This window comes from Gorilla gorilla, chromosome X (genome assembly GCF_029281585.2).
Source record: "Gorilla gorilla gorilla isolate KB3781 chromosome X, NHGRI_mGorGor1-v2.1_pri, whole genome shotgun sequence".
Taxonomy (NCBI): domain Eukaryota; kingdom Metazoa; phylum Chordata; class Mammalia; order Primates; family Hominidae; genus Gorilla; species Gorilla gorilla.
The window spans coordinates 95,472,417-95,608,036 of record NC_073247.2 but is presented as its reverse complement, the minus strand read 5'-3'; the positions used below and the strand labels follow the sequence as shown (position 1 = coordinate 95,608,036).

Here is a 135,620-nt window from a genome sequence, read left to right as displayed (position 1 = left end):
AGCAATTCATTAGTTCTTATTTTTCACCACTTTTTGTCATTGAATTTTTATTTCATTTTTGAAAGTTTATATTTCTTATATAATAATGATATTTTATCTTTTAATGAAAAAAATGTGATCCAAGACACCAAGATAATTTTTACCTGAGCAGTACAAAGCAGTATATCTCATAACTTTTTCATTGAACAAACTAATTTCACAAGCTAGTCAAATAGCATTGTCTTAAGGAAAGTAATATAAGGCCATTTAATTTCTAAGTAAAAGTGAACCACTATTATGTATTTGAAAGGAATATTAACTATGAGTTAAAAGCCATAAAAATGTAATTTCACTCCTCTGGCAGAGTAAATTCATTCCTAAGTAAATTAATATTTAGCACAAAGGCATTAATTACAGTTCTACATAAATATTAAAATCTAGAAATACTCTAAATGTTCGAAACTAGGGAATGGTTTCAGTAAATCCTATATTTTCATGACAGTAGGAATCATGTTCATTTTGCTCATCATCATATACTTAACATTTACTTGAAAAAATGGAACATAAAACTATTCATGCAGTTTGATATATATCATATAAAGCAAATAAATTTATTGTAAAAATTGATGTAAACACATAAAAATGCTAATTATAGGTAATTTTTCTGCATATAATATTTTGCATTTAAACATTTCTACAAGTAGAGTGACATCAGCAAGATGCCAAAATAGGTGGTCCCAGGCTTCACTCCACCACAGAAATATCAACTAGCAACTATAGAAAATAAAATTTAAAAGAACAATTTGGTTAAAACCTCAAAATGTGGGAATTATCCTAAGTCAACTGCATGCTCAATGGAACAGAATGAAAATCTGCATTGAAATGGTAGCAGAAACAGTTTCACTCTGAGCATATCACCCCTCAAACAGCCCCAGGTTGGCACAGCACCACACAGAGAGGATTCCCCAGGGTTTATGGCATCTACAGTGGGAAAAGATGACCAGGGAAGTTGACATCCAGCTTCCCCGGCATTGTGAGACAGGAGGCCTACTCAGTTTCCACCTTATGGGAAACAGAGAATATAGAGGGAAAATTCATAAGTAGACCACTTGGGATCAGGTAGAAATGAAGAAAGGAAACAGAGCCCAAGGAAACCAGTGAACAGATTTGGGTGGTAGCTCAGTGTACCAGCTAGCAGTGGTGCTCAATCAAGCTGAAGTAAGAATTAATCAGCACAATGACAACATTTGATATTACTAAATTAGAAGAACAAAAGGAAAAATGAATAAAAAATAATGGAGAAAGTCTATGGGAATTACGGGACACCATTAAGAGACGGCCTGTGCCTAGTAGGAATTTAAGAAGTAAAAGAAAAAAAAAGTGTCAGAAAGGATTCTTTTTTAAGTAATGGTACTAGCTAGCAACATCCTACCCACAAAACCAAGCAGCCAAGCTGATCACTGCCAGAAGAAGTGAAAAGTGCTACCTGGCTTGAATCCCTAGATGGCCAGCCTCCAGGTCCATCCTCAAACCCTATATGGGGCCCCACCCAGAAAGACAGACAACAACCACAGCAAATTTTTACAAAAGTGATGCACTAGTTGTGCCATACCAGAAGATTTAAATCGTGCTCCAAGTGGCCTCAAAGCACACCCACAAATGCTACCCAGGAATGGAAGAAAATTTCAAGCATATATTTCTACTGAGCTTAATATTTATTCTATTCGTTTTTATCTACTTAACCTCAGGTCCATGTCTGCAACCCTGATCAACTGCTGAACTAAAAAAGCAGTGCTTTCTAGCCAGAGAATATATCCTGTGACCCAGCCAAATCAGAAGTAATTACATTGCCTATCCAGCAGGTTAAGCTAATTGCAGAGTTTAGCCAGTGGTTTTGCTGGATAGTGGAGCCTAGCCAGCTACACTATCAGAATTCAGACCAAAGGCAGCAGCCTAACAATCTAGAAAACCCAAAAGAAAACTGTCTTTTCAGGGTTATTACTAGCTGTCCCATCCAGAATCATAAGCTAGCTAAATAGTAAAGGTCTATCCTTGCCAAATAACACGTGCAAAAGTCAGAAAAGGTGGCTGTCTCCACAAATACACAAACAACAACAACAGAGGGACGTGAGGATTACAAAGACTCAGGAAATCATGACACCTCCAAAGGAAACTAGCAAAGTGCCAAAAATAAACAACAAAAAGGAAAGGTCTATGAAATATCAGAAAAAATTCAGAATAATCCAGTTTAAAAAAAGTTCATTGAGCTTCAGAATTTTTTTAAAAAATCACAAATAATACATAAAAATAAGAACTTTGAGAAAAATCAGAAACAATAAAGAACAAATAAAAAACCCTAGAGGTAAAAAAATAAAATGACAAAATTGAAAATTTAAACAGAAAGCTTCAACACCCACCTCAAACAAGCTGAATAAATAATCAATCATCATAAAGATAACATGTGAAATTACTCAGTCAGAAGAGCAAAAAACAAAAAACAATAAAAAAGTATGGAGAAAGATTATGGAAATTATTGGGCATAATCAAAAGACAACCTATGCCTAGTAAGCCTTTAAGAAGTAAAAAAAAGAAAAAAGTGTCAGAAAAGATATTTTTCAAAATAATGAATGAGTGGGATTATGTATTTAAAATGCTAAAGAAAAAAAACGCCAACCAAGTATACACTACCTACCAAATCTGTATTGCAGAAATGAGAGAGAAATAAAATATTTCCCAGGCAAACAAAATGTAAGGGAATTAATCACCACTATGCCTGCCATACAGAAATTGCTAAAAAAAATTTGAAACGGAAACAAAAGCCTGCTAACTAATAACATAAAACTTATAAAAGCACAAAACTCAATAGTATAAGTAATACTTACAAGTATAATAGTATAAGTAAAACACATATTACAAAATGATGTAAATGATGCAAATAATGTTAATTCTAGCATTAAACACATAAAACAAGGAGGAAAGTTAAAGTGTAGAGTTGTATACATTAAAATTAAGTGGCTATCAGCTTGAAATAAACCAATATTAGTGTAAAATATTATATATATACTTCATGGTGACCAAAACCCAAAAATATATACTTGATGTACAAAAGAAAAATAGAAAGGATTATATTCCTACCACAGGAAAGCATCAAGCCACAAAAGACAGCAAAAGAGGAAGAAGGAAAGCATTTAAAAACAATCAGAAAACAATGAATGGCTGTCGTTTTTACCTATTAATAATTTCCTTGAGTGTAAATAGATTAAATTATCCAATTAGAGTTATTGAATGAATAAACAATAACAAGAATAAACTATATTTTGTCTACAAGAGACTTACTTTGCTTTTAAAGACACCAAAAGACTGGAAGTGAAGGGTGTAAATAGATATTCTACACAAATGGAAACCAAAAGAGAGTGGAGATAGTAATACTTATGTCAGACAGAATAAAATTTAAGTCAAAAAGTGAAAGGCATTACGTCATGATAAAAAGGTCAATTCATCAATATAATACAAATATATATATATATATAACATCCGACAGTGGAACACCTACATATATAAAGTGAATATTAAAGGATATGAAGGGACATACATATTGCAAAACAATAATAGTAGGGGACTTCAATACACCATTTTCAATTATGGAACTATCATCCAAACATAAAATTCATAAGGAAACACTGGATTTGAACAACACTGTAGACCAAATGAACTTAACAGACGTATACAGAACATTTCAGCTAACATCATAGAATATATATTCTTGTCAAGCACACAGAGAACATTTACCAGGATACATCTTTTGTTAGCCTACAAGCCATATCTTAGCAAGTTAATCTATTTGAACCACAATTATGTGAATGAGAAACTAGTAACAGGTGGAATTTTGGAATATTCACAAATACATGAAAATTAAACAATATACTTTTGAATAGCCAAGAGGTCAATGAACAAATTAAAAGGTAAACTAAAAAATGTTTTGAGACAAACAAAAATGGTAACACAACGCAATAAAACTTGCAAAGGTCATGAATGCAGTTTTAAGAGAAAAGTTTATAGTAAAAAATGCCTACATCAAAAAGGAGAAATATATAAACACTTAATGTCATTTCTCAAAGTTATAGAGAAAGAAGGAAAACAAATTGAGCTCACTGTTAGCAGAATAAAATATGTAATAATAATCAGAGCAGACATAGAATATATATAGACTGGGAAAACAATGCAAAATGTCAAGAAAACTGTGAGTTAGTTTGCTGAAAAGGTAAACAAAATAAACAAACCTTCAGGTAGAATAACAAAGAACAAATATGAAAGGTGCGAAGAAATAAATGTAGAAATGGAGAAGCAGACATTAAAACTGATACTACAGAAATATAAAGCCAGAACACACCAAAAACTAATAATGAGATCAAATACATAATAAAAAGTCTCCCATCAAAGAAAAGCCCAACAGTTAATGGCTTTATTGTTGAATTCTACCAAACATTGAAGAAGAAGTAATAAACAGATTCTAATCAGATTATTCCAGATAAAAATATAAAGAAAAGGGAATCCTTTCAAACTGCTTTTATAAGGCCAGCATTATTGTGATACCAAAGCCAAATGGAAAGAAAACTACAGATAAATATTTTTAATATACACCAATGGAAAAATCCTCAACAAAATACTAGCAAACTGAATTCAACAGCACACTAAAAAGATCATTTACAATGATCTAGTAGGATTTATCCCTGGAATGCAAGGATAACTCAACATTCACAAATCAATAAATGTGCTACACCACATTAAGAGAATGAAAAACAAAAATCATATGATCATCCCAAGACAGGAAGAGAAAGCATTTGATGAAATTTATTTTTTATGTAAAACCACTGAAAATTAGATATAGATCAAATGTACTTCAACACAATTAAGTCCATAATTAATAATGCCAAAGCTAATGTTTTACTTACTGGTTAACCATTGGAATTTTTTACCCTAAGACCTAGAGCGAGACAAGTATGCTCACTCTTACTGTATCTGCTCAATATAGAATTGGAAATCCTTGACAGAGCAATAAGGTAAGAGAAAGAAATAAAAGGCATCCAAATTGACAAAGAAACAAAAATACTGCTATTTACTGATGACATGGTCTTACATGTGGAAAACTCTGAAGATTCTACCCAAAAAACTGTTAAAACTAATGAACAAATTCAGTACAGTTTCAGGATACAAAATCAAATTCAATATGCAAAAATCAGTAGTGTTTCTTTACATTAGCCATAAACTTTTTATTAATAAAAGAAATAAGAAGAACAATCACATTTACAATAGCTACAGAAAAAAAGCAAAACACTTATAAATAAATTTAAAAAAGGAAGTGAATGACCTGTATGCTAAAAACTATAAAACATTAATCAAAATGATAAAGGATGCAAATGAATGTAAAGTTATTCTGTGTACATGAATTTGAAGAATTAATATTGTTTAAATGTCCATGCTACCCAAAGCTATCTACAGATTCAATGCAGTCCTTATTAAATTACAATATTATTTTCACAGACATATTAAAAAATTCTAAAATGCATATAAAACTACAAAAACCCCAGAATAGCCAAGGCAATTATGAGCAAAATACAAAAGCTGTGGGCTTCACATTCCTGATTTCCAACTATGCTACAAAGTAACAGCAGTTGAAATAGCATGGTACTGTCATAAACAGATACATCAAACAAGGAAACAGGATAGAGATCCTGTAAATGAGCTCACTCATGTATGATCAATGGATATTTAACAAACATGTCAAGAATATGCAATGTTAAAAACGTTTTTTCAATAAATGGCATTGAGAAAACTGGATATCCATATGCAAGATAATTAAATTGAATTCTTGTTTCACAACATATTCAAAAATCAATTCAAAATGGATTAAAGATATAAACATAATAACTGAATCTTTAAAACTACTAGAACAAAACAGAGACGGAGGTATAAACATAATAACTGAATCTTTAAAACTACTAGAACAAAACAGAGATGGAGGCAAGCTACATGACATTGGTCTGGGCAATGATTTTTTTTGTTTTTAGATTTGACCTCAATAGGGCAATAACAAAAGGAAAAATAAGCAAATGGGATTACATCAAATTAAAAGCTTCTGCACAACAAAAGGGACAATGAACAGATTGAAATATAACACCTACAGATTGGAAGCAAATACTTGCAAGTCATACATCTGATAAAGAATTCATAATTAATATATATGTATTTTATATATATATATATATAGAGAGAGAGAGAGAGAGAGAGAGAGAGAGAGAGAGAGAGGGAGAGAGTATTAGTTCTGGCCCTCTGAGAGAGAGAGAGAGAGAGTGAGTTTAGTTCTGTCCCTCTAGAGAACCCTGACTAATATACCTGCCTAAGTAACTCTGCTATTTGGGATCTCCAGTTCTCCAGTTGGACAGGGCTTCAGGCTGGGCTCCGAGGTTAGTCAGAGTCACCACTTAGAACAAGTGAGACCAGGCCTATGCTCCTCAGAAATTCACATTTGAAGATTGCCTCCCCAAGTGGGCGATGTGGGGTGTGATTTTGGCTGAGTTGAGCTGCTATTTGGCCTTTTTTGTTGAGCTAGTGTAGCTTCTATGCTCCAAAATGCAAAGAGGTGAGGATCTTCCTGCCTGGGTTGGGTCATTGAAATAAGATTTTAGTTGATCTGAGACATTTTTAGACTCCTGGGAAAGCATGTATAGCTCCCGTGTCTCTCCAAAATGCATGCACATGAGCATTTTTCTGCCTTAGCAGGGTCATTGTGGTGGGCTCTGAGGCTGGGTGTGGAGCCTAGTCACCTGCGGAATTAAACAAAATTGAACTTCCCACTGTGCTTCAGGAAACAACCAGCTCATCTTTATGCGTGAGCTATGCAGTTGGTTGGTGTAGCCAATCGGGCACCACAATGGGCAGGAACATGAAAATACCACCAAGATCTGCTTACCAGTTACTGTGAGCTCCACCTTCTTAGATTTTATCCAACGTTGTGTGGCTTAGCAGTATTATTAACCCCAGTGTCCCTTGTGAAGTGAAGCCAGAGTGGGCTTCCAGGGAAGTGTGTTGGAATTCTAGGGAAGGTGTACAACTACTTCCACTTCTTTCTCTGGGTTGATAGCCTTAGGGGAATCCTCTTTATCTTGAATTGTGTCAACTTGGGGGAGGGGGAGAGGAGGCATAATAAAAATGAGGCTACTCTAACCCTCATAATTTGGTTTTCATTTAGTTCTATGGACCACACAGAGCCTCAGGTTTGTTTTCAAGTATTGGGGTTTTCAAAAAGATATTCTTATTCTGACCTGTGGGTATTTGCTAGGTGAACTTTCTGTGGCATGAAATAGAACCTGAGACTTTCTACTTCACCATCTTGCTGAAATAACTAAGTTGATGCTATTGTGATTGTGATTTTTTCGTAATTTATTTTTGTATAGTTCATTATTAATGTAGAAAAAAGCAACTGATTTGTTAATGTTGATTTTGTATCCTACAACATTACCGAATGTGTTTACTAATTCTAACAGATGATTTTCGTGGAGCCTTTCGGGTTTTCTATATATATTAATAATACCATGTCATTTGCAAATTGAGATAATTGCACTTCTTTCTAATTTGGATGGCTTTTAATTTTTTTATTGCCTAATTTCTCTGGCTGAGACTTCCAAAACTATGTTCAGTAGAAGTGGAAGGAGTAAGTTTTATTGCCTTGTTCCTTTTCTTGGAGGAAAAGCTTTGAAGTTTTCACCAAATATAATGTGAAAACTGCAGGTTTTTAATATATTGCTTTTATTGTGTTGAGGTAAATTCTTTCAAAACTTAGACTGTTGAGAGATTTTTTTGTTTGTTTGTTTTTGTTTTTGTTTTTTTTTTGAGATGGAGTCTCGCTGTCGCCCAGGTTGGAGTGCAGTGGCGTGATCTTGGCTCACTGCAGGCTCCGCCCCCCGGGGTTCACGGCATTCTCCTGCCTCAGCCTCCTGAGTAGCTGGGACTACAGGCGCCCGCCACCTCGCCCGGCTAATTTTTTGTATTTTTAGTAGAGAAGGGGTTTCACCGTGTTAGCCAGGATGGTCTTGATCTGCTGACCTCATGATCCACCCGCCTCCGCCTCCCAAAGTGCTGGGATTACAGGCGTGAGCCACCGCGCCCGGCCGAGAGATTTTATTATAAAACTGCATTAAATTTTTGAAATTTTTTTTCTGAATGTTTTTAAATAATCTTGTAATCTTTAACCTTCTTTCTGTTAATGTGGTGTATTACCCTTATTGACTTACATATGTTAAAGCATCCTTGCACCCTAAGGATAATTAGCACTTGCTCATGATGTATTACTCTTCTAATATGCTGTTGCATTAGTTTGCTAGTATTTTGTTTCAGATTTTTGGATCAATATTCATCACAAATATTGACTTGTAATTATGTTTTCTTATACTGTCTTTGTCTGGCTTTCACATAAGGGTAACTCTGACCTAACAAAATGAGTTCAAAAATACGTCCTCTTCAATTTTTTAGAAGAGTTTATGAAAGTTTGTTGTTAACTTCTCTTTAAATGTTTGGTAGAATTCACCAATGAAGCCATCTGGTGTTGAGCTTTTCATTGCTAGGGGGTTTATGATTAGTAATTACATCTCCTTAATCATTATTATCCTGTTCAAATTTTCTATTTTTTAGTGACTCAGTCTTGTTACACTCTGGGTTTCTAGAATTTTCTGCTACTACTAAGAAATCTACTTCTTCTAGATTATTCATTTGTTGGCAAGTAATTGTTTGTAGTTGTCTTACAATCTTTTGAATTTATGTGGTTTTAGTTGTAATGTCTCCTTTTTCACACTTCTCCCTTCAATTTTTAGTCTAGCTAAAACTTTGTAAATTAAATCTTTTGAAAAAAACAACTGATTTTTTTTACTATTTCCTGTTGTTTTTCTACTTTTGAATTTTATTTTTACTTTGTTCATTTTCTTTCCAATTTTTATTTTTAGTTCAGTAATACATGTATGGGATGCACAGGTTTGTTACATAGCTAAACATGTGCCATGGTGGTTTGTTGCATAGATCATTCCATCACCTAGATATTAAGCCCAGCATCCATTAGCTATTCTTCCTGATGTTCTCCCTCCCCCAACTAGCCCCTTCGACAGACCCCAGTGTGTGTTGTGCCACTACATGTGTCTACCTATTCTCATCATTCAGTTCCCACTTTAAGAACATGTAGTGTTTTAGTTTTCCATTGATGCATTAGTTGGCTGAAGGCAATGGCTTCTAACTCCACTCATGACCCTGCAAAAGACATAATCTCATTTCTTTTATGGCTGCATAGTATTCCATGTATATGTACATGTACTAAATTTTCTACATGCAGTCTATCATTGATGGGCATTTAGATTGTTTCCATATCTTTGCTATTGTGAATACTGCTGCAATTAATATACAAATGCATGTACGTTTGTAATAGAATGAATTATATTCCTTTGGGGATATACTCATTAATGGGATTGCTGGGTCAAATGGTGTTTCTGCCTCTGGGTCTTTGAGGAGTCGCCACACTGACTTCAACAGTGGATGAACTAATTTACACTTTCACCAACAAACTAAAAAAGTTTTTTCTTTTTTTTTTCTCGGCAACCTTGCCAGCATCTGTTGTGCTTTGACTTTTTAATAATTGCCATTCTGACTGGCATGAGACGGTATCTCATCGTGGTTTTGACTTGCATTTTTCTAATGATCAGTGATGTTGATCTTTTTTTCATGTTTGTTGGCTACATGTCTGTCTTCTTTTGGGAAGTGTCTATTCATGTTTTTTGCCCACTTTTTAATTGGGTTGTTTGTTTATTTATTGTAAATTCGTTTAAGTGCCTTGTAGACTCTGGATATTAGACCTTTGTCAAATTGATAAATTGAAGAAATTTTCTCCCTTTCTGTAGGTTGTCTGTTCACTCTGATGATAGTTTCTTTTGCTGTGCAGAGGTTTTTTAGTTTAATTAGATATCAGTCTATTATTGCTTTTGTTGCAATTGCTTTTGGGTTTTTGTCATAAAATCTTTGCTCATGCTTATGTTCTGAATGGTATTGCCTAGATTTTCTTCTAGGGTTTTTATAGTTTTGGGGTTCACATTTAAGTTTTTGATCCAATTTGAGTTAATTTTTGTCTATGTTGTAAGAAAAGGTCCATTTTCGATTTTCTGTCTCACTGGATTCAGCCCCCTTCCTACAGATATATAGGAATGGGTTTCCCTCCTAGCCAGGGATCCTGGGGCTGGAGTATGTAAAACTCCTGGGTCTCTGTGTGTACTGAGTGTCTGTTCTGCCGAGACTTGACACAGCTCTGTGTATCAGACCCAAGGCCTGTTGGTGTTGGCTAACTAGGGAATCTCCTAATCCATGGGTTGCAAAAATCCATGGAAGAAGTGTGGTTTTTCTGGGTGGGGTTGCACAATCACTCACTGGTTCCCTTGGCTGGGGATGGGGGTTTCTTTGGTTCCATTATGCTCTTGGGTGAGCCATGTCTCCCCTTCCTATGTTTCTACATTATAATTGGGCCAAAATTTTTGCCTAGTCAGTCCCAATGTGAGAACCTGGATATTTCAGTTGAAGGTGCTGAAATTACTCACCCCTTTTCTTTCCTCTCTGTGAGTGCCACAGACCACAGCTGCTTCTAATTGGCCATCTTGCATCTGATCAGTTTAGTCTTTATTACACCTTTCCTCTGTGAACTTTGGGATTAGTTTGTTTTTCTTTTTGTAGTTCCTAGTGAGTTTATGTTTGTTTAATTTATATCTTTCAACTTTTTACATGCATTTGTTTATTACTGTAAACTCTGCTTTGGCTGCCTCAGTTAAGTTTCTTAGATATTTTGGATATTAGACACTTGTCAGATGTGTAGATTAAAAATATATTCTCTTATTCTGTAGGTTGTCTCTTTATTCTATTGATAGTTTCTTTTGCTGTGCAGGAGGTCTTTAATTAGGTTCCATCAGTCAATTTTAATTTTTGTTGAAGACTTAGTAATGAATTGTTTCTCAAAGCTGACGTCCAAAATTGTGTTTTCTAGGTTGTCTTCTAGCATTCTTAAAGTTTGAAGTCTTACATCTAAATTTTTAATCTATCTTGAGTTAACTTTTGTTTACAGTGAAAGGTAGTGGTCCAGTTTTATTCTTCTGCATATGGCTGGCCAGGATTCCAGTACCATTTGTTGAATAGGGGGTCTTTGCCTCATTGCTTATTTTTGTTGACTTTGTCTAAGATCAAATGGCTTTGGTGTATGGCTTTATTTCTGGGTTCTCTACTTCATCCCATTTCTCTATATCTCTGTTCTTGTACCAGTACCACGCTGTTTTGGTTATTGTAGCCTTATAGTACGGTTTAAAGTCTGGTAATATAATCCTTCTGATTGTGTTCCTTTTGCTTATAATTGCTTTGAAAAATTGGGATCCTTTTAAATTCCATTTAAACCTTAGAATAGCCTTTTCTAGGTCTGTGAAAAAATGACATTGGTTGTTTGATAGGAATAGTGTTGAATCTGCAATTTGCTTCAAGAAGTGTGGTCACTTTAGTAATATTGATTCTTCCAATCCATTAGCACCAACTGTTTTTCCGTTCATTTGTGTAATATATATTTTTTTCAGCAATGTCTTTTAGTTCTTCTTGTAGTTACCTTTCACCTCACTGGGTAGCTGCATTCCTAGGTATTTTATTCTTTTTGTGGCAATTTTGAAAAAGACTGTATTCTTGATTTGGCTCTCAGCTTGTATCTTATTGTTATATAGTGATGTTACTTCCTTTAATATAAATTTTGCATCTTGAAACTTTACTGAAATTGTTTATCAATTACAGTACACTTTTGGTGAAATCTTTAGGGTTTTCTAGATATAGATTTATATCATCAGCAAGAAGAAACAGTTTGACTTATTTTTCTCCTATTTGTATGCATTTTATTTTTTTATCTTGCCTGATTGCTGTGGCTAGTACATCTAGTACTATGTTGAAGAATGATGAGATTGAGCATACTTGTTTTGTCATAGCTCTCAAGGGGAATGAATGCTTTCAGTAATTGTCCATTCAGTATAATGTTGGCTGCGGGTTTATCATAGATGGCTCTTATTATTTGGAGGTATGTCCCTTTGATGCCTAGTTTTTTGATGATTTTTATCATAAAGTCATGTATTTTATTGAAGGCTATTTCTTCATCTATTGAGATTTTATACATATATATCTTTATATATAAATTTTTTTATATATTGAATAATCTGTATATAGAAATATATATTGAAATATATAATTCAGTTTATGTGATTAATTTCATATATTGATTTACATATGTTAAAACAACCTTGCATCCCAGGAATAAAGCCTACTTGATTATTGTGAATTAACTTTTTGATATGCTTTTGAATTCGGTTTGGTAGTACATTGTTGAGCATTTTTGTTTCTATGTTTATCAGGAATATTTGCCTGTAATTTTATTTTATTGTTGCGCCTTTTCTAGGTTTTTTTCTACAAGGGTGGTGCTTCACAGAATGAGTTAGAAATAAGTCTTTCCTCAAATTTTTGGTATAATGTCAGTAGAATTGGTGCCAGTTTTTCATACATCTGTTAGATTTCACCTGTGAATTTATCTGGTCTGGGGCTTTCTTTTGATGGGTAAGTTGTATATTACCGATTCAACTTTGGAACTAAATATTGGTCATTTCAAGATTTCAATTTTTTCTTCATTCAATCTTGGGAGATAGTGTTTTCTGGAAACTTTTTCCATTACCTCTAGCTTTTCCAGTTTATGTGCATAGAGATGTTCATAATAGTCTCAGAGGATCTTTTTCTTTTACCTGGTATTAATTGTAATGTCACCTTTGTAATTTCTGATTGTGTTTTTTGTGACTTCTGCCTTTTTTCTTTGCTAATCTAACTACGAATCTATCAATATTTTTTATTCTTTTAACAAATCACCTTTTGATTTGACTGAGACTGTATGGATTTGGGGATGTCAATTTTATTCATGTCTGCTCTGATTTTATTCATTTTTTTTCTGCTAGCTTTGGGCTTACTTTGTTGCTGTTTTCCTAGTTCCTCTAGATGTGATGTTAGTTCATTAATTTGAAATAATTCTGATTTTTTTAGGTCATAATTTAGCACTATAAACTTTATTTTTAACACTGCTTTTGCTGCACCTCAGAGATTTTGGTGTGACCTATCTCTTTTCATTTAATTGCAATTATTTATTTATTTATTTATTTATTTATTTATTTATTTATTTTGAGATGGAATTTTGCTCTGTTGCTCAGGTTGGAGTGCAGTGGCACAATCTCGGCTTATCGCAACCTCCACCTCCCGGGTTCAAGCGATTTTCCTGCCTCAGTCTCCCGAGTAGCTGAAATTAAAAGCACCTGCCACCATGCCTGGCTAATTTTCATGTTTTTAGTAGAGACGGGGTTTCACCATGTTGGCCACGCTGGTTTCGAACTCCTGAACTCAAGTGATCTGCGCACCTTGGCCTATCAAAGTGCTGGGATTATAGGTGTGAGCCACCATGCCCAGCCCAGTGTTTTTTAATTTCTTCCTTAATTTTATGGGTTACCCTGAAGTCATTCAGTATCAAGTTGTTTAATTTTTGTTTATTTCTGGAGTTTTGACAGATCTTTTTTGTATTGATTTTTATTTTTATTTAATTGCTGTCAAAGAGTGTGGTTGCTATAATTTTGATTTGCATTATATTTATTGAGACTTGCTTTATAACTGAGTATGTGATCCATCTTGGAGTATATACTCTATATAGATAAGAAAAATTCATATTTCGTGGTTGATGGGTAGAGTATTTTTTAGATACCTATGAGGTATAATTGTTCAAGTGTCAAATTAAATCTCAGAATTTCTTTGTTAGTTTTCTACCTTGATGATCTATTTATTGTTGTCAGTGGGGTGTTGAAGTCTCCCACTATTGTGTGTCTGTACAAATCTTTCGGTAGATCTAGAAGTACTTTTTTATGAATCTGGGTTTTCCAATGATGAGTGCATATTTATTTAAGATAGTTATGTCTTCTCGTTTAATTGAACCCTATGTAATTATGTAATGCCATTCTTTGTCTCGTTTTTGCTGTTGTTGGTTTAAAATTTGTTTTATCTTATATATGAGTAATAATTCCTGCTTCTTTTGGTTTTTCATTTGTGTGGTAAATCTTTCTCCATCCCTTTCTGTTCAGTTTATGGGTGTCTTTACATGTAAGATGGTCTCTTCAACACAGCAGGCAGATGGTTTTTTTTTGTTGTTGTTTATTCAACTTTCCACTGTGTGCTTTTTATGTGTGGTGTTTAGACCATTTACATTCAAGTTTAATTTTAATTCATGAGATTTTAATTCTATCATGAGGTGGCTAGCTTGTTGCTTTGTCATTTCTTTTGTGTCATTGCTTTACATAGTCTGTGGGGCTATATGCACTTACGTGAGGTTTTTTTTTGTGATAGCAGGTATTATTCATTTGTTTTCATGTTTAGAACTCCCTTGAAAATATCTCCTGATGAGTGTCTAGTGGTAACAAATACCCTTAGCACTTGCTTGTCTGGAAAATATTTTATCCCCCCTTTGCTTATAAAGCTTACTCTGACCTGCTATAAAACTATTGTTTTGAATTTCTTTCCTTTAAAAATGCTTAAAATAAGCCCTTAATCTCTCCTGGCTCATACAATTTCTGCTGAAAAGTCTGCTGTTAGCCTGCCTGGGTTTTCTTTGTACTTGATATAACCTTTTTCTCTAGCTTCTTCTTGAGACTTTTTTTCTTTAGCATTGACTTTAAACCAACAACAGTAAAATAAGTACAAAGAATGACATATTTATTTCAGTTCAGGACTGTTTCTAGAGAGCTAGTACAAACCTTTGGTGGTGTCAGTATACTCAGATTTTTCATGATTTCTGAATCTTGTGCTGTTTTCTTTTTATCTGGACATTCTAACACTTCTAATTTTTGTGCAAGTAGAATTTTTCTTTTTCTTTCTTTACTTATAATATAATTAGTTATTTTTTTCCTTTTCCTTTTCCTCCTGTATCTAGGGGATATGACATTATAGAATGCTGACTAGGGTCCGCATTGGCTTTGCTTCCATAGCCCTGTGCACTTCTGTCAGTGCATTTTATATTGGGCTATGCCATTTCACCTACCAACCAGTAGATGGTGCTAATAGGTAAGAGGCTGCTGCACCAAACATGGCTGGATGTGTTCCTGGTCTTTGTTTAAACAATAGGCTGATTTGTGAAATGCACACTGGTCTGTGCTGCCTGAGTAACCGTGGTGGTCTGGGGACCAATATGGTTGGGAGCACACTGGGCATGTCTGCCTAGAGGTAGTAGTTATTGTGCTGCAATTAGTTTGATCCTGTGTAGTAGTTCTTAGAATCTTTTATTTAAAACATGTTCTCAGAACTTCTTATGGTAAAATATGTGCTATGAGCACATGCACGGATACAATTGTAAATCAGAGAATCATAAGATCTTGTAATTTAAAAACAAGAGCAACTTCCTAAAGCTTATCAGAGAACTCTAAGACTTTACTAAATTTTGTGTTTATATGTAAAACCCATAACAAGTAAATAGTGCCTAAAATTTGAGGAAATAACTGAAGAGCAGTGACAAAGTTAATTAGATATATGTTTTAATGACTCAAATGAAGAAATTTAAAAAGCTAAATAAATCAGAGTACTGGAGAGGTTATGTTTGCTTCTTTTATTTATCTGTCTGAAGATCAATACTACACATTAAACTCCCATATTTTAGTAGGTAAACATGTGAATCAAGAAAAATTTTCAACCACTCTCTGCCATTTTCCTCAGGTCCTTATTACTCTTGACAACTGAAACATGTCTTGATAGGTCCTCTTGATTGCTGATGTTGTTTGAATATTTGTCTCCTCCAAATATCATTTGAAATGTGGCCCACAATGTTGGAGGTGGGGTCTGCCAGAAGGTGATTTTATCATGGAAGTAGATCCTTCATGAATTGTTTGGTAACATCTCCATGGTTATATGTGAGTTCTTGCTCTATTAGTTCAAGTGAGAGCTGGTTATTAAAACGAATCTGGCATAACTTCCTCTCTCTCTTATTCCTTCTCTCATCATGTGACATGTCTGCTCCCTCTATATCTTCTGCTATAATTTTAAACTCCCTGAAGTTCTCACCAGATGCAGATGCTAGTGTCATGCTTCTTGAAAAACTTGTAGAACTGTAAGTTTGTTTTTCATACAAATTACTCAGCCTCAGGCATTCCTTTATAGAAGTACAAAATGGAGTAATACAGGAAATTTGCACCAGGAATGGGCTGTTGGTAAAAAGACACTTGAACCTGTGGAAGCAGATTCAAATCTGGGTAATGTACAGAGGTTAGTAAAATTTGAAGAAGTAGAAGATATAAAGTTTAGAGAAAGTTTTGTACTTATTAGAGACTATTTAAGTGGTTTTAACCTAAATGATGATAAAAATATGGGTGGTAAAAACCAGGCTGGTGATGTATCAGGTGGAAAAAAGAAACTTATTGGGAATTAGAGCAAAGATTACCTGTGTTATGTCTTAGCAGAAATTTAGCTGAATTGTGTCCATGTCCTAGACTTTTTGGAAGGCTGAACTTAAGAAGAATGATGTGGGTATATGGAGGAAGGAATTTCTTTTTATTTTATGTTATTTTATTTTTATTTTTATTTATTTATTTTTATTATACTTTAAGTTTTAGGGTACATGTGCACATTGTGCAGGTTAGTTACATATGTATACATGTGTCATGCTGGTGTGCTGCACCCACTAACTCGTCATCTAGCATTAGGTATATCTCCCAATGCTATCCCTCCCCCCTCCCCCCACCCCACAACAGTCCCCAGAGTGTGATGTTCCCCTTCCTGTGTTCATGTGATCTCATTGTTCAATTCCCACCTATGAGTGAGAATATGTGGTGTTTGGTTTTTTGTTCTTGCGATAGTTTACTGAGAATGATGATTTCCAATTTCATCCATGTCCCTACAAAGGACACGAACTCATCATTTTTCATGGCTGCATAGTATTCCATGGTGTATATGTGCCACATTTTCTTAATCCAGTCTATCATTGTTGGACATTTGGGTTGGTTCCAAGTCTTTGCTATTGTGAATAGTGCCGCAATAAACATATGTGTGCATGTGTCTTTATAGCAGCATGATTTATAGTCCTTTGGGTATATACCCAGTAATGGGATGGCTGGGTCAAATGGTATTTCTAGTTCTAGATCCCTGAGGAATCGCCACACTGACTTCCACAATGGTTGAACTAGTTTACAGTCCCACCAACAGTGTAAAAGTGGTCCTATTTCTCCACATCCTCTCCAGCACCTGTTGTTTCCTGACTTTTTAATGATTGCCATTCTAACTGGTGTGAGATGGTATCTCATTGTGGTTTTGATTTGCATTTCTCTGATGGCCAGTGATGATGAGCATTTTTTCATGTGTTTTTTGGCTGCATAAATGTCTTCCTTTGAGAAGTGTCTGTTCATGTCCTTCACCCACTTTTTGATGGGGTTGTTTGTTTTTTTCTTGTAAATTTGTTTGAGTTCATTGTAGATTCTGGATATTAGCCCTTTGTCAGATGAGTAGGTTGTGAAAATTTTCTCCCATTTTGTAGGTTGCCTGTTCACTCCGATGGTAGTTTCTTTTGCTGTGCAGAAGCTCTTTAGTTTAATTAGATCCCATTTGTCAATTTTGGCTTTTGTTGCCATTGCTTTTGGTGTTTTAGACATGAAGTCCTTGCCCATGCCTATGTCCTGAATGGTAAAGCCTAGGTTTTCTTCTAGGGTTTTTATGGTTTTAGGTCTAACATTTAAGTCTTTAATCCATCTTGAATTGATTTTTGTATAAGGTGTAAGGAAGGGATCCAGTTTCAGCTTTCTACATATGGCTAGCCAATTTTCCCAGCACCATTTATTAAATAGGGAATCCTTTCCCCATTGCTTGTTTTTCTCAGGTTTGTCAAAGATCAGAGAGTTGTAGATATGCGGCATTATTTCTGAGGGCTCTGTTCTGTTCCATTGATCTATATCTCTGTTTTGGTACCAGTACCATGCTGTTTTGGTTACTGTAGCCTTGTAGTATAGTTTGAAGTCAGGTAGTGTGATGCCTCCAGCTTTGTTCTTTGGCTTAGGATTGACTTGGTGATGTGGGCTCTTTTTTGGTTCCATATGAAGTTTAAAGTAGTTTTTTCCAATTCTGTGAAGAAAGTCATTGGTAGCTTGATGGGGATGGCATTGAATCTGTAAATGACCTTGGGCAGTATGGCCATTTTCACGATATTGATTCTTCCTACCCATGAGCATGGAATGTTCTTCCATTTGTTTGTATCCTCTTTTATTTCCTTGAGCAGTGGTTTGTAGTTCTCCTTGAAGAGGTCCTTCACATCCCTTGTAAGTTGGATTCCTAGGTATTTTATTCTCTTTGAAGCAATTGTGAATGGGAGTTCACTCATGATTTGGCTCTCTGTTTGTCTGTTATTGGTGTATAAGAATGCTTGTGATTTTTGTACATTGATTTTGTATCCTGAGACTTTGCTGAAGTTGCTTATCAACTTAAGGAGATTTTGGGCTGAGACAATGGGGTTTTCTAGATATACAATCATGTCATCTGCAAACAGGGACAATTTGACTTCCTCTTTTCCTAATTGAATACCCTTTATTTCCTTCTCCTGCCTAATTGCCCTGGCCAGAACTTCCAACACTATGTTGAATAGGAGCGGTGAGAGAGGGCATCCCTGTCTTGTGCCAGTTTTCAAAGGGAATGCTTCCAGTTTTTGCCCATTCAGTATGATATTGGCTGTGGGTTTGTCATAGATAGCTCTTATTATTTTGAGATATGTCCCATCAATACCTAATTTATTGAGAGTTTTTAGCATGAAGGGTTATTGAATTTTGTCAAAGGCCTTTTCTGCATCTATTGAGACAATCATGTGGCTTTTGTCTTTGGTTCTGTTTATATGCTGGATTACATTTATTGATTTGTGTATATTGAACCAGCCTTGCATCCCAGGGATGAAGCCCACTTGATCATGGTGGATAAACTTTTTGATGTGCTGCTGGATTCGGTTTGCCAGTATTTTGTTGAGGATTTTTGCATCAATGTTCTTCAAGGATATTGGTCTAAAACTCTCTTTTTTGGTTGTGTCTCTGCCCGGCTTTGGTATCAGGATGATGCTGGCCTCATAAAATGAGTTAGGGAGGATTCCCTCTTTTTCTATTGATTGGAATAGTTTCAGAAGGTATGGTACCAGTTCCTCCTTGTACCTCTGGTAGAATTCGGCTGTGAATCCATCTGGTCCTGGACTTTTTTTGGTTGGTAAGCAATTAAATATTGCCTCAATTTCAGATCCTGTTATTGGTCTATTCAGAGATTCAACTTCTTCCTGGTTTAGTCTTGGGAGAGTGTATTTGTCGAGGAATTTATCCATTTCTTCTAGATTTTCTAGTTTATTTGGGTAGAGGCGTTTGTAGTATTCTCTGATGGTAGTTTGTATTTCTGTGGGATCGGTGGTGATATCCCCTTTATCATTTTTTATTGCATCTATTTGATTCTTCTCTCTTTTTTCTTTATTAGTCTTGCTAGCGGTCTATCAATTTTGTTGATCCTTTCAAAAAACCAGCTCCTGGATTCATTAATTTTTTGAAGGGTTTTTTGTGTCTCTATTTCCTTCAGTTCTGCTCTGATTTTGGTTATTTCCTGCCTCCTGCTAGCTTTTGAATGTGTTTGCTCTTGCTTTTCTAGTTCTTTCAATTGTGATGTTAGGGTGTCAATTTTGGATCTTTCCTGCTTTCTCTTGTGGGCATTTAGTGCTATAAATTTCCCTCTACACACTGCTTTGAATGTGTCCCAGAGATTTTGGTATGTTGTGTATTTGTTCTCGTTGGTTTCAAAGAGCATCTTTATTTCTCCCTTCATTTCGTTATGTACCCAGTAGTCATTCAGGAGCAGGTTGTTCAGTTTCCATGTAGTTGAGTGGTTTTGAGTGAGATTCTTAATCCTGAGTTCTACTTTTATTGCACTGTGGTCTGAGAGATAGTTTGTTATAATTTCTGTTGTTTTACATTTGCTGAGGAGAGGTTTACTTCCAAGTATGTGGTCAATTTTGGAATAGGTGTGGTGTGGTGCTGAAAAAAATGTATATTCTGTTGACTTGGGGTGGAGAGTTCTGTAGATGTCTATTAGGTCCACTTGGTGCAGAGCTGAGTTCAATTCCTGGGTATCCTTGTTGACTTTCTGCCTCGTTGATCTGTCTAATGTTGACAGTGGTGTGTTAAAGTCTCCCATTTTTAATGTGTGGGAGTCTAAGTCTCTTTGTAGGTCACTCAGGACTTGCTTTATGAATCTGGGTGCTCCTGTATTGGGTGCATATATATTTAGGATAGTTAGCTCTTCTTGTTGAATTGATCCCTTTACCATTATGTAATGGCCTTCTTTGTCTCTTTTGATCTTTGTTGGTTTAAAGTCTGTTTTATCAGAGACTAGGATTGCAACCCCTGCCTTTTTTTGTTTTCCATTTGCTTGGTAGATCTTCCTCCATCCTTTTATTGTGAGCCTATGTGTGTCTCTGCACGTGAGATGGGTTTCCTGAATACAGCACACTGATGGGTCTTGACTCTTTATCCAATTTGCCAGTCTGTGTCTTTTAATTGGAGCATTTAAAGTTACTATTGTTATGTGTTATGTGTTATGTGTGATTTTGATCCTGTCATTATGATGTTAGCTGCCTATTTTGCTCGTTAGTTGATGCAGTTTCTTCCTAGCCTTGATGGTCTTTACAATTTGGCATGATTTTGCAGTGGCTGGTACCGGTTGTTCCTTTCCATGTTTAGCGCTTCCTTCAGGAGCTCTTTTAGGGCAGGCCTGGTGGTGACAAAATCTTTCAGCAGGGAGGAGCCAAGATGGCCGAATAGGAACAGCTCCGGTCTACAGCTCCCAGCGTGAGCGACGCAGAAGACGGGTGATTTCTGCATTTCCATCTGAGGTACCAGGTTCATCTCACTAGGGAGTGCCAGACAGTGGGCGCAGGTCAGTGGGTGTACACACAGTGCGCTAGCCGAAGCAGGGCGAAGCATTGCCTCACTCGGGAAGCGCAAGGGGTCAGGGAGTTCCCTTTCTGAGTCAAAGAAAGGGGTGACAGATGGCACCTGGAAAATCGGGTCACTCCCACCCGAATACTGCACTTTTCTGATGGGCTTAAAAAACGGCTCACCATGAGATTATATCCCGCACCTGGCTCGGAGGGTCCTACACCCACAGAGTCTCACTGATTGCTAGCACAGCAGTCTGAGATCAAACTGCAAGGAGGCAGAGAGGCTGGGGGAGGCGTGCCCACCATTGCCCAGGCTTGCTTAGGTAAACAAAGCAGCCTGGAAGCTAGAAATGGGTGGAGCCCACCACAGCTCAAGGAGGCCTGCCTGCCTCTGTAGGCTCCACCTCTGGGGGCAGGGCACAGGCAAACAAAAAGATAGCAGTAGCCTCTGCAGACTTAAATGTCCCTGTCTGACAGCTTTGAAGAGAGCAGTGGTTCTCCCAGCATGCAGCTGGAGATCTGAGAATGGGCAGACTGTCTCCTCAAGTAGGTCCCTGACCCCTGACCCCCGAGCAGCCTAACTGGGAGGCACCCCCCAGCAGGGGCACACTGACACCTCACACAGCAGGGTATTCCAACAGACCTGCAGCTGAGGGTCCTGTCTGTTAGAAGGAAAACTAACAAACAGAAAGGACATCCACACCAAAAACCCATCTGTACATCACCATCATCAAAGACCAAAAGTAGATAAAACCACAAAGATGGGGAAAAAACAGAACAGAGAAACTGGAAACTCTAAAAAACAGAGCGCCTCTCCTCCTCCAAAGGAACGCAGTTCCTCACCAGCAACGGAACAAAGCTGGACGGAGAATGACTTTGACGAGCTGAGAGAAGAAGGCTTCAGACGACCAAATTACTCCGAGCTACGGGAGGACATTCAAACCAAAGGCAAAGAAGTTGAAAACTTTGAAAAAAGTTTAGAAGAATGTATAACTAGAATAACCAATACAGAGAAGTGCTTAAAGGAGCAGATGGAGCTGAAAACCAAGGCTCGAGAACTACGTGAAGAATGCAGAAGCCTCAGGAGCCGATGCGATCAACTGGAAGAAAGGGTATCAGCAATGGAAGATGAAATGAATGAAATGAAGCGAGAAGGGAAGTTTAGAGAAAAAAGAATAAAAAGAAATGAGCAAAGCCTCCAAGAAATATGGGACTATGTGAAAAGACCAAATCTACGTCTGATTGGTGTACCTGAAAGTGATGGGGAGAATGGAACCAAGTTGGAAAACACTCTGCAGGATATTATCCAGGAGAACTTCCCCAATCTAGCAAGGCAGGCCAACGTTCAGATTCAGGAAATACAGAGAACACCACAAAGATACTCCTCGAGAAGAGCAACTCCACGACACATAATTGTCAGATTCACCAAAGTTGAAATGAAGGAAAAAATGTTAAGGGCAGCCAGAGAGAAAGGTCGGGTTACCCTCAAAGGGAAGCCCATCAGACTAACAGCGGATCTCTCGGCAGAAACCCTACAAGCCAGAAGGGAGTGGGGGCCAATATTCAACATTCTTAAAGAAAAGAATTTTCAAGCCAGAATTTCATATCCAGCCAAACTAAGCTTCATAAGTGAAGGAGAAATAAAATACTTTACAGACAAGCAAATGGAGGAAGGAATTTCTAAGCAGCAAAGCATTCAAGAAGTGGTTTGGCTGCTTTTGACGGCCTAGGAATAGAAAGGTGAGCAAAAGAATGACTTAAAGGTGGAACTTATATTTAAAAGTAAAGCAGGGCATAAAAGTTCAAAAATTTTCCAGTCTGGCTGTGTAGTAGGGAAGAAAATAGTCTTTTCAAATACAAAGGGGAGGCAGGGTAACCTCTTATGAGAGAGATTAGCATGACTAAAAGTGAGCCAGATGCTAATACTGAATACAGTAGGGAGAAGGCCTTGAAATTTTTTCCAAAAACCTTCCAGGATTTTCCTCCCATGAAGGCCCAGAGGCCTAAAAGGACAGATTCATTTCGGGGGGTCATAAACAGGGTGCTGTTAACCTATGCCACCTCAGGATTCTGCTCCCTGCATCCCAGCTACTCCAGCTCCAGCCAAGGCTTGAAGGACTGCAGGTATATCCTGGGCTGCCACTCCGGAGGGTGCAAACTGTAGGCTTTGTGAATTTCACTTGGTGTTAAGTTTGCAGGCACACAGAATGCGATTGTAAAGAAGGTTTGGTGGCTTCCACCTAGATTTTAGAGGATGTATTGGAAAGCCTGAGTGCCCCCAGGCAGAAGCCTGCCACAGGAAATAAACCTTTACAGAAAAGCTCTACTAGGACAGTGCTAAGGAAAAAATGTGGGATTGGAGCCCCCATACAGAGTTCCCAATGAAGCACTGCCTAATAGAGATGTGGGAATGGGGCTACCACCTTTCAGTTCCCAGAATTGTACAGCAATCGGCAGCATGCACCCTCAGCCGGGAAAAGCTGCAAGCATTGTACTCCAATGCTTGAGAGCAACCACGTGGGCTACACCCAACAGAGCCATGAGGGCAAAGCTGCCCAAGGTCTTTGGAGAACGCCCCTCACAACAGTGTGCCCAGCATATGGGAAACAGTGTCAAGAATTATTTTGGAGCTTTAAGATTGAATTTACCCGCAATGTTAGAGGTGCGGTCTAGTGGGAGATATTTAGGTCATGTACACATATCTTTCATGAATGCCCTGGTGCCTTCTGCATCATAATCAGTGAGTTCTCACTCTATTAGTTAATGCAAGAGTTGGTTTTTTTTTTTTTTTTTTTTTTTTTTTTTGAGACAGAGTCTTCTTGCGCTGTCGCCCAGGCTGTGGTGCAGGGGCACAATCTCGGCTCACTGCAAGCTCCGCCTCCCGGGTTAACGCCATTCTCTTGCCTCAGCCTCCCGAGTAGCTGGAACTAAAGGCGCCGGCCACCATGCCAGGCTAATTTTTTGTATTCTTAGTAGACACGGGGTTTCACCATGTTAGCCAGAATGGTCTCAATCTCCTGACCTCGTGATGCGCCTGCCTCAGCCTCCCAAAGTGCTGGGATTACAGGCGTGAGCCAAGAGTTGGTTCTTAAGAAGAGTCTGGCACTCTTCCCCTTCCCTCTTGCTCCCTGTCTCATCATGTGACATGCATGCATGCTTTCCAGTGTAATTGTAAGCTTCCAGAAGCCCTCACCAAAAGCAGATGCTGGTGCCATTCTTTTTGAACAGCCTGTAGAACCATGAACCAAACAAATTTATTTTCTAAAAATTACCCAGCCTTGGGTATTCCTTTATAGCAGCACCAAATAGACTAATATAATTACCTACTCAACATTTTTTTTCTGCCTGTTGATTCCTTGCCTGTCATCACTGTAGAAGCTAAGAATGCCATGTACACACTTTCTAAGTCCTCCTTGAAGCTAAATGTGCCCACCTGACCTAGTTCGCGCAAATGATAAATAAGAACAATACTTCTGGGTGGAGTCTAGTGTTTTTCTTTAAATGGACATTGAAAGTCCATGAATGGGCTTTTACCACAAAGAAAATAGGCTTTCTTTCTGCATTGTGCATTTTAATATGATGAAATGATACTTGAAAGTGCAGCAGCCATTGTGGCCAAATCAGGGGACCTATTGCCAATGTTAAGACAACTCAGCAGAAAAACTAAAAGAGCTGGATGGTACTGTTAATCCACTAAATCAATCATAAACTTTTCCTTCCGGAAATCTCATTCATAAAACAATAATGTTCCTATAATTTAAGCCATTGTTAATGGGGTTTTCTGTTACATTTTTAAAGAAAGTAGCAGTAACTGTTTCAACTGTCTATGCCAGCTTATGACTGTTTTTTTCCAGTGTCTTTCATTTCATATAAAATAACCTTCTTCTCTTTCCATTTTTTATACCATTTTTTTAAATCAGAACCACATCTAAGATGTCTTTCTTTTTGAAGCCTTTTCTTTCTTCATCCTTCAGAGTTAGTTGCTCCTCAGGTATATTTGGTCATTGATTCAAAAAGTATTTATTGAGAATCTACTTTATGACAGACATTATACTAGATGCTAATAATTTAACATTAAAAATGATCTTTATGGAGCTTAAAGTTCATAGTACATGTAATTGATTCCTTACCAGTATCCATTTACTCTATTTATTTCTACTGGAAGGGCTATCATTTTGTTCTGTTGTCCTTTGTATTAGGCCATTCTTACACTGCTATAAATAAATACCTGAAACTACATAATTTGTAAGAAAAAATATCTAATTGGCTCCTAGTTCTGCAGGCTGTACAGCAAGCATAGTGGCATCTGCTTTTTGAAAGGTTTCATGAAGCTGCCAATCATGGTGGAAAACTAAGCAGGAACAGGCACTTCACATGGCAAAAGCAAGAATGTGTGTGTGCGTGTGTGTGTGTGTGTGAGAGAGAGAGAGAGGCAGAGATGTCACGTACAGTTAAATCACCAGATCATGTTTGAACTCAAAGTGAGAGCTCACTTATCACCAAAGAGATGGCCCAAGCCATTCCTGAGAGATCCACCTCCATGATCCAAACACCTCCTAAAAGACCGTATCTTCAACACTGAGGATTACAATTCCACATGAGATTTGAGTGGGGACAAATATCCAAATTATATCGTTCTGCCTCTGGTTCCTCTAAAATATCGTCTTTCTCATATTGCAAAATAGAATTTTACATTTCCAACAGTCCTTGATAGTCTTAATTCCTTCAAACATTAACTCAAAAGTACTAAGTCTCATCTGAGACAAAGCAAATACCTTCTATCTATGAGCCTGTAAAACCAAAAACAATTTAGTCACTTCTGAGATACAATGGTGATATAGGCATTAGAAAAACATTGTCATCCAAAAGGTAGAAATCAGCCAAAGAAAAGGGGCTACAGGCCCCACACAATTGAGAGGTGGGCTCCCAAGGCCTTGGGCAACTCTACCCCTGTGGCTTTGTGGTTGTTGAGTGCCTACAGGTTTTCCAGGCACAATGAAAGCTGCCAATGGCTCTATCATTCTTGAGTCTGGAGAACAGTGGCCCCCCTCTCACAGCTCCACTAGGCACTGTCCCATTGGGGACTTTGTGAAGGGGCTCCAACAAAACATTTCCCCTTCAGGCTGCCCTAGGAGTGGTTCTCTCTGGGGGATCCACCCCTGCAGCAAGCTTCTGCATGGGCACCCAGGATTTTCTAAACATCCTATGAAATCTGGGTAGAGGCTACCATGCATTCTTCACCTTTGCATTATGCACATGTACAGGCTTGACACCACAAAGAAGCATTCTTCAAAGTGGCAGCCTGAGCTGTACCTGGGCCCCTTTGAGCTATGGCTAGAGTAGGTGAGATGTGGGAAGCAGTGTTATGAGGCTGCACAAAGGAGTAGGACCCTGGACCTGGACAACAAAACCATTCTTTCCTCATAGGTCTCTGTGCCAGTAATGAGAGGGGCTGCAAAGTTCTCTGAAATGCTTTCTAGGCCTTTTCCCCCATTGTGTTAGCTATCAACACTTGGCTCCCTTTTAATCACCCAAATTTTTCTAGCAAGTGGGTGCTGCACAGCCTGTTTGGACTCTTTTCCTGAAAATGAGATTTTTTTTTTCCACATGGCCAGGGGCCAAGGTGCATATTTTTCAAACTTATATGGTGGACCAGGCGTGGTGGCTAACGCCTGTAATCCTAGCACTTTGGGAGGCTGAGGTGGGTGGATCACCTGAGGTTGGGAGTTTGAGACCAGCCTGACCAAAATAGAGAAACCCCGTCACTACTAAAAATACAAAATTAGCTGGGCATGGTGGTGCATACCTGTAATCCCAGCTACTCAGGAGGCTGAGGCAGGAGAATCATTCGAACCCGGGAAGTGGAGGTTGCAGTGAGCTGAGATCACGCCATTTCACTCCAGCCTGGGCAACAAGAGTGAAATTCCATCTTAAAAACAAACAAACAAACAAACAAACAAACAAAACTTATATGCTGTACTTCTATTTTAAATATAAGTTCCAGCTTTAAGACATTTCTTTACTCCCACATCTGAGAATAGGTTGTTAGAAGAAGCAAAGCAGAATGCTTTGCTGCTTAGAATTTTTTTCCACCAGATACCCTAGGTCATCCATCTCAAGTACAAACTTGCATTAAAAATTAACGCATTTTTGTTACAACTTTTTAACCAGTCTATAAGAAATTCCATTTTCCCTCATCTTCCTGTCTCTTCTGAGCCCTCCAAACTCTTCTAACTTCTGCTTGTTACCCAGTTCTAACGTCACACCCACATTCTCATGTATCTTTATAGCAATGCCCCACTATTTGGTATCAATTTTCCATATAGTGTTTCCAAATTTTCCATATTTCCATATTTATAGCATTCTTGCATTGCTATAAAGAAATATCTGAGACTAAGTAACTTATAAGAAAATAGATTTAATTGATTCATGGTTCTGTAGGTGGCACAGAAGTCATAACAGAATCTGCTTCTGAATGAGGCTTCAAGAAACTTCCAACCAGGGCAGAAGGTGAACCACGAGCAGGTACTTCATATGAAAAAAGCAAAACCAAGAGAGAGAGTGTGGAACAAGGTGCCACACACTTTTAAATGACGAGATCCTGTGCAAACTCAGAGCAAGAGCTCACTTATCACCAAGGAGAAGGATCATGCCTTTCATGAGGGATCTGCAACCATGACCAAAACATCTCCCACCAGGCCCCACACATCCAATATTGGGAATTACAACTGAACATGAGATTTGGGAAGGGACTAACATTCAAACTTTATCACCCATCCTTCCTCCATATAACATAGGATAATCAAACCATATCTGGAGCTCTAAGTCTAAATCATTGTTGCATTAAGTCCTTGTTCAGGTTATTTTGCTGTTAATTAATTTAGGGGTAAGCATATCATTCAGTTAATGCAAATGAAATGTGAGGGATGGTTTCCAGGAAAATTTTTCTCATTTCAGAAAAGGCGGTTTATTTTCATCTAGTAGAAATCTTTATATCTGTTTGCAATCCTTGACACTCATGCAGTGATCATCTTGCAACCATAAATAAAGCCAGACTAAAGGCAAAGAAAAACAAGTAAAGTAACAGAATATAGAGATAGAAACTAGGTTTTTGATGACATTGGTGATCTGCTCAATTAACCAACTCTAAAACGTACTTTACCTCAAAACTCCTTGCTGTGTAGCATAACACATTCCCTTACTGAATGAGGCTGTTTGAGTCAAGATTGTTTCAGATACTTGAAGGTGATGATATTATAACTAACATACAGTCTGAGAAAATACAAGGGAAATATGGTAAGTGACAAACTCTAGAGGAAAAGGCTTTTGGATCTATTGATAAAAAATGTACAGTCCCATAATAACTAGATTGCTCATTTAAGAGCACATAAATAGACAACAGAGAGTCATTCTTGCTGACTACTGGTATATAAATTATCTCACTACTAACCAATTTTCATTAGAGCATTGTAGCTTTTGGAGTACCAGTGGCAAGTTTGACTCAAATCATTATTCCATTTCCTTTTGTGAGTGTCTATATGTTAGCTAGCCACTATTGGAGACATTTCTGTGAACATGAGACAAAAGATAGCTAATTACATGATAAGGGAGTCCTGGACTATTACCTTATTTGTATTGACCTCTAATATGCTGAGTTAACTTGCTATGGATTTCCCAGCCCACTTAATATGCTGGAATAGTCAATATATGTTACAAAATTAACACTAGGTTTTAAATGCATGGGGTTTCCATTCCTATTATACTTTTGTGCCATCTAAGCTTTTCTAGTCTTTTGGCATTTGGTATTAACTTTATGCAAAAATTTGCCATTTTTAATTATCCTGGTAATACTAGTAAAATATTTTCACATAAAAATTTAACTGCACATGCAAACTACCAGAGTTATAATTTAGAAAGTTATATCCACCAAGACATATTTATAATGTACCCTTTTTCTCACAGATGATATTTTTTATATTCAGAATTTTCATTTTTCATGTTCATTCAAAGGTCAAGGCCATTGCATATAAGTTGGCTTAATCAATTTGATAATGGGTACTGTCTGAGATTTTTAGTTTATTTAGAATTCTTGGGCCAAGAATTCAAAGGCCACCTGCATATTTCCAAGTTTATGAAGCTTACACCTGAATTTGGGGAGTTGGTTGGATAAAAGGAAACATCTCAAAGAAAATATCCAACAGGCTGGAACAGAGCAGGTTGAGGCCAGAGATTAACAAGTAGGTAGTTCTCATGGAAATTAAAATATACATTTTAATTCTTCTATACATGTTAAAAATAATATTTATATTTTGGCCTTAAAATAAACTGGACATAAACATAAATCTCTCCATTTTTTTTCTCTGAACTTTGATTGTGACAGTCAAATAAATTAAAAATGTTTAAATAGGATTATAGTGGCATTTTACTCAAATGTAAGATCCCATATAGTCCACAATTGAATATTACTGGCTAATTCTTAACATTTTTATAAGAAATTCTAAACACCAAATGTTGTGCTTTATAATTGTACTCTAGGACCTCTTCTCTTTTCTCTTGACATCAGGAGGTCTTATGCTTGGTTCCACAAATTCCCAACATGTACAGAGTTTCAGAAATTCCATACAGGTGTCAGCAAGTTGAAATATATGTATTTGCATAGATGTATTTTTGGGGGGAGAATTCCATTGTTTTCATAAAAAGGATTCATAACCCACACATTATTAAGAACAACTTCTCTAAATATTGTTTTAGGATGGTAATTGCTGCCACTTCCACAGGTTTTATTAATCCAATATACTGATGCTATCTACACCTGTATTTTCAGTTCAATCCTTTCTCTTGAGTTCCAGGTTCCTATATTTAACTTTCTGATGAATATATTTGTTTTTATAAATCACAGTCACTTAAAGCTCATATATCTCAAACTAAATTCATTATCTTTCCCTTTTGCTCTTGTTCACATCTTTTTATCTTGGGGTTTCTATCTCAGACAATGGTCTTATCACCAATCCTGTTCAAATCAGAAAACCAGGCACTGTCTAATTTCTTATCTCTTATCAACCCACTCTGATACCAATAATTACTTCCTAAAGCTTATCCTCTTTAAATATCTTCTGAACCTATCAATTTTCTCTATCCTTACTGCCACTACTCTAGTTCAGACTAATATAAAATCCTTAGATTTTTAAGTTTCCTAACTGATAATGTAGTCTCTAGATTTTCCCTGTTCTGATCCACTCTAATCCACACTGCAGCACAATTATCTTCCCAAAACAAAATTTGATTATGCCATTCACTCACTGGTTATTTCCTATTGCACTTACAATACAAGCAAAACTACCCAATATGACCTACAACATGACCTTACATGATTGATATGGTTTGGCTCTGTGTCCTCAGTCAAATCTCATCTCGAATTGTTTTCCCTGTATGTCAAGGGAGGGACCTACAATTCCCATGTGTCCAAAGAGGGAGGTGATTGGATCAGGGTGGGTGTTTTGCCCGTGCTTTTCTCATAATAGTGCGTGAGTTCTCATGATATCTGATAATTTTTTAAGTGTTTGAAAGTTCCTTCTTCACTCTTTTCTTTTCTGTCAACTTGTGAAGAAAGTGCCTGCTTCCCCTTCTGCCACGATTGTCGGTTTCCTGAGGCCTCCCCAGCCATGCGGAACTGTGAGTCAACTAACTAAACCTCTTTCCTTTATAAATGGCCCAGTCTCAGGGAAGTTCTTTATAGCAGTGTAAAAACGGACTAAGACAATGAATGATCTGTTTAAAAAAATCCAGCCTCAACTTCTTTCACTAATCTACTTATATTGAATACTTCTGGCATACTTAACTGTTTTCAAAAGCCCCAATATTTCCTGAACCCTTTTACCTCCTGGCTTTTGCACATCTGTTTCCCTTTCTTTGTAGAAACACTCCTCAATCTCTATGTTCAACATACTCATACATATGTTGTTACCTAAATCTTACTTGTGGATTTATAGCTCTTAATTTAGAAGTTACTTAACCCAGAATGCCCTTCATATCACCCCCCTAATTTTTCATTGGGCATTCCTATGTGTTGTCATAGCATTCTGTCTTTACTTGTGATAGTACTTATTACTTTCTATAGTTATCACCTATTTCCTTACTTTCTTTTCTATATGCCTCTCTAGAGTTAAGTTCTTGGAGAACAGGTATTGTGCCTGTATGTTTCATGGTAGTATTTAGCCCTACCATTAGGTTTAAATGCACCAGTGCAACATAGTATCTGAGATATCTTCTGATTGGTCAGAAATCTGTTATGAGTTGTTGGTAGATAATGCTTATTAAATATTGTGAATTTCATTCTTAGTTGTATCACCAGCATCTAGCACATCAGCCTTATTTAGAAGCAGAGACTTAATAACTTCTAATTACAGGTTTGGATTTATTTCATGTTGAAAAAACCTTCAATAATCTCAGAACTATATTTAGAAAGCTCTTTATGGAGTCTGAAATTAGTAACCAGCTATAAGCCCTTTATCTAGTGAAGTGTTTCTTATAGTCCAAGTCATCTGCATAAAAACAACTTGAGATTGTGTATTAATGAGCTTGGCTATGCTATAACAAGATACCACAGATTGTGCGACATAAACAACAGAAATTTATTTTGTCAAAGTTATGGAGGCTACAAGTTCAAGATTATGGTGTCAGCAGTATTGGTTTCTGCTGAGGCTTCTATTCCTGGCTTGTGAATGGCTGCCTCCTTACTGTGTCCTCACATCGCCTTTCTTTTTGTGTGTGCATGGAGAAAGAGAGATGTCTATGGTGTCTCTTCCTATTCTTTTTATTTTATTTTTTATCTTTAGTTTTAGTTGTTATGGGTACATAGTAGGTGTATGTGTTTATGGAGTATATGAGATGTTTTGATACAAGTATGCAATGTGAAATAAGCACATTATGGAGAATGTGGTATCCATCTCCTCAAGTATTTATTTTTTGAGTTACAAACAATCCAATTACACTCTTTAAATTATTTCAAAATGTATTGCTATTATTGACTATTGTCATCCAGTTGTGTTATCAAATAGCAGGTCTTATAAATTCTTTCTATTTTTTTGTACCAGTTAACCACCCCTACCTTTCCCTCAGAACCACACTACCTTTCCCAGTCTCTAGTAACCATCCTTCAACTATGTCCAAGAGTTTAATTGTTTCGATTTTTAAATTCCACAAATAATTGAGAACATGCAATGTTTGTCTTTCTGTGCCTGTCTTATTTTACTTAATATTATAATCTCCAGTTTCATCCATGTTATTGTAAGTAACTGGATTTTATGATTTTTATGGCTGAATAGTACTCCAATTGTATATATGTACCATATTTTCTTTATCCATTCATCTGTTGATGGACATTTAGATTCTTTCCAAATATTAGCTATTGTAAACAGTGCTGCAACAAACACAGAAGGTCAAATATCTCTTCAATATACTGATTTCCATTCTTTTGGGTACATACCCAGCAGTGGGAGTGCTGTGTAGCACTATGCTTGATTATATGGTAGCTGCATTGGTACCCAGATTATATGGATTTTTAGTTTTCTGTAGAACTTCCAAGATGTTCTGCGTAGTAGTTGTACTAATTTACATTCCCACCAACAGTGTACAAGGGTAGCCCTTTCTCCACATCCTTGCTAGCATTTGTTATAACCTGCCTTTTGCATGTAAGCCATTTTAATTGAGGTAAGATGCTATCTCTTTGCAGTTTTGATTTGCATTTCTTTGATGATCAATGATGTTAAGCACATTTTCATATGGCTGGTTGCCATTTGTATGTCTTCTTTGAAGAAATGTCTGTGCAAATTATTTGCCCGATTTTGATGATATTATTTGACTTTTTTTCCTATATCGTTGTGGGAGCTCTTCATATATTCTGGTTATTAATCCTTTGTCAAATGAGTAGTGTGCAAATATTTTCTCCTATTCTGTGGGTTATTTCTTCACTTTGTTGATTGTATCCTTTGCTGTACAGAAGCTTTTTAACTTAATGTGATCCCACTTTTCAATTTTTGCTTTGGGTGCCTGTGCTTGCGGATTATGGCTCAAGAAATGTTTGACCCAACCGATGTCCTTAAGATTTTTCCCTAAGTTTCCCCATAGTAGTTTCATGATTTGAGGTCTCATATTTAAGTTTTCAATCTATTTTGATTTTAATTTGTGTATGGTGAGAGATGGAGGAGTAGTTTTATTCTTCTGTATGAGGATATACAGTTTTTTCTAGCACCCTATACTGAAGAGACCCTCCTCTCCACAGTGTATGTTCTTGGTATGTGGATCCCTTTCTGGGTTCTCTACTCTGTTTTATTGGTCTATGTGTCTTTTTTTATGCCAGTACCATGCTGTTTTGGTTACTATACCTCTGTAGTATAATTTGAAATTGGGTAATTTGATTTCTCCAGTTTTGTTATTTTTGCATCAGATAACTCTGTCTGCTCTGGGTCTTTTGTGTTTCTCTATACATTTTAGGATAGCTTTTTCTATTTTTGTGAAGAATGTCATTGATATTTTTATAAGAATTGCATTGAATCTGTAGATTGCTTTGGGTAATATAAACATTTTAACAATATTTATTTTTCCAATTCACAATCATAGCATAGTTTTCCATTTTTAGGTGTCCTATTCAATTTTTTTATCACTGGTTTATGTTTTTTTATTATAGAGATATTTCACTTACTTGATTAATTACTAGATACTTTTATGTGTGGCCATTGTAAATAGAATTACTTTTTAAACATTTTTTTTTTGCATTTTTCACTGTTGGCATATAGAAATGCTACTGATTTTTGTATGCTAATTTTCTATCCTGCAACTTTACTTAATTTGTTTGTCATGTCCAATAGTTTTTTTGTGGAGTCTTTTGGTTTTTTTCTAATATAGATTATACCATTTGCAAACAATGATAATTTGACTTCTTCCATTCCAATTTTGATGGATGTAATATCTGTTTTTTGATGGTTCTAGCCAAGATTTTCAATACTATATTGAAATAACAATAGTAACAGTTGACATCTTTGTTGTGTTCCAGATCTTAGAGCAAAGGCTTCTAGTTTTTCCCCATTCAGTATGATACTAGAAGTGGGTCTGTCATATATGGATTTTATATTGAGGTATGTTCATTTTATACCCAGTTTTTTGATGGTTTTTGTCATGAAAGGATGTTGAAATTTATCGAATGCTTCTCCAGCATCAATTGAAATGATCATATGGTTCTTATCATGTATTCTGTTGATATGCTCTATTACACTGATTGATCTGTGTATATTAAACAATCCTTGCATCCAAGGGATAAATCCCACTTGATTATGATCAATAATCTTTCTAGTGTATTGTTTAATTCAGTTTTCTAGTATTTTCTTGAGGATTTTTCCATGAATATTCATGAGATTTTGACCTGCAGTGTTTTCTTCTTGGTGTGTTTTTCTGGCTTTTGTATCATAGTAACACTAGACTCATAGAATTAGTTTGAAAGTATTCCCTCCTTTATTTTTTAGAACAGCGTTTGTAGGATTGGTATTAGTCATTCTTTAAATGTTTGGTAGAATTTAGCAATGAAGCCATCAGATCCTGGGCTTTTATTTACTTGAAGATTTTTGTTATAGCTTCGATCTCATTACTTGTTATTGGTCTGTTCAGGTTTTGGATTTCTTTCTGGTTCAATATTGGCAGGTTTTTTGTATCTAGGAATTTGTCCATGTCTTCTAGATTTTCTAGTTTATTGCCATATAGTTTCACACAGTAGCCAGTAATGGTCCTTTGAATTTCTGCAGTAACAGTTGTAATGTCTACTTTTTCATCTCTGATTTTATTTATTTGGTTCTTCTCTCTTTTTTTCTTGTTTAGTCTGGCTAGTTTGTCAACTTTGTTAAACTTTTCAAAAAACAACCTTTTTGTTTCATTGATCTTTTGTATTGTTTTTTATTTCAATTTCATTTATTTCTGCTCTGATTTTTATTATTTCTTTTCTTCTAATTTTGGGTTTGGTTGGCGCTTGCTCTTCTAGTACTTTAAGATACATTGTCAGATTTTTTTTTTGAGGTTAGTCCTCCTTTTTTAATGTAGGCACTTACACCTATAAACTTCCCTCTTTGTACTACTTTTGTGGTATACCATTGATTTTGATATGTTTGGTTTCCATTAACATTTGTTTCAAAAGTTTTTCTTTTGTACTTTTTGTTTTTATTTAACTTTTTTTTTAAATTGCAGAGGTGCATGTGCAGGTTTGTTATTTAGGTAAACTTGTGTCATGGAAGTTTGTTGTGCAGACTATTTCATCACCCAAGTATTAAGCCTAGTATCTATTAATTACTTTTTTCTGATCCTCTCTCTCCTTCCACCCTTTACTTTCTAATAGGCCCCAGTGTAGATTGCTTCTCTCCATGTTTCCATGTGTTCTCTTCATTTAGCTCCCACTTATAAGTGAGAACAAGCTGTATTTGGTTTTCTTTATACACATTAGTTTGCTAAGGATAATGGCCTCCAGCTTCATCCATGTTTTCGCAAAGGACATGATCTCATTTTTTATAGCTGCATACTACTCTATCATGTATATGTACCAAAAATTTTTTACCCATTCTACCATTGATGGTCATTTAGGTTGATTCCATGTATTTGATATTGTAAATAGTCCTGCAGTGATCACACATGTGCATGTGTCTTTATGATAGAATGATTTATATTCCTTTGGGTTTATAGCAAGTAATGGGGTTGCTGGCTCAAATGGTATTTCTGCTTTTAGGTCTTTGGGGGATTGCCATGCTGTCTTCCACAATAGTTGAACTAATTTGCACTTTCACAAAGAGTGCGTAAGTGTTTCTCATTCTCTGAAGCCTCATGATCTGTTTTTTTTTTAACTTTTTAATAGTAGTCATTCTGATTGGTGTGAGATGGTATCTCATAATTTTGATTTTCATTTATCTAATGACTAGTGATGATGTGCTTTTTTATATGCTATAGGCCGCATGCATGTCTTTTGTTTTTTTTGAAAAGTGTTTGTTCATGTTCTTTATCCACTCTTTAATGGTTTTTTTTCTTGTAAATTTGTTTACATTCCCTATAGATGTTGGCTTTTAGACCATTGTCAGATGCATAGTTTGCAAAAATTTTCTCCTATTCTGTAGTAGATTGTCTGTTCACTCTGTTGCTACTTTGCTGTGCAGAATGTCTTTAGTTTAATTAGATCCCATTTGTCAATTTTTGCTTTTGTTGCAATTGCTTTTGGCATCTTTGTCATGGAATATTTTTTCATTCCCGCGACCATAAGGATATTGCCTAGGTTGTCTTACAGGGTTTTATAGTTTTGGGTTTTACATTTAAATCTTTAATCCACCTTGAATTGATTTTTGTATATGGTGTAAGAAAGGGGTCCAGTTTCATCTTCTGCATATGGGTAGCCAGTTATTCCAGCACCATTTATTGAATAGAAAGTCTTTTCTTTATTGCTTATATTTGCCAGCTTTGTTGAAGATCAGATAGTTGTAAGTGTGCATCCTTATTTCTGTGATCTCTATTCAGTTCCTTGTGTCAATGTGTCTGTTTTTGTACCAGTACCATGTCTTTTTGGTTACTGTAATCGTGTAACATAGTCTGAAGTCAGGTAGGGTGATGCCTTCAGCTTTGGTCTTTTTGTTTAGAATTTTCTTGGCTATTCATGCTTCATTTTAGTTTCATACTAAATAATTTTAAAGTAGGTTTTTCTAGTTCTCTAAAAAATGTCATTGGTAGTTTAATCGGAATAGGGTCAAATCTACAAATTTCTTTGGACAATATGGCCATTTTAATGGTATTGCTTCTTCCTATCCATGAGCATGAAATGTTTTTATTTGTTTGTGTCATCTAGGATTTCTTCAAGCAGTGTTTTGTAGTTCTTCCTGTAGATATTTTTTGCCTCCCTTGTTAGCTGTATTTCCAGGTAGTCTTTTGTGTGTGGCAGTCATGAATGAGATTGCATTTCTAATTTGGCTCTTGGCTTAACTGTTATTGATCTATAGGGAGGCTATATATATATAGATTTTTAATTCTGAGACTTTGCTGAAGTTGTTTATTAGCTTAAGAAGCTTTTGGGCTGAGACTATGGGGTTTTCTAGATATAGGCTTATGTCATCGACAAACAGGAATAGTTTGACTTCTTCTCTTCCTATTTGATGCCCTTTATTTCTCTTTCTCTTGCCTAATTGCTCTGGCCAGAACTTCTAATTCTGTGTTGAATAAGAGTGGTGTGAGAGCACATTCTTTTGTTGTGCCAATTTTCAAGAGGAATCCTTCCAGCTTTTGTCCATTGAATAGGATATTATCTGTGGTTTTGTCATAGATGGCTCTTATTCTTTTGAGGTATGTTCCTTTAATACCTAGTTTTTTTTTTAAGAGTATTTAACATAAAGCAGTGCTGAATTTTATTGAAAGCTTTTTCTGTATCTGTTGAGGTAATTATGTGTTTTTGTGTGTGTGTTGAGTTCTATTTATGTGATGAATCACATTTATTGATTTGCATATGTCTAACCCATTTTGCATCCCAAGGATAAAGCCTATTTGATTGTAGAAAATAAATATTTGATATGCTGCTGGATTCAGTTAGCAAGTATTTTGTTGAGGATTTTTGCTTTGATGTTTATTAAGGGTATTGGCCTGAAGTTTTTTTGTTGTTTGGTCTCTCCCAGGTTTTTGGTATCAGGATGATGTTTGCCTCATAGAATGAGTTACAGAGGAAGTCCTCCTCCTCAATATTTTGGAATAGTTTCGTACCAGCTCTTTTTTGTACATCTGGTAGAATTCAGCTTTAAATTTGTCTGGTTCTTGGCTTTCTCTAGTTGGGAGACTATTTATTCCTGATTCAAATTCAGACCTTGTTATTTGTCTATTCAGTGATTCAATTTCTTTCCTGGTTCAATACTGTGAGGACGTATGAGTCCAGAAAATGTATCCACTTCTTTTTGATTTTCTACTTTATGTCTAGTGGTGTTCCTAATATTCTCTGATGGTTTTTATATTTCTGTGGGGTTAATGTTAATGACCCTCTTGTCATTTCTGATTGTGTTTATTTGGATCTTCTCTCTTTTCTTCTTTAATAAGTTAGCTAGAAGTCTATCTATTTTATTGTATTTTCAAAAAATAAACAGCTCCTGGATTTGTTGATCTTTTGAATTATGTGTGTGTGTGTGTATGTGTGTGTGTGTGTGTTTCTCAGTCTCCTTCAGTTCGGCTCTGATTTTGTTATTTCATTTCTCATGCTAGCTCTGTGGTGGCTTTTCTCTTTGTTCCTGAGTTCTTTCAGTTGTGATGTTAGATTGTGAAATTGAGATCTTTCTAACTTTTTGATGTGGGTATTTAGTGCTATAAATTTCTTTTTAACACTGCCTTAGCTGTGTCTTAAAGATTCTGATGTGTTGTATCTTTGTTCTCATTAGTTTCAAATGACTTCTTAGTATCTGCTCTAATTTCATTATTTACCTAAAAGTCATTTGGCAGCAAGTTATTCAATTTCCATGTAATTGTATGATTTTGAGTGGATTTCTTAGTCTTGACTTCTAATTTGATTGTGCTGTGGTCTGAAAGATTGGTTGTTATGATTTTTGTTTTTCTGCATTTGCCAAGTGGTGTTTTACTTCCCATTTTGTATTGATTTTAGAGTATATGCCATATGGTGATAAGAATGAATATTCACTTGTTTTGAGGGAGAGAGTTCTGTAGGTATGTTTTCTGGTCCATTTGATCTAGTGCTGAGTTCAGGTTCTAAATATCTTTGTTAATATTCTATCTTGATGGTCTATCTAGTATTGTCAGTGGGATGGTAGAATCTCCCACTATTTTTGTGTGGGAGTCTAAGGTTTTTTGATGGTCTCTAAAAACATGTTTTATGAATCTGAGTGCATTTGTGTTTGGTGCATATATACTTAGAATAGTTAAATCTAATTGAATTGAATCCTTTACCAATATGTCATGCTCTTCTTTATCTTTCTTGATCTTTTTTGGTTGAAAAACTGTTTTATCTGAAACTTGGATTGTAACCCCTGCTGTTTTCCATTTTTTATTTTCTTGGTAGATTTTTCTTCACCTCTTTATTTTGAGCCTATATGTGTCATTGCATGTGAGATTGTTCTTTTGAAGACAGCATACCAATGCATCTTGGTTCCTTATTCAGCTTTCCACTCTGTGCCTTTTAATTGACCATTTAGCCCATTTGTATTCAAAGTTTGTATTGATATATTTCAATTGGATTTTGTCATCATGATGTTAGCTGGTTATTATGCAGACTTGTTTATATGGTTGCTGAAGCCTGAATTGTCAACTCAGTAAATAAAATACTGGGAAAATATTAAATAATAAAGTGTACACCACAAGATAATAATATAAGCTTCAAGATATTCCTGTCATTCCAACCCCACAGGAGACAGTAAACTTGCCCACACACCAAGTACGTAACTACTACAGCCAGCATCTGGGAAAAACAGCACACAAAGATTCTCTATAACTAAGGAATTCATATGGAGTCATCACCCCTAAAAACACCAAGAATCAAATTAGGCTAAAATAAACTATAAACATTAAAGTCAGATCCTTAGAAGAAAAAAAAACTAAAACAAAAAACAGTTCAATCAAAAATAAATTCTAGAACAATTTAAATAAATAGTCTACCCAAATAAGAAGAAAACAGAAAAGTAATTCTGGTAATAAGAGTTTTACAACACTCCCCCCCACCAAAAAATCACACCATCTCCCCAGCAATGGATCCAACCAAGAAGAACTCTCTGAAACACCAGACAAAAAAATTCATAAGGTTGATTATTAAGATACTCAAGAAGATATCAGAGAAAGTTTCAAACCAACTTAAGGAATTTTTCTTTTAAATCCAGCCTACGAATGAAACACTTTCCAGAGAAATAGATACTATTTAAAAAAAAATCAGAACTCCTGAAAATGAAAGACACACCTTGGAAAATACAAAATTCAGTGGAATTTTTTAACCATAGACTAGAACAAGTAGAAGAAAGAATTTCAATGCTCGAAGACAAGGCTTTCAAATTCACTCAATTAGACAATGACAAAGTAAAAAGAATTAAAAAATAAAGTCTCTAAGAAATATGGGACTATGTAAAATGGCCAAATCTAAGAATAATTGGTGTTTCTGAAAGAGAAGAGAAGTCTAAAAGTTTTTTTTTAATGTATTTGAGGAAATAATTGAGGAAACTCTGGTCTTGCTAGACATGTAGACATCCAAAAACAAGAATCTCCAAGAACTCCTGGGAAATTTATTGCAAAGAGATCACCATCAAGTCACATAGTCATCAGGCTATCTAAAGTCAATAGGAAGAAAAGAATCTTAAGAGCTGTGAGGCAAAAGCATTAGGTAACCTATAAAGGAAAACCTGCCAGACTAAGAGCAGGTTTCTCAGCAGAAACATTACAAGCCAGAAGGGATTGGGGTCTTATCTGTAGCCTCCTTAAAGAAAATAATTGTCAGCCCCAAATTTTGTATCCAGTGAAACTAAGCTTCATAAATGAAAGAGAAATAAAGTCTCTTTCAGACAAATGTTGAGAAAATTTCCCACCACCAAACCAGCACTACAAGAAATGCTAAAGAAGACAGAGAAGGTAGCCTATTAGAAGCAGCTGTGGTCCGTGGCAGTTATGGAGAGGAATGAAAAGGGGCAAGTGAATTCAACACCTTCAACAGACATATCCAGGTTCTTGCATTGGGACTGAATAGGCAAGCAACTCGGACCCACGGAGAGCAAGGACAAGCAGGGGTGGGGGTGACAGCTCACCCGGGAGCAGCGTGGAGCAAAAGGAACCCCCATCTCCAGCCAGGGGAGGTGGTGAGTAATTGTGTGACCTGCCCAGGAAGCCATGCTTCTCCCACAAATCTTTGCAACCTGTGGACCAGGAGATCCCCTCGAGATGCCACACCACCATCTCTTGGGTCTGATACACAGAGCTGTGTGAACTCTTGGCAATATAGCTGCTCAGGAGCACACAGAGACCCAGAAGCTTTGCGTGCTCTGGTCCCAGGATCCCCGCCAAGGTGGAAAATACACCCATACATAGCCTTAGGAAGGGGAATGAATACAGGGAGCCAAGCAGCATTATTCTGTAAACCTCACTTCCATGGCACCTCATGGGTTAAGACCCACTGGCTTGGAATCCCAGCCAGCCACTAGCAGAGGGCTGAAGTCCTTTAGAGACAGAACCAAATTACCAGTGGGAGGGGCAGCCGCCATCTCTGAGGTTCTGGAGACTCAGCCATTCCAGTTTGCCAGCTGTGGATAGTGCAGATGGTCCAGACAAAGAGGCGCCCCTCACAGCCCAGTGCAGTGGCCTTTTCAGATAGTGGCCAGAGTACTTCTTTAAGCAGGACCCCAATCCAGTCCTCCTCAGTAGGTGGGACCTCCCTGCGCAGGCTTCAGCGACTCCAGCCAGGGTTCTATGGATAAAGCTCAGATCTCTTCCTGGGACAGAGCTCCTGGGGAGAAGGTTGGCCATCATCTCTGCAGTTTGGTCGACTAAGCTATTCCAGCCCACCAGCTTTTTTTTTTTTTTTTTTTTTTTTTTTTGAGATGGAGTCTTGCTCTGTCACCCAGGCTGGAGTGCAGTGGCACGATCTCTGCTCACTGCAAGCTCCGCCTCCCGGGTTCACTCCATTCTGCTGTCTCAGCCTCCCCAGCAGCTGGGACTACAGGCACACGCTGCCACGCCCGCTGATTTTTTTGTATTTTTAGTAGAGACGGGGTTTCACCATGTTAGCCAGGATGGTCTTGATCTCCTGACCTCGTGATCCACCTACCTCGGCCTCCCAAAGTGCTGGGATTACAGGCGTGAGCCACCCCGCCCTGCCAGCCCACCAGCTTTTAAGAAAACAAATGGTCCAGATTAGTAAGGTTACCCACAATGCAGCATACCTCTTCTACCAAACAACAGCCAGACTGCTTATTTAAGCAGGTCCCTGATCCCATTCCTCCTGAAAGATATCTACAGAACTCTCCACCCCAAAACAACAGAATATACATTCTTCTTATCACCACACGGCATTTACTCTAAAATTGATAACATAATCTGAAGTAAAACACTCCTCAACAAATGCAAACGAACTGATATCATAACAAAGTCTCTCAAACAACAGCACAAATTAGAACTAAATATTAAGAAATTCACACAAAACCACACAACTACATGGGGATTGAACAACCTGCTCATAAATGACTCTTGAGCAAATAATGAAATTAAGGCAGAAATTAAGAACTTCTGGAAAACTAATGAGAACAGAGACAATGTACCAGAATCTCTGAGACACAGCTAAAGCAGGGTTAAGAGGGAAATTTATAGCACTAAATGACCACATAAAAAAAGCTAGAAAGATCTCAAATTGACAACCTGACATTGCAACTAAAAGAACTAGAGAACCAAGAGCAAACAAACCCCAAAGCTAACAGAATATGAAAAAAAATAAGATCAGAGCTGAACTGAAGGAGATAGAGACATGAAAATCCCTTCTAAACATCAACAAATACAGGAGCTGTTTTTATCTTTTTTAAAACAATTAGTAAAATAGACCACTAGCTAGACTAATAAGAGAGAATAATCAAATAAACAAAATAAGAAATAAGAGGGATATCACCACTGACAGCACAGAAATACAAGCAACCATCGGAGAATACTATAAACAACTCTATGCACATAATCTAGAAAATCTAGAAGAAAGGGGCGATTTCCTGTACAAATGCAGCCTCCTAAAACTGAACCTGGAAGAAACTGAATCCCTGAATAGACCAATAATGTGTTCTGAAATCGAGGCAGTAATAAATAGCCTACCAACCAAAAAAAGCCCAGATCCAGACAGATTCACAGCTGAATTCTACCAGAGGTACAAAGAAGATCTAGTACCATTTCTACTGAAACTATTCCAAACAATTGAAGAGGAGGGACTCCTCCCTAATTCATTATATGAGGCCAGTATCATCCTGATAACACAACCTGGCAGAGACACAACAACAACAACAAAACTTCAGGTCAATATCCTTGATGAACATCAATACAAAAATCCTCAATAAAATAATGGCAGACCAAATTTAACAGCACATCAAAAAGCTTATCCACAATGATCAAACTGGCTTTATCTCCAGGATGCATGGTTGATTCAACATATGCAAATCAATAAATGCAATTCATCATATAAACAGAACTAAAGGCAAAAACCACATGACTATCTCAATAAATGCAGAAAAGAGCTTTGATAAAATTCAACATCCTTTCATGTTTAAAACTCTAAAAAAATTAGGTATTGAAGAAATATATCTCATATGCAATAAACTCACAGCCAGTATCATTCTGAATGGGCAAAAGCGGGAAGCATTTTACTTGAAAACTGGAACAAGACAAAACTTCCATTCAACATAGTATTGGAAGTTCTGTCCAGGGCAATCAGGCAACAGAAAGAAATAAAGGTATTCAAATAGGAAAAGAGGAAGTCAAACTATCTTTTTTGCAACTGACATGATTCTATATCTAGAAAACCTCATTGTCTCAGCCAGAAAGCTTCTTAAGCTGATAAGCAACTTCAGCAAAGTCTCTGGGTGCAAAATCCAAGTGAAAAAAATCACTAGCATTCCTATACACAAAAAACAGGCAAGCCAAAAGCCAAATTATTAATAAACTCTGATTCACAATTGCCACAAAAACAATAAAATGCCTATGAATACAGCTAACAAGGGAAGTGAAGGACCTCTTCAAGGAGAACCATAAGCTACTTCTCCAGGAAATCAGAGATGACACAAACCAACGAAACAACATTCCATGCTCATGAATAGGAGGAATCAATATTGTGAAAATGGCCATACTGCCCAAAGAAATTTATAGATCAATGCTATTATCATTAAACTAACATTGCCACTCTTCACATAATAAGAAAAAACTATTTTTAAAATTCATATGGAAACAAAAAAGATCCCAAATAGCCAATACAATCTTAAGCAAAAAGATTATACTACAAAGCTACAGTAATCAAAAGAGCATGGTACAATAACAGACACATAGACCAATGGAACAGAAGGGAGAACACAGGAAATAAGATTGCACACCCGTAACCATCAGATATTCAACAAACCTGAACAAAACAAGCAATGGGAAAGGATTCCCTATTTAATAAATGGTGCTGCGGAGAACTGGCTAGCCATATGCAGAAAATTGAAATTGCACCCCCTTCCTTACACCGTATACAAAATCAACTCAAGATGGATTAAAGACTTAAATGCAAAACCCAAAACTATAAGAACCCTAGAAGACAATATAGGCCATACCATTCAGGATATAAGCATGGACAATGATTTCATGACAAAGATGTCAAGAGTAATTGCAACAAAAGCAAATATCAACAAATGGGATCTACTTAAATTAAAGAGCTTCTGCACAGCAAAAGAAACTATCATCAGAATGAATAGACAACCTACAGAATAAGAGAAAATTTTTGCAATATATTTAACAGACTAAAGTCTAATATCCAGCATCTAAAAGAAACTTAAACAAATTTACAAGAAAAAAATAAACAACCCCATTAAAAAGCAGGGAAAGGACATGAACAGACACTTCTCAAAAGCAGACATTTATGCAGCCAGCAAACATATGAAACAAAGGTCAACATCACTGATCATTAGAGAAATGCAAATCAAAACCACGAGATACCATCTCACACCAATAAAAATGACTATTATTAAGAAGCCAAAAAACAACAGATGCTGGCGAGGTTGTGGAGAAAAAGGAGTGCTTTTACGGTGTTGGTGGGAGTGTAAATTAGTTCAACCATTGTGGAAGTCAGTGTGACGATTCTTCAAAGACCTAGATACAGAAATATCATTTGACTTAGCAATCCCATTACTGGGTTTGGTATACCCAAAAGAATATAAACCATTCTATTATAAAGATACATGCATGTGTATGTTCATTGCAGCACTATTCACAATAGCAAAGACATGGAATCTACCTAAATGCCCATCAGTGATAGACTGGATAAAGAAAATATGGTACATATACACCATGGAATACTATGCAGCCATTAAAAGGAACAAGATAATGTCCTTTGCAGGAATGTGGATGTAGCTGGATGCCATTATCCTCAGCCAACTAACACAGGAACAGAAAATCAAATACTGCACGTTCTCATTTGTAAGTGGGAGTTGAATAATAAGAACATATGGACACGTGGGAGGGGAAAACCCACACTGGGGTCTGCTGGAGAGTGAGGGGTGGGAGAAGGGAGAGCATCAGAAAGAAGAGCTAATGGATAGTGGACTTAATACCTAGGTGATAAGATGATCTGTGCAGCAAACCACCATGTCAGACGTTTACCTATGTAACATACCTACACATCTTGCACATGTACCACTGACTTAAAAGTTGGAAAGAAGGCATAACTTTACGAACTAATAATTTTTAATCATATATATTTTGGTTTGATGCATGTACTACTTGATCCATTTTAATAAAAACAACAATATTATTGGGGTGAAAGAATATTTTATGCATAATACGACATGTACAAAAACTGTCAGAAAAGGACATTTACAAGTAAACATGAATAATACATTAAATGTTTTTTTGATGTCCAGTCGATTTTCCCTCATGTGCTCTGCTTGAGAGAACATTGTTCTAGGGGCAGTGATGAAGCAGTAGTGTTTTTTAAGACCTGAAGAAGGCAGGACTTATATTCTTATTTAATTTTTATTTTAAGTTTAGGGATAAACATGCAGGTTTGTTATATAGGTAAACTCGTGTCATTGGGGTTTGTTTTACAGATTATTTTGTCACCCAGGTATTAAGCCTGGTACCCATTAGTTATTTTTCCTCATTCTCTCTCTTCTTCCACCCTCCATACTCCAATAGGACCCAGTGTGAGTTGCTCCAATCTCTGTGTCCATGTGTTCTCATCATTTAGCTCCCACTTATAAGTGAGGACATGTAGTATTTGGTTTTCTGTTCCTGAATTAGTTTGCTAAGGATAATGGTTTCCAGCTCCATCCGTGTTCCTGCAAATACATGATCTCATTCTTTTTTATGTCTGCATAGTATTCCATTGTGTATATGTACCACATTTTCTTTATCCAGACTACCATTGATGGGCATTTAGATTGATTTCATGTCTTTGCTATTGTGAATAGTGCTGCAATGAACATACACATGCTTGTATCTTTATAATAGAATGATTTATATTCCTTTGGGTATATATCCAGTAATGGAATTGCTGGGTCAAATGATATTTTTGTGTTTAGGTCTTTGAGGAATTGAAAACAGGACTTTTAAGAGCAATTAAAGTAGTCATAATTCTTTTCCTCCCTTCTAAATTATTGTCATTTATTTTTTGTTTGGCTTATATACACATAGTATTTACAAATTGTATATATTTGTCCCAGATATAACTGCTTTAAATTTCCCTTATTTTACAGGTTAAGGAAACAAATTACAGACCAACAACATTTTTATTGAGGTTATGCAGTGAGTTAATAATAGCATTTCTGTAATTAAGCTTAGAAAGAACATTCTCATTCCTTAATCTACCTTGCCTCTAACCACAACAGTTACAGTTTAGTAACTGTATTAGTTCCTTTTCACACTGCTGGTAAAGACATACCCAAGCCTCAGCAATTTACAAAAGAAATAGGTTTATTGGACTTATAGTTTCACATGGCTGGGGAGGTCTCACAATCATGGAAGAAGGCAAGGAGTAGCAAGTCACATCTTACATGGATGGCAGCAGGCAAAGAGAGCTTGTGCCGAGAAATTCCTGTTTTTGAAACCACCAGACCTTGGGAGACCCATTCACTGTCACGAGAACAGCATGGGAAAGATCCGCCTCCATGATTCCGTTGTCTCCCACTGGGTCCCTCTCACAACACATGGGAATTATGGGAGCTACAAGATGAGATGAGATTATGAGGACACGGAGCCAAACCATGTCTGTAACTACTGACCTTACTTCAGAGGCGAAGAAACCGAGGTTTGAAGACTTGAAGACCACTGAACTAAAGAAGGTTTAACCACATAAACACATATCTGTTGTTTCCAAATGTCATGCTATTTCCACTGTATTAAAGCCCTCAATGCCATTTCAGCTCCTCATTCAGGAATTCTCACTCAGGATCTACAGAAACTAGAATTCAGTACTTCTCACATACAGTCCAGTGCTCTTTCCCAATATCCCATCCTGCCCATCTCAGTTAGCTTTTATTGAGATACTAAGAGTGAATTTTGATAGTGTCACGGAATAAAGTAGACAGCTTCCATGCTCCACAATTTAAGGCAAACTGTTTATCACAGGAGTTAGGACATCAATAAATTGACAATTATGCCACTCCGTCCTCCTGCACTAACTCTATCAGCCTGGAAACAACACAAGCTAGCATGCTAGAAAAGGTGAGTGGGACCAAGGTTGACATGGTGACCTAAAGCTGTGTTGTTGGTCACCCCTATGATACTAAAGGGGCATGAAAATTGTTGCTGGGTGGGCTGAGTAAGCAAGGGCCAGGTACATTTCAGTCATACTTGGGGAATCCATGAGATAGTGCTCACCTGGAGTGATAGTCTGACAGTTTGATTTTAAGCTGGAGGTGGGGAGGAGGGGCTACTATCCTTTGAAGTTAATTATTTATATCATATGAAAGCCAATATATACTAGCATAAAAATATTTCAGCATCATAATTCTAGCAGTTCTCAAATAACTTTAAGTAACCAGCATATACCATTAAAACACGTGAAAGTCCTATTTTATTTCTACTATGTCTGCTGTCATTTTTTTCCATTTATATTTTATTGTTTTGGCTTCTTCAATTTTTACTTTTTAATTTTTTCAGGTTATTCTCTACTCAGACACATTTTTCCCATTGCCCTTGACAACATCCCTCCTGGATTAATCCCATTTTATTCATACTAAGGGAATTTAGACTTCCAATAAATATATACTTTTGAGAATTTATTTTGCTTTATTCATGACATTTATTTGAGATTTCTTTTTTCATTATGTAATACATGGAACTCGACCACTCTACATATTTTTTCATATGTGCTGTTTCTTATTGCAATATACTTTTTCATGCTTATTAGAATAGCATACTTTATTGAGCCATAAATTAAGGTTTTATCTACCCCGTATTTCTAATAAGCAGCCACAAATGTTGCTTCTAGCACCATTTTTAATACAATGTGTCTCAATTTACTATCCAGGATGTCTTTATTTATAATTTTTATGAAAGCTCTTTGACAAGACAAACTATTTTTTTCAGTTGAATTTCAATATATAATAACATGTTTGCTGAGTATTTCCTATATACTAGGCATTGTAGATGGATACACAGGTGAACAAAAGATAATCTCTGCTCTCAAGTAGAGGTGACAAAACATATACAAAATATGTACAAATAAGCGCAGCACAGAATGTAATCATGTAAGAGTGAAATAAACATTATTTGACATCACTTGAGAATGTGTTGTTTAAATCCACAAAAAATAAGTGGGATTTCAACAAGCTGAGAGGTAGAAATATTTCAGAAAAAAAATGGAATATCATGAACAATGTAAATGTAGTAAATCAGAAGAGGATGTGCTGCAAGATGGCAAATGATATGATGACTAAAATGTAAGGTGGAAATGCATTATTTAATAGGTAATAACGCTGGGAGAAGGATATGTTGAGGCCTTATAATGGAGTACTTTGAATTTTTATATGAGGGAGTTTGGACTTGATTCTGTCAGCAATCGGGATATATTGCTTTGTTTCAAATAGGTTGGTGATAGATCAAATAAAATGCTTTAGAGGGACCTTTTTTGTTGACAATAAATAGGTTACATTAGAAACATAGATCTGTTGGGAGACTTACAAAAAGTCTTGTCTGAGCAAATGAGAATTGAATGAAGTGGGTTATGAGGCAAGGAGAATGGAGAATAGGAGATAGAGATAAGTGATATATTTTTCATGCCCATCAATTATTCAGTAAGGTTTACATTCAAGAGTATTGTTCCCAGCACTGATCCTGTAAACAAAAATATGTCACTTTGTTTCATGGGAAACAGAAAATTTAAGAGTAGGCAAGGAGCATGACCAGCCAGGTAGCTGCAAGGAAGCAAAAAGACCCTCCCAGAAAATGTAAGACAAATCTGGAGGGAGGCCTATGTTTAGTGTTTGGTACATAATCTGTGTTGACAGAGTCTTCGAGAGTATCAACTAATCATAGACCCAAAGTCCTTAGATTTGTTAAGAACGTTTCAGATCTTTTAATAATAAATTATTTTGTATGTAGAAAATAATTATTAAAGTATAATGCTAGTTGCCAGGGTGTAAGGTAAGGAGAAAATGGGGTGCTACTGTGCATTGGGTCAGAACTTTAATCATGTAAGTTGAAAAACTTGTAGAAATCTGCTGTACAAAATACACATATGGTTAACAATACTGTAGTGTACACTTACAGAATTTTTAATTGAGTAGATTTCATGTTCTGTGTTTTAATTACCGTTGAAAAATAATTACTGAATGTCAATTACCTTCTTAGCCCTGTGCTAGGTAAAGTCAAAAATATCAAAGTATTATCAGATATGTTCATTCCTGTTATCAAGTTACAGTCTGATTAAGAAGATAAAATCTAAGTACATGACTCAGTAGTAAGCAATATAATAAATAGACGACAGCATACTGTCAGTTGGTGCTCCTTGAGTAGACTTTCTGAAAAATGTTGAACTTGACCTAGGCCTTTAGAAGTTGATAGGGTGTAGACAGACTGACCTTCAAAACTACATGTAAATTGTATTTTACATTTTTTAGACTGCTTCTTATCCACTTATTCAACTATTGTGTAAGGTAAGTTGGGAAGGTATTATGATGTACTTTTGATGATAAATATGATTCTCTTATCATATTTATTTTATGAAAAGATTATGGAGATATAAGATATTTGCCCAAAATCACTTACCTAACTTAATATTCAGCACCTTGATTAAAGTGTTGGGTCCAGAATGAAGAAAAATTAGTTGATTAAATGACTGCTATAGACATTATGACTTTCATCTGGAGTTCCATCTCAATCATTAAATCTTGTATTTCTGAAAGATCTTCAGGCCAAATAACTTGGGGTCTCTTCTGTTTACAATGACACAATATCACAGATTATGACATATATATCTTTGACTTACCTAATGCTTGCAAGCTGACCTTGGAACTCCACTTAAAAATAAAACTTTCCACAGTTGCCAAGTCCTTGTCCAATCTATCTTTTATCTATGCATCTTTTAGCTTTGTTAATCTGAGATTCGCTCAAAAATCTGAATAAACAAGGGATAAAATACAAAGTATACAGTATATCTGTGTTAGAGGTTTGGATATTTGATGAATTTGGATTAACTAATAAACTTGAACTCTGAAATATGGACACTTAAACCTCAGTTTCTCATTTTTTTCAGCACATGAACACCCCTCAATTGCACACAGTTCTGATTTATTCATTTTTGAAGTGTTTCTAGAGAGCAAATAGTTGAGATCAATAATTTATGATAAAGGAGACTGAGGCCTGGAGGGAATAAGTGACTTGATCAAGGACAAATAACAGAAGCCGTTGTTATATGGAAAACTCTTTACCAAGAATTGTAATGACACAAACACTCTGAGAGCCAAATTGAATTTTCTGTTTTATTTTTACATTACTTTATGGGCCATAGCTCTTATATTTAATGAATACAATTATCTTGTATCTCATCCATCTTACCCTGTAATGCTACACACATTCTGTTCGAATACTGTTTTTTTGCATTTGCATAAAAATTTAGATCTCTCAAGTTCATAAAATCATCATATCTAAATCAGTTCCACAAAGAAAAACGATTATTATTTTACATATTCAGAAATCATTAAAAAATGATAGATGCACTCAGTATTTAAAATTGAACCTGTTTCTTATTTCCTTCACTAGGGATTCAGCAATATATCTAAGAAACATCTTAGTCAATACTGGAAAATTGAACTTGACTTTAGAGCTTGACTGAAGTGAGACAGTCAAATTTAGGCTTTGTATGAAAAAATATATCCAATTGTTTAGTTGTGTCATTTAAATGGTTTTACCCAAAATACAGGGTTATTACCAGCATTAACTGGTTTATGTATTTTTAGATTTAATTTACTTACATCATATTTTACTAGGAGGTCAGTCAATAGGCTTTGTGTAAAGTTTTGATTAACTATTGGCTTAATTGTGGGTTTGTAATTCTACTTGTTCAACTACTGAATTATGAATGTTTCTTTTTCCTATTGAAAATAGATTATTTTTAATTGAGCAATAAATATTGTATGTATTTATCATGCCCAACATAATGGTTTCAAAAATGTATACACATGTATGGAGAGATAAGTTATTTGCCCAAAGTCACTTACTTAACTTAACATTCAGTACCTTGATTAAAGTTTTGGGTCCAGAATGAAGAAAAATTAGTAATCAAGTAAGTCTACATAAAAAATAGCTAACAAGACAATGGCAGGATTGAAATCTCATATATCAATAATAACTGTGAATGTAAATGGAAATAACACTCCACTTAAAAAAATAGAGTGGCAAGCTGGATGAAAAGACAGGAGATCATTGGGGCAAAAAAAATCTAAAAAAAAAACTAACTATGGACTTCAACTTGACACTTGACCAACTTGACCAAACAGAAATCTACAGAATGCTTCACCAAATCACAGAATATACATCTCTCTCATGTGCACATGAACATATTCTACTATTGACTATGTGCTTGGTCATGAAGCAAGTTTTAATAAATTCAAACAAATTGAAATAATACCAAGTACACTCTTGGACCACAGTGCAATAAAAATAGAAGTAAATATCAATAATACCTCTTAAAACTATAAAAATTCACAAAAATTAAATAACTTGCTCCTAAATAACTCATAGATGAACATCAATATTAAGGCAGAAATCAAATAATTATTTGAAATTAATAAAAATAGAGACACACGTTAGCAAAATCTCTGGGATGCAGCAAAAGCAGTGTTATAAGGAAAGTGCATAGTGTTAAATGCCTTAATCAAGAAGGTAGAATGATCTCAAATTTACAATCTAATTTTGTGCCTAAAGGAACTAGGAAAACAACGACCCAAAGCTAGCAGAAGAATAGAAGTAACTAAAATTGGAGAACTGAATAGAATTGAGATGCAAAAGTCTATACAAAAGATCAATGAAACCAAGAGTTGATTCTTCAAAATAAATAAATAATATTGATAGACCTCTAGCTACATTATAAAAGTAAAAAATGAAGATCCAAATGAGTAAAATTAGAAATAATAAAGATTGCATTACAACTGATTCCACAGAAAGAAACAAACAAACAAAAAACCATCAGAGGATACTATAAAAACCTATATGCACACAAATTAGAAAATCTAGAGGAAATGCATAAGTTCCTGGAAACACAATCATCCAGGATTGAATCAGGAAGATATTGAAAACATGAATGAACAATAATGAGCTCTGAAATGGAATCGGTAACAAAAAAGAAACCTACCAACCAAAAAAAGTTCTGGACCAAATGGATTCACAGCTGAATCCCACCAAGCATACAAAGAAGAGCTGGTACCAATCCTACTAAAACTATTTTTTAAAAAAAGGGGGGAGAAGGAGCTCTCTATAACTCATTCTATGAAGCCAATGTCAGCCTAATGCTAAAATCTGGCAGAGATACAAAGGAAAAGGAAAACTTCAGGCCAATATTCCTGATGAACATAGATGCAAAAATCCTCAAAGAAATATTAGCAATCTGAATCCAGCATCACATCAAAAAGTTAATTTACCACAATCAAGTAGGATTTATTCCTGGTATGTGAGGTCAGTTCAACATACATGAATCAATAAATGTGATTCACCACATAAACAGAATTAAGACAAAAAATGTTCGATCATTTCAATAGATACAGAAAAAAAGCTTGTAATAAAATCCAACATCACTGCATAATAAAAGCCTTCAACAAACTAGGCATTTTGATACATCAAAATAATAAGAGCCATCTACGACACACTCACAACCAACATCATCCTGAAAAGTCAAAAGCTGAAACTGTTCTCCTTGAGAATTGGAAAAACACGAGGATATCTACTCTCACCACTTCTATTCAACATAATACTGAAAGTCCTAGCCAGAGCAATCAGGCAAAAGAAAGAATTAGGAGGCATCTGGATAGGAAAAGAAGTTAAACTATCTCTCTTCACTGACAATATGATACCATACTTAAAAAACCCTAAAGACTCCGCCAAAAAGCTAGGAGAGCTGATAATTTTGGTGAGCTTTTAGGATACAAAATCAGTAGCATTTCTATATAACAATAAGGTACAGGCTGAGTGTTCAAATTAAGAACACAATTCAACTTAAAACAGCCACAAAGAAAATAAAATACCCAGCAATACAGCTAACCAAAGAGGTAAAAAATCTCTATAAGGATAACTACAAAAACCTGTTGGAAGAAATCAGAGACAACATAAATAAATGGAAAAAAAATCCCATGCTAATGGATTTGAAGAATCAATATCATTAAAATGGCCATACTGCTTAAAGCAACTTACAGATTCAATGCTATTCCTATTAAACTACCAATGTCATTTTTCACAGAATTAGATAATACTATTCTAAAATTCAACTGAAACCTAAAAAGAGCACAAATAGCCAAAGAAATTCTAAGAAAAAAGAACAAAGCCAGAGGCATCACACTACTCCACTTCAAACTATACTATAATGTTATAGTAAAAGAAACAGCAAGATACTAGTACAAAGTCAGATACAGAGACCAATGGAACTGAATAGAAAAGTCACAAATAAAGCCACATAATTACAACCATCTGATCTTTCACAAGGGTGACAAAAGAAAAGCAATGGGGAAACAACCCTCTTTTCAATAAATGGTGCTGAGATAACCAGATAGTCATATATACAACAATGTAACTGGACACCTAGGTTTCACCATATACAAAAATTAATTCAGGTTGGATTAAATATTTAAATGTAAAAACTCAAATTATAAAACCATAGAAGACTACCTAGGCAATATCCTTTTCAACATTGACCTTGTCAAAAGAGATTTTTGCTAAGTCCCCCAAAGCAATTGCAAAAAAAAACAGAAATTGACAAGTGAGACCTAATTAAAATAAAGAGTTTTTCCTCAGGGGGGAAATAAAACTATCAAGAGAGGAAACAGACAAACTACAGAATGGGAGAAAGTATTTACAGACTATGCATCGAATAAATGTTTAATATTCAGAATATGTAGTAAACTTAAACAAGTCAACAAGCAAAATACAATTAACCCCTTTAAAAAATGGGCAAAAGATATGAATGGATACTTCTCAAAAGAATACATATAAGCAGTCAACAAACATATGAAAAAATACCATCATCACTAGACATCAGAGAGATGCTAATCAAAACCCAAATGATACACAATCTCACATTAGTCTGAATGGCTATTATTAAAAGTAAAAAAACAGCAGAATCTGGCAAGATTTAGGCAAGGAAATGCATATATACTGTTGGTGGGAATGTAAATTGGTCAGCCACGCTAGAAAGAAACTCGGTGATTTCTCAAAGAACTTAAAACAGAACATTCAACACAGAATATTCCTTCAACACAGCAATTCCATTACTGAGTATACACCCAAATGAAAATAAATAATTATACCATAAAGACGCATGCACTCACATTGCTGCACTATTCACAATAGCAAAGACATGGAATCAATCTAGGTATCCATTAGTGGTGGAAGGAATAAAAAAAGAGTTGTATATATACACCGTGGCATACTATGCAGCCACAAAAAAGAATAAAATCATAACCTTTTGGAGCAACATGGATGGAGCTAGAGGCCATAATCCTAAGGAAATTAATGCAAGAACAGAGAACAAAATACCACATATTTCCACTTACATGTGGAAGCTAAATATTCAGCACCTATTGACATTAACATAGAAACAGTAGGCACTGCAGACTACTAGAGAGAAGAGGAAAGGAAGGGGCAAAAATCTATATATTGGGTACTATAATCACTACCTAGGTGCGATGTACCCATGTAACAAACCTGCACACACACCCCTGTATCTAAAATAAAAGTTGACAAAAAAAGATAATGTATAAGTTGTGGAATGGCTAAATCAAAATATTTAACATATGCATTAATTCATAAGCTTGTCAGTTATTTGTAATGCAGACACTCGAATCTACTCTCTTAGAGTTACTTTCAAGAATGCAATACATTGTTATTAACTATAGTCTCCATGTTCTACAATAGGCCTGTTGAACTTATTCCTTCTATCTAACAGAAATTTTGCTGTTTTTACCACTATGCCCCAACAGACACATGTCTCATAACTACCATTTTACTGTCTGCTTCTCTGTGCTAAACTTTTTTAAATTACACATATAAGATCATGTTGTATTTATCTGCATGTTCCTGGCTTGTTTTACATGGCATAATGGCCTCCAGGTTTATCAATGTTGTCACATATGACAGGAGTTTCTTCTCTTAAAGGCAGACTAGTATTCTAGTGTGTATACATACCACGTTTTCTTTACCCATTTATCTGATGATGGCCATCAGGTTGTTTTTACATCTTTGCTATTGTAAATAGTACTGCAATGAGCATGGGTATGCTAACATCTTTTTGAGATCCTGATTTCAACTGTTTTGGATAAATATCTGGAAATGGGGTTGCTGAATCATATGGTAGTTCTATTTTAATTTTTGAGAAACCTCCCTACTGTATTCCATAGTGGCTACAACATTTTGCATTCCCACCAACTGGGTATAAGGGTTCCAATTTCTCCAAAATTATGACATATTTTAATTATGTCCACAATGACATTCCTCATGGCTTTAAAGTCTGGGTTTTAATATTCTTCAGGTAAAAAAGGCCAAAAGGTCAAGAGATGAATATAATTGAAAAGATAGTATGTTATCTTCAAAGATTCTAAAAGGAGGAGGCATGATATGCCATGGACAGGGAGTTGAGAGGACAAGGGACCTTCATTTGGTAAGCAGGCAGAGGGAGGGCGAAAGTGCAGACAAGAGCCTTTATTGAGGTTTCCATGGGAAGGAATGAGTGAGGCAAAGTAAACAGGCTTACTATTGATTAGTTTGAATAATGTCAACACAATTTGAGGAATATGACGCCCCTAGTTGTTTGGTACCTGCCCTTACAGTGATTATGGTAGATTAATAGTGGACCTGAGTGAGCCAAATATAGGAGATGGTTGAGGCTGTGGTCTCTGGATTGTTTGTTTTGCATTTAAAAAGCATTCTTGCAGGTAACTAGTTTATTATTTCTAGAAATTGGTGAGCCCTAGAGGAGCAGTCCTTCTGTGGGCAGCAAGACCCCAGATATCAGATCATCATAATACAGAAAACAAAATACGTGGTCCCACTTCTCATCTCAGTAAATATAAACTCAATCCTCCAATTTTCTCAGGCTTTGAGAGGGCTAATTATTGACTCCTCTTTCTCTCAACCTTACATTCAATTCTGCAACCAATGCTGTCATTTCTACCATTTAAATATATTCAAAGTATAGTCATTTCTTATCATGCCATTATTCTTCATCATCTCCATTGCATTTTAGTTCAAGACAACATTATCTCTCATCTGAATTACTGCACTGGTTTATCTGCTTTTATCTTTGCTCCCCCACATAATTGCACAGCAAATAGAGCAATATTAAAAATACAACAAAGATGTTTTTACTCACCCACTTAAATCTTTACAGTGACCTACAAGGCCCTACATGATCTAGCTCCCATCAAATTATCTGACATCAACTCCTACCAATTCTCCTTTTATTCCTGACCTATCATATATTTACTAACTTGTTTACGGTATATCTCCTCCAGTAGAACATAAAACTGCTCATGCCAAAGACATTATTGCTGTAATTCTGAAACCTAGAATAATGCTTGGCATAGAGTAAGTGTTAAATATTTTTCAATTATGTATTTGTTTCAACTGGGAAATTCCTGATTTGGGAACCCTCAGACCTCACATTCTCCAAGCTATTATCCAACCTTGACATGAACACCTGAATCATATTGAATAAGTAAAAATAGCATTAGATTAAATATCAGAAGTTCTGAGTTTTAGTATTAATTATCCTATTATATTCATTTGGTCCTATTCACAGCCACATAACACTTTGATTGATTCACATGTTTAATTGCTAAATATTTATTGCACATTTAGACACTGGTTTAGGTACTGAGTCTAAAGAGTTAAATTTAACATTGACTTTGTGGAGGTCACAATTTAGAAGGAAAGACAAAAATATTTGCAATATATGTATTATAATGGTACTAACAGAAAATAAAGACATGTCAAAATTAAGTTGTTATCAACTTAAAATAAACTGATATCACTATAGGATGCTGTATGTAAGCCTCATTGCAATGTCACTAAAAATCCTGCAGTAGATACACAGGAGAAACAGAAAGGAAACAAAGCCTACCAGTACACAAAATGATTAAATCATAAAGGAAAACAAGAGAAGAAGAGAACAAAGAAACTACAAAACAGTCAGAAAAATTTAACAAAATGGTAATGCTAAGTCCTTACATATCAATAATTATCTTGAATGTAAATAAACTCTGCAATCAAAAAACATAGGGGCTTAATGGAAAGAAAACAAGATCCAACTATATGTTGTTTACAAGAGACTCAGTTTAGGTTTAAGGACACACATAGGCTCAAAGTGAAAGGATGAGAAAAGATATTCTATGCAAATGATAACCCAAAGAGATCAAGAGGCTACAGCAGTGGTAAATATATATAAACCCAATATCAGAGCACCTAATCTATTAAGCAAACATTAGCAGAATTGAAGAAAGAAATAGAGGGTAATCCAATCATGGTAGGGAGATTCAATACCCTGCATTCAGCAATGGATAGATCATCCAGTCAGAAAATCAATAAGGAAACAATGGACTTGACCTTCACTTTAGACAAATGGACCTAACATACATATTCCTTACAGCATCAGCTGAATACATGTATTTGTCAAGCACACACATAACTATTTCCAGGATAGAACATAAGTTAGGGCACAAAACAAATCTCAACAAATTCAAGAAGATTAAAATCATGTCAAGTATCATTTCCAACCACCATGCTATGACACTAGAAATTAATAACACAAGAAAAACTGCAGCATTTTACACCGTGTGAAAATTAAATCACACACAAACAGCCAATGGATCCAATAAGAAATCAAAAGGCAGAGCCCTCCTATTCTATACAGCTTCTATTAGGCCCCACCTTCCAGCAATGTTGCATTGGGAATTAAGTTTCTAACACTTGAATTTTGGGGGAGGACACGTCCATACCTTAGCACCATGTATCGGATAAGGGTTTAATATCCAAAATACAGAAGAAATTCCTATAATTTAATAGCTAAAGAACAAATAAAATTAAAACACCACAAATAAATTAATTAAAAATGGGCAAAGGATCTGAATAGACATTATTCCAAAGAAGACATACAAGTGGCCAACACATATTTTAAAAGATACTCAACAATGCTAATCATTCAGGAAATGCAAATCAAAACTACAATGAGATATTCCCTCACACCTGTTAGGATGGCTGTTATCAAAATGTCCAAAGATACATGTTGGTGAAAATGCGGATAATAGGGAATACTTGTTTGCTGCTGGTGGGAATGTAAATTGGTACAGTTATTATGGAAAATAATATGGAGTTTCTTCAAAAAATTAAAAACAGAACTATCATGTGATCTACAACTCCACTTCTGGTTATATATCCAAAAGAATTAAAAACACTATCTCAAAAGATATCTGCATTTTTATGTCATGTGGAATTATTCACAATAGCCAAAATATTGAGTGAATCTACATGTCTATTGACAGATGAATGAATAAAGAAAGTGTGACATATGTACACAATAAATATTATTAAGCCTCTAAAATGAAAGAAATCCTGTCATTTGCAACAACATAGACGAACCTAAAAGGCATTGTGCTAACTGAAGGAAAACAGGCAAAGAAAGACAAATGCTGCATGATCTCAGTTATATGTGAAATAAAAAAAAGTCAAATTTATAAAAATAGAAAGTGAATGGTGGTTGGTAGGGGCTGAGGGAATTATTGGTCAAAGTGTACAAAATCTTATGCAGGATAAATAAGTTCTGAGAAACTAATGTACAGCATAGTGACTATAGTAAATACTGTATTGTATAATTGAAATGTGTTAAATTTAAATGTTTTTACCACAAAAAAATGGTAACAGTGTGAGGTGATGTATATGTTAGTTTGATCGAGGTAATTATTTAATGATGTAAACATATATCAGAATATCACACTGTACATCTTCAATATTTATTATTTTTGGTTGTCTATTTTGCCTCAATATACCCAGAAAATAAAGGAGAAAATCTCAAAGACATGAGCTTCTCCATGTTATCTCTAAAATAGAGAAGATAGTTGCTTAACACAGAGCTATTAGTAAGTGTCACATGAGAAAAAAGTTGATTAGTGAGCTTTGAAAGTGGCAAAACATTCTGCAATTTTAAGGTATTCTTATAGAAATCTCATATTGTAGGTGCATTGCCTACCTCTTTTGTCCTCAGTAATTTCATCATCAAAGAGGCTATAAAACAAAGGTCTAGTTGCCCCATTTACTTAACCTACTAATAAACCTCTGGCTTGTTTGTTTCATTCTGTATGGCGAAGGATAAATATGTCACATTTTTTACTGCTATGGAAAATGAACTCCAGTTGGAAGGGTTGTGAATTTTGAGATTTTATTTCTATGTTTTTATAAGCCATATAATATGTAAATTACAGACATTAAAAAATATTTAAAAGGACAGAGCAGAAACGTTTGAAAGTTTTACTTCGGCTTGATTTTTGAAGTTAAATAAAAAATTTTTATTTAAAAATTATGACAATGGATTTTATTTTATCATTTATTAAAGTGTATTATAAACTAACCAAAAATGTATTTTAGAAAGGTTCAATAGATTATTGTTAACTATAGTCACCCTATTGATCTATCAAACACTAACTTTCATTTCTTTTATCTAACTGTATACTCATACCCATTATTTTAAAATAAATGTTATTTAAGTTTATAATTGTAAATACCTGAATACCTAGCACATCCTTTATAGTGCAGATAGTACAAAACAACAAAAATTAGTGGTTGTGACAGAATATTAGAAGGTTATAACAAGGATAGATACTGAGTTCAAAACAGGAACAAGAGAGGGGAAAGTATAATATGGTATCAGAAATGCATCATCCCAGGAAGATTTATCCCTGGTGCTAGCTGTTCATATTCTTCTGGCAGATTCAATACTATTTTTTTAGTGCTCAAAGATGATATGCAGAGTTAGTAGCTGAGTATTTATGGTCAATACTGATTTTTTGCTGCTATTATAATTACATCAGTGCCTTGTAATGAAATATCCTAACAAACAACTTTTATTGTGATGCAGGTAAATTGTTAAAATATAGTACTATTAGTCTCATTGAATTCTGAAGGTTATTAATATGACAAGAAAACTTAATTGTGACTTCGACGTTACCAATTCAATAGCTATATAAAAGTTGCAGTGGGGCAACTCCTAAGAAATATACTAAGTAGAAATACTATAAAATATTGCCTCCCCAACTGGGTCTTGATGAGAAGACACATTTTTTCAATTTGAATTGTTAAACCACATTTGACAGGCTTTGGGTTGTTAATTTTTATTGATACATAAATGGATATACATATTTTTAGGGAACATGTGAAAATTTGATACATTTTTATAATGTCTAAAGATCAAATGAGAGTATTTTAGATATCCGTTACTTTTAAATATTTATTTTTTCTTTATGATAGGAACATTTTAATTATTCCCCTCTAGCTATTTTGAAAGTTACAATATATTATTGTTAACTATAGTCACCCTATTGATCTACCAAACATTAACTTTCATTTCTTCTATCTAACTGTGTATTTGTACCCATTAATGAACCTCCCTCCATGCCCCCCGACTTCTCCCAGCCCCTGGTAAGCATTAATCTACTCTTTATATTCATGAGATTCACTATTGTAGTTCTCATATATGAGTGAGAACATATAATATTTGTCTTTCTGTGCTTGACTTATTTAACTTAACATAATGACCTCCAGTTTCATCCTCATTTCTGCAAATAATAGCATTTCATTCATTTTTTGTTTATTTTTAACTGACATATAATAATTGACGTATTTATGGGATACATAGTGATTTTTAATACATAGAATGTATAGTGAACATATCAAGGTAAATAGCATATCCATCATCTCAAACATTTATTATTTCTTTGTGTTAGGAACGTCCAATATTTTTTTCTAGCTATTTTAAACTATATATTATTGTTAACTATAGTCACCCTACAGTGCTGTGGAATGCTTGAACTTAATTCTGCCATTTAACTGTAATTATTTTATCCTTTAACAAATTTCTCCCCAAGCTTCCTTCCCCTTACCCTTTTCAGCATCTAGTATCCTCTGTTCTAGTTTTTACTTCTATGAAATCAATAATTTTTAACTTCCAAATATCAGGAGAATTTGAGGTATTTAATTTTCCATTCCTGGCTTATTTTACTTAAATAATGTCATGCAGTTCTATTCATACTGCCAAGAATGATAGGATTTCACTCTCTTTTGTGGCTCTATAGTTTTTTTTTTATTATACTTTAAGTTTTAGGGTACATGTGCACAACGTGCAGGTTAGTTACATATGTATACATGTGCCATGTTGGTGTGCTGCACCAATTAACTCGTCATTTAACATTAGGTATATCTCCTAATGCTATCCCTCTCCCCTCCCCCCACCCCACGACAGGCCCTGGTGTGTGATGTTCCCCTTCCTGTGTCCATGTGTTCTCATTGTTCAATTCCCACCCATGAGTGAGAACATGCGGCGTTTGTTTTTTTTTTCCTTGAGATAGTTTGCTGATCCTGGACTTTTTTTGATGGGAGAATTTTTGTTACTGATTCAATCTCAATACTTGTTATTGGTTTGTTCAGATTTTCTGTTTCTTCATTCAATCTTGATAAGTTGTTTGTGTGCAGAAGTTCATCCATTTTCTAAAGGATTTGAATTTATTTGTTAATATGCATTTGTTCATAGTAGTCCAATGATCCTTTGTATTTCTGTGATATCCATTGTAGCACCCCCTTTCTCATTTCTGATTATATTTGGATTTGTTCTGTTTTTAGTTACTCTAATTAATGATTTGTCAATTTTGTTTATCGTTTCAGAAAACCAACTTGTCTTGCTAATATTTTATACTTTTTGTAGCAATTTTGTTTATTTTAGCCCTGATCTTTATTATTTATTTTTTCTACTAATTTTGGGTTAGTATATAAAAGCTTTTGCTTTTATAGTTCCTTAAAATGCACCATAAAGTTGTTTATTTGAAATCTTTTAGTTTTTGATGTAGGCATTTATTGCTATAAACTTACCTCTTAATATTGCTGTTGCTCTGTTCCACCGGTTTTCTTACTTTTTTTATTTTCATTTGTTTCAAGGATTTTTTAAAATTTCATTTTTAACTTGTTCATTGACCCATTGGATGTTCACAAACATGTTGTCTAATTTCCATGTATTTGTATAGTTTCAAATACTCTTGTTTTGTATTTCTAGTTTTCTTCCACTGTGGTCAGATAAGCCACTTGCAACAATTTCAATTTTAAAAAGTTTCTGAGGTTTTTTGTGTTAATACATGTTGAGTGCTGGAGACTATTCAATGTGTTGATAGAAAGAATGTGTGTTCTGCAGCTGTTTGTTGAAATGTTCTGTATAAGTCTGTTAGGTACACTTTTTTTTTGTGAGGCAGTTTTAGTCTAATGTTTGTTGATTTTCTGTACAGATGATCTATACTAGTACACAGGTGAGTTTGATGTCCCCACTATCATTGTATTGGGGTTTATCTCTCTCAGTATATATTACTTGCTTTACATATCTGAGTGCCCCCATGTTGGGTGCATATATATATAAAACTGTTATATTCTCTTGCTGAATTGATACCTTTATTACCATATGGTGTCCTTTGCGATCCCTCTTGACACCTTTTTACTCAAAGTCTGTTTTGTCTGATATAAATATAGCTACTCTTGCTTTCTTTTGGTTTCCATTTACATGGAGTATTTTTTCCATCCCTTCACTTTCAGTCTGTTTCCTTACATACAGGGTGAATTTCTTGTAGGTAGCATATAGTTGGGTCACAATTTTTATTCATTTAGCAAGTTTGTCTTTTAAAAGAGAAATTTAATTTGCTTACATTAAAGGTTATTATTATTTTTTTGAGATGGAGTTTCACTCTTATTGCCCAGGCTGGAGTGCAATGGTGCGGTCTTGGCTCACTGCAACCTCTGCCTCCCGGGTTCAAGCGATTCTCCTGCCTCAGCCTCCTGAGTAGCTGGGATTACAGGTGCCTGCCACCATGCCCAGATAATTTTTGTATTTCCAGTAGAGATGGGGTTTCACCATGTTGGCCAGGCTGGTCTCGAACTCCTGACATCAAGTGATTCACCTGCCTTGGTCTCCCAAAGTGCTGGGATTACAGGCGTGAGCCACTGTGCCCAGCCTTACATTAAAGATTATTATTGTTAGGTGAGAACTTACTACTGTCATTTTGATTGTTTTCTCATTGTTTTGTATATCTTTTTTATCTTAACTTCCTCTTTATAGTTTAATTTTGTGATTGGGTGTTTTTATGTAATGATAATATCTGATTCTCTTTCTCCTTTGTGTATTTTATAACTTCCAGTGAGTTTCACAGATTCATGTGTTTTCATTATGGTTGTTATCATCTTTTCACTTTGAGATGTAAGACTCTTTTGAACATTTCTTGTAAGGCCAGTCTGGTGGTGATGAATTCCCTTAGTTTTTGCTTGTCTGTGAAAGATTTTATTTCTTTTCCACTTATGAAGGCTAGGTTAGCTGGATATAATATTCTTGGCTAGAATTTTTATTCATTCAGTGGCTTGAATATATCATCCCATTCTTTCTGGGTCTGTAAGATTTCTGCTGAGAAATCTGCTACTAGTCTGATGAGGATTCCCTTACATCTGATGTGACTTCTCATTCCTGATGTTTTTATAATTTTTCTTATTTCTTTGACTTGTGACACTGATTCTAACATGCCTCAGAAAAGATTTATTTGGAGTCTATTTGTTATTCTTTGAGCTTCCTGGATCTGGATGTCTATTTCTCAATGAAGACTTGAAAAGATTTTAGCTATTATTTCATCAAGTATGTTTTATACATCTTTTTTTTCTTCTTTTCTTTTTCTGGAACACGTATCTTGTAGATATTTCTTTGCTTGATGATGTCCCATAAATCCTGTAGGCTTTCTTCATTATTTTTAATTTTTAATTTTTATTTTTTTGAGATGGAGTCTCAGGCGGGAGTGCAGTGGCACAATCTTGGCTCACTGCAACCTCTGCCTCCCAGGTTTAAGCGATTCTCCTGCCTCAGCCTCCTGAGTAGCTGGACTACAGGTATGCACCATCATGCCCGGCTAATTTTTCTATTTTTAGTAGAGATGGGGTTTCACCATGTTGGCCAGGCTGGTCTCCAACTCCTGACCTCAGGTGATCATCTTGCCTCAGCCTCCCAAAATGCTGGGATTACAGGGATGAGCCACCACACCTGATATTCTTTATTCTTTTTTGTCTGCCTATGTGATTTCAAAATACCTGTCTTCAAACTCAGAGATACTTTTTAAACTTTATCTAGTCTGTTCTTGAAACTCTTGATTGTGGTTTTTTTTTTTTTTTATTCATTGAGATCTTCAGCTGTAGAATTTCTGTTTGGTTCTTTTTTATGATATCTATTTCTTTGTTGAATTTTTTTATTTGAATCATAAGTACTTTTCTGATTTCATTAAATCACCTCTCCTTATTTTCTTGCACCACACTGATTTTGCTTAAGATTAGTATTTTGATTTTTTCTTAAATTTTGTGTATTTTTTATGATTGGTGTCTGTTTTTGAATAATTATTGTGTTATGTAGAAGGCTTCATGCTTCCTTGCTTTTTTGTGTTTGTTATTTCCTTATGTTGATTTTTATGCATCTGATGAAACAGTTGGCTCTTCCAATTTTATGAAAAAGGTTTTGTAGGGAAAGATTTATTATTTGATGAGTTTGGGGGGGTCTTGGTATAGTGGGGTGCATTGGCTTCATTCTAGGATGGTGCAACAGTGTAATATTTATGTACATTCTTTAGCCCTCATCCATGCTAGTGACATTTGTGTGTGTCTCAGTGGCCTACATTGATAGAGGTGTGGCAGTGATGGTGCAGATATTTTGTGGGTGGGCTCACCAGGCTGTTTCTCTGGTCAGGAGTGCATGCATGAACATGGATCAGACAATTTGGGGTCTGGCTTGCTGGGGTTGGAGCCAAGGGGTTGTTACTCTGGCTTGGGCATAGGTGCACAGTTGCTTGGCCTGCCTTGGGGCATACTTGCCAGGGGCAGCCCATGGAGCTTTTTATCAGGCCCAGGATGCAGGCACACAACTGCTCAGCTGGGTTGGGAGTATGTCTTCCAGGAAAAGCCTGTGAAACTTTCTCAGGCCTGGGACATGGGCGCAAGGCTTGTCACCTGGCCTGGGGTTGTGTGAGCTCGAGGTAACCCAAAGAGTTTGTACTCAGGTCTGGGAGATGGGCACACATCTTCTCAGCTGGCCTGGGTTTGTGTGCCACTGGTGGTTTATATGACCTTTCTTAAGCCTGGAACATAGTGCATAGCTCTTTGCTTGGCCTGGAGTCGTGACAGCCAAAGGTGGCTGTTTCTTAAGCCCTAATTGCATGTGTGAGCCTTTGGGCAGGCCATGGGAATATGCAAAGGGTGTGGAGTGGGTACCATAGGGCTATTTATCTTGCCCTAAGCACAGGCACATATCCACTCTCCTGGCCTGCAAGCATTTTATCTGCTTGGTGGCTCAAGGGTCTCTCTCGCATGTGGGAGGGTATGCAGTGGTTTGGTTGGCTCAAGGGTGAGTTCACTCTGGAAATGACAACCAGACTGTTCCTCTGACTTAAAACGGCAGGTGTCAGGGGTGGGTATCCTTGCTGGAAAGTGCTGGAGTCAAAGTTAACCCTAGGCTCAGGCTCTACAATGCTGATTTGTGATGCTTAGCCATCCATGTGGCCTTGATAGAATGAATGAACATGGAGCCCCAGTTCTGGAGAGGTGAAGGTATACTTCAGAGGTGGCTTTAGTCTCAAGATTTTGCTATGGTGCAGCAGCTTGGCTCACAGTGTCTGGGTAGGGGATGGGGAATGCATAACTTGTGCTCCTATTCTGGAACCATGCAAATGTGTGAATTACTGGCAGTTCTCCTTACGATGCTCTGCACTTGTGAGGACTGTGTGATTCTCTTATTGCAAGGACTGTAGACATTTGCAGTGGCAGTGAGGGCTGGTTCAGTTATACCGCTTAGTTTCTCTCCATAAGTGGAAGTCCCACCTGTTCCTGGGCTGATCTGATCCAGGTTGGAGTGACAGAGCTGCATAGACCAGATGCCTTTATGCTCCCCTCCTGACCTTTCAATTAGCACAGGACCCTTTCCACCCTAGCTGCACTGCAATGCATTCCATTTAACATTCTAGTAAAATCTTAGCTGTTTAATCAGTGCCCTAGTCCTTTCTGGTGTGGAGTGGAAGGTGCAGAGATGAGTGCCTGGCATCTCTAGTATGCCATCTTACTGATGTTCAGAATTTAATTATTTTGTATGGATGAATAATATTTTCACATGTGTGTGTATACATATATATATATGACATTTTAATATATTTATCCATTTATGGGAACTTAGGTTGTTTCCATATTATAGCTATTATTAATAGTGCTGCAATACATGTGAAAATACATATATCTCTTTGAGATATTTATTTTCTTACTTTTGGATGTATACCCAGTAGTGGAATTGACGTACCATGTGGGAGTTCCATTTGTAGCTTTTTGATGCGCCCCAATACGGTTTTTCTTAGTGGCTATAATAATTTACATTCCCAGCAACAGTTTATGAGAGCTCCCTTTTCTCCATATCCTTCCTAACATTTTTAACTGGGGTAAGAAAATATCTCATTGTGCTTTGATTTGCATTACTCTAATGTTAGTGATGTTGAGTATTTTTATATACCTGATAGTCATTTGTATGTCATCTTTTAAGAAATGTCTATTTAGATATTTTCCCATTTTAAACTCAGATTTTTGCTATTGAGTGGTTTGAGTTCCTTCTATATTTTGAGTATTAATCCCTTGTCATATTAATAGATTGCAAATATTTTCTCCCATTCTGTGGAGTGTCTCTTCACTTTGTTGATTGTTTCCTTTGCTGTGCAGAAGCTCTTTAGCCTGATGTAATCCTATACATATTTTTACTTTGATTGCCTATACTTTTGAAGTTTTACACACAAAAATATATTTGCCTGCACCAATGCCCAGGAACATTTTGCCAATGTTTCTTTTAGTAGTTTCATAGTTTGAGGTGTTACATTTAAGTCTTTAATTCATTTTTATTTAATTTTTTTGTAAGTGATGAGAGATAGGTTTCTATCTTATTCTGCATATGGTTATCACATTTTCTCAGCACCATTTATAACGACATTGTCCTTTCCCCATTGTATGTTCTTCATGCTTTGAAAAAAAAAAGTGAGTTGGCTGTAAATGCATGGATTTTTGTCTTGGTTTGCTGCTTTGTTTCGTTGGTCAATGAGTCTGATTTTATGCCAGTACCATGCTGAGTTGATTACTATAGATTTGTGGTATGTTTTGAAGCCAGATAGTATAATGCCTCCAGCTTTGTTATTTTTGCTCAGGATTGTTTAGTCTATTCAAAGTCTTTTGTGGTTCCATGTAAATTTTGTAATTTTTTTCTATATCTTTAAAGAATGTCATTTATCCTTTGATAAGGATTGCATCAAGTCTATAAATTGCCTTGAGTTTTAACGACATTTTAACAATACACATTTTTTTCAACTATGAGCATGGACTATGTTTCATTTGTGTGTGTGCTCTCTTCAATTACTTTCATCAGTGTTTTATCATTATTCTTGTACAGATCTTTCACTTTGGTTAAATGACTTTTTAGGTATTTCTTATTCTCTGTATCTATTGTAAGACTGCTTTATTGATTTCTTTTTAGATTGTTCACTGTTCATGTATGTAAGTGCTGCTGATGTTGATTTTGTATTCTGCAACTGTACTAAAATCATTCATTAAATATAATAATTTTTGATGGAGATTTTGGAGTCTCGCTCTGTTGCCAGGCTGGAGTGCAGTGGTGGATCATGGCTCACTGCAACCTTCAGCTCCAGGGTTCAAGCGACTCTCCTGCACAGCCTCCTGAGTAGCTGGGACTACAGGTGTGCATCACCACACCCAGCTAATTTTTGTATTTTTAGTAGAGACAGGGTTTCACCATGTTGGCCAGGATGGTCTCAATCTCTTGACCTCGTGATCTGCCCACCCCAGCCTCCCAAAGTGCTGGGATTACAGACGTGAGCCACCGTGCCTGGCCGGAGATTTATTTTTTTCTAAATATAAGATCATGTCATCTGTGAACAAGAGTAATTTGACTTCTTCCTTTCCAATTTGAATACCTTTTATTTCTTTCTCCTACCTAATTGCTCTAGCTAGAATTTCCAGTGTTATGCCGAATAAAAATGGTGAAAGTGTGCATCTTTATCTTGTTCCACATCTTAGAGAAAATCCTATCAAATTTTCCTCATTCATTATGATGTTAGTCACAGATTTGTCATATATAGCCTTCATTACTTTGAGGAATGTTCCTTCTACACCCAGTTTATTCAGAAATTTTATCATAAAGGGTGTTGAATTTTATGGAATGCTTTTTTTTGCATCTATTAAAATCATCACTTTTTTTTCCCTTGGTTTCTTAATGTGGTGTATCATGTTTATTAATTTGTGTATATTGAACCATCCTGGGATCCCTGGGATTAATCCCACTTAATTATGGTAAATGACCTTTTTAATGTGTTGTTGAATTTTGTTTGCTAGTATTTTGTTAAAAATTTGTGAATCTATGTACATTAAAGCTATTTGTCTGTAGCTTCCTTTAATTGCGACATCTTTGTTTGGCTTCGTTATTACAGTAATGTTGGTCTCATAAAAAGAGCTTAGAAGTATTACCTTAATGTTGTTCTCTGTAGCAATGTGAGTAGAATCAGCATTCGTTTTTGTGTTTTAAGTTTGGTAGAGTTCAGTAGTGAAGCCATCAATTCTTCTTTGTTGGGAGACTTTTTATTATAGCTATGATCTCATTAATTGTTTTTGGTTTATTGAGGTTTTTCATTTTTTAAGGTTTAATCTTGGTAGGTTGTACGTGTTTAGAAAATCACCCATTCCTTCTGTGTTTTTGAATTTCTTGGTGTATAGTTGTCCATAGTAGTCTCTAGTGGTTCTTTGCACTTCTGCGCTGTCACTTGCTCTGTCTCTTTTTTTGTTTTTGATTTTATTTATTTGAGTCTTCTTTTTTTTTAGTTATTCTAGGTAAAGATTTGTCAACTTTATCTTTTCAAAAAGTAAAGTTTTCATTTTATTAATCTTTTGTAGTATTGTTTTAGTCTCAATTTTATTTATTTCTACTCTGGTTTTTATTATTTATTTTCTTCTGCTAATTTTGTTTTTGGTTTGTTCTCACTCATCTTCTTCCTTAAGGTGTATTTTTAGGTTGCTTTAAGTCTTTCTACTTTCTTTATATAGATGTTTATTTATATATTTCTCTTTTAGTATTGTTTTTGCTGTATCCTATAATTTTGATATGTTGCATTTTCATTTCGTGTGTTTTATAAATTTTTTAAGTTTTCTTCTTAATTTCTTCATTGATTCATTGGTCATTTAGGATTATGTTGATTAATTTTCATGTGTTTGTGTTGTTTCTGAGATTCCTTTTGTTATTGACTACTAGTTTTATTCCTTCTTGGTCAAAAATATACTTGATATGATTTCCACTTTTGTGAATTTGTTCATACTTGTTTCGTGACCTGAGATACAGTCTATTCTGGAAAATGTTATATAGGCAGATTAAAAATACGTTTTTTTGCAGAAGTTGAGTGAAAAATTCTGTAAATGTAAGTTAGGACTATTTAGTGTAGTGCGGCGTAGAAACACTGATGTTTCTCTGTTGACTTTCTTTGTGGATTATCTGCCCGTTTCTGAAAGTGGGGTGTTGAAGTCCTCTACTATAATTGTATTGCTGTTTAGATTTATAAAAATGTGCTTCATACAATTGGATGCTCCTGTGTTGGGTGCATAGTTATTTACATATTTATAATTTTTATATCCTATTGTGAAATTGACAAAGTGAAATTCTTTGTCTTCTTATTAATTTTTTATTGTATTTTAATTCTGGGATACATGTGCAGAAAATGCAGGTTTGTTACATAGGTATACATGTGTTATGGTGGATTGCTGCAGCCATCAACCTGCATCTACACTAGGTATTTCTCCTAATGCTATCCCTCCCCTTGCGCCCCACACCCTAACAGGCCCTGGTGTGCGATGTTCCCCTCCCTGTGCCCATATGTTCTCATTGTTCAACTCCCAATCATGAGTGAGAAAGTGAGGTGTTTGGTTTTCTGTTCTTGTGTCAGTTTGCTGAGAATGATGGTTTCCTGATTCATCTATTTCCCTGTAAAGGACATGAATTCATTCTTTTTTATGGCTGCACAGTATTCTACGGTGTATATGTGCCAAAATTTCTTTACCCAGTCTATCATTGATGGGCATTTGGGTTGGTTCCAAGTCTTTGCTATCATAAATAGTGCTGCAATAGACATATGTGTGCATGTGTCTTTATAGCAGCATGATTTATAATCATTTGGGTATATACCCAGTAATGGGATTGCTGGGTCAAATGGTATTTCTGGTTCTAGATCCTTGAGGAATCACCACACTGTCTTCTGCAATGGTTGAACTAATTTACACTCCCACCAACAGTGTAAAAGTGTTCCTATTTCTCCACATCCTCTCCAGAATGGGTTGTTTCCTGACTTTTTAATAATCGCCATTCTAATGGGCATAAGATGGTATCTCCTTGTGATTTTGATTTGCATTTCTCTAATGTCCAGTGATGAAGAGCTTTTTTTCATATGTTTGTTGGCCACATAAATGTCTTCTTTTGAAAAGGTCTGTTCATATCCTTTGCCCCATTTTGATGGGGCTGTTTGTTTTTTTCTTGTAAATTTGTTTAAGTTCTTTGTAGATTCTTGATATTAGCCCTTTGTTAGCTGGATAGATTGCAAAAATTTTCTCCCACTCTGTACCTTGCCTGTTCACTCTGATGATAGTTTCTTTTGCTGTGCAGAAGCTCTTTAGTTTGATTAGATCCCATTTGTCAATTTTAGCTGTTATTGCATTTGCTTTTGGTGTTTTAGTCATGAAGTCTTTGCCCATACTTATGTACTGAATGCTATTGCCTACGTTTTCTCCTAGTGTTTTTATGGTTTTAGGTCTTACATTTAACTCTTTAATCCACCTTGAGTTAATTTTTATCTAAGGTGTAAGGAAGGGGTCCAGTTTCAGTTTTCTGTATATGGCTAGCCAGTTTCCCCAACACCATGTATTAAATAGGGAATCCTTTCCCCATTTCTTGTTTTTGTCAGGTTGGTCAAAGATCAGATGGTTGTAGATGTGTGGTGTTATTTCTGAGGTCTCTGTTCTGTTCCATTGTTCTATATATCAGTTTTGCTACCAGTACCATGCTGTTTTGGTAACTGTAGCCTTGTAGTATAGTTTGAAGTCAGATAGTGTCATGCCTCCAGTTTTGTTTTTTTGCTTAGGATTGTCTTGGATATACGGGCTCTTTTTTGGCTCCATATGAAATTTAAAGTAGTTTTTTTTAATTCTGTGAAGAAAGACAATGGTAGCTTGATGGGGATAGCACTGAATCTCTAAATTACTTTGGGAAGTACGGCCATTTTCACCATATTTATTCTTCCTATCCATGAGCATGGATTATTTTTCCATTTGTTTGTGTCCTCTCTTATTTCCTTGAGCAGTGGTTTGTAGTTCTCCTTGAAGAGGTCCTTCACATCCCTTGTAAGTTGTATTCCTACGTATTTTATTCTGTTTGTAGCAGTTGTGAATGGGAGCTCACTCATGATTTGGCTCTCTCTCTGTTATTTGTGTACAGGAATGCTTGTGATTTTTGCACATTAATTTTGTATACTCAGACTTTGCCAAAGTTGCTTATCAGTTGAAGGAGTTTTTGGACTGAGACAATGGGGTTTTCTATATATACAATCATGTCATCTGCAAACAGAGATACTTTGACTTCCCCTCTTCCTATTTGAATGCCCTTTATATCTTTCTCTTTCGTGATTTCCCTGGCCAAAACTTCCAACACTATGTTTAATAGGAGTAGTGAAGGAGGGCATCCTTGTCTTGTGCTGGTTTACAAAGGGAATGCTTCCAGCTTGCTGGACTCCGTGGGGGTGGAATCCACTTACTTACTTACAATCTTACTACTTTCATTTCATTGCTTCTTATACTGATTTTTTGTTATTTCTTTCTTCATTTCTTACTGTTTATCTTTGTGATTAAGTCAGTTTCTCTGATACGTTTTGATTCATTGCTTTTTTATTTTGTGTATCTATTGTAGGTCTTTGCATTGTGATTATCATCAGGCTTACAAAATCATCTTGTGGATCTACCAGGTTATTTTAAAGAAATGAAAACTGATTTTAGATCACAAAGACAAAATTGAAATGAAAAAAAGCCAAAAACCCTTTATACTTTAATAATACCTCCCTCCGGTTTTTACTTTTCGTTGTGTCCATTCTCATAATTTTATAATGGCCAAAATTATATTAGGTTTCTGTATCTATTATTGCTTTTGGTAGATTTAGACTTCATAGTTGAAATGTGAGTAAATTGTGTACCACAATTGCAGTATTAGAGTATTCTTGGTTTGTCTTTGTACTTAATTTTATCAATAGGTTTTATACCTTCGTTTTTTAAATATTAGTGTTAATTTTCTTTCAGATTGAAAATCTGCCTTTATAATTTCTTATACGATAGGTCTGGTTTAGGTGAATTCTCTTAGCTTTTGTTTGTCTGAGAAAGATTTTATCTCTTCCTATTTGAAAGACTACTTTGCTAGACACAGTATTTTTGGATGACAGCTTTTTTTTTTTTTTTTTTGAGCACTTTGAAAATTTTCTCTCACTCACTCCTGGCCAGTATAAGTTTTGACTGTGAAGTATGTTAAAGAAGAATTGGAGCTCCTTTATATATTATTTGCTTCTATTGTCTTGTTGCTTTTAGAATTCCCTCTTTGTTCTTGACCTTTGAGAGTCTGATTATTATATGCCTTGGTGTAGTCTTATTTGGGTTGAATCGTTTTGGTGTTTTCTTTTTGGTGTTACCTGGATATTTATATCTTTCTCAGGTTTTGAATCATTTTCTGTTATTATTTTTTAATACAATTTCTACCCCTTGTTCTGGCTCAACTTCTTGCTGAACACCAATAAATTTTTGATTTAGTGTTTTCAAATAATTTTCTACATTTATAGGCAATCTTTGTTTATTTTCATTCTTTCTTTCATTTTACATTTTTTTTCAGGTACTGAGTAGTTTTAAATATTTTTGAGGTCACTGATTCTTTCTTCTGCTTTATCTATTTTACTATTGACAGCTTGTAATGGTTTTTTTTAGTTCAGAAATGTATTTTTCAGTTAAAAGTTTTCTATTTGATTTTTACTTTTATTTCAATCTCTGTTGAATTTCTCTGATGACTTTCTGAATTGCATTTCTGTGTTATCTTGTAGATCACTGGGTTTTTTTTAACTGCTATTTTAAATTATTTAGAAAACTCACTTTTTTTTTTTTAAAAAAGGGTAAGTCACTGGTTCCTTACTTTCTTTGTTGTGGGGAGATTATAGTTCCCTGTTTGCTGTTGTTTCTTGTGGATGTCTATCTATGCTTCTGCATTAAGGAATTAATTATTTATTGTAGTCTTCTCTGTCCTGCTTGTTTTGGTTTATATTAAATATGTTTGCTTAGAAATTGTTTGAAATTTAGCTGTGGACTTTTTTTTTTTCTTTCTACTAGGTTGCTACCTCCTTTTCAGCATTAGATGGCACCTTAAGCCAAGGTTTGCCTTGGCTATAGTAAATGATGAGAACCCTGCCCTTTCTTAATGAGGAGGCCCCAAAGTGGATATATCATTAGTTTGGAAAGGCTGGCTAGGTGTTCATGCCCAAGTGGAACATGCCTCATACAGCCTTGTACTACTGAACAGCTACTCTGATTTGTCACTTATTTTGGCCAAGTTACAGGGCAGAATTTTCAGAGCCGGTAGTCCTGCCTTCCCCCTTTGTCTCTGGCTGTCCTCAGGAATATTTCTTCTCTTAGGTGCTTACAGTGCTTCCCTTGAGTTGAGGCAGTGACAGATATCTTCTTGCTAGAGAACCCAAGATGGTGGGGAAGCTTATTGTTAACCTTGATCCTTGTTCTCAAATGTGAGTTGGGAGATACTTTTTAAATTCTATGTGTTGGGCAGAGGAGGGGTATGGGCATAGTTAATATGTAAATCCAATTATTTTATTGTCATCTCAGAGCTTTTCAGTTCTCTGGATCTCTGGGAACTGTATCATACTGCTATTTGTGTTAGGAGGTAATCTCATTGATATATGTATATATACACATCTCATAGTTGCCTCAAAATTTTTATAATTTTGCTGTAATCACTCATGTGTAGGTTTTTGTGAGGACATTAATATTCATTTCCTCTAGGTAAATATCAAGGAGAACGATGGGTGAATTGTATGATAAGAACATATCTAGTTTTCTAATGAAGACTCCACCTATATTCCACTGTAGCTGTACCATTTTTTATTCCCACCTGCAGTGAACAAGAGTGTCTATATTTCACACTCCTAGCCAGCATTTGGTGTTTTCAGTATCTGAATTTTGGTTGTTCTAATATGTGTGGAGTGGTATCTCATTGTTTTAATTTGAATTCCCCTGATGACACATAATGTGGAACACGTTTGTATATGTTTATTTTTTACTGTATATTTTCTTTAGTAAGGTGTCTGTTAAGGTTCCTGGCTCACTTTTAAGTTAGGTTATATGTTTTCTTATTTTTGTGCTTTAAGTGTTTCTGTGTATTTCAGATAACAGTTCTTTATAAGATATGTCTTTTGCAATTGTTTTGTCCCAGTCTGTGGCTTGTCATTTTATTCTCTTGCATAAAGTTCAGATTATCAATTCTTTCTTCTACAGATTGTGCCTTTGCTATTGTATCAATAAATTCTTCACCAAATCAAGGACGTTTAGACCTTCTTCTACATTATTTTCTTAAGATTTTATAGATTTATTTTTATATTAATTGGTTATCAATTTTTAGTTAATTTTTGTAAAACATATAAGGTCTGTAGGTCTGTGTCTAGAGTTTTTTTTTAACTATGTGGATGTCTTGTTGTTACAGCACCATTTATTGAAAATACCATCTTTTCTCCATTGTACTGTTTTTATTCTTTCTTACACATCAGTTGACTATGTTTATAACAATGTTAAATAGATTATGTCTCTTTATGAGCTCTCTATTCTGTTCCATTAATCTATCTGGCTATTCTTTGCCAATATCTCACTTTCTTGATTACTGTAGCTTTATAGTCAGTTTTGAAGTCAGGCAGTGTTATTTATCCAAATTTGTTCTTCTCCTTTAATATTGTGTAGGTTATTCTGGGTCTTTTGTTTCCACACATAAATTTTATTTATTCACTTCCACTCTATATACCTTGTATTTCCTTTTCTTGTCTTATTGCAGAAGCTGGAACTTTCAGTATGATATTAAAAAGCAATGGTAAAAGGGGACATCCTTGTCTATATCTGATATTCATGGGAAAGCTTTGAGTTTCTCACCATTAAGTACAGTCTTAGCTGTGGGGTTTTTGTAAATTCTTTATCAAATTGAGGAAGTTTAATTCTGTGCCTACATTACTGAGCATTTTCACTATGAATCCGTGTTTAATTTTGTCAAATGCATTTCTTACATTTATTGATATAATCATTTTTCTTTTTCTTTATTCTCTCGATGTAGTGGATTACATTAGTTAAATTTTTTACTGTCAAACCAGCATTGCACACCAAAGATAAATACAACTTAGTTTTTGTGTATAAATCTTTCATTATATTTAATAACTTGATATGCTAATATTTGGTTGAGGATTTTTGCATCTGTATTCATGAGTGATAGTGGTCTGTGGTTTTCTTTTAATTTATTTGTCTGGTTTTGGTTTTAGTGTAATGCTGGCCTCATAGAATGAGTTAGAAAACATTCCCTTTGCTTCTGTCTTTTGTAAAAGATTATAAGAAATTGGTATAATTTTTTTTTCTTAAATTTTTGGTAGAATTCATGAGTGAACCCATTTGAGCCTTTGTACTTTCTATATTAAAAAGTTTTTTTATTTAATTTCTTCCATAGATATAAGTTTATTTAGATCATCTCTTTCTTCTTCTGTGAGTTTTACAAGATTATGTCTCTCCAGAATTAGTTCATCTTATGTATATAATCAAATTTGTGGGCATAGAATTGTTCATAGTGTTCTTTTACTATGCTTTTAATCTTCATGAGATATGTAGTGATATCCCCTCTTTTATTCCTAATATTATTAATATGTGTCATCTCACTGCTTTTAAAAAAGAAATTAGTCTGAATGGAGGCTTATTGATTTTATTGATTTTTTTTTTTACAGAATTAGTATGAGGAACCCCCCCCCCAATATTTCAATGTAGGTTCTTTCTATTTTCCATAAGTGTCAGCAGGCTAAGAAATAAAGACAAAGAGTGCAAAGAGAGGAATTTTACAGCTGGGCCTCCGGGGGCGACATCACATATCAGTAGGACTGTGATGCCCACCTGAGCTGCAAAACCAGCAAGTTTTATTAAGGATTTCAAAAGGGAAGGGGGTGCAAGAACAGGGAGTAGGTCACAAGATTGCATGCTTCAAAGGGCAAAAAGGAGAACAAAGATCACATGCTTCTAAGGAAACAGGACAAAAGGCAAAACAGAACTACTGATAAGGGTCTATGTTCAGCTGTGCACAAATTGTCTTGATAAACATCTTAAACAACAGAAAACAGGGTTTGAAAGCAGAGAACTGGTCTGACCTCAGATTTACCAGGGTGGGATTTTTCCCCACCCTGGTAAGCCTGAGGATACTGCAGGAGACCAGGACTTATTTCAATCCTTATCTCAACCACATGAGACAGACACTCCCACAGTGGCTGTTGATAGACCTCCCCCCAGGAATGCAATTCTTTTCCCAGAGTATTAATATCAATATTCCTTGCTGGGAAAAGAATTTAGCGATATCTTCCCTACTTGTGCGTCCATTTATAGGCTCTCTGCAAGAAGAAAAATATGGCTCTTTTTGCCCGACCCTGCAGGCAGTCAGACCTTATGGTTGTCTTCCCTTGTTGCCTAAAATCGCTGTTATTCTGTTCTTTTTCAAGGTGCAATGATTTCATATTGTTCAAGCACACATGTTTTACAATCAATTTGTACAGTTAACACAATTATCACAGAGTCCTGAGGTGATGTACATGCTCAGCTTACAGAGATAACAGGATTAAGAGATTAAAGTAAGACAGGCATAGGAAATTATGAAAGTATTATTTGGGAACTGGTAAATGTCCATGAAATCTTCATAATTTATGTTCCTCTGCCATGGCTCCAGCTGGTCCCTCCATTCAGGGTCCCTGACTTCCCACAACAAATTAGGTTTTGGTTTCATTTATTTTCTCTTTTTGATTTTATTAATTTATATTCGAATTTCTATTATTTATTTTCTTCTGTTTACTGTGGACTTAATTTGTTCTTCATTTTCAAATTTCTTAAGGTGGAAGCTTAGGTTGACTTTGGATCTTTCTTCAATACTGATATGTACGTTTAATGCTGTACATTTTTATCTATGCACTGCTTTTGCACATCCTGCAAATGATGATTTTATATTTTATTTTCATTTAGCTCAAAGTATTTTAAAATTTATCTTGAGATTTATTTTTTATCCATGTGTTATTTAGAAGTGTGTATTTTAAAAATTAAATTTTAAAATAATTGACACAATAATTGTACGTACATTTCATAATATGTAATATATTAATACCTGCATATATTGTGTAGTAATTAAATCAGAGTAATTATATTTATTATGTCAAACATGTAGCATTTCCTTGTGGTAGAAACTTTCAAAATATTCTCTTCTAGCAATTTTGATACATACATTGTTTATTGTTAATTACAATATAGTCACTCTACTGTACAATAGGACACCATAATTTATTCTTCCTTTCTAATTGTAACTTTGTACCTGTTGACCATCCTCTGCTCATCTATTCTCTTCTCTATGATCTGCAGCCTTTAGGAGCCTCTGTTTTATTTCTTTTATGAGGTCAGATTTTTAGATTTGCATATGAGAGAGAATATGTGGCATTTTTTATCAGTGTCTGGCTTATTTCATTTAACATAATGTTTAATACAGAAAATTTGATATATATATACACTACAGAATACTGTTCAGCTATTTAAAAAGAATAAAATCTTGTCCTTTGTGACAACATAAAAGTGTATCTTTTAATCTCCAAATAATTGATTTTCTAGCTTTTTCAAATTACATTTTAATTTAATTATAATGTAATCTGAGAGGAGACACTGTATGATTTCTCTTTTTAAAATTTTGTGGAGGTGCTTTTATGACCCAGTATGCTACCTAGCTTAGGGAATGTACCATGTGAGGTGGAGAAGAGTATGTAATCTGCTGTTGTTGGATAATGTAGTCTATAGATAGCTGTTATATCCAGGTGATTAGTGGTTTTGTTGAGTTCTATTATGTCTTTAGTAATTTTCTGCCTGCTGAATCTGATAATGGGAGCTGTAGAATTCAACTATGTTGGAGGATTCATCTATTTCTTCTTGCAGTTGTATTAGTTTTTGCCCAATATATTTTGATGCTCTGTTGTCGGGCACATACACATTAAGGATTATGTCTTCTTGAGGAATTGACCCTTTATCATTATGTAATGTCATTTTTTATTCCTTATAAATATATTTGCTCTGAAGTCTGGGCTATTTAAAATTTATACAGCTACTACCTCCTTCTTTTGATTAGTGTTAGCATGGTAAATGTTTTTCCTTTCATTTACTTTTAATCTATGTATGTCTTTATCTTTAAGCTAGATTTCTTATAAATAACATATAGTTAGGTCTGATTTTTTATTCACTCTGACAATGTCTGTTTATTCATTTGTGCAATTAGAACATCAATATTCAAAGTGATTATTGATATAGTTGAATTAGTACCTACCATATTTGTTACTGTTTCCTATTTGTTAATCTTATACTTTCTTCCTATTTTTTTCTTGCTCTCTTCTGTCTTTTGTAGTTTTAACTGAGTGTTTCATGTGATCTCCTTTTCTCTCCTTTGCTAGCATATTATAAACACTCTAAAACATTTTTAGAGGTTGCTGCATAGTTTGTAATATACATTGATATAAAGAATGCCTGTTGAACCAGCCTTGCATCCCAGGGATGAAGCCGAATTGATCATGGTGGATAAGTTTTTTGATGTACTGCTGCATTCGTTTTGCCAGCATTTTATTGAGGTTTTTCGCATCAATGTTCATCAGGGATGTTGGCCTTCAATTTTCTTTTTTTCGTTGTTTCTCTGCCAGGTTTTGGTATCAGGATGATGCCGGACTCATAAAATGAGTTAGGGAGGAGTCTATTTTTCTATTGTTTGGAATAGTTTCAAAAACAGTAATACCAGCTCCTCTTTGAACCTCTGGTAGAATTTGGCTGTGAATCCATCTGGTCCTGGGCTGTTTTGGTGCGGTAGGCTATTAATTACTACCTCAATTTCAGAACTTGTTATTGGTCTATTCAGGGATTCTACTTCTTCCTGGTTTAGTCTTGGGAGGGTGTATGTGTCCAGGAATTTACCATTTCTTCTAGATTTTCCAGTTTATTTGCATAGAGGTGTTTACAGTATTCTTTGATGGTAGTTTGTATTTCTGTGGGATCAGTGGTGATATCCCCTTTCTCATTTTTTATGGCATCTATTTGATTCTTCTCTCTTTTCTTCTTTATTAGTCTTGCTAGCAGTCTATCAATTCTGTTGATCTTTTCAAAAAACCAGCTCCTGGATTCACTGATTTTTGGAAGGGTTTTTCATGTCTCTATCTCCTTCAGTTCTGCTCTGATCTTAGTTATTTCTTAGCTTCTGCTAGCTTTGGAATTTGTTTGCTCTTGCTTCTCTAGTTTTTTAAATTGTCATGTTAGGGTGTCGATTTTAGATCTTCCCTGCTTTCTCCTGTGGGCATTTAGTGCTATAAATTTCTCTCTAAACACTGCTTTATCTATGTCCCAGAGATTCAGGTACTTTGTGTCTTTGATTACATTGTTTTCAAATAACTTATTTATTTCTGCCTTAATTTTGTTATTTACCCAGTAGGCATTCAGGAAAAAGTTGTTCAGTTTCCATTTAGTTGTGTGGTTTTGAGTTAGTTTCTTAATCCTGAGTTCTAATTTGATTGTAATGTGATCTAAGAGACTGTTTGTTATGATTTCTGTTCTTTTACGTTGACTGAGGAGTGTTTTGCTTCCAATTTTGTCATCAATTTTAGAATAAGTGTGATGTGGTGCTAAGAAGAATGTATATTCTGTTGATTTGGGGTGGAGAGTTCTGTAGATGTGTATTACTTCCACTTGGTCCAGAACTGAGTTCAAGTCCTGAATATCTTTCTTAATTTTCTGTCTGGTTGATCTGTCTAATATTGACAGTGGGGTGTTAAAGTCTCCTGCTATTATTGTTTGGGAGTCTAAGTCTCTTTGTAGGTTGCTGAGAACTTGTTTTATGAATCTGGGTGCTCCTGTATTGGGTTTATGTATATTTAGGATAGTTAGCTCTCCTTGTTGCACTGATCCCTTTAATATTATGTAATGCCCTTCTTTGTCTTTTTTGATCTTTGTTGGTTTAGTGTCTCTTTTATCAGCGACTAAGATTGCAACCTCTGCTTTTTTTTTTTTTTTTTTTTTTTTGCTTACCATTTGCTTATTAAATCTTCCTCCATCTTTTTATTTTGAGCCTATGTGTGTTGTTGCTGTGAGATGGGTCTCCTGAATACAGCACACTGACGGGTTTTGACTCTTTATTGAATTTGCCAGTCTGTGCCTTTTAATTGGGGCATTTAGCCCGTTTACATATAAATATATGTAATCCATCACATAAACAAAACATTGACAAAAACCACATAATTATCTCAATAGATGCAGAAAAGCCCTTTGATGAAATTCAACACCCCTTCATGCTAAAAACTCTCAATAAACTAGGTATTGATGGAACATATCTCAAAATAGTAAGAGCTATTTATGACAGACCCACAGCCAATATCATACTGAATGGGCAAAAGCTGGAAGCATTCCCTTTGAAAACTGACACAAGACAAGGACGCCCTCTCTCACCACTCCTATTCAACATAATATTGGAAGTTCTGGCCTGGGCAATCAGGCAAGAGAAAGAAATAAAGGGTAGTCAAATAGGAAGAGAGGAAGTCAAATTGTGTCTGTTTGCAGATGACATGATTGCATATTTAGAAAACTACATCATCTCAGCCCAAAAGCTCTTTAAGCTGCTAAGCAACTTAAGCAATTTCTCAGCATACAAAATCAATGTACAAAACTCACAAGCATTCCATGCACCAATAATAATGAAATGGAGAGCCAAATCCTGAGTGAGTTCCCATTCATAATCGCTAAAAAGAGAATAAAATACCTGGGAATACAACTTACAAGGGACATGAAGTACCTCTTCAAGGAGAACTACAAACCACTGCTCAAGGAAATAAGACAGGACACAAACAAATGGAAAAACATTCCATGCTCATGGATAGGAAGAATCATTGTCATGAAAATGGCCATACTTCCCAAAGTAATTTATAAATTCAATGCTATCCCCATCAAGCTACCATTGGCTTTCTTCACAGAATTAGAGAAAACTACTTTAAATTTCATATGGAACCCAAAAAGAGCCCGTATATCCAAGACAATCCAAAGTAAAAAGAAAAACGTTGCAGTCATCACACTACCTGACCTCAAATTATACTACAAGGGTACAGTAACCAAAACAGCATGGTATTGGTATGAAAACAGATATATAGACCAAGGGAACAGAACAGAGCCCTCAGAAACAATGCCACACATCTGCAACCATCTGATCTTTAACAAACCTGACACAAACAAGCAATGGGGAAAGGATTCCCTATATAATAGTGTTGCGAAAACTGGCTGGCCATATGCAGAAAACTGAAACTGGACCCATTCCTTACACTTTATATAAAAATTAACTCAAGAAGGAGAAAAGACTTACATGTACGACCTAAAACCATAAAAATTCTAGAATAAATCTAGGCAGTACCATTCAGGACATGTGCATGGGCAAAGATGTCATGACGAAAACACCAAAAGCAATGGCAACAAAAGCCAAAATTGACAAATGGGATCTAATTAAACTAAAGAGCTTTTGCACAGCAAAAGATACTATCATCAGAGTGCACAGGCAACCTACGGAATGGGAGAAAATTTTTGCAATCTATTCGTCTGACAAAGGGCTAATATCCAGAATCTATGAAGAACTTAAACAAATTTACAAGAAGAAAATAAACAACCCCATCAAAAAGTGGGTGAAGGATATGAACAGACACTTCTCAAAGGAAGACATTTATGCAGCCGACAAACATATGAAAGAAAGCTCATCATCACTGGACGTTGGAGAAATGCAAATCAAAACCAGAATGAGATAACTTCTCACACCAGTTAGAATGGTGACCAGTAATGTCAGAAACAACACATTCTGGAGAGGATGTGGAGAAATAGAATGCTTGTACAATGTTGGTGGGAGTGTAAAGTAGTTCAACCATTGTGAAAGACAGTGTGGTGATTCCTCAAGGATCTAGAACCAGAAATACCATTTGACCCAGCAATCCCATAACTGGGTATATACCCAAAGGATTATAAATTATTCTACTATAAAGACACATACACACGTATGTTTATTTCAGCACTATTTACAATAGCAAAGATTTGGAACCAACCCAAATGCCCATCAATGATCGACTAGATAAAGAAAATGTGGGACATATACACCATGGAATACTATGCAGCCATAAAGAAAGAATGAGTTCATGTCCTTTGCAGGGACATGGATGAAGCTGGAAACCATAATTCTCAGCAAACTAACACAAGAACAGAAAACCAAACACCGCATGTTCTCACTCATAAGTGGGAGTTGAACAATGAGAACACATGGACACAGGAAGGGGAACATCACACACTGGGGTCTGTTGGGGGTGGGAGGCTAGAGGAGGGATAGCATTAGGAGAAATACCTAACGTAGATGACAGGTTGATGGGTGCAGCAAACCACCATGGCACGTGTGTACCTAGGTAACAAATCTGCACATTCTGCACATGTATCCCAGAACTTAAAATATAATAAAAATAAATAAATAAATATTTTAAAAAACACAAACCAATAAATTCAATGAATGTAAAACAATAATTTTGTATTAAAAAATGTCGTATGGTTAGTTTTTGTTCTAAACTAAAATAGCTGATTTTTTTAAAGAAAGTTTAAGACAAAGCAAAATGTCTAAACGTGATCAATGGTCAGTACAAGTTGTAATAAAGTTCATATAAAATTTATTAAAAAAAGAAATATAAGTGACTAGAAAAATAAAAAAGAAATAAAGAATGCATTTCATAGGCTTATTCATGATCCAAACCCACTTTTAAATAACACTATACCACTTCATGGGAAGTGCAAGTACCTTTTAATAACAAAGTAGTACTAATTTCCCCCTCCTGTTCTTTTTGTTATTGCAGTCTTTTATTTTCCTTATACATAAGCATATATAAGAATTCATAATTGAATGTATTGTTGCTATTATTATTCTGAACAAACTATTACCTGTTAAATCAATTAAGAATTAAAAAATAAAAATGTTAATTTTTCCATCACTTATTTTTTGTCTGATGCTTTTACTTTTCTTATGTAGATTTCAGTTTCTGTCCCATAAAATTTCCCTTCTCTCCAAATAACTTCTTTTAAAGTTTTACTGGCAAGTCAATGATACTGGCAACAAATTCCATTAATTACTATTTGTCTGAAAAAAAGTCGTTATTTTGCCTTCACTTTGGAAGAATAATTTTGCAGAGTATACAACTCCAGGTTTATGGTTTTGTCTCTCAACACTTTAAATTTTTCACTTCACTTTCTTCTTTATTGCATGATTTCTGAATATAAATCATATATAATTCTGATTTTTGTCCCCATACAGGCAAAGTGTGTTTTTATGTTTTGTTTTTAAATTTCTTTTGATTTTTTATTTTCTGTACTTTGAATATAATATTTCTAAGTGTAGTTTTGGGGCATTCATTCTGCTTACTGTTCTTTAAGCTTTCTGTATCTTTGGTGTTTCACATTAACATGGAAGTTTTCAGTCATGACTGCTTCAAATATTTCTTCTGTTCCTTTCTTTCTTCCTGATTCTTTTTGTATTGTCATTACACAAATGATAAACCTTTTGTAGTTGTCTCATAGCTCTTCAATACTCTGTTCTCCTTTTTTATAGTCTTTATTCTCTTTGCTTTTCAGTTTGGGATGTTTCTATGGAGATATCCTCAAGCTCATTGATTCTCTTCTCAGCCATGTCCAGTTTACTGGTAAGCCCATGAAAGTCATTCTTTATTTCTGGTATATATTTTTATCTCTATCTTTACTTTTTGTTATTTTATTATAATTTCCATCTCTCTGCTCATATTGCCTATCTGTTCTTGTGTGCTTTTTACTTTATCCATTAGAGTTTTTGGCATATTAATCATAGTTGCTTTGAATTCCCAGTGATAATTCTAACATCCTTGCCACATGTGCATCTGGTTGTGATGTTTGCTCTTTCTTTTCAAACTGTGGTTTTTGCCTTTAATGTGCCTGGTAACACTTTTCTTGATAGCTGGATATGATGTTCTGGATAAAAGAAATTTCTATATGAATGATGTGGTTGTAAGTTGTAATGGGAAGGGGAATCTTCTATAGTTCTATAATTAGGTCTCAGTCTTTTAGTAAGCCTGTGCCTCTGGACTGTAAATTTTGAAAGTGCTTCTTGGTCTTTCCCCCTCAAGTGGGACTGGATGGCTAGGGTGAGCTGGAGTTGGATACTTGTCTTCTGTCATGTGAAAGGCTAGAAGAAGCTCAAGTTGGGTATTTCTCTTCCCATAAGTCAGTTAGGCTCTGATAAATTTCCAGTAGTTTAGGCATTGGTTACATAGTTTCTCTTAAAGGCAGGCCTTATTAAGAATAAGTGAATTATATGATTTATTTTTAAAATGGTTTATTTTCCCTTCCTCATGCTGGAAGCACAAGGGGAATTTTCTTTGATATCTACTCTGAGAACGCAGCACTCAAAAACATTTGGTGGTGAACGTATAACTGGGTGCCATTAAAGCTTTTATCTTTCAGGTTTAGCCACAATGTCTCCATCAATTTGTCAATTACAGTTCATATTTCTTTATCTGGCACTGGTTTCCACGGAAGTTCCTGCTTATGGGTTCCTATTCTGGCAAGCTGTGATTCCCTGTATTTGTCTGTCTGAATCTCTATTTTGGGGAGAGCAGTTTGACTCATTTTTGTATAAATCTTATGAGTTGTTTATTGTTCAATTTTTTCAGTTTTTTTTAACTTTTTATTAGAATGCATTAGTGACTTTAAACTTTTTACATGCTGTACCTGAAGCCAGAAGTAACTTTAAGATTTTAATGGTATAATTTATTTGATGCAACTAGAAATGACATGATAGAGTTCTATACTATTTTCAAAGAGCAATTATTAAACAATAGATAAAAATTTACTCGAAGTTCATGTCAACCTCATTATATGATGATTTAAATATATTCATAGTGTTAGGTCCGGCATATAGGGATGTTTTCTCCTGTGATCCTGTAGGTTCACTAGAGGAGATATTTCTCGTATAATTTGTTACTACATAGTAAAGAGCTCAGAGAAACTTAACTGTTCAAATTTTCCCCCCAAAATTAAATTGATTAGTCATCCTAGAATGAAAATTGATCGATTGGAGGAGAAGTCAACAAAGCTAATATACCTTTCATCAAATATAATCATGGAATATTTGCCAGCTAAATTTAATAGAACACTACAAACTTGGAACGGAAAAGACAACTTACAGAATTCTCCCCACCTCCCACTAAGTAACCTTGACCCATGTATGCTTATCAACAAGAAAAAGAATGTCCATTTATGAAAAAGAGTGTAACAATATGGTGAGCAGCAAAAATATCGTTGTTATACCTCTTCAAAATTTGAAATAATATTTCATTTAGTTTTATTGGATTGTACAACTAACCATCCTTTCTGAGGTGAAGTAGTATTGTATTCTTGGTTTCACAATACATATCTATGTGGTATCCTAGATATTTTTCATTTGTGTCTTTTAAAAGTATACTTAATTGATCCTTATCCTCTTCATCTACAGGACTCAAAGTTAAAACAAAAATATATAAAATGTAGATTTAAGTGTCACTTGCCTGTGAAATACACACACGACTGCTCAGAGTATTCTGATATTTAGATATTAAATGTTAATATACATTTTAAAAAGGCAAAAAGCCACTAATTTCCATATATTGTAATAATGATTTCTTAGATTTATAAAAGTTTATTACTCAGATTCAATACTGATATTTGAAAACTATCCAAGGAATAAGAGGTAAAGAAAAAAGTCCCACAAGTTTATTTTTCCCTTTCTAATTCACCTTTTTTCACCAAATGAGACCATATCTACATAATGTATGCATTTGCAATGAAGTATCCTTTAGAAGATGGGAGTTGGGTAAACAAGTATTTTTTCTCCATTTAAAATCCAAATAATGTCAAATGGCTTCTATGATTAGACACCTATTTCATGCAAAACACTCCATGTAGGCATAAGTGCTAGTCTCTTTTCTTTTCCTACCGTATATTTAAAGAGTATTTATAAATAAAATATAGTACATTATTACAAAATGTACAGAAATAAATAATTGTAAGAGTAAACTAAAACAATTGTATGCCAACAAATTAGATAACCTAGATAAAACTGCAAAGTTCTGAAAGCACACAAATAACCACATCTGGCTCAAGGATAAATACAAATTCTAAAAAGACCTTTAAAAAGTAAAGAAATTAAATCAGTATATAAAACAACCTAACAACAAAAATTCCACTACCAGATGGCTTCATTGCTGAATTTTACTAAACATTTAAAGAAGAATTAACAGAGAGTGATGTAAGATGGCTTAATAGTATGTCCCCAGACCTTGTGCATACCCAGAGAAACACCAATTTGGCAACTATCTATGTACAAAAGTGCCTTTATTGAAGATTAGGGAACCTGGTAGGAGATTGCAACACCCCAGCAGAGCCCAAGATACAGAAAATCCATTTGGGGAAGGCAGGCTCATGGGGCCGGTTGCAGTGGCTCACACCTGTAATCCCAGCACTTTAGGAAGCTGAGGGGGGGAGATCACAAGGTCAGGAGTTCGAGACCAGCCTGGCCAACATGGCGAAACCTCGTCTCTACTAAAAATACAAAAAAGTAGCCAGGCATGGTGATGCGCGCCTGTAATCCCAACTACTCCGGAGGCTGAGGCAGGAGAATTGCTGGTACCCGGAAGGCGGAGGTTGCAGTGAGCCGAGATCGAGCCATTGCACTCCAGCCTGAGTAATAGAGCAAAACTCCGTCTCGTGGCGGAAACCTGCTTGGGCACGTGCACCCCTTTGAACCAACAAGGCAAAGTTCTCCAGCCTCTGTCCCACAGCAGATACTAAGGGGACCCAGTCTCAGTTCTGGCCCTTTCTGTAGCAGTCAAGGAGCAATCCTAACTGTAATGGACAACCATCTGATCCAATAAGATGGGCTCACCAGCCTTCACCTGACATAGCATATCCTGAGCGGGGAGTGGTCTCAAGCCCTTCCTATTGCAGTTGGATAAGTATTCCATCTGTGCAGGGACCTGCTGGAAGGCATACCCATCTGGGCCAGTGGGAGTCTCCTGAGCTTGAGCCCCAGGTCAGCTTTACCACACAGCCTCAGTAGCCTCCTTGAGTCTTCCCCAGGTCCATCTGGGTTGCAGAGTTACATCAAACTTGGAGCCCTTGTGAGACTCATGGCTGATCTGAGCTTAAAGTGCCTCCTAGTGCTGAGACAGCTGCTGTGATGACTGGCTCAGAAAACGCAATGGTCTGCTTAGAATCTCTGGAGGACCTTCTTAAAATGGGGAAACACAAACAAAGCCAGACTGCAAAAACTGGAATAAATATCCAATTTCTCAATACACAGATATCATTGCACTTCTACAAGCATCAAGAACATTCAGGGAAATATAACCTCACAAAATGAAGAAAATATGGACAGATACTAACCTTAAAGTGTTAGAGATGTGTTAACTCTCAGACAGAGGATTCAAAGGAGCTATTTTAAGAAAGCTTAATAAAATTCAAGGAAACACAAATAATTCAAAAATTTATGAAGGAAAGTTGACAGAGAAGTTGAAATAATAATTTAAAAAAAATCGAGAGCTATTTTTTGTACCCATTAATCATCTCCGCCTGTCTCCCACTTCCTCACTACCTTTCCTAGCCTCTGGTAACCATCCTTTTACTCTCTATCTCTAAGCTGAGAAATACGACAAACAAAATCAAAATGCAATAGAGAGCATCAACAACAGACTTCATCAAGTAGATGAAAGAAATAATAAGTTTGAAAATAGGCTATTTGAAAATAGTCAGAGGAGAAAAAACAATTAAAGAGTAATAAAGAAAGTTTACAGGATCTATGGGACAACATAAAAGAATCAGAAATTGTGGTTATTGGAATTGAAAAGGGAATTGAGAAAGACAAAGGTGGTAGAGCGGCTATTTAAAGAAATAAGATAACTTTCTAAACCTAGAGAAAGATACAAATATCCCGGTAGAAGATTGAATGTCACCAGTCAGATTAAACCTAAATATGAATACCTAAAGATATATTATAAGCCAACTCTCAAAGTTCAACAAAGACAAAGACAAGATTCTGAAATCAGTGAGAAAAAGGAAGCAAATAACATATAAGGGAGATCAAAAATACCTGACATTTAATTCCTCAGCAGAAACCTTACATGCCAGGAGGGAATAAAATGACAAATTCAGAGCGCTAAAATATTGCCACACAAGAGTACTGAACCCCACAAAGCTATACTTCAGAAATTATGGAGAGATAAAACACTCCCAGAAAAAGGAAAGCTGAGATAATTAATCCTTACCAGATCTATTCTACAAGAAATGTTAGAAGTTCTACAGACCAATAGAAAAGGACATCAACATGACTGTTATTCTAATACTGTATTCACGATGTGTAAACTACTTATATCTTTAGTATGGACACTAAAACACAAAAATATTAAAAATAATTATAACTACAATAATTTGTTAAGAGATAATCAATATAGCAAATGTAAATTGTGACAAGAATTCAAAATATGAAGAGAGAATGTAAAACACAGAGTTACTTTTGTTTCTTTTTTACTTGCAATCAAATTAAGTTGCCATAAGGAGAAAATAACTTTTTTTATTAAAGTTGTATTTTTTTGTAAGCTTCATGGTAACCAAAAGCAAAATCCTACAATAGATACACTGAAAATGAATAGCAACGAATCAAAACATACAACTAGAGAAAATAAGTTAACCACAAAAGAAGACTGTAGGAGAAGAAGAAAGAAGGAAAGGATCTATAAATCAAATAGAAAACAAGTTACAGAAGGGCAGTACTAAGCCCTTACACCCCAATAATTACCTTGAATATAAATAGACTTAATTGCCTAATTAAAAGACATAGAGTTGCTGAATGGATTAAAAAGCTAGACCTAACTCTTTCTGTCCTACAAGAGACTTCCACAGTTAGAACATGAATATAATGAAAATGAAAAAAATGGAAAAAGACATTCCATGCAAATGAAAACCAAAAGAGAACAGGAGTAACTACTTACATCAGAGAAAATAGATGTTAATCAAAAAATGTAAAAAGAAACAAGGCAATTACATAATGACAAAGGGGTCAATACAGCAAGCAGATACAATTACAAATATATATGCAGTCAACATAGGAGCACCTAAATTTATAAACAAATACTAACAGACAGTAAGTGAGAGATACACTGAAATGCAATATTAATAGGGGACTTCAGCACCCGAATTTCAGCAATGGACATATCCAGAAAAAAACTCAATACAGAAACACCAGAATTAAACCACACTCTAGACAAAATGCACCTAATAGCATTTATAGAACATTTCATACATAGCCACAGAATACACATTCTTCTCAGCAGCACATGAAACATTCTCCAGGTTAGATTACATGTAAAGCCAAAAAAAAGCTTTACGTATTTTTAAATTGTAATTGTATGAGTTATTTTTTGAAAACAGTGGAATAAAGCTAGATATCAACAAAAAAGCAACACTAGAAAATGCACGAATACATGAAAATTAAACATTACCCTGAATGACCAGTGGGTCAATGAAGACATTAAAAAATAAAATTAAACATTTTTGAGACAAATGAAAATGGAAACACACCATACCAAAACCTATGGAAATCAGCAAAAGCAGTACTACGAGGGAAGTTTATAGCAATAAATGCTTACATCAAAGAAGTAGAGAAACTTCAAATAAACAATCTAACCTCACTCCTGGAGGAACTAAAAAAAACACAAACTAAACACAAAATAAATAGAAATAAATAAAAAATTAAGATCAGTACAGAAATAGGGACTAAAAAACATAAAACGAAGACTTGGTTGTTTGAAAAGATAAAGAAAATTGACAAACTTTAAGCTAGACTACGGAAAAAAGATGACTCAAAGCAGAGATGAAAAAGGAGATATCAGAATTTATTTCACACAAATGCAGACTACTATGAACAAGTATATGACAGACTACTATGAACAAGTATATGTTAAAAAATTAGAAAACTTAGAATAAATGATAAATTTCTGGACACATCCAACTTACCAACATTGAATCTTGAAGCAATAGGAAACCTAAACAGACCAACAGCTATCAATGAGATTGAATCACTAATGAAAAGTCTGCCATTGAAGAAAAGCCCAGTACCTGATGGTTTCACTGCTGAGTTATATCAAACATTTAAAAAAGAGTTAATACCAATTATTCTTAAACTATTTTTAAAATTTGAAGTTCAGGGAACTCTTCCAAACTTATTCTACAAGGCCAGCATTACCTTAATACCAAAACCAGACAAAAACACAATAGAAAAAGAAAAAAACTAGAAGCTAATATCTCTGACAAATGTAGGTGAAAATACTCTCAACAAAATGCTAGCAAACTGAATTCAACAGCATGTCAAAAATATCATTTACCATGATCAAATGGGATTCATCACAGGAATGTAAATATGATTCAGCATATGCAAATCAATAAATGTAATACATCACTTATCAGAATAAAAGAAAATAATTATATGATAATTTCAATAGATGCAGAGAAAGCATTCAATAAAACTGAAAATTTTATTATAATAAAACCCCTAAAAATATGTATGGAAGAAATATACCTTAACACAATAAAGGGATAAATGATGAATCCATACTTTAAAAGTTTTTCTCAAAAATCTAGAAGACAAGAATACCAACTTACACAACTTGCATTTATTATAGTACTAAAAGTCCTAGCCAGAGTGATTAGACAAGAGAAAGAAATAAACGGCATCCAGATAAAAAAAAGGAGTCAAACTGTCCGTGTTTGCAGATGATATGATCTTGTAACAAGTGACATAAATATAAATACCACATGATGTCACTCATATGTAGAATCTAATAAAGCTGCTATCATAGAAGCAGAGATCAGAAAAATGGTTACCAGAAGCTGGGAAGAGTAGGCAGTGGGGAAAATGAAAAGCGGTTGGTCAACAGGTACAAAGTTATAGTTTAATAGAAGAAATAATTCTTGGTATTCTATTGCACAATGCAGTGATTATGGACAACAACAAGATATTATATAATTCAAAATAGCTAGATGAGAAGATTTTGAATGTTTTAGCCACAAAGAAATGTCAAGTGTTTGAGGTGATAAATATGATAATTATCCTGAATTGATCATTTACACAAGGTGTGTACGTATACCACTGTATCCCATAAATATGTATAGTTATTATTTGTCAAAACAAAGTAACACATAAAAAATGAGAACATTCACAAATACGTGGAAATTAAATCATACACTGTTAAACAACTATTGGGTTAAAGAAGACATGAAAAAGAAAATTAGAAAATACTTTGAGACAAACAAAAATGAAAATATAAAACGTATGGAATGTGACTAAAACAGAACTAAGAGAAAAGTTCATAGCAATAAACAACTACATTTAAACAATAAATGTATCCAGTAAATAACTTAACATTGCATCTGAAGAAACTAAAAAAAGGACTAAGTATAAAATTGACAGAATAAAGAAAAAAATGAAATTAAAGCAAAAATAAATGAGAGAAAAGAAAGAAAACTCAAAGTTTGTTTTTAGAGAAGGTAAACTTACTCAACAATCTCTTATCTAAACTAAGAAAAAAAGGAGGGATTCAAACAAATAAAATCAGAAATGAAAGAGAAGACAGGAAAACTGATCTCACGGTGATAAAAAGGATCATAAAGGACTATTGTGAACAACTGCATAACAACAAACAGGACAACTTAGAAGTCAAGAAATTCTTAGAAAAATACAACTTATCAAAACTGGATCAAGAAGAGATACAAAGCCTGAGCAGACCAGTAACAAATAAGGAGACTAAAGGAGTAGTAAAAATAACTCTTAGCAAAGGAAAATACAGGACCAGATAGTATCATGGATGAATTTTACCAAATATTAAAAAAAGAATACCAATTCTTTTAAACTCTTCCAAAAAATGAGACAACACTTCCAAACTTTTTTATGAGCCCTGCATTACCATGATTTCAAAGCCAGATAAAGACACCATAATAAAAGAAACTATAAGTCAGAATTTTTTATGAAGTTAGACCTCAAAATCCTCAATAGAATACTAGCAAACCAAATGCAGCAGCATTTTAGAAGAACCAAACAACATGACCAAGTCAGATTCATTTCAAGGATTCAAGGATGGTTCAATATACACAGATCTATAAATGTTATACACGACATCAACAGAAAGAAGAATAAAATCATATTATTATCTCCTTAGATACAGAAAAAGCTTTTGGAAAATATTAATACTGTTTCACAAAAACTCTCAACCAATTAGATCTACAAACAATGTATCTCAACACAATAAAAACCACATATGACTAGCCCACAGCTAACATCATACTCAATAATTTCAAAGCTGAAAGGTTTCCCTCTAAATCCAGAATAAGGTAAGAATGCCCACTCTCACCTCTCCTATTAAACATAATATTGAATGTCCTATCCAGAGCAATTAGGCAAGAACAATTATTAAAAAGTATATAAATCGAAAGAAGTAAAACTATCTCTGTTAAAGACGACACTATTTTATATGTAAAATCTAAAGACTCCATAAAATAACAGATATATGAGTGAATTCAGTAACTTTGAAGAATACAAAATCAACATACAAAATCAATTGTGTTTCTAAATACTAACAACAAAGTATCCAAAAAGTAAATTAAGGAAACAATTTTATTTACAACAACGTAAAAATTAATAAAATACTTAGGAATAAACGATGAAGAAGGTGAAAGTATTGTACATTAAAAACCGAACATTGACAAAAACAAATTTTAAAGACAAAAATAGAAGGACATCCTTTTTTCATAGATTGGAAGAATTAACATTGTTAAAATGTCTACACTTCTTAAGTAATCTACAGATTCAATGCAATCTCTACCAAAATCCCAAAGGCATATTTTACATAATTATAAAAAAGTTATAAAATGTATTTCAATACAGAAAACGTTTCCAAATAGCCAAAGCAATTTCTACCAAGAGCAAAGTTGGTGGTATCACATTCTTTTTGGTTTCAAAACATATTACAATGCTACTGTAATCAAAAGAGTATGGTACTGGCAGGAAAACTGACATACAGGCTAATGGAACATAATAGAGGCCAAAAATAAGCCCATGCATATACAGTCAACCCCATTAAAAAATGGACAAAGGACATGAACAGACACTTCTCAAAAGAAGACATACATGTGGCCAAGAAGCATATGAAAAAAACGTTCAACATCACTAATGATTAGAGAAATCCAAATCAAAAGCACAATGAGATACCATTTCACATCAGTCAGAATGGCTATTATTAAAGAGTCAAAAAAATAACAGATGCTGGTGAGGTTACAAAGAAAAAGGAACGCTTATACACTGATGGTGAGAATGTAAATTAGTTCAACCAATGTGGAAACCAATTTGTAGATTTCCCAAACAACTTAGAACTACCTTTCAACCCAGCAATTCCACTACCAGGTATATATCCAAAAGAACATAAATTATTCTATCATAAAGACACATGCATGTGTATAATGTGTATGTTCATGGCAGTACTATTCTCAATAGCAAAGGCCTGGAGTCAACCTAGATGCCCATCATTGGTGGACTGGATAAAGAAAATATGTTACATATACACCATGGAATACTATGCACCCCTAAAAAGAATGAGGTCATGTTATTTGCAGCAACATGGATGGAGCTGGAGGCCATTATCCTAAGTGAGTTCACAGGCACAGAAAACCAAATGTCACATGTTCACACTTATAAGTGGTATCTAAACACTGAGTACACATAGACACAAAGAAGAGAAAACTAGACACTGGGGCTTACTTGAGGGTGGAGGGTACAAGGAAGGTGAGGATCAAAAAACTACCTATTAGCCACTATGCTCATTACCTGTGTGATAAAATAATCTGTACACCAAACCCCTATGACATGCAATTTACCTATATAACAAACCTGCACATGTACCCACTAAACCTAAAGTAAAAGTTGGAAAGAAAAAATAAATGCATTTTTGTGTATTAATTATACCTCAAGCTATTTGTTTTAAAAGCACATTATTAAGAGAGTAAAAAGGCAATTTAAAGCATGCTAGAGAATATTTTCAAATCACATATTTAATAAAGGTGTAGTATATAAAATATGCAGAGAACTTTTACAACACAACAACTTTTTAATTGGGTTGTTTGTCTTCTTTATTATTTTGTACAAAACAATAAAAAAATCTGAATGGACATTTCTCCAAAGAAGACAGTCAAATGGCCACCAAATACAGGAAAGGATGCTCAACATCATTAGGCATTAAGGAAATGCCAATATAAACTACAATGTGGTATTACTTTGTACCTACTATGATGGCTATAATAAAAGAAAAAAATGGAAAATTAAAAATGTTTGCAACGATGTGGAGAAATTGAAACCCTTTTGCATTGCTGGTAGGAATGATAAATATTTCAAATTATTGGAAACAAGTTGGCAGTTCCTCAAAAATTACTTAAATTTTAGGTTTAATAGATTTTTCTATATGACTCCATAATTCTGATTCTCAGTACATGCCCAAACGGTTTGAAAATAGGTACTCAAAAATACATGTGTTTATGTGTTCACTATTCAGAATAGGCAAAAGGTGGAAACAGATGAAATGCTCATCAATAGATGAATGTATAACAAATTGTACATTCAGCTATAAAATATAATTGAATACTGACACATGTTACAACATTGAGGAACCTCCAAAACATAAGATTAAGAAGAAAAAGACAGACACAAATAGTCATATATTACATGATTCCATTTATATAAAATATTCATAATAGATAAATACATGGAGATGGAATGCAAAGTGATTATTGCCAGGGGGTAGATAGGAGGAGAAAAAAGTTGGCAGAAACTGCTTAATGGGCAAGGGGTTTTACTTTGGAGTGATGGAAATATTTTGAACTAGATAGAGGTAGTGGTTGAGCAACATTGTGAATGTACTAAATGCCACTGAATTTTTCACTTTAAAATGGTTAATTTTATCTCATATTAATTTCACCTCTATAAATTATTATTTTATAAAGAATGTATAGTTCATTCCCACCCCCTCAGCTGATAGTAGCCATCAACTCTTTGAGTAATATATTAGTTTTCCATTGCTGCTGTAACCAATTACCACAAACTCAGTAGTTGAAAGCAACACGTTTATTATCTTACAGTTCCGCATATCAGAAGTCTAGAATCTGTCTTACTGAGCTATAATTAATGTGTCAGCTGGGATGCATTCTTTTCTGGATGCTCTAGGAGATAATCTATGTCCTTGCCATTTTCAGCTTCTACAGTCTGCTCATATTATGTGGCTTGTGGCCCCTTCCTTCACCTTCAAACCAAGTAATTTTGCACCTCTCCAACCATTGTTCCACAGTCACATCTCACTCTGACTGACTACAGCAGGGAAAAGCTCTCAAACTTTATGGGTTTATGAAATTAGATGAAGTCCACGTGGATAACTCAGGATAATTATCCGATCTCAAGGGCTTTAATCACACCCGCAAAAGTCCATTTTTTTTTTCATTTTGCCATATAAAGCAGCATATTCACAGGTTTCAAGGATTGGAATGTAGACATTTTTGGGGGTCCATTATTCTGTCTTTCACATGCTGGGATTTTGTTTCACTGTGGGCTAACCTTAAACGCTATCCATGCTAGAGTAAGAAGAAGGAAATATCTTAACCTAGAGTAAATAGGACAAGAGATACTGCAGATTTCCAATGACATGTGGGTGCCTACTATTTTTAATGAGGTCTGTATGGTCAACTTCTCAAGTGAATAATTTGGTTTTAAAATTTGCCCCACATTTTCCCCATTTGCTGGCTACCCTCTATTACCTACCAACAAGGATCAAATCCAGTATAATTTCAAAATTAAACTATTGCACAGTATAATTAGTTGGTTAGCAGAATTTTAAACACAGTTCAAAACTCTGGCTTTACCATTTACTGGATGAAGTACCTTGAGCAGTGACTTAATTTCTCTGTACTTCAGTTTTCTCATCTGTAAATTTGTATATAATAGTATCTACCTCATAATGTTGTTATGAGAATTACATAAAATATGTGTGTAATGTGTCGATTGTATAGAGCAGAGCTCATGGCCCATAGACAGCTTTCAACTTTTTATCAGACAGACATGTCTCTCCAAGCAGGGAGAAAGCATCCAATACATTCATTTCAATTAAAGTGCTAGAAAATAGATGTGATACAATTGAATTTTATTTTCAAAAGGAGGCATGGAAATAACAAGGTTTAACTTAAAGAGTTCAATCTCTAATGGTAGAACTGATTATATTGTGAGACTTAAATGGGGGAGAAACTTTCAGTGAGGAGTCTTTCTAAGACACCACAGTTAATGGTCACCTCTAATAAGTTTCTGTTCCACCTACTGTTCAAGTTTGCCATTCAGGCATACAAATGCTCAAAATTATTTCTTGATTTGCAAGAAGGACATATTTTCTTTAGCTGCTCCTCACCAAGGCAACATTCTTAGAATTAGTAAATTATTTGTGGAGATGGTCTATATCCATCAAGTCAATTTCTTCCTTTTCATTTCCACTGCCATCATCTTAGACTAGAGATTCAATCCCTCTCCCCTAGACCACTTCATTAGCTTCCAAAATTCATGCAGTATTCTCCTTTTCTACAATCTATCCTCAACAGCAACATAATATCTTTGGTAAAATACAACTTTGACTAAATAATTTCTCTTTTCAATAATCTTTAGTGGTTTCCTGCCCCCTACAAAATTCAGTCAAAATTCTTGCCAGTCATTTAAAAGTGTTCACATTCAGACCTCAGCCTGCCTTTACATAGCTTTCTCTCTTTCTTCTCTTCTACGTGTTTCCTCTAGTCCTTTCCTAAAGGACATATCACACATTTTCATCACTACACCTGTGGCCAGAATACTACCTCCCCTGATCTTAATGACCACTCTAATATCAACTTTGAGATCTTCAACTCTAAGGCATCCATCATATCCTCTAAATTCCTTTAACATTTAGCTCATACACTTTAAATGATATCTAATAGTCACTCATAATTATTTATCTATATATTGAATCCCATCCATTTAAATTATATACTTTTTGAGAGAAGAGATAATGTCTTTCTGACATAACTTGGGACATTTGAGTCAGGATAATAGCTCAACATGTATGAGTTATTATCTGAGACTCCATGAGCTGGACTTAACTGGGCTTATTAGATAAATGTCAAAAACTGAATAATCAGGAGTGTATGAATATTATAGAAATTGGTAAGCTAATAAATGCAAGAATCTAGATTTGAACAGATAAAATTAAGAAAGAAAGATCAAAAACAGAGAGACAGAGGAAAGGCTTATGTGAATTCACAGATACATAAATGCATAAATTTCAGGGTTTAAAAAAACCTTAACATGTAATCTAGTCCAATTGCATGTGATGTATGAATCCCTTTGGTCACACTTCCTCATACTGCCTTATTCAATTTTGTGGCTTGTAGAGGATATATGCATATATGTTGAATATTGGATAAATGAATGAAATTTATTCCTTTTACTTATTGCTTAACATCCATAACATGACACTTTAAGGATTTGTTGTATTTTACTTTGCCTTTATAATAAAACCAAAGAAACCTAACAACTAAGTTTCCTTTTTAGAATTCAACTATGTTGTAAATATTATATATTTTTAGAAAGTATACCCTAAACCTGAGTAACTCTTTGTTCCAGTTAGTTATTGTACTATTTAATGCACCTCAGTCACTCTATCAGACCACCAATCTACCATTTGGTACACTGAAATGTAAATGTTCATAAGGTTTTTCTGTTGTCCCAAAAAAGGTAATCCAACAGGGAGGCAAAGGGGGTTATAAGAAAAAGAACTTTTGATTGTGAATTTTGAGATTAGATCTGCTGTTGACTAGCAGTGTAATTTGTAGTAACTTAACATCTCTGGGCCTCAATTGCCTTTTCTGTTAAACTAAGATAATAAAATCTTGTATCCTTGAGGGCAGAGACTAGAATGAATTAGACTTTCAAATTTTATTCCATTTGGAAGAGTAATTATTCAAAGTAATTGTTGCTAATGGGACATTGATATCAGACTGTAAAGAATACTGTCAAAATATCAGTTTAAAATAATATCAATTAAGCAAAGAAAGCAACCTGATGAATTTAAGCACTAGCAGGAGGAATCTCATCAAAGCTTCTGGTCATTATGTTGGCTAAGAAGTGGAAAGAAGGAAAATAATATCGAGGCCATAATAAGTATTTCATGCTAGATTACATAAAATAAACCTAGACTCATTTAAATAAAAATATTATAATAAGGAAACCCACCCTCTTAGCCTATCGAATCAACTTAATTTAATTCGACACATATTTATTAAACCACTTTTATGTGAGGTACTGTGCAAGTTTCAGAAAGGAATATTTCATTATCCTTTCAATCTAGGTACTTATGGCTTAGTGGGAGCAGGCAGACATTTATGCATATTAATAATGCAAGTCGTACTAGAATAAGGGTAAGCCAGAATTGAAAAGGAGTTCTATGGGGTTATAAGAAAAAAAAAAAAAGACTAATGACTCGGAAGACCTGGGAGGAGGCACAGCTGAGACTGTGAAATTTGAACTGGCTCTTGAAGAATGGATAGAAATTTGATCGGCTCTGTCGTGGGGTAGGGATAGGATCAGTCAGTGAGAAATGAACAGCAGGCACGGCAGAAGGAATACAATGAACACACAACAGAAAGGGCTGGGAAATAATAGGGAGCATCAAGAGTTTTAGGGGAATATTAGTGAGAAATAAAGCTAAAAGTGTGAATTAAAAGGCAAGTTCCCAGTATCCCAATTCGTAATTGGTTTTTAAAAAACAGTAGTGTTTCCACTTGCTTCAACCTAAGTAAATGTGATTCTGCTCTCAGAACTCTAGAGGGCAGTCTGGCACTTCCTACTAGGGATTAGAACCTAAAACACAAATTTTTTCATTCTAAATATTATTAACACTTTGTAGACATTAATGGGGGTTTTCTACAGATAACCAAAACAACTAATCAATTTTGTCAAATCATTAACAAAACTTGTTGTTACTGGTGTCATATTGACAAAAACTATAGTTGGTTGACTTAAAATTTTCACTTTTCAGGCAAATCCTTTAGTATCTAAAAGAGATATTATCTAAAGATAGTATCTAAAGAGATATAATATTCTCTTTACTGAGATCTCATTGCAAAAATTGTTTTATAGTGACTAGGGTGATAAATATCAGTCCCATTTTATAGGTGAATAAATAAATACAGAGTGAGACAATAGATCAATAATATTTATATAGTAAGTCAAAGGAGGATGCTGAAACAACTAATTTTGGAGAAAGCTATCATTAGTTTCAAGGAGATTGAATACATTTCTCCCATTTCAGGTGCTTTCGCCATTGCATTTAAACACAACAAAAACCCCTTGTAAATAATGCAATTTGTTTTGCTATAAATAACTACTTGCATACACATAAGTGTTTTCAAGTATATTACCTTGTTTAATCTTCATAAAAACTCACATAATAGACACTGAGCATATTAGTACTCTTATTTTAAAGACTGCTAACTGAAACTCAAATGGATTAGTTGGTTGTCTAAAGTTATGAAACCAGTAAGTAACAAAACCAGGACTAAATTAGAACCTAATATTGTCACTGCCTAGTCCATTACTATATGTACTATACCTACTACCTACCTTAGTTTTATGAAATTTAACACATTTCAGCAGTTTGAGATAGTCCTAAAAAACAGCTTACAAGTATTTGTCACTGCACAAACCCTCATTGAGAGACAGCAAGTCACATTCAAAGAAAAACAAAAACATAAATTATGTTTTGATGGTTTTGGTCACTGATCCGAGTGCTCTCTGAAATTAGGGAGAAAATTGTACGTGAATAAAGGGTCATAAGTATTTTTGTTATTGGTATTAATAGAACTAATGGGCTGGATAAATAAAGATGACATTTTAGTTGTAGCCCTGGGTCATATAGAAAACTGCACATTTACACACAAATTATTGTAACAAAGTGTGTCACTAGGAAATAAAAGTTGTTAAGAAAGAATAATATTTTTATTGTTGGAAGTTATGATGCTTACTTTAGTAATTCAAGCTTGGTATTTGAAATACTGTCCTTGCCAGCACTTTTTTTAAAAAAATATTGACAATAGGAAATGCCAGCTCAGGATAAGATAGACACATTTCTATTTAAATTGCTCTCCCTCCAACAATCTTCTTTATTCTGGGAAAGAGTCCAATTATGACAATCTCATGTGTTCTTGGGTGTAGATTTTTTCATTTGAGGAGCATCAAAGCAGTCCTAAGGGTTTCTTTAAAAAAGGACAGGAGCCTGAGAGGAAGTCTTCAAAAAGTTGGCAAGGAGACAAATAAAATACACTTCACTTTTAAATGAATGCAAAACATTGTGAAACTGTGTCTTAGAGATTATTCCCAACATGCAATTTTAAAAATATTGGCTAGTGTTCACAAAGAAGGGGGCACGCTTACCCCTAACCTCCACATAACAAGCATTCACAATGTCCTTTTCATTAAGATTCTCATTTGTAAGTTTAACTTGTTGTTTTTATTAGGCAAACATTTTAATGTCTTGGGAAAAGGGAAAAACAAAAACATTTTTCTCTTCCATCCTATTTTAAGTGAAGTAATTGAAATGATTATCTTCCATTTATAATTTGAAAAGTCTCTAGTTAATAGATGTTGGGTGGATAGGGGATGAGCTTCACTTTTCTAAAGAAGCTTAATTTAAACATGAATCTATAGCTTGTAGTGGAAAAGTGGGTTTTAAAAATTTCTATTCAGAGCAAAAAGTAAAGAGAAACATGGATCTTCTTCTACTGCCTAAGTTATTTACTTATTTTTCTTTCCTCATGGTGTTCATAGGATTGTCTTACCTACTAAAGAAAGTACACTGGTCAGAACTCTTCACAATTCATCAGTAATAATATCTCATTGCCATAGAAGGAATATACCTATTCAAGCAAAATCCCTCGTTTCTCTCAGATTTGACTGGATTACTGACTTTTTCCCCTTAGGGAGCTAGAACTGAATTTAGAAATGTTGATTTTAGTGAAATTCTCACGATCCCAGAGTTCCACAATAATTTTCTGCTTCTGAAAATTTCTGTGGACATAACCTCATATTATAAGTGAACATTTGAGAGAAAGAAAAACAATTCTTAAAAATAAAAGACTGAGCATGTGATACAAAAAAAAGATAAGTGAGTGAATAATGATTAACTTTAAGATAAATCTTAAGAAAATGCTTGACATAATAGTGTGGCTGATTTGTTATTACTTATAACTATACTGGTAGTCTGTATCTTTAGCAAGCCTTCACTCTCTTTTCTTGCATAAGATGGACTAATTTCTTCATTTGAAAACTAACTCTGGCAGTAGGTCAGTCTCCAAAACTCCAAAGCAAAAAGAAAGCAAGTTCAATTACATTGTGTTAAATTATATGACTAATTAAAGGACACATATATGAGACATTCGATAGCATAGTGGACGCTACCTTCAATTAGATCTTCAGTAAGCAAGTGTCTTAGTCCATTTTGAGTTGCTATAGCAGAATACCTGAGACTGAGCAATTTATTTATTTACTTATTTATTTTTTGTTGTTGTAAATAACTTCAATGTATAAATATACACAGTGCTTTGCAAATCCCAAAAAGGAATTCCTTATCTTTGTCCATTCTGATTGTCATCTGCAGGCTTTAGAGTAGGAATGTTCCATTTTCCACCCCACACCTCGACTACCACCCCTCACAAGTGACTGTGGGCTTATTGGATTCCAGCATAACCTCTAGCTTATTGGCTGGAAGCTGGCTGAGCTTGCTTGCTCCTTTTCTCCTCAAGGGTCCACGCAAAACCAAAGGCAGCTGGCTGAGTCAGGGGCTGCTCGCTTAGAAGGCTTATGGCTCTCTGGTGCTCTTATTCACTGACAATTTCCCTTTTTTCCGGTTTCTTCCTTTCATGTTGCCATCGAAAGTGCAGTACAATTTGGGGTGATGACCAGGAACTGTGAAGAGGCTCATTATGAGTGTCTAGCCCAGGCTTTGTGATCCAGTTCAGAATCACCCTCCGATTGGCAGTGGTGTCCGGCTACAAAGCCCAGCCAGCAACTTGCGGCATTCCCTGTTTATATCCTCAGGGATTCATGAGGAAGGGTGGCTGTGGCTTGCAGAAGATCTCAGTATTCTGAATGCCCCTTTCATAATACTATCAACATCTTCCCTAATTTCTAAAATTGGTCATTTTGGCTAGAGATTGAATTCTTTTTTTTTATTTTTGTTTTATTATTATACTTTAAGTTTTAGGGTACATGTGCGCAAAATGCAGCTTAGTTACATATGTATGCATGTGCCATGCTGGTGTGCTGCACCCATTAACTTGTCATTTAGCATTAGGTATATCTCCTAAAGCTATCCCTTCCCCATCCCCCCAACCCACAACAGTCCCCAGAGTGTGATGTTCCCCTTCCTGTGTCCATGTGTTCTCATTGTTCAATTCCCCCCTATGAGTGAGAACATGTGGTGTTTGGTTTTTTGTTCTTGCAATAGTTTACTGAGAATGATGGTTTCCAGCTTCATCCATGTCCCTAAAAAGGACATGAACTCATCCTTTTTTATGGCTGCATAGTATTCCATGGTGTATATGTGCCACATTTTCTTAATCCAGTCTATCATTGTTGGACATTTGGGTTGGTTCCAAGTCTTTGCTATTGTGAATAGCACCGCAATAAACATACGTGTGCATGTGTCTTTATAGCAGCATGATTTATAGTCCTTTGGGTATATATCCAGTAATGGGATGGCTGGGTCAAATGGTATTTCTAGTTCTAGATCCCTGAGGAATCGCCACACTGACTCCCATAATGGTTGAACTGGTTTACAGTCCCATCAACAGTGTAAAAGTGTTCCTATTTCTCCACATCCTCTCCAGCACCTGTTGTTTCCTGACTTTTTAATGATTGCCATTCTAACTGGTGTGAGATGGTATCTCATTGTGGTTTTGATTTGCATTTCTCTGATGGCCAGTGATGGTGAGCATTTTTTCATGTGTTTTTTGGCTGCATAAATGTCTTCTTTTGAGAAGTGTCTGTTCATGTCCTTCATCCACTTTTTGATTGGGTTGTTTGTTTTTTTCTAGTAAATGTGTTGGAGTTCATTGTAGATTCTGGATATTAGCCCTTTGTCAGATGAGTAGGTTGCGAAAATTTTCTCCCATTTTGTAGGTTGCCTGTTCACTCTGATGGTAGTTTCTTTCGCTGTGCAGAAGCTCTTTAGTTTAATTAGATCCCATTTGTCAATTTTGGCTTTTGTTGCCATTGCTTTTGGTGTTTGAGACATGAAGTCCTTGTCCATGCCTATGTCCTGAATGGTAATGCCTAGGTTTTCTTCTAGGGTTTTTATGGTTTTAGGTCTAATGTTTAAGTCTTTAATCCATCTTGAATTAATTTATGTATAAGGTGTAATGAAGGGATCCAGTTTCAGCTTTCTACATATGGCTAGCCAGTTTTCCCAGCACCATTTATTAGATAGGGAATCCTTTCCCCATTGCTTGTTTTTCTCAGGTTTATCAAAGATCAGACAGTTGTAGATATGCAGCATTATTTCTGAGGGCTCTGTTCTGTTCCATTGATCTATATCTCTGTTTTGGTACCAGTACCATGTTGTTTTGGTTACTGTAGCCTTGTAGTATAGTTTGAAGTCAGGTAGCTTGATGCCTCCAGCTTTGTTCTTTTGGCTTAGGATTGACTTGGCAATGTGGGCTCTTTTTTGGTTCCATAGGAACTTGAAAGTAGTTTTCTCCAATTCTCTGAAGAAAGTCATTGGTAGCTTGATGGGGATGGCATTGAATCTATAAATTAACTTCGGCAGTATGGCCATTTTCATGATATTGATTCTTCCTACCCATGAGCATGGAATGTTCTTCCATTTGTTTGTATCCTCTTTTATTTCATTGAGCAGTGGTCTGTAGTTCTCCTTGAAGAGGTCCTTCAAGTCCCTTGTAAGGTGGATTCCTAGGTATTTTATTCTTTTTGAAGCAATTGTGAATGGGAGTTCACTCATGATTTGGCTCTCTGTTTGTCTGTTATTGGTGTATAAGAATGCTTGTAATTTTTCCGCATTGATTTTGTATCCTGAGACTTTACTGAAGTTGCTTATCAGCTTAAGGAGATTTTGGGCTGAGACAATGGCGTTTTCTAGATAAACAATCATGTCATCTGCAAACAGGGACAATTTGACTTCCTCTTTTCCTAATTGAATACCCTTTATTTCCTTCTCCTGCCTAATTGCCCTGGCCAGAACTTCCAACACTATGTTGAATAGGAGTGGTGAGAGAGGACATCCCTGTCTTGTGCCAGTTTTCAAAGGGAATGCTTCCAGTTTTTGCCCATTCAGTATGATATTGGCTGTGGGTTTGTCATAGATAGCTCTTATTATTTTGAGATACTTCCCATCAATACCTAATTTATTGAGAGTTTTTAGCATGAAGGGTTGTTGAATTTTGTCAAAGGCCTTTTCTGCATCTATTGAGATAATCATGTGGTTTTTGTCTTTGGTTCTGTTTATATGCTGGATTACATTTATTGATTTGTGTATGTTGAACCAGCCTTGCATCCCAGGGATGAAGCCCACTTGATCATAGTGGATAAGCTTTTTGATGTGCTGCTGCATTCAGTTTGCCAGTATTTTATTGAGGATTTTTGCATCAATGTTCATCAGGGATATTGGTCTAAAATTCTCTTTTTTTGTTGTGTCTCTGCCCGGTTTTGGTATCAGGATGATGCTGGCCTCATACAATGAGTTAGGGAGGATTCCCCCTTTTTCTATTGATTGGAATAGTTTCAGAAGGAATGGTACCAGTTCCTCCTTGTACCTCTGGTAGAATTCAGCTGTGAATCCATCTGGTCCTGGATTCTTTTTGGTTGATAAACTATTGACTATTGCCACAATTTCAGAGCCTGTTATTGGTCTATTCAGAGATTCAACTTCTTCCTGGTTTAGTCTTGGGAGGGTGTATGTGTCAAAGAATTTATCCATTTCTTCTAGATTTTCTAGTTTATTTGCGTAGAGGTGTTCATAGTATTCTCTGATGGTAGTTTGTATTCCTGTGGGATCGGTGGTGATATCCCCTTTATCATTTTTTATTGCGTCTATTTGATTCTCCTCTCTTTTCTTCTTTATTAGTCTTGCTAGTGGTCTATCAATTTTGTTGATCTTTTCAAAAAACCAGCTCCTGGATTCATTAATTTTTTGAGGGTTTTTTTGTGTCTCTATTTCCTTCAGTTCTGCTCTGACTTTAGTTATTTCTTGTCTCCTGCTAGCTTTTGAATGTGTTTGCTCTTGCTTTTCTAGTTCTTTTAATTGTGATGTTAGGGTGTCAATTTTGGATCTTTCCTGCTTTCTCTTGGGGGCATTTAGTGCTAGAAATTTCCCTCTACACACTGCTTTAAATGTGTCCCAGAGATTCTGGTATGTTGTGGCTTTGTTCTTGTTGGTTTCAAAGAACATCTTTATTTCTGCCTTCATTTCGTTATGTACCCAGTAGTCATTCAGGAGCAGGTTGTTCAGTTTCCAAGTAGTTGAGTGGTTTTGAGTTAGTTTCTTAATCCTGAGTTCTAGTTTGATTGCACTGTGGTCTGAGAGACAGTTTGTTATAATTTCTGATCTTTTACATTTGCTGAGGAGTGCTTTACTTCCAACTATGTGGTCAATTTTGGAATAGGTGTGGTGTGGTGCTGAAAAGAAAGTATATTCTGTTGATTTGGGGTGGAGAGTTCCGTAGATGTCTATTAGGTCCACTTGGTGCAGAGCTGAGTTCAATTCCTGGGTATCCTTTTTAACTTCTGTCTCGTTGATCTGTCTAATGTTGACAGTGGGGTGTTAGTCTCCCATTATTATTGTGTGGGAGTCTAAGTCTCTTCGTAGGTCACTCAGGACTTGCTTTATGAATCTGGGTGCTCCTGTATTGGGTGCATATATATTTAGGATAGTTAGGTCTTCTTGTTGAATTGATCCCTTTACCATTATGTAATGCCCTTCTTTGTCTCCTTTGATCTTTGTTGGTTTAAAGTCTGTTTTATCAGAGACTAGGATTGCAATCCCTGCCTTTTTTTGTTTTCCATTTGCTTGGTAGATCTTCTTCCATCCTTTTATTTTGAGCCTATGTGTGTCTCTGCACGTGAGATGGGTTTCCTGAATACAGCACACTGATGGGTCTTGACTCTTTATCCAATTTGCCAGTCTGTGTCTTTTAATTGGAGCATTTAGTCCATTTACATTTAAAGTTACTATTGTTATGTGTGAATTTGATCCTGTCATTATGATGTTAGCTGGTTATTTTGCTCGTTAGTTGATGCAGTTTCTTCCTAGCCTTGATGGTCTTTACAATTTGGCATGATTTTGCAGTGGCTGGTACCGGTTGTTCCTTTCCATGTTTAGTGCTTCCTTCAGGAGCTCTTTTAGGACAGGCCTGGTGGTGACAAAATCTCTCAGCATTTGCTTGTCTGTAAAGTATTTTATTTCTCCTTCACTTATGAAGCTTAGTTTGGCTGGATATGAAATTCTGGCTTGAAAATTCTTTTCTTTAAGAATGTTGAATATTGGCCCCCACTCTGTTCTGGCTTGTAGAGTTTCTGCCGAGAGATCTGCTGTTAGTCTGATGGGCTTCCCTTTGTGGGTAACCCGACCTTTCTCTCTGGCTGCCCTTAACATTTTTTCTTTCATTTTAACTTCAGTGAATCTGACAATTATGTGTCTTGGAGTTGCTCTTCTCGAGGAGCATCTTTGTGGCATTCTCTGTATTTCCTGAATCTGAATGTTGGCCTGCCTTGCTAGATTGGGGAAGTTCTCCTGGATAATATCCTGCAGAGTGTTTTCCAACTTGGTTCCATTCTCCCAGTCACTTTCAGGTACACCAATTAGAGTAGATTTGGTCTTTTCACATAGTCCCATATTTCTTGGAGGCTTGGTTCGTTTCTTTTTATTCTTTTTTCTCTAAACTTCCCTTCTTGTTTCATTTCATTCATTTCATCTTCCATCACTGATATCCTTTCTTCCAGTTGATTGCATCGGCTCCTGAGGCTTCTGCATTCTTCACATAGTGCTGGAGCCTTGGCTTTCAGCTCCATCAGCTCCTTTAAGCACTTCTCTGTATTGGTTATTCTAGTTATACATTCTTCTAAACTTTTTTCAAAGTTTTCAACTTCTTTGCCTTTGGTTTGAATTTCCTCCTGTAGCTTGGAGTGGTTTGATCGTCCGAAGCCTTCTTCTCTCAACTCATCAAAGTCATTCTCCATCCAGCTTTGTTCTGTTGCTGGTGAGGAGCGGCGTTCCTTTGGAGGAGGAGAGGTGCTCTGCTTTTTAGAGTTTCCAGTTTTTCTGCTCTGTTTTTTCCCCATCTTTGTGGTTTTATCTACTTTTGGTCTTTGATGATGGTGATGTACAGATGGGTTTTTGGTGTGGATGTCCTTTCTGTTTGTTAGTTTTCCTTCTAACAGACAGGACCCTCAGCTGCAGGTCTGTTGGAGTTTGCTAGAGGTCCACTCCGGACCCTGTTTGCCTGGGTTCCAGCAGCAGTGGCTGCAGAACAGCGGATTTTTGTGAACCGCGAATGCTGCTGTCTGATCCTTCCTGTGGAAGTTTTGTCTCAGAGGAATACCCGGCCGTGTGAGGTGTCAGTCTGCCCCTACTGGGGGGTGCCTCCCAGTTAGGCTGCTCAGGGGTCAGGGGTCAGGGACCCACTTGAGTAGGCAGTCTGCCCATTCTCAGATCTCCAGCTGCGTGCTGGGAGAACCACTGCTCTCTTCAAAGCTGTCAGTCAGGGACATTTAAGTCTGCAGCGGTTACTGCTGTCTTTTTGTCTGTGCCCTGCCCCCAGAGGTGAAGCCTACAGATGCAGGCAGGCCTCCTTGAGCTGTGGTGGGCTCCACCCAGTTCCAGCTTCCCAGCTGCTTTGTTTACCTAAGCAAGCCTGGGCAATGGTGGGCACCCGTCCCCCAGCCTCGCTGCCGCCTTGCACTTTGATCTCAGACTGCTGTGCTAGCAATCAGTGAGACTCTGTGGGCGTAGGACCCTCCGAGCCAGGAGAGGGATATAATCTCCTGGTGTGCCGTTTTTTAAGCCTGTCAGAAAAGCACAGTATTGGGGTGGGAGTGACCCTATTTTCCAGATGCCATCTGTCACCCTTTTCATTGACTAGGAAAGGGAACTCCCTGACTCCTTGCGCTTCCCCAGTGAGGCAATGCCTCGCCCTGCTTCGGCTTGCGCACGGTGCACTGCACCCACTGTCCTGCGCCCACTGGCTGGCACTCCCTAGTGAGATGAACCCGGTACCTCAGATGGAAATGCAGAAATCACCCATCTTCTGCGTTACTCACGCTGGGAGCTGTAGTCCGGAGCTGTTCCTTTTTGGCCATCTTGGCTCCCCGACTGAGCAATTTATAAAGAACAGAGATCTATTTCTTACAGTTCTGAATGCTGGGTGGCCCATATTGGGTGTGGGTGTTCTTGATAATTCATTCTGTGATAGAAGGAAGAAGGGCAGGGGAGCACACACACACAAAAGAGGAGAAAAGTTGTACAAACACATCTTTTTAATCAGGAGACCACTCCATCAATAATAGCATTAATGTATATATGAGGGCAGAGCCCTCATGACCTAATCACCTCTTAAAGCTTTCACCTCTCAATACTGTGGCTTTGGGAGTTAAGTTGTCAACACATGATTTGGCAGGGGGGATACATTTAAACCATCACAGAAAAAAAAATTCTCTGAAGAGATAATTCTTGTTAGAGTATTTTATAAGAAATACAAAGATTTCGGGCCCTGAGCCCGTGGGGCTGTGCGGATGGTAGGGATGCCGACCCTACCGAGGAGGAGATGGCAGAAACAGAGAGAAACGACGAGGAGCAGTTCGAATGCCAGGAACTGCTCGAGTGCCAGGTGCAGGCGGGGGCCCCCGAGGAGGAGGAGGAGGATGCGGGCCTAGTGGCCGAGGCCGAGGCCGGGGCTGCCGGCTGGATGCTCGATTTCCTCTGCCTCTCTCTTTGCCGAACTTTCCGCGGTGGCCACTCCGAGGACTTCCGCAGGACCCGCAACAGTGCAGAGGCTATTATCCATGGACTATCCAGTCTAACAGCTTACCAGTTGAGAACGATATACATATGTCAGTTTTTGACAAGAATTGCAGCAGGAAAAACCCTTGATGCACAGTTTGAAAATGATGAACGAATTACACCCTTGGAATCAGCCCTGATGATTTGGGGTTCAATTGAAAAGGAACATGACAAACTTCATGAAGAAATACAGAATTTAATTAAAATTCAGGCTATAGCTGTATGGAAAATGGCAACTTTAAAGAAGCAGAAGAAGTCTTTGAAAGAATATTTGGTGATCCAAATTCTTATATGCCTTTCAAAAGCAAATTGCTTATGATAATCTCTCAGAAAGATACATTTCATTCCTTTTTTCAACACTTTAGCTACAACCACATGATGGAGACAATTAAGAGTTATGTGAATTATGTGCTAAGTGAAAAATCATCAACCTTTCTAATGAAGGCAGCAGCAAAAGTAGTAGAAAGCAAAAGGACAAGAACAGTAACTTCTCAAGATAAACCTAATGGTAATGATGTTGAAATGGAAACTGAAGCTAATTTGGATACAAGAAAAACTGTTAGTGACAAACAGTCTGCGGTAACTGAATCCTCAGAGGGTACAGTATCCTTATCGAGGTCTCACAAGAATCTTTTCTTATCTAAGATGCAACATGGAGCCGAGCAACAAGACCTTAATAAGAAAGAAAGAAGAATAGGAATTCTTCAAAGTACAAAAAAGAATAAAGAAAGCAGAAAAGCCACTGAAAGCAGAATACCTGTTTCAAAGAGTCAACCGGTAACTCCTGAAAAACATCGAGCTAGAAAAAGACAGGCATGGCTTTGGGAAGAAGACAAGAATTTGAGATCTGGCATGAGGAAATATGGAGAGGGAAACTGGTCTAAAATACTGTTGCATTATAAATTCAACAACTGGACAAGTGTCATGTTAAAAGACAGATGGAGGACCATGAAGAAAGTAAAACTGATTTGCTCAGACAGCAAAGGCTGATTGTGTTTGTAAAAGCTTGATGAAAGGACAGTTAAGTATTTTGATCACTGCATTTTGTTTGAAACTTGTGTCATTGATGTAATTTAAGACTTTTGTTTAAAGCATTACAGTATTTTTCTGTGACCATCAATTAATATGAGGGTTTGTGCTATAACGGTTAAAGCATATGCTATCATTGTATTCTTTAAGAACCTTATTTTGATAAAATGTAAATTTGTTGAACCCTGCCACATTTAGTATCCCCACCCCCAAATCCTGTTCCAATGAAAAAATTAAAACCTGATACGAAAAAAAAAATTCAGTTAACCTATTTTGTGTCTGTATGTTGACCTCAACCCTGTAACGTAACCCATTAAAATGAATTTTCTTTTTTTTTAAGACAGAGTTTCTCTCTGTTGCCCAGGCTGGAGTTCAATGGCGCAATTTCAGCTCACTGCAACCTCTGCCTCCCGGGTTCAAGCGATTCTCCTGCCTCAGCCTCCTGAGTAGCTGGGATTACAGGCAGACACCATCACGCCCAGCTAATTTTTGTATTTTTAGTAGAGGTGGGGTTTCACCATGCTGGTCAGGATGGTCTCCAACTCCTGACTTCATGATCCACCCACCTTGGCCTCCCAAAGTGCTGAGATTACAGATGTGAGCCACTGCGTCCTGCCTAAAATGAATTTTCCAGATGATTGAATAGCAGTAGTCCTTTGATAGGAGATAATGACTTGGTTTGTGGCCTTAATATACTACATAATTATTTAAGATGTTTATTAATAGAATGATAAATGTACAGAGTGACCTATAAGCATGACATACTTTTGCTTTCAGTAGTTTCATGTAAAGAAAAAAACTTGAAAATAATAATACCTGAGGACCCATGGGAATAATAGACACTGGGGAGGTAGGGTGGGGAGCGGGAGCAAGAGCTGAAAAACTACCTACTGGGGACTCTGCTCACTACCTGGGTGACAGGATCATCTGTACCCCAAACCTCAACATCAAACAGTATACCCAGCTAACAAAGCTGCCCATGTGTTCCCTGAATCAAAAATAAAAATCAAAATAATTTTTTTAAAAAAGAAAAAGACAATAGTATTACCCATGGGACAAAATTTGTACTATTAGCAAGAATCATTTTGTGTCTCATTTAGAAACAATTTGACTTTTGTTCCAGTGTTTAAACTTTTTGACAAAAATGGCTTTGAATAGATCTTTATAACCTAATGCCATAAATGCAAGATTCTGTGATACCTTCATTTAATATATCAGTATTGGGCCTAAAACAGTATTCTGTAAAGCTTAAATTGGTATTAACTATGATCATCTTGATGTCTATGATAGATAATAAACAAGGTCGTACATACCTTACTAAACAAACAAACGAAAAAAGAAATACAAAGATTTCTATGAGAAGACTACCATAAGGAAATTTCAAAATGTAGCTCAAGTAGTTAAATGTTTTGAAATAATGGATTGAGTTATTTAAGAATGATTACATAAATGGTATTGAACACCTACCAAGTTTTAAAAAAATATTTTAAGTAGGTTTCTCTTTCTAGTATTAACTGGTCAACAGTTTCAAGGATACTTAAGACTTTTTCTAATAGAGGAAATATAGCTTGTTTTCTGTACAAAGTTGTTGAGGTAAAGAATGAAAATAAAGTATGCTAAGATGCAACCTTGGTTCACACTGGAATTCTCCTTCTATCTAAGCTTACTATACTCACAGTATTGTAAAACAATTCTGAAGAGGAATAGCCTACAAACTATTTTGAGGTTGTACAATTTGACCCATACATTTGTTCCGAAAATAAGGTAATAATAGATTGACCACTGACAAACACAATCTGATTTTTAGAAATATTAGTGATGATTTATGCACTCATTATGTACCAGGCTGTGTGCTCAGCATTTTAAAACATATTATCTAATTTAATCCCTCTATAAATTCTATGAAGAGAGAATTAAATTATTATTATATCATTTTGCATATGAGGAAGTTTAGGTACCAAAAATGATGTTAAGTAACAGTCAAATCACTTTCTAGTAAGACAGTGCCAGGACATAAGCAAGGTTAGTCTGTGTTATTTGGTTGTTTTCATGCTGCTAATAAAGACACACCTGAGACTGGGTAATTTATAAAGCAAAGAGGTTTAATGACTTCACAGTCCCACATGGCTGGGGAGGCCTCAAAATCATGGTGGAAGTCAAAGGAGAAGCAAAACTACATCTTACATGGTGGCAGGTAAAAGAGACTGTGTGCAGGGGAACTCTTTTTTATAAAACCATCTGATATCTTGAGACTTATTCACTATCATGAGAACAGCCTGGGGAAGACTCACCCCCATGATTCAGTTACCTCCCACCAGGTCCTTTGATTGACACATGGGAATTGTGGGAGCTACAATTCAAGATGAGATTTGGGTGGGAACACAGCCAAACCAACCATATCATTCCACGTCTGGCCCTTCCCAAATTTCATGTCCTCATATTTCACAATCAGTCATGCCTTCCCAACAGTCCCTCAAAGACTTAACTCATTTCAGCATTAACTCAAAAGTCTACAGTCCAAAGTCTCATCTGAGAGGAGGCACAAGTTTTTTGTGTGAGATAATAGTTTTTAAAATTTAGTCTTATATTTTTATGAAAACTGGTGTGAGACTTTTAAAGAAATTCCTATAAGACTTAAGACTTAGTGGTCCTCAATGTTTGAGTGAAAGAAAAAGCCTCTTTAAAAATTAGGTAGGACATGATGGTTCCAGCTTCATCCATGTCCCTACAAAGGACATGAACTCATCCTCAGCAAACTATCGCGAGAACAAAAAAACAAACACCGCATGTTCTCACTCATAGGTGGGAACTGAACAATAAGAGCACTTGGACACAGGAACGGGAATATCACACACGGGGGCTTGTCGTGGGGTAGGGGGAGGGGGGAGGGAAAGCATTAGGAGATATACCTAATGTAAACGACGAGTTAATTGGTGCAGCACACCTACATGGCACATGTATACATATGTAACAAACGTGCACGTTGTGCACATGTACCCTAGAACTTAAAGTATAATAAAAAAATAAAAAATAAAAATTAGGTAGGACATCAGAAAAATATCTAAAAAGTTCCAGGTCCTTAATGCTACACAGAAACACCAAAAAGCAACTACTGACTTGTTAAAATAGTATTACAGAAAGTCAGGAAGAAAGTCACACATCTAGACCTAACAAATGAATGCTCAGTCATGAAACAGTGACATTTAAAACTGTAACATCTTCGTTGTAGTTTTATTTGCACTTGCCCTATCCGCCACCACTATAGCATGGTCTTGGTTTGGAGGAGGCAGGAGCCCATTTCCACATTTACACCCATGATCCTGAAAGATCACAGCAGAACTTATTTTCAAAGTTCTAACCCTGTCTGGGGCTGCCTGAAGAACCGACATCTGTTTTGCATAACTCAGAGGTCATGAGAGAAAAGTGTGTTGTAACTGACTGCAAGAAAAAAATTATTGTTCAATATCCCTAATGAACATAGTTGCAAAAATTTTAGACAAAACATTAGCAAACTAAATGTTGCAACACATTAAAAAGATCACAACCACGACCAAATAGGATTTATCCCTATGATATGAGGATGGTTCAATCTAAATAAATCAATAAATGTGATGTACTACACTAACAGAATGAAGGAAAAAATTATATGTCCATCTCAATAGATGTAGAAAAAGGATTTCATGAAATTCACCTTTTTTATGATTAAAAAGAAACCTCTCAACAAATTAGGCATAGAATTAATGCACTTCACCATAATAAAGACCAAATATGACAAGCTCACAACTAACATTATGCTCAGTGTTGAAAAGCTTTAAACATTTTTCTCTAAGACTAGGAACAAAACAAGAATTCTCACTGTCTCCACTTCTATTTTCAACAGAGTTCTTGAGGTCCTATCTAGAGCAGTAAGGCAAGAAAAAAAATAAATGAAAGGCATGTATATTGGAAATGAAGAAGTAAAAGTATCTCCATTTGAAGATAACATAATATTTTAAAAACGTAACTATATGAGTTGATTGATGTGTTAACTTGATTGTAATTATTACTTTACAGTGGATGTGTATATCAAAACATCAGGTGCACACCTTAGATATATAAATTTTTTGTTTCTAAATATACCTCAATAAAGGTGGAAAAACACATGAAAACAAACACTATAAGAAATATTTTTTAATTAACAAAACAAAAAGGAGGGTAGTAATTCGGGAAATGATAAATGAAAAAGCTATGAACACACAGCAAACAAATTTTAAAATGGCAAAAATAAGTCATTTTCTATCATTAATTACTCTCTATGTAAATAGGTTAAAGTTCCCAAACAAAATACACAAATTGACTGAATGGATGGAAAAGGGCATTCAAATGCGTGCTATCCACAAGTGACTCACTTTAGATTTAAGGACACAAATAAGCCAAAAGTAAAAGGAAGGAAGTAGATATTCCATGCAAATATTAAAGAAAAAAGAGGTGAAATGTAGATACTCATAAGAGAAAATAATGGACTTTAAGTAACAATATACTACAACAGAAAATGGCATTATATATTAATAAAAATGTCAACTTTCCAAGAATATATAACAGTCTAAGCAGATGTGCATCAAACATAAGAACTCCCAAATACATCAAGAATACACTGACATAACTGAAGGAAAAAATAAGTGGCTCTACAGTCATGGTAGACATGTCATTACTCTGCGTTCAGTAATGGATGAGATAATTAACCAGAAGTTCAATAAGAAAACAGAGAACTTGAACAGCACTACAAACCAATTAAATTAGATGAGATGATATCTCATTGTAGTTTTGATTTGCATTTCTCTGATGATCAGTGGTGTTGAGCACCTTTTCATATTGTCTGCCATTTGTATACCTCCTTCTGAGAAATGTCTATTCAAATTTTTTAACCCTCTTTTGATAGGATTATTAGATTTTTTTCTGTAGATTTGTGTAAGCACTTTATATATCTTTGTTATTAATCCCTTGTCAGATGGGTAGTTTGAAAATATTTTCTCCCATTTTGTAGGTTGCAGCTTCAAATTGTTGATTGTATTCTTTGGTATGCAGAAGGTTTTTAACTTGATGTGATCCCATTTTTCCATTTTTGCTTTGGTTGCCTGTGCTTGTGAGATATTGCTCAAGAAATTTTTGCCCAGATCAATGTCCTTGAGGTTTTCCCCAAAGTTTCCTTGTAGCAGTTTTAGGGTTTGAAATCTTGGATTTCAGTTTTTAATTAATTTTGATTTGATTTTTGTATATGGTGAGAGATAGGGGTCTAGTTTTATTCTTAAGCATATGGATATCCAGGTTTTTCAGCACCATTTCTTGAAGAGACTGTCTTTTCCCCAGGGTACTTTCTTAGAACTTTTGTCACAAATAGGTTTTCTGCAGGTGTGTGGATTTATTTCTGTGTTTTCTATTCTGATCCATTTGTCTATGTGTCTGTTTCCATGCCAGTACCTTGCTGTTTTGGTTACTATACCTTCATAGTATAATTTGAAGTCAGGCAATGTAATTCCTCCAGTTTTGTTCTTTTTGCTTAGGATAGCTTTGTCTAGTTTCTCTTTTGTGGTTCCATGTAAATTTAGAATTTTTTTTCTATTTCTGTGAAGAATGTCATTGGTATATTGATAGGGATTGCGTTGAATTTATAGATTTCTTTGGGTATCACGGACATTTTAACAATACTGATTTTTTTCCACTTCATGAACATGAAATATCTTTTCATCTTTCAGTGTTCTCTTCTGTGTTTTATAGTTTTCATTATGGAGATCTTTACTTCTTTGGTTAGGTTAACTCCTAGGTATTTAATTTTATGCGTGGCTATTATAAATAAATTTTTTAAAAAAATTTACATTCCACATTGTACACTGTTGGCCTATAGACATGCTACTGATTTTTGTATGTTGATACTGGCATATTGATTTTGTATCCTGAAACTTCTTTTATCAGTTCTAATAGTTTTCTTGTAGAATCTTTAGGTTTCTCCAAATATAAGATTATATTATCTGTAAACAAGGATAATTTGACTTCTTCCTTTCCAATTTGGATGTCATTTATATCTTTATCTTGTCTAATTGCTCTAGCTAGGACTTCCAGTACTATGTTGAATAACAGCGGTGAAACTGGGCATCCTTGTGGTGTTCCAGATCTTAGAGAAAAGGGTTTCAGGTTTGTTCCATTCGGTAAATACTAGCTGTGGGTCTGCCACATGTGACTTTTATTAGGCTAAGGTATGTTTCTTCTATACCCAGTTTTTTGGAGGTTTTTATCATGAAAGGATGTTGAATTTTATCAAGTGCTTTTTCAGCATCAATTGAAATGATTATTTGGTTTTTATCATTTGTTCTCTCGATATGATATATCACATTGATTGATTTGCATATGTTAAATCATTTTTACGTCACAGGGATAAATCCCACTTGGTCATAATGAGTAATCTTTCCAATGTATTGTCAAATTTAGTTTGCTAGTATTTTGTTGAAATTTTTGTATCAATATTCATCAGAGATATTGGCCTGCAGTTTTTTTTTAATGTGTCCTTGTCTGCCTTGAGTATCAGGATAATACAGGCCTCATAGAATGAGTTTGGAAGTATTGCTTCCTCTTCTATTTTTTTGGAATAGTTTGAGTAGGATTGGTCTTAGTTGTTCTTTAAATGTTTGGTAGAATTCAACAGTGAAGCCATCAGGTCCCGGGCTTCTCTTTAGTGAGAGAAAGTTTACTGCAGCTTTGATCTTGTTACTTGTTATTGATCTGTTCAGGTTTTATATTTCTTCATGGTTCAATCTTGGTAAGTTGTATGCATCTAGGAATTTTTCCATTTCTTCTAGATTTTCCAATATGTTGGTGTGTAGTTGCTCATTGTAGAAACTAATGATTCTTTGAATTTCTGTGGTATCAGTTGCAATGTCACCATTTTCATTTCTGACTTTATCTATTTGGATCTTCTCTGTTTTTCTTAGTCTGGTGAAAGGTTTGTCAATTTTGTTTAACTATTTTACAAACAAACTTTTCATTTTGTTGACACTTTGCACTGTTCTGTTTCAACTTCATTTATTTATGCTCTATTCTTTAATATTTATTTTCTTCTACTAATTTTGGGTTTGGTTTGCTCTTGCTTTTTTAATTCTTTAAGATGTGTGATTCTTTATTTGAAGATTTTCATCTTATGTGATGTATGCACTTACATCTGTAAACTTCCTTGTTAGTGCTGCTTTTGCTGTATTCCATTGGTTGTGGTATGCTCTGTTTTATTATCATTTGTTTCAATAATTTTTTCAATTTTTTCCTTAATTTCTTCATTGACCCACTGGTCATTCTGGAGTATATTATTTAATTTTCATGTATTTTTATAGTTTCCAAAAATGCCTCTTGGCATTAATTTCTAGTTTTATTCCATATTTTTTATTTTATTCCAAGAAGATGCTTGATATTATTTCCATGTTTGTAATGTTTTAAGACTTCTTTTGTGACTTAACGTAGTGTCTATGTTTGAGAATGATCCATGTGCTGAGGAAAAGAATGTGTATTCTGCAGCTCTTGGATGAAATGATCTGTTAATATTTATTAGATTTATTTGGTCTATGGTGCAGATTAAGTCTACAGTTTCTTTGTTGATTTTCTGTCTGAAAGATCTGTCCAATGCTGAAAGTGGTGTGTTGAAATCTTCAGCTATTTTTGTACTGGGGCCTACCTCTCTCTTTAGCTTTAATAATATTTGCTTTATATATCTGGGTGCTCCAGTGTTGGGTACATAGATGTTTCAAATTGTTATATCCTCTTGCTGAATTGACCTCTTTATCATTATATAGTGACCTTCTTTGTCTCTTATAGTTTTTGTCTTGAAATCTATTTTATCTGATATAAGTATAGCACCTTCTGCCCTTTTTTGGTTTCTATTTGCATGAGATAACTTTTTCCATCTCTTTATTTTCAGTCTATGTGTTTCTTTATATGTGAAGTGTGTTTCTCATAGGTAACAGATAAATGGGTCTCCTTTCTTCATCCAGCCAGTCTACGTCTCTTGATTGGAGTTTATAGTACATTTACATTCTACGTTATTATTGATAGGTAAGGACTTACTCCTGCTATTTTGTTATTTGTTTTGGGGATGTTTTGTGGTCTTCTCTTCCTTCTCTCTTTATTCCTGTCTTTCTCTACTAAAGGTAATTCTCTCTTTTGGTATGATTTGGTTTCTTTCTTCTTGTTTTTTGTGTATCCATTGTATGCTTTTTCATTTGTGGTTACCATGAGGCTGGCAAATATCTTATAGCCTTTTGTTTTAACCTGATATAACCTGATAACAAATAAACAATATTTGCATAAACAAACAAAAAACTAATTTAAAAAACTCTCCTTAACTTCATCCTCCTGCTTTTTAACATTTGGCTGTTTCCGTTTATATTTTATTGTACTTAATATGTTTCCAAAATTTGTTGTAGTTATTATATTTGATTGGTTCATCATTTAGTTTTTTATTTAAAATAAGGATAGTTTACACGCTACAGTTATGGTGTTATAATATTCTGTGTTTTTCTGTGTTCGTACTATTACCAGTAAGTTTTGTATATTCACGTGATCATTTCTTGCTCATTAATGTTCTCTTTTATGATTGAAGTATTTCCTTTAGCATTTCCTGTAGGATGGGTCTGGTACTAATGAAATCTCTTAACCTTTATTTGTCTGTGAAGTCTTTATCCTTCACGTTTGAAAGATATTTTCACCAGATGTACTATTCTAGGGTAAAAGTTTTTCCTTCAGCACTTTAAATATTTCATGTCACTCTCTCCTGGCCTGTAAAGTTTCAACTGAAAAGTCTTCTGTCAGAAATATTGGAGCTCCATTGTATGTTATTTGTTCATTTTCTTTTGCTGCTTTTATAATTCTTTATTTTATACCTTTGGGAGTTTGATTATTAAATGCCTTGAATTAATTTTCTTTGGGTTAAATCTGCTTGGTGTTATATAATCTTCATGTACTTAGATATTGATATCTTTCTCTAGATTTGGAAAGTTTTCTGTTATTATCCCTTTGAATACACTTCCTACCCCTATCTTTTCCTCTATCTCCTTTTTAGAGGCCAATAACTCTTAGATTTGCCCTTTTGAAACTATTTTTTAGATTCTATAGGCATGCTTTATTGCTTTTATATCTTTTTATTTTGTCTCCTCTGACTGTGTATTTTCAAATAGCCTGTCTTCAAGCTCACTAATTCTTTCTTCTGCTTGATTTATTCTGCTATGAAATGGGTCTGATGCATTCTTCCATATGCTAATTGCATTTTTCTGGTCCACAATTTCTCCCTGATTCTTTTTAATTATTTCGATCTCTTTGTTAAATTTATCTGATAGGATTCTGAAATTCTTCTATCTGTTATCTTGAATTCTTTGAGTTTCCTAAACACAGCTATGTTGACTTCTGTGTCCAAAAGGTCACATAACTCTGTTTCTCCAGGATTGGTCTCTCATGCCTTATTTATTTCATTTGTTGAAGTAATGTTTTCCGTGATGGTGATCATGCTAGTAGATGTTCTTCGGTGTCTGCACATTGAATAATTAATTAGATATTTATTGTTGTCTTCACTGGCTGGGCTTCTTTGTAGTCATCCTTCTTTGTAAGGTTTTCCAGATTTTGAATGAACTTGGATGTTGTTATCTAAGCTGTATCTGCTTTAGGGGCCACCCCAAGGTCAGTAACACTATGGTTCTTGCAGTCTCATAGAGGTACTATTTTCATGGCCTTGATCAAGATCTGTGAATATTCTCTGGATTACCAGGCAGACTCTTGTTCTCTTCCTTTACTTTATCCCAAACATACAGAGTCTCTCTCTCTCTCTCTCTCTCTCGCTCGCTCGCTCTCTCTTCCTCCACCTAAATCTGGGGATAGAGTTACACAAGCAACCATGAGGATATGACTGTTATGACTGCACTGGGTTAGACCTGAGGCAATCACAGCAATGGGTCTCTTCCAAAGCCTGTTATAGCCACTACCTAGCTACTGACTATGTTTGCTCAAAGGCCTAGCCTTTTTTCTTCAGGGTGACAAGGACCCCCAGGCCCTGGTTGGCTCCAGAAATACCATCCAGGAGCCAGGTACTAGAGTCAAAACCCTTAAAAGTCTGTTTGATATTCTATTGTATTGTGGCTAAGTGGCACTGAAACCACAAGATGTAATTATTTCCACACTTTCTACTTCTTTCTAAAGGCAGAGGAACCTCCCCCAATAGCCACTGCCATGCCTGGCCATGAGGAGTACTTTCAGACTACCACCAGTGTTCCCTTAAAGTCCAAGGTCTCTTAAGTCAGCTTGTGTTAAATGCTGCATGGACTGGGACTCATCCTTTAGAATAGGTCTGGCCCAGCACAGGTCCAGAAATGCTAAGGGTGAAGTTTTGGAATCAGGAACCCCAAGAAGCCACTTGGTGCTCTACCCCACTGTGGCAGTGTTGATACCTAAAATCAGCAAGTCTCAGAGGCTCAGAGAGGCCTTTCATGTAGTACCTGAGTATCACTGATGATTATTCAGTGCCCAAGGACTCTTCATTTAGCAGGTGATGGATGCCAGAAAAACTGGGTCATTTCTTTCAAGGCAGTAGATGCCTTTCTAACCTAGGGTGTGTCTAGAAATATGATCTAGGAGATAGCCCTGGAACAAGGGCCTCAGAACTCTGACTGGTGCCTTATTCTGCTGTAGCCAAGCTGGTATTCAGCATGCAAGACAAAGCCCTCCCCATTATTACTTCTCTTCTCCTCAAACAGAAGGAAGGTACATTAGTTGGTTCTTGTATTACTATAAAGAAATACCAGACACTTGGTGATTTATTTTTTACCATCTCACACCAGTTAGAATTGCAATCATTAAAAAGTCAGGAAACAACAGGTGCTGGAGAGGATGTGGAGAAATAGGAACACTTTTACACTGTTGGTGGGACTGTAAACTAGTTCAACCATTGTGGAAGTCAGTGTGGCAATTCCTCAGGGATCTAGAACTAGAAATACCATTTGACCCAGCCATCCCATTGCTGGGTATATACCCAAAGGATTATAGATCATGCTGCTATAAAGACACATGCACGCATATGTTTATTGCGGCACTATTCACAAGAGCAAAGACTTGGAACCAACCCAAATGTCCAACAATGATAGACTGGATTAAGAAAATGTGGCACATATACACCATGGAATACTATGCAGCCATAAAAAAGGATGAGTTCATGTCCTTTGCAGGGACATGGATGAAGCTGGAAACCATCATTCTCAGCAAACTATCACAAGGACAAAAAACCAAACACCACATGTTCTCACTCATAGGTGGGAATTGAACAATGAGAACACATGGACACAGGAAGGGGAACATCACACACTGGGGCCTGTTGTGGTGTGGGGGGAGGAGGGAGGGATAGCATTAGGAGATATAACTAATGTTAAATGACGAGTTAATGGGTGCAGCAGACCAACATGGCACATGTATGCGTATGTAACTAAGCTGCATGTTGTGCACATGTACCCTAAAACTTAAAGTATAATAAAATAAATAAATAAATAAGAGGAAAAAAGTTTTAATTGGCTTATGTTTCCATAGGCTATACAGATGGCATGGCAGGATCTGCTTCCGGGGAATCCTTAGGGAGCTATTACTCATGGTGTAAAGCAAAGTGAAAGCAGGTGTCTTACATGGCAGGAGCAGGACCAAGTAAGAGAGAGGAGGAAGGTGTCACACACTTTTAAACAACTAGATATTGTGAAAACTCTATCACGAGAACAGCATTATGGGGATGGTGCTAAACTGTGAGAAAACGCCCCCATGCTCCCATCCCCTCCCACCAGGCCCCACCTCCAACACTGAAAATTACAAATCAATGTGAAATTTGGATGGGGACACAGATCCAAACCATATCAAAAGGAGTCTCTTTGGGAGCAGTGAGCTGTGCCATCTGGGATTAGGGGAGGGCTGATGCCAGCATTCCCCTGGCTGACCCAGCTGATGTCTCTGTATGTCACATGCCCACCCAGTCCACTATCTCTGGGCCTAGTTCAACTCTAGGACTCGCCTAAGAGTTACAGTTCTTATGGCCTAGACTGCCTTTCAAGTTTACTTAGAGACACAGAATGCTGTATCTCTTCATGGCAAGGTTTGTAGGCACTCAATTTCTGACGCTGAGATCGGGGATTCCCCTCTGGCTAGGGCTGGTTTAAATTCTCCCTTTGTGAGAGGGTGTCATATGAGTTTGGTCCGGTTTTTCTTTCTGCTATAACACTACATCACTGAATTCAATGTCTCATAATTTTTGTGTTCTTCTTCCCCCAGCGTCCAGAGAATCTCTCCGCATCACAACATGGCTACGGGGTGAGGCAGGGGTGGCATTGGCAATTCTAGATGGTATTTTTTATGTCTTCAGTGCCTCTTTCAGTGATATGAAGTTAACACTAGGTACTATAAGTGATCACCTGACTTTTTGCTCTTATAAAGGTTTTGTTTTCTTTTGTTTGAACCTGTGTAAATAGTTTTTTAACTTGGTGTCCTTGCAGAGGGTATGAATGTCAGAGCTTTCTATTCTGCCCTCTGCTCTGCCTCCTAATTCATTTTCAGAATTTATTCACTGATTCCTACTCCGCATACCAACTTGGCTCTATTTAATAGCTCTAGTAGGCATAGTAGTAGCATACTATACTTTAAACTATTCATTAAAATACCGAGTATTTAAAGATTAAAATTATACAAAGTGTCTTATTTGATCAATATGGAATGAAAACAGAAGCCAACTACAGAAGAATAATTGGAAAACTCATAAATATATAAAAGTTAAACAACGTATTTATGCAGCAAACGTATCAAGAAAAAAATTAAAAGAGAAATTAGGTAACACTTTGAGACTATTGAAAATAAAGATGTAACACAATGAAACATGGGATATGACAAAAGCAGTGCCAAAAAGAAAATTCACAACTGTAAACACATTAAAAAAGAAAAATGCTCTCAAATAATAATTCAACTTAGACGAAAAAGTAAAAATTATAAACTAAACTCAAAATTACTAGAATAAATAGCAATAATAACAATTGGAGCAGGAATAGAAAGACATTTTAAAAAGAATAGAGAAAGTCAGCAAAATCGAAAGTTGATTCTTTTAAATAATCAACACAATTGACAAAATTTTAGCTAGACTAAGAGAAAAAGAGAATATTCAAATAACTAAAATTATACATAAACAGGGACTGTTACTACCAAGCTTAGAGACATAAAAACAAAATTATAAGATAGTATTATAAATAATTATACATTAACAAATAGGATAACTCATAAGATATTGACAAGTTCTTAGAATCCAACAACCTACCAGCACTTAGTTTCAAAGAAATAAGAAATATAAACAGGCAGAGACTGATAAAACCATCTAGAATCAGAGAGCTTCACTGGTAAATTTCAATAAACTTTAAAAAATAATTAACATAAAAAAATATTTTTAAACTCTTAAGAAGTTGAAGATGATGGAAATTTTCGAATTCATTACATGAGATCAGAATTACCCCAGTTTCAAAACCAAACAGACACTATAAGAAAAAAAAATTGATCAAGTGAGATTTATCCCTGGGACGTAAGGATGGCTCACCATGTGCATATCAATCAATGTGATGTATCGTATCAACAGAATGAAGGATAAAAAAATATGATTATTTCAATTGATATTGAAAAAGCATTCAATAAAATTCAGCACCTCTTTAGGATAAAAGCCCTCAAAATACTGGGGATAGAAGGAACATACATCAACATAATAAAAGCCATATATGACAGGCTCACAGCTATTATCATATACTGAATAGGGAAAATTTGAAAGCCTTTTCCCTAAGATCGAAAACACAAGGATGGCCACTTTCACCACTGTTATTCAACATAATACTGGAAGTCCCAGCTAGAACAATCAGACAAGAGAAAGAGATAACAGGCATCCAAATGGAAAAGAAGGAAGCCAAATTATCCTTGTTTGCAGATAATACGATCTTATATTTAGAAAAACCTAAAGATTCCACACACAAAAAAACTATTAGAATTGATAAATTCAGTAAAGTTGCAGAATCCAAAATCAAATTCTAAAGATCACTAGCATTTCTATATGCAAATAGTGAACAATTTGATAAATAAATTTTTTAAAGTAATCCTGTTTAAAATAGGCACAAATAAAATTAAATACCTAGGAATTAACCAAAGAAGTAAAAGAACTATATAATGAAAACTATAAAACACTGATGAAAGAAATTAAAGAGGATACCAAAAAATGGAAAGATATTTTGTGTTCATGGATTGGAAGAATCAATATTGTTTAAATGTCCATACCTCCTAGTGCAATCCACAGATTCAACCCAATCTTTTTCAAAATACCAATGACATTCTTCACAGAAGTAAGAAAAAAATAACTATCCTAAAATTTATATGGAACCACAAAAGACCCTGAATACCCAAAGCTATCCTAAGGAAAAAACAAACAAACAAACAAAAAATGTAAGAATAACATTACCTAACTTCAAATTACACTACAGGGCTATAGTAACCAAAACAGCATGGTACTGGCATAAAAACAGACACATAGACCAATGAAACAGCATAGACAACCCGGAAACAAATCCACACACCTACAGTGAACTCATTTGTGAGAAAGTTGCCAAGAACATAAATTGTGGTAATACAGTCTCATCAATAAATGGTGCTGGGAAAACATTTACTCTTAAATAGTTATAAAGCTTGATAAGACTTAGTGCTGCTCTTAATACAGAGTCTATGCAATTTTCATGACAAAGAAAATATTTCAATATTCTTTAGTTATTGGTGCCTTTTGTGTCTTACCTTACTAAAAATATCACCACTCAAATTCCTCTTGCCCTAAATTATCTTTGTATCTCGACTTAATGTCTCCCTCTGTTTCTTTCTTTCTCTGAAGAAAATAATTATCTTCTCTTACCATGGCTAACAGCCATAAATCTCTAACCTCACGCACTTTTAAACTCATTCATTCATATTTTCATTCATTCAGCAAACATTTATGAGACTCTACCATGTGCCAGGCACTATAATAGATATTGAATATAAAACATTGAGCATAAGGATACAGTCATTGCCCTCTTTTTTATATAAAAATATGTTTGAATATCTTCAGACTCTTCTTCTGCCGACAGGCTGTAATACCAACTTCCTAACTTTTCAATAAAGCTTTTCATAATATAACTTCTGTATACTTTTCAACCCTCTATTTGTGCTACCTTATTTCTCACTACCTATACGCTAACTACATTAAAATTCTTACCTTTTCTTGACACTAAACAGCATTAGGTGATGCTACTTAAGATTCTATAGGAATAAGTTATATGACTATCTGAGGAGGACAGCCAAACAGGTTTCCAGTTGAGATTGTGTCATCTGGTGGCCAATGTTCATCAAGTGTATCCTTTTATCATTTCTTGTTTCACTAGAGATTGAAATTGAAGTCCAAGATCTTGCAAAATGATGTTTTTGGCATACAGAAATTTAATAACTTACTCTGTGTGTGTGTGTGTGTGTGTGTGTGTGTGTGTGTGTGTGTTTGAATTCTGCAATAGTGACATAAGTTGAAAAGTTGTGCTATCTTTATCATGTGTAAAACAGAGTTACTCTTTCAGAAATAAAATATGTATTGTCTAGGGGTCAGAAAATATACACATATATGATGAAAGGTAGATATATTGATACAGGTGTGGAGAGCTTTAAATAGCCTAAAATCAGGTAATGATAAACAATGTTATAAGGGTACTTATTTAAGAAAGTAAAATAAAGTGGATGAGACATTTGTGTGTTTAATACATAAATATGGTCACCCGTAAATCTATATTTTAGGCCACATACTTCTACTTCTCCTAGAAAAAAAAAACAATGTGGACACCTTGTCCAGGATACTCGGGATTGACTTACCCTACCTAACCTACTTTAAAGCCATGCACAACATCCAGGGGCCTTAACACAGGCTTATCCCACCCACTGCCACCACTGACAAACCTGTGCATGTTTCCTGGGGCTTAGTGATTGACTCGTCCCACCTAAAACTGCTGGCACTCATTAAAGCCTCTGAGAGATTGAGGATGTGCCCACTCTACCCACTGCTGCTTCCTGTTCATGCTATCTGGGAAAGTGCTTTCTCCATTAACTGACCTCACTCACTCAACCACCACCAGTTCATGTGCTCATCTTTCAAGGGCAAAATGACAAGCTCACCTTGACTGAAACCACCTTCACTGTGTATCTCAGTAAGGCCTAGAGGTCAGCCCACCATGTCTGCTAGTGTCTGTATGTGCCACTAAGAGGCTTGAAGGTTGGCCTGGCACTACTACTACGACCACTTATGCCATGCACAAAAGCCAGGCCCAAAGGGTTGACATACTTGGAACACCGCCATCACTACTGTTGCCTGAGAACTGGCCAAACTGGTGGCCTCATACTCACCTAAACCTTCACACAGCCTCCACTAATAAGCAAGCGTAACCTAAGCTACTCAGAACTCTTAGACACCAGAGATGTTGATCACACAGGAAGACATCATACACAGACTACATTACTATACCCACCTAGAATCAAAGCCAAAGCACCTTACCCAAACAACACTTCAGATACATCTATAGAAAAGTGTTATCCTCTACAAAAGCAAATTCACAAAAATTGAAGAAGCAACTATTGCACCATATGTACAGATATCAAGGTAAAGACACAAGAAACACGAAAAATCAAAGAAACATGTCACATTAAAGGAAACACAATAATTATCTAGTAACAGATGTCAAAGAAAAAAATCATAAATTCCCTTAAAAGCATTCAAAATAATGATATTGAAGGAACGCAGTGACATACAAAGAAGTCCATACAAAAAATCAGGAAAACAACTTATGATCTGAATGAATTTTTAAAAATATATACACAGATATTATTATAAAACACAGACAGAAATCTTAAAACTCAGCAATTCTACTAATGAAATAAAAAAGGCAGGTAAGAGCTTAAATAATGGACTAAATAAAGCAAAAGAAAGAATTTCTGAATGTGAAGATAAGTTCTTTGAAATAACCCAGACAGAAAATAAATAAATAAATGATTAAATAAGAAAGCATACATGGCATATGGGATATCAAAAAGCAACAAAAATTTAAATTTTTTACCGTTCCAGAAGAGATAAGAAAAATCATCTTGCAAGAGTTAGAGACATCCAGATTAAAAAAAAATGAAGATTATTAATTGGATTCAACCCAAAAAGTCATCTTCAAGGCACATTATAACCTAATTGTGAAAAATCAAAGACAAAGAAAAAACTTAAAAACAACAAAAGTAAAGTATCAAGTTATATAGAAGGAAACGCCAATCAGACTAACAAATTTTTCTCAGCAGAAATTGTATAGGCCAAAAGAGAATGAGATGATAGATTAGAAGTGCTGAAAGAAAACACAAAAACTGTCAACCTAAAATACTACACCCTGCAAATCTTATTATTTAAAAATGAAGAAGAATTAAAGTCTTTCCCAGATAAGGAAAACAGGGAATTCATTACCACTTGACTGACCCTGTAAGAAATACTTAAGGGAGTCATATAACTGAAAATCAAAGTGTTATATATAGCATAATGAAATTATGCAAAACTATAAAATTCATTAGTAGAGCACATTCACAATTTAAAAAGAGAAAGAAGTCAAACATTATCAATAAATAGCACAAAATTGTAAATGTAAACAACAAAAGGGAATTAAGGAACAAAGGACAAGCAAAATAATCAATCAGAAAATAATTAAGAAAATGACAGAAGTTCTCACCTATCAATAATAATCTTGAATGTGAACAGTCTGAATTTCCCAATTAAAATATATTGACTGACTGGATTAAACAAACATGATCCACCTTTATGCTGCCTACAGGAAATTTACTTTATTTGCCTGTAAAGACACACATAGAATGAAAGTGAAGCAATAGAAAAAGTATTCCTTGCAAATGAAAACAAAAAGCATGCAAGAGTAGCTATACTAATACCAGAAAAAAAAATTGACTACAAGTCAAATACTGTAAAAAGAGACTAGAATATTACATAATGATGTAAAAGGAGACAATAATATTATATAATGACAAACAATCAATTCAGTAAGCAGATATAGCAATAGTAAATTTTTATGATCCCAATATCACAGCACTCAGATATGCAAAGCAAAACCTATTATATTTAAAATGGGAGACAAAAACCATACAGAAACCATATGCAGAAGATCAAAACTGTAACTCTTCTTTTCACCATATACAAAAGTCAACTCAAGATGTATTAAAGACTTGAATATAAAATTTGAAACTATAAAACGTATAGGCGAAAATCTAGTAGATATCATTCTGAACAGACCCCCTGGCAAATATTTCATGTTGAAAATGACAAAAGCAAGTAAACCAAAACCAAAAATGGACAAATGGGACCTGATTAAACTAAAGAAGCTATCAACATAGTAAACAGACAACCTACAGAAAGAAAGAAAATGTTTGCAAACTATGACTCTGACATAGATCTAATATTCACTATGTATAAGACATTTAAACAAATTAACAGGAAAAAAAAACAACCACCACATTAAAATGTGGGAAAAAGATGAAGAGACACTTCTCAGAAAAATTCATATGCATGGCCAATGAGCATGTGAAAAAATGCTCAACATCACTAATCTTCAGAGAAATGCACATCTAAACCACAATAAATACCATCTTACAGAAGTCTGAATGACTATTATTTAAAAGTAAAAAAATAACAGATGCTGGTGAGCTGCAGAGAAAAGAGATTGCTAATACACTGTTTTTGGAAATGTAAGTTGGTTCAGCCACGGTAGAAAGCAGTTTGGTGATTTTTCAAAGAACATAAAACAGAACTACCATTCAATCCAGCAATACCATTATTGTGTATATACCCAAAGGAATGTAAATTATTCTACTATATAGACACATGCAAACCTATGTTCACTGTAGCACTATTTGCAACACCAAAGACATGGAATCTCCCTAAATGCTCATCAAATGTAGACTGGATAAAGGAAATGTGGTACACATACACAATGAAATAATATGCAGCCATAAAAAAACAACAAGATCATGTCATTTGCAGCAACATTCTAAGTGAACTAATGCAGGAACAGAAAAAGAAATATCACATGTTCTCACTTAAGTGGGAGTTAACCTTTGTGTACATGGGGCAACCAAGCAGAGAACAATAGACACTGGACCCTACTTGAGGGTGGAGGATAAGAAGAGGGTGAAAAACTACCTGTCACATATTATGCTTATTATCTGGGTGATGAAATAATCTGTAAACCATACTCCTATGACAAGCAATTTACCAACAAAACAAACCTGCACATGTATCCCTGAACCTAAAAAAAAAGTTTAAAACAAGGAAAGTAAAAAACAAAACAAAACACATGTTAATTGATTATCAGTAAAGTATCAACATGACCTTTTAGTGAAAAACAGACCATGTATACAACATGGTTCTATAATATAACAATAAAGTTTACTGTATCATTTTTTTCTTTTATTTTTTAATACATTTTAATGAACTTTATTACAACTTGTATACACCATTGGTTACATGTTTAGACATTTTGCTTTGCTTATATGTTCTTTAAAAAAAAGCAAAAACAGTTATTTTAGTTTAGGACACAAATGTACCATACAAAATTTTTTTAATACAAAGTTATTGCTTTAGCTGTTATTTTTACCAAAAATACCTTTATTTTATTTTATTTTATTATTATCATACTTTAAGTTTTAGGGTACATGTGCACAATGTGCAGGTAAGTTACATATGTATACATGTGCCATGCTGCTGTGCTGCACCCATGAACTCGTCATTTAGCATTAGGTATATCTCTTGAAGCTATCCCTCCCCCCTCCCCCCAACCCACAACAGTCCCCAGAGTATGATGTTCCCCTTCCTGTGTCCATGTGATCTCATTGTTCAATTCCCACCTATGAGTGAGAATATGCGGTGTTTGGTTATTTGTTCTTGCGATAGTTTACTGAGAATGATGATTTCCAATTTCATCCATGTCCCTACAAAGGACATGAACTCATCAGTTTTTATGGCTGCATAGTATTCCATGGTGTATATGTGCCACATTTTCTTAATCCAGTCTATCATTGTTGGACATTTGGGTTGGTTCCAAGTCTTTGCTATTGTGAATAATGCCGCAATAAACATATGTGTGCATGTGTCTTTATAGCAGCATGATTTATAGTTCTTTGGGTATATACCCAGTAATGGGATGGCTGGGTCAAATGGTATTTCTAGTTCTAGATCCCTGAGGAATCGCCACACTGACTTCCACAATGGTTGAACTAGTTTACAGTCCCACCAACAGTGTAAAAGTGTTCCTATTTCTCCACATCCTCTCCAGCACCTGTTGTTTCCTGACTTTTTAATGATTGCTATTCTAACTGGTGTGAGATGGTATCTCATTGTGGTTTTGATTTGCATTTCTCTGATAGCCAGTGATGGTGAGCATTTTTTCATGTGTCTTTTGGCTGCATAAATGTCTTCTTTTGAGACTTGTCTGTTCATGTCCTTCGCCCCCTTTTTGATGGGGTTGTTTGATTTTTTCTTGTAAATTTGTTTGAGTTCATTGTAGATTCTGGATATTAGCCCTTTGTCAGATGAGTAGTTTGCGAAAATTTTCTCCCATTTTGTAGGTTGCCTGTTCACTCTGATGGTAGTTTCTTTTGCTGTGCAGAAGCTCTTTAGTTTAATTAGATCCCATTTGTCAATTTTGGCTTTTGTTGCCATTGCTTTTGGTGTTTGAGACATGAAGTCCTTGTCCATGCCTATGTCCTGAGTGGTAATGCCTAGGTTTTCTTCTAGGGTTTTTATGGTTTTAGGTCTAATGTTTAAGTCTTTAATCCACCTTGAATTAATTTTTGTATAAGGTGTAAGGAAGGGATACAGTTTCAGCTTTCTACGTATGGCTAGCCAGTTTTCCCAACACCATTTATTACATAGGGAATCCTTTCCCCATTGCTTGTTTTTCTCAGGTTTGTCAAAGATCAGATAGTTGTAGATATGCGGTGTTATTTCTGAGGGCTCTGTTCTGTTCCATTGATCTATATCTCTGTTTTGGTACCAGTACCATGCTGTTTTGGTTACTGTAGCCTTGTAGTATAGTTTGAAGTCAGGTAGCGTGATGCCTCCAGCTTTGTTCTTTTGGCTTAGGATTGACTTGGTGATGCGGGCTCTTTTTTGGTGCCATATGAACTTTAAAGTAGTTTTTTCCAATTCTGTGAAGAAAGTCATTGGTAGCTTGATGGGGATGGAATTGAATCTATAAGCTACCTTGGGCAGTATGGCCATTTTCACGATATTGATTCTTCCTACCCATGAGCATGGAATGTTCTTCCATTTGTTTGTATCCTCTTTTATTTCCTTGAGCAGTGGTTTGTAGTTCTCCTTGAAGAGGTCCTTCACATCCCTTGTAAGTTGGATTCCTAGTTATTTTATTCTCTTTGAAGCAATTGTGAATGGGAGTTCACTCATGATTTGGCTCTCTGTTTGTCTGTTATTGGTGTATAAGAATGCTTGTGATTTTTGTACATTGATTTTGTATCCTGAGAGTTTGCTGAAGTTGCTTATCAGCTTATTTCAATAAGTTATTGGGGAACAGATTTTGTTCGGTTACCTGAATAAGTTCTTTAGTGGTGATTTCTGAAATTTTGGTGCACCCATCACCCAAGCACTGCACAGTGTTAGCTCACTTTTTGATGGGATTGTTTTATTTTTTTCTTGCTGATTTGTTTGGGCTCCTTGTAGATTATGGATATTATTCCTTTGATGGATGTATGCATTGCCATTTTCTCTCACTTGTGGGTTTTCTGTTTACTCTGTTGATTGTTTATTTTGCAGTGCAGGAGTTTTTAAAATTAAGTCCCATCTATTTATGTTTGTTTTTGTTGGATTTGCTTTCGCGTTCTTGGTCACGAAGTCTCTGCCTAAGCCAATATTTAGAAGAATTTTTCCAATGTTATTGTCTAGAATTTTTATGTTTTCAGGTCCTAGATTTAAGTCTTTCATCTATCTTGAGTTGATTTTTGTATAAGGTGAGAGACAAGGATCCAGTTTCATGCTGGTAGATGTGGCGTCCGAATTATCTCAGTACCATTTGTTGAATAGGACATCCTTTCTCCATTTTATGTTTTTGTTAGTTTTGTCTAAGATATGTTGGCTGTAAGTAATTTGCTTTATTTCTGGGTTCCTATCCTGTTCCATTGGTCTATGTGCTTATTTTTATACCAGTACCAGGCTGTTTTGGTAACTATGGCCTTTAGTTTTGTCTGATATAAGAATAGGTACTCCTGCTTGCTTTTGGTGTCCATTTGTATAGAATATCTTTTTCCACCCCTTTACCTTAAGTTTATGTGAGTCCTTATGTGTTAGGTTAGTCTCTTGAAGACAACAGATACTTGGTTGGTGAATTCTTATTCATTCTCCATTCCTGTATCTTCTTAGTGGAGCATTTAGGCAATTTACATTCAACGTTAGCATTGAGATGTGAGGTACTATTCTATTCACTACGCTATTTGTTGCTTGAATACCTTGTTTTATTTTTTTCCATTGTGTTGTTTTTCCAGTTTCTCTGGCAGCCCTCCCCAAGGACCCCTGTGAGACAAAATCAGAAATAACTTTCCTTGGGACCGAGAGTGCCCACAGGGCTCTTCCCACTGCTTCTTCTACCCCCATATTTTGCTTAGCTCTCTAAATTTGTCTCAGATCCAGGTAAGGACAAATCCTTCTCCTCTAATCTGGACCTTCAGGTTCCCCAGTGAGGGTGTTTATTCGGGGATGAACAATCCTTCTTTCACGTTTTCACACTTTGGGCACTCACAGATTTTTGGCTGTCTCCCAGAGCCTGCAGCAGCAATCAACTTCCTTCAAAGTGTCTGTGGATTCTCTTGGCTTTTCTGTTATGTTCCTGCAGTGGTTCTTGGAGCAAAAGTTCACGAGTTCATGAGTCACCCCGTGCTGCTCTGTTCATCCAGGTGGGAGCTGCAAGTTAGTCCTGCCTCTTATCCTCCATTTTTTCCTAACTACTTTATCAATTTTTGTGTTTTTATATGTTTAGACACAAACATAACATTGTGTTAAAATTTCCCACAGTATTCAGTACCATAACACTCTGTACAGGTTAGCAGCCTAGGAACCATAGGCTATAACATATAGCCTAGGTATGCAGTAGTCTATAGCATCTAGGGTTATGTAAGTACACTCTATGATATTTGCCTGAAAAGATCACCTAATAATGCATTTCTCAGAATGTACACCTACCTTTAGTTATGCATCACTGTAATACAATAGCTCATCTCCCCTTTTTAAAATAAACCTTTTGAATGAAGTTTCTTTCTACTTAAACAAAGTTTTAAAATAGAATAAAATGAGAGAAAGATTCCAACACAATAATAGTTGGGAACTTCAACACCTCACTCTCAGTATTGAACAGAATATGTAGACAAATATTCAATGAAGGAACATTAGACTTAATCTGTACTACGGACCAAGTTGTCTTAACAGACATTAACAGAATATTTCACCCAACAGCCACAGAATACACATTTGTCTTATCAGCATGTGAATCATTCTCCAGAATAAACCATATCTTATGCCACAAAACAATTTTCAACAATTTTTTAAATGAAAATTATATCAACTATATTTTTAGACCACAGTAGAATAAAACTAAAAATAAATAACAGGATGAAATTAGGAAAGCATACAAATGCATGGAAATTAAACATGCTCCTAAACAATTATTGAGTCAATTAAAAAGTTAAGAAGGAAATTTTAAAATTTTGAAACAAATAAAAATAAAGACACAAAATACCAAAACTATGAGATAGAGAATAATCAATGCTAAGAGTAAAGTTTACATCAAAAAATGTTTCTACATGGAATAGTAAAAAGATTTTAAATAACCTAATAACGTATCTCAAGGAAATAGAAATGTAACAACAAATGAAACCCCAAATTAGTGGAAAAAAATAATAATAAAAACTAAACAAAAACTAAAAACACAATACAGCAGAATAATAAAATTAAAAGTTCATTATCAGAGAAGATAAATAAATTTAATAAACTTCAATATGGACTAACCAAGAAAAAAATAGGAAAGAACCAAATAAATAAAATCAGAAAT

The 135,620-nt window shown here is 35.5% G+C and overlaps 1 protein-coding gene across 1 annotated transcript; it reads left to right on the top strand.

The window, feature by feature from the left end:
* The first annotated feature begins 23,441 nt into the window (after nt 1-23,441).
* LOC115932097 (telomeric repeat-binding factor 1-like) lies at nt 23,442-111,665 on the top strand. The gene is given in 3 exon segments (XM_055375812.2): nt 23,442-23,703; nt 110,076-110,600; nt 110,603-111,665. Coding segments are annotated over 3 exon segments (1,560 nt in total). The 3' UTR covers nt 111,376-111,665.
* Nucleotides 111,666-135,620: the final 23,955 nt, after the last annotated feature.